At 38.7% G+C, this 144,179-nt stretch overlaps 1 protein-coding gene and 2 long non-coding RNA genes across 8 annotated transcripts in view; 1 reads left to right on the top strand and 2 right to left on the bottom strand.

The window, feature by feature from the left end:
- The first annotated feature begins 23,723 nt into the window (after nt 1-23,723).
- LOC144030437 (uncharacterized) lies at nt 23,724-30,484 on the top strand. The gene is made up of 3 exons (XR_013287260.1): nt 23,724-23,838; nt 30,014-30,118; nt 30,258-30,484. It is a non-coding gene; the product is annotated as an uncharacterized LOC144030437 (long non-coding RNA).
- Nucleotides 30,485-60,141: 29,657 nt separating this feature from the next.
- On the bottom strand, nt 60,142-130,728 carry tmtc4 (transmembrane O-mannosyltransferase targeting cadherins 4). Of its 6 annotated transcripts, XR_013287259.1 has the most exons (23): nt 130,498-130,728; nt 130,336-130,395; nt 130,008-130,215; nt 129,431-129,546; nt 128,348-128,564; nt 124,802-124,889; nt 124,618-124,718; nt 122,895-122,987; nt 122,539-122,700; nt 120,576-120,778; nt 120,190-120,364; nt 118,613-118,744; nt 118,449-118,528; nt 118,274-118,381; nt 118,068-118,209; nt 117,617-117,731; nt 113,836-113,948; nt 113,671-113,740; nt 113,373-113,523; nt 84,665-84,760; nt 76,617-76,677; nt 72,940-73,035; nt 60,142-60,763 (listed from the first exon to the last, which is right to left on the bottom strand). XR_013287259.1 is itself a non-coding variant. In XM_077536740.1 (20 exons), exons 3-19 carry the CDS (start codon nt 130,167-130,169, stop codon nt 113,375-113,377), a joined length of 2,226 nt encoding a protein of 741 aa, XP_077392866.1. In that variant the 5' UTR covers nt 130,170-130,215; nt 130,336-130,395; nt 130,498-130,728; the 3' UTR covers nt 95,614-96,330; nt 113,373-113,374. The 6 variants fall into 6 exon arrangements, 4 of the variants coding, with proteins under 4 accessions (XP_077392866.1, XP_077392865.1, XP_077392867.1 ...); XR_013287258.1 differs by lacking the exon at nt 60,142-60,763 and having other exon boundaries at nt 72,847-73,035; XM_077536740.1 differs by lacking the exons at nt 60,142-60,763; nt 72,940-73,035; nt 76,617-76,677; nt 84,665-84,760 and adding an exon at nt 95,614-96,330.
- A 5,396-nt stretch (nt 130,729-136,124) lies between these two features.
- Nucleotides 136,125-144,179, bottom strand: part of LOC144030100 (uncharacterized) — a 12,170-nt gene continuing 4,115 nt past the window's right edge. Inside the window, exons 3-4 of the long non-coding RNA XR_013287187.1 lie at nt 136,528-136,670; nt 136,125-136,284 (exon numbers count right to left, since the gene is read on the bottom strand). This is a non-coding gene — a long non-coding RNA (uncharacterized LOC144030100). The remainder of the gene's footprint in view (nt 136,285-136,527; nt 136,671-144,179) is intronic.

Raw genomic sequence — 144,179 nt, 5'->3', positions numbered from 1 at the left:
ATAAAGTCTGGGTACATGGTAAAAAAAAACACATACTTCTCAAAACAAAACAATTGTACTCAATTGTTATTATCCATCCATCCATTTTCTTGACCGCTTATTCCTCACAAGGGTCGCGGGGGCTGCTGGCGCCTATCTCAGCTGGCTCTGGGCAGTAGGCGGGGGACACCCTGGACTGGTTGCCAACCAATCGCAGGGCACACAGAGACAAACAACCATCCACACTCACAAGCACACCTAGGGACAATTCGGAGCGCCCAATTAACCTGCCATGCATGTCTTCGGAATGTGGGAGGAGACCGGAGTACCCGGAGAAGACCCACGCGGGCACGGGGAGAACATGCAAACTCCACCCAGGAAGGTCCGAGCCTGGACTCGAACCGGTCAATTGTTATGATGATAAATGATATTATCAGCATGATTTCCATTATTTGTAATGCAGAATTTGATGTACTTTGCTAAATTCATATGAACTCGCTGGAATAGGTTGAAGGTTAAATTCTTCTGAAATTTTGCAATAATTCCATCCACTTAAGAGTACAAGTAAGAGTGTGTATATATATATATATATATATATATATATATATATATATATATATATATATATATATATATATATATTTTTTTTCCTTCCTTTTTTTTTAATACATCATTTGTGGAAGGTAAAAACATTTCTGAACATTTTTCCATGGCTCTTTACCCCCTTGTGGTTCTTTGCTGATTATTGAGTTGAAGTCAGGGCTACCACAACGACCCTGCTGGGTCAGTGGGGTGGGTTTGCGGGGTGTGTTAATTGAGAGAATCAGGAAGAGGAGGCATTGGTTGTGGAAAAATAAATAAATAAATCACTGGGCAGAGAGTCACATTGATTAGGTTTTAATTTGGTCGAGAACCACCCCCCACTCACCCCACCCCAGACTCCAACACAGCCTTCCCACCTCCCCATCCCCCACGTTTCCCTCCTGAAGAAAGCGTTGCGTATAGAGTCAGGGTGGCCTGTGTGGTCAGAGGCAGCTGATAGGAGTAAATTCAGCTCAGCAGGCCTGTTGTTTGTGTTTACATTCTGTGGGGGTGTGCGTGTACGTACAGATGTTGCTTCACACATTTCAGCAACTTTGTAGGGAAAACACGATCCATCATGGTCTCGTTTCACAGGTGTTCATCACCTGATTTTTACTTCCCTCCAACTTTAATTTCATTTCATTTAGTTTGAATGTAGTCAGAGCACAGGCCAAGCTATCTTCTGATGTGTGTTTGCTTTACATATCTAATCACTCACAAGATATCTTTTTGTTTTCATAAGGTGTAGACTCAAAAAACATAAAGGGCAGAGACTGACTCTCAATTAGGTCAGTTATCTCAATTTTAAATTAGCCCTCTTGTTTTGTTTTAAGAAAAAAAAAGTGTGTGTGTTGTGTGAATTTGTTGTGTGAATAAGAGGCCTTTGCTGGGTCACATTCAACTAGAAAAGCGCAGAAATGCTGCAGGGCTGCTTCAAGCAAAGTGAGGCTGGCTTGGCTTGAGGCAAGAAGTGTCTTTTCCAAACATGGAACTTCACATATAAAAACTCATAATGAGATTGCAAACATGCCTTGCATGGGCAAAAGCAGCGATAGCATTTACGGCAGACCATCGTAATCCTCAGACATCTTTTTCCATTTCTACTTCCTGTAGTATAAGGAGTGACCTAGTGTCCCAAGACTTTTGACTGTACGTCAGTGGCTTTTGTCATCTTGACATTTCTGCTTGTATCATTCACACTCATGACCCCTCCGTCACACCAACCCAAGTTGGCCCCTAGGACCGTATCAGAGGCAGTGGGAGCAGCCCACACCTACTAGAACGGAAAGGGCGGAGGGAAGATGAGGAGCCAGGCCAGAGGAGCGTCAGAAGTTTCCTTTGGTGTCATGTAGTCTATGATAAGAGTTAATAACGGGAATGGATATGTCATTTGCGCACAGTTGTTGTCGCACCTCGTCACAATAAAGGTGTCGTGACAGCTGGAACACATAGTGACTTTTATTTTGTCGGTGCCGTGGGAAGCGTGTCACGACGTGTCTTCCTTCACATTGAACATGTTAGCATTATTAGCAAAAGTCACATGACGTCCCTAACCTGGAATGAATTTGGGGCTCATTTGACAAAAATTACATTGTTTGACATTTGCCCGAAAAATGGCCGTCGTGAGGAGCGATTTACTGACAATTCTGTTCCACCAAGAACCATTACGGGACTTTGCAGCTCCACAAGCACCATGACAACTCTAAAGAAAAGATAAGTCCTAGTGACACATTCACGATTCACGAAACACTTGCCTCGTAGTATAATAAATAGCACCAACAATTATATTTCTCTTAACCTCTGTCTGTTAAATTAAATATATTACGGTGGTCACAAAACACCTATCCAGTATTTTTTATTTATTTATTTTTAATTCTGATTGCTGCAGTAATTAGCAGTGGTAGACAATAGTATGATATCTATCTGTCATTATGGAGAGAGACATTTGTGTGACATAAATACTCTCAAAAATAAATGAAAACACCCTATTATAGCCTGGACATAATTTGAATTCCTTGTATTAAAATAAAATAAAATATAATAATAATAATAATAATAATAATAATAATAATAATAATAATAATAATAATAATAATAATAATAATAATAATACAAAATTTAAAAACAACCAAATTATTTGATATCAAACATTTTTTAAGTAGTGAAAATAGTTACTTTGTCTGATAACAAGTTACTTTTATTATGAAGTAATTTAATTGCTAACTCATTTACTTTTTTGACCAAGTAATTAGCAACTATAACTACTTTTATAAAGTAACGTTCCCAACACTGGTAAACAGACAACACAACTTAATACAGCAAGCCGCTTAAAATCACACAACACCATACAGTATAGTCAATATTATTCATGCAGATACAAAAAAAAAAAAAAAAAAAAAAAAAAAACTCATGGTGAATGTAAGTATCCTAGAAAAGTATTTAAAATGTGACAAATTAAGAAAAAATGTGTGTGAACTCTCACCTGTGCTTCCAAATTAAATTGCAGTCTCTGTAGGAAAAAGTCCACGGGACTATAACAAGTCTTTCTCCCCCACTGATATTTGAATCTGATCAAATTAGCACTTTTGAAAGAAATTGGAGTGCTGATTTAAGAATCCCGTGTTCCTGCCTGGGTTGAAGTGCGAGAATATTCGGGAGCGGGGGGGCATTCTGATTATTGCCAGCCCTGGAGGAAAGCGCTATTCCCGTGTTCCCAACTCTAAGGGAGAATTAATTAGGGCACAGAGCAGCCAGACATGCATGGCTAGCTCCAAAGCTGCATTAACATTATTCACAGGTGAAATGTATATCATTCACATTCACCTCCTGGATGATGAGCCACCGCTTCCAAGAAGTCAAACGTAATAATTCATTATGAAATCCATTATGACACACAGAGGAGTCAAACTTTGTATTTTGTACTCTGAGCACAAAAGAAAAAGAAAGCAACATGCATATATTTATATGAAACAATTACATCCAATAGTGATGTAAAGGCAAATTAATTAAGCATATTGATTGGGCAGTGCTGTGTGGATTTTTAATTAGCATATGCTTCAGTGTGTTAAACATGCCTGTGGTCCTTTTGAGTGGAACCAGGCGGAACCAAGCAAGTCGGCACAAGGTGTTATGTTAAACACAGGATTAACACTCAACATTCCCCATCATACTCCAACTAAAGAGTTTACTGCTGTTGAACTCCTTCACTAACCAAAACAGGAGCACAAATTACTACAGTCTATACAGATAAAAGTGTGCTGAGTGGAGACTTATCACATGTTGTAAACAAGTTCCCTGTGCAGTATTAACTCTTTTACTGCCCCACATTATTAAAATAAAAAAAAACTTTAATATGACAAAGGCTCTGCGATTGGCTGGCAACCAGTTCAGGGTGTACCCCACCTACTTACTGCCCAAAGCCAGCTGTGATAGGCTCCGGCACCCTCACAACCCTTGTGGATGGATGGATAACAAAGGCTTTAATCATTCAGGTCATCCTTGAGAATGTTCTATTTCATCAGATTTCGTCATTTCTCATTGTAATTTCATACACCAGCAGCCCATTGAAAAGAGATACAATGCTGACATCTGCTGGCCATAGTTAGCGAGTGTTTTTGATTCTACAACCCATTGACCAGGCAGTGCTGCATTTAGACGTTGCACTGCCCATTGATAAGAAAAAACGGTAGTTGACCTCATTTACCGTTTATGGTGGCATACATTGTGGTTTTACTCATTATTCATATTAAACGTTTTTGGTGGTCAAAGAGTTAAAGATGATCAGTCGCTTATGAGATGATTGCTTCACATTGTCGTGTGTGTCCATGTACTGGACTGAATGTTCCGGGGAGCTATGTAAACTCATTAGTTATGCCCAGTCTGCTTCAGTCCTTGATCTTCCACTGCGTTACAATATAACAGTGTAATAACAGTTGTTTAACATTGTCTCTGTCCACTGAATCCTCACATCACCAGAACCAGCTGGCTTGGCTACCTAAAAGACCAGAATTAATCTGCACACAAATGGCTGACATCCACCCTCGGAATTTTTTTTAATTTCAGTATTACGTAGTTTTAAAAAGTTCACATTAATGTTAGAAAAAGTTTTTAAAGTGTTTGTTTATCATATTATAAAGCCTAGGGCTGGGCATCGATTCTAAATTTCATTTCGATTCACAACCATTAAGTTCGATTCGATTTTTATGATACGATTCACTTCAATTCAATTGATTAATTATGGAACATCAATTGTTCTTAAATATCAACGACATTATTAAATCCCCACAAACATTAATTTCCAAATTAAATTTTGCGGAGGTAGTAACTGGTTAAATGATTTAGTTTATTAATAAATGTAACATGTTATAATCACTTGTTACACAAAAATTGACCTCAGCAAGGATGGGAGGAGCGTATTTTCATAATTTAATTCAATAATTGTTAATATAAAATTAAAAAGATTCTGAATTGTCTTCAAGTGCAATAAGTCAGGTCTTTCATTAATGTAAGAAAATACTTTTAAAATGTAAACAGTAAATTTCCAGAAAGCAGTAAGATACAAAAAAAATGTTCAATTCAATTTTCTTATGAATTTATGGGAAAAAGAGATATTAAAATAATCAATTCATGGATGTAAGAATCGATATCACGCTTGAAAAGGAAAATCAATTCAGTATTGATTATTTGATTTTTTTTTAAATCCAGCCCTAATAAAACCCTGACATTTAAAGAGTGATGTGTACACTTTTATATCCACTGTAAACATCAGAGTACAGGGATGGAATGAATATGTGAACCCACATGCTAATGACTTCACCGAGAGCTAATTGGAGACAGGAATCAGCCAAGCTGGAGTCAAATCAATATGAAAAGATCGGAGCTGCTGGTTAGATCTGCCCCACCCTATAAAGAAAGACACCAGTTTTGAGTTTCTTCTTCTTAAATAGCTTTACAATATGTGAACCACGCCTCGCTCAGCATATGCTAACATCTCGGTTGAAAATTTAACACTGTTTGCCTCACGTGAGGAATTTGGACCCAAAGGACATGGAAGTTGACAGGAGACAAAAATACAAAGTAACAACAGAACACAGGGTTGGATAAAGAACACATGGAAGGCAGCTTGCATGGAAGAAACCTGTATGACAAAAATGTCAATCAGAAACTGCAGTTAGGTCAATGCATGTTTCTATATGACATAATAAAGGCCGATAGGACAAAATAAGAATGACAAATACAGGACCATAGCAACTGCATAGCAAATGGAAACATCGCAAAGGACAAATACATGACCATATATGACAAAATAAGAGTGGACAATGTCACAAGGAGCCAACTCAAAGCAGAGTCACAACAGTATGAGCAAAACATTAACCAAGAATGGCTACACAGAAATGGCAGAATACCACCGAGGAATTCCACTGGTGTCTAAACAACATCACTACATTACATGCAAACTATTCTGTAGATAGACAACACAAAAGTTGAGCTGTTTGGAAGAAACACAGAATGCAATATTTGCAGAAAAAAAAAAAAAAACGCTATAGTGACAATTGGGATTTTGGGATTGCTTTGCTACCTCAGGGCCTGGACACATTGCTATCAATCAAAAAAACAACAAAAAAAAACAAAAACAAAAACAACAAAGCTGCGCAAGTCTTAATGCAACTTAAGGAAAGTTCCAAAAGGTTCACATACTTTTTCTAACCCACACTAGGCATATTTATCTGTTGTGTTGCTAGGAAATTGTTTCGGAATTACAGTATAAGTCTATACATATTATTACAAGCTAGTGTCACATTCGACTTATAATGAAGCTGTTATTTGAAATGAAATGTTTTACATTATACAGCTTCAATCAGTTCACTAAAGAGCAACAAAATTATTATATTATAATTATAGATTCCCATCACAACTTTAAACAAATAAAATAAATAAGAAACAAGAAAAACAATTTCATGTCAGTCCAGTTAATGTTTAATTAGCATACAGTCTTGTGTCACATCTGAGAATAACATTCAATCCAGAATCTAACAATTAGCTGTTCCTCCCTTTTCATTATTTGTCCTCTTTAAGCACAAGAATCTACAGTCTAATTTCCAGCAAAGTGGGTTTTTGAGAGGCGCTCTAATAAAACGCTTCGCCTCCTCCCAGTAGCCGGCCGGCGCTCCGGTTCGAGCCTTTCTCGGGCCCCCTGCCGGGTGTATTGATAAGCAGCACTGAACCCTGCGGTCAGTGTTTAATTGCATTATTTGGAGTCCTCTAGTCATCCTGCTCTCGCCTCCTTGATGGGAGGGAAGAACAAGTGTTTACTGATAAAGTGAGGTGAAGATCAAAAAGGATACACATGGAGACAGAGTGGGCGAACAGTCGGGAGTACGGCGTATGATATTGATGGATAAATGAGAGCTTCAGAGTCTTTTTTTCCACTTTTATTATATGTAATTTATGTTATTAGAAGTGAGAGATGGGTGGAGCGATTGAAGCATAACCTCTAGGGGTGTGAATTGCCTAGTACCTGACGATTCGATTCGTATCACGATTCACAGGTCACGATTCGATTCGATACCGATTAATCCCGATACGAATTTATAAGTCGATTGTTGCGATTTTTTTCCATTCAAATTTAGAAAATACTAATCAGTAAGCTTGTAGAGTGTACGATTTATATGAAAATGTATTATTTATTTATCTGAAATTTCAGTCTTATAGAGGTTGTAATCTGTTTCATGTTTGAACAGCATTAAAATAAAAATATTAAGGCTTAATGTTCCGTTCATATAACATTCTTCCATGCTCAAGGTGTGAATCCTAACCCGAAGTCAGACGTTTTGTTGAATATTTTTCCATTAAAAATGGAAGTTTAAAAATCGATTCACACACACACACAAAAAAAAAAAAAAAAAAGGCAATGATGATAAGACGTTGAATCGGTAAGACTACCGAATGAACAATTCTGAGCTCTTAAAAAATAAAAAAATAAAAATAAAAATAATATCGATTTTTTTTTATTGAATCGATTCGAGAATCGCGCGATGTAGTATTGCGATATATCGCCGAATCGATTTTTATTAACACCCCTAATAACCTCAATGTTTAATCCTCAAAATTCAAAACAGCCCCTGAAGGGCTTCATTGTCTCTTGGAACATTGTCTGTTTGGAAACTCAGACGTTGGTTGTTTGAATTTGCCGCACAGTTATTCAGATTTCAGAATGCCTCATAAAACGGAGCCAAGTGCAAGTACAATGAAAGTAAACAGTTGCGTTCAGAAATTAATCGGAGCCAAGCACGCTCTGCCTCCAACAGCACATAAGGACGATGAAATATTCGTCTAAATAGTTTTTTTCAGGTATCTGCACTTTACTTGAGTATTTTTCACTATGGCGACTTTTTACTTTTCAAACTCAAATATCTGTACTCTTGCTTCTTCCATTTTGAAAATGGGGTCGTTACTCTTGGAATGTGTGACAACACAAAGTAAACACATAAAACTCAACACGCTGTGAACTGGAAACCAATCGCTAGTCAACAAGAGCAAGCATGTTTGTTGTTATCAGTGTTGTCACAGATTACTTGAAAAAGTAATGTGATTACTGATTACTCCTCAAAAAAGTAATCTAGTTTACTGATTACATTATTTTCAAAGTAACTAAGTTACTCAAAAAGTAACTTATCAGTTACTTTTTGGTACCAATTTCCGCCCTTTGCTGCCTCAACATAAGAAATGACAACCGGTTACTTAAATCATACTTATAAAAGTGCATGAACTTGAAACATGAACATATTTATTTGTTTCTATTTCACTGGATTTACAATACATAAATTGTTGTAGTATAACACATTACATCTGCAGGCTGGGTACAAACCGTAACTATAACATTTACATGTAGGCCGGATGCAATTGTAACTATAACATTTTCTATTTTCTCAAGTACCAGAGCTGAACTACATTCATGGAGATAGGATTTTATTATTATTATTATTATTATTATTATTATTATTATTATTATTTTATTTATTTTATTTATTTTATTTATTTTATTTATTTTATTTATTTATTTTTTTGCTCTGGCATATTCTCTCTCAAAGTATGACGAGAAAGACACTGTGGGGCAGCTCAGCATTTTTGCTAGTAAGGATATTTTCTGTTATTATTATCCGGTTAAGGTGAAAGGTCTTGGATTTACTTCAAGTTCTTCTTTTTTCTTCATAGAAGAAGAAGAAGAAGAAGAAGAAGAAGAAGAATGGTGAAAGCAACTTCCACCAAAAGTACAGAAGTTCTTCTTTTTCTTCGTCTTTCAAAGAAGAAGAAGAAGAACGGTGAAATCAAGCAATTATTTTAGCAATTTATTTTTTTATTCTGTACTTTCAGTGAAAGTACAGAAGTTCTTCTTCTTCATCTTCTGAAGAAGAAGAAGAAGAAGAAGAAGAAGAAGAAGAAGAAGAAGAAGAAGAAGAAGAAGAAGAAGAAGAAAAAGAAGAAGAATTGTGAAAGCAAACAATTATTCCAAACTAGTTTTAAAATCTGTCTGGGAATAATGACTTACAAGGTCATTATAACGCTTCCCATCCTCCAAACAGAAGATGTTCCAAAGGCGATAAAAAGAGATTGACCAAGGCGTCATGCTTGAGCACCCCCCTTCCTCTCGCTCTGACGTTTTTGTGGTGGCATCTGAAAGTTGCATTGTCCATTCTCTCATGCCCCGTACCCCTCTATCCATCCTTAAGCCCCTCCCCAGCCTCCTACTCCACTGCACAGACATGCAAAGGTCAGAGGGACGAGCGTCCCTCTATTCATGAGCGGCCAGCTGCACCCTCTTCCTCACCTGGTGCCTCATCATAAATGGACTCAGAGTATGACACAAACTTTTTGTGTTCTTAGTGGCTTTTTGTCCATCAACTTCATTTGGGATGAGACTACATCCATCCAAATTGTGCAATGGTGTGGAAGAAGAACCCCCCGAGTCCCTGTGGTGGTCATTGTGGACGCACCCCTCCTTTTAGAAGGAGCTGAGGTGGAAAAAAAGTGACGGTGTTGCGCTCAAACTGAGAGGTTGGTAAGGGACACGGAGCGTAGCCGCACTTCCTGGCAACGCGACATTTTCGGGCAGGATATGGTGACTGATTACATCATCATCACGCCAAGTTGATCATGTGTTGATGTGTGTGTCTGTTGGAGAGTTTTAATGAGCGCTCATTGATTATTGACTGAACATTTCATTGCTTTGTGGATCAATGTTTGCAATTGTATTTGATGTGTACAAAATATATATGTGTTAATGGTCATTTACAACTATAATTTGCAAATGTGAGTCTTCAGCATGTCCACTCCAAAAAGTCCCCGCTCGCCACTGTTCACAATATAAAGTATGATAATTGTCTATATTAGAACAGTGTAGTGTATAGAACTTGAGGAATGATTTTCTAAACCAGCCAATCAAATGGACTGCGATGTTTGTTCTAGCTCCACCATTGTGATCAGTATCAATGTGGCCTGTAGTACCCCAACTGAAGTGTGACCAAAATTCAATTGTTTCAGTTTTTGACACAAAATGGAAGCCAAGTGAGGCACACTTAACCGAGAAAGGAATGGAAGTGTTGGTATTCAAGTCAAAAATTGTTGCGCAATGGTCCAGAGTGTGTAGCAGAAGCGTGAATTGATCTCTGTGAGAGACTGTTTGAATGCGTGTTTGTGAGCGAGGTGGGGGATTGTCGGGGGGGTCACGTCCGAGTTCAGTGTGCCAGAGGTCTCCGAGCTCCGGCTCTTTGATTCGGCTCCCTCGCGGATCAGAGAATTTCCTCTCTGGTTTCCCAGTGCCGAGCCCACGCTGGGCAAGGAGAGCCACAGCCAGGAAAATTTATGTTGATGTCAGCAAAGAAAACAGCAGCAAAGCCTTGGAGCACGTCTCACAATATTTGTCAAACAGCGGTCTGTCCATTCTTTTCTCGCCGCTCTCCTCTTTCTCGGCCGAATATTTCGACTCGTACCTTTTCTTAGATCTTCCATCCATATTGGCGGGCGGTTTCACACTACCCGTGACTTGTTGACTCTGTTGACGGGTGCGCTGGTGACCGCAGCTCTGCTTGTGGGGGGCATGTTGTCATCCCACAACATCTGATAACGAGCGCATGGATGAATGGTGAATGCTCCGACATCTGCTTGGACCAAAAAAGTGAGGCACATGTTCATGCTGGCCTCAACATTAGGTACACTTGCAAAATTAATACGATCCAATATGAGAGTTGTATCTAAAGTCTTAAAAAAAAGATATGTAATACTCTCTCTCTAAATATTAGGGCTGTGCATGAATCTTCACTGTTGGCCTCTGACAACGTGATAGCACGAAGGGAGCTTCCAAACTTGGACGCACGGTGTACCCTGCCTACTGCCAGAAGTCGGCTGGGATAGGCTCCAGCACCCCTGCGATCCTTGTGAAGAAGAATAAGTGGTGAAGAAAATGGATGGATATATAGTATTTCCATTTGGACTACAAAAAGTCACATTATCCATTAGTGCAGGGTTGCCGGTCCTCGAGAGTTTTCCATGTCTCCCTCCTCCAACACACTTGAATCAAATAATCAGGATCGTTATTGAGAGCTTGCTGATGAGCTGATCATTTGATTCAGGTGTGATGGAGGAGGGAAACATGGGACACAGGGTGGATAGATGCTCTCGAGGAATGGACTTGGGCATCCCTGTGTTGACACAATGTTGACCTGTTTCCACAACTCCGATGTCTTAAAGTGTCAAAATGAACACTCCAAAACAAGAGATCACAACAGAAGCGTCATGATTCCATCGCTGTGCCCGCCTTTGTCTGTCTTAAAAAAAAAAAAAAGTAGACTGCAGTGTTTTCTTCCAAGTGTCAAAAAAATAAGGAAAGCATTGAAGATGCACTTTGTGAAAACCACCCCGTAGGCTCCGACATTCTGTTCATTCCTGTCACGTCCTTTTCCTGCTTGGCATCCATCCGTCATCTTATTGGTTGGCATGCCCGACTCCTGCCATCATCACCATGGCAATGCAAGTGTCCTCCCGTTTGCCATCACCATGGCGATGGGAGTGTCCCCCAGCAACCATCAGCATGGGTTAAGCCTCTTAACCAGGATCACCATGGCAATGAGCGCCCGCTGGATCGCCGGGCTGAGGAAGACGCACAGCAGTGATATGATGATGGCATTTTTCCTCCCCTCTTTTATACGCTCTGCAGTCGTCCATGTTGTGTTGTGTTGTGTGCGTGGTGGGTGGGTGCTGCCGTGTCGCCGCCACCTCGGAGTGGGCCCGGCAGGAGGCCTCGACGGCATCATGGTGTTGAAGACTCACCAGATAGCATCAATGCGGCATGGATGCATGCACGCACACATGCATGCTGAGCTAATTGTGCATATTAAAACACACACTGGGTACTTGGTTGCAGAAGACTGACTTTGTGTACGTGTGTGTACTGTTGTGTGTGTTTATATAAATGTGCAGGGCTATTTGTGTGCATTTAGCTAAAAGCACCGCACACACGGAGGAAGCGTCGCTCCAAGGTATGATATGTTAATAAAATGTGTCAAGATGTCTGGAACCTGTTCCCTCTTTATAAAGCAACGTACAGCCTGAGTGTGGCTAATTAGCGAGCCCATCTGTTCGCTTGGGCAAACTTGTTGGGATTTAGCGGAGAAACTGTAAAAAGACGTGCTCGCTTCTGCTCTTCGCGGCAGATGACAAGTGTGAGAAAGACCAGATTCAATTCCTCCTTGCCGCCAGCCCTTTTGTTGACTCTTATTCAATTCAACAGTTATTCATATTTTTTTTTCTATTCATAATAATAATAAGAATTATGACCCCCAAAGAAATATAGATGAAGTACATTTTGTTAAGTATACTTATTATTATATTATATATTATTATATTATATTGTTATTTAATCGTCCTTCAAGACATGTGACTTCAAGACATGAAGAAAAATTAAATCGTTGACACAGAGATAATTGTATTATTATTATTATTATTATTATTATTATTATTATTATTATTATTATTATTATTATTATTATTATTATAAGTCTAGCATCTAACTGTGCACATACCATAGATGAAGTTTTCTTTCTTTTGGTATTTTTGTAGAAGCAAACGTCCCGGCCAATGGAAGCGGCACATCTAATTTCCTATAAATTCAGCGCAAGGGATGCTCATGGTCCATGGCGGAACCATTAGGGACTCGCTGGAGTCAATGCAGGAGATCGGTGCTTGCAAGGTACTCCTATATGGAACTGCAAGAAACTCTCCATTTATAGATGATGTAAAGTTGATGTAAAGTTGAGACCACCTTCCACCTTCAATCGTGCATCTGTGCGCATGAGTAATGTCTATGAAAATAGAGCTCAAAATGTCAACAAACTGTCAATATATGCACATAATTTAACAATTTCTGTACAGTCACATAAACATATAATCAAACAATTGGCTGCCCATTCACATATGCACACAGTGTAAACAGTGTGTCCTGTCAAGCAGTGACTGCTACCTTTTGTTTTTGAAGAAATTCTTCTTTTAATCACATTTTGGAGGGTGAAAACATGGACAAAAACTCACTAAACCTGGCACATGCATCGTAAACATGAGTACAAAAAAAATGGGTTTAACGGAACCCTATGCAGGTACATTTGACCAAGGCCTGCGAAAATTGGGAGGTACATGTATCACCATGACACGTACGAAAAGACTTCGGTAGCAATACGCAAAAATGTACAGAAAGTGTGCTATGAGTATTTGAATATACAATTTTGGCTCTTTTTTTGCACATTCACAGTGGTCATATTTTTGCTTCCTTGTCCTAGACTTGACTTCAAAATTGTGGTGGACCATCTCAGGACCTGCAACAACAACGGTGGGGAAAAGCTTGGAGTTTTCAAAATACTAAATGACAGGCATACAAATTTGTTTTTCAAAATTCATTCTTAATGAAGCATTTTTGCTTCATGCTAAACCTAACAGGAACTCCGCTATTTTGAAAAGTTTTTATTTGATGATGCGCTGTCGCCGTCAGAGTTGGCATCGTCATTGACTGAAATTGATGATTGATGGAACTGCTCACTTTTTAGCGTGTTCTTCAGCACTTTCAGCGAATGCTTGATAATGCGAAGCTTCACAAAAATACACGGAAGGAGAAGGAACAGACGTAATCCTGCTTCACTCGGTGCTCAGTCTGTTTTTTTTTCAAGGCTTCGCATTATCAAGCATTCGCTGAAAGTGCTGAAGCACACGCCAAAATGTGGGCACTTCCATCAATCATCAATTCCAGTCAATGAGGAATCCCACCTCGTGTTGCCGTGGTGACGCGCTGTTTATGAGGGGTCCTTTAAAGCTGCTCGCAGATCTAGTTATTAACACACCTTTCCATTTATAGACACATCCAATGTAAATATACATTATGTTTTCTGATATCATTCCCACAGGCCATCAAGTCTGTCCATTCACTTGACGGTGAGGGAATGCACTATGGCACTTTTCTTGCTGAAAAAAAATAAATCAGGCCCAGGCAGCAGTCATGGTCCCTGAAATAACACCAATGACAGTTGCTGCCCACTGGTCTTATTGTTGCTTCTGTGTGGACTACATGACGCTGTGAGTAAGCATCTCTGTTGTCTTTCACCCACCTCTTTCTCCCACTTCCCCAAACTATTTGATTCTGTTTAAATAGCCCTCCTAAATCCCACCCTGCATCCTGTGTGTTGGGATGCTGTTTTCTCTAGGGGCACTTTAATGATTCCCTAACTTGTTATGCTAATCAAAGCGCTCTTCTCAGTCTGTGCAGCACAAGCAAGGATTTATTGCCCACTTGCTCCGAGGGGGAAAGAACAGAAAGAGTATTTGCAGTAATTAATCCCGTTAACAAATGATAATTGGGCCCAAAAAAGAAAAGACAGACACTGTGGGAGGAGTTTTAGTTAAGCTTGCTTCCTGTGTTTTATTTTAAACTTAATGTTTCCTCTTGTTTAAACTTCCTCCCGGGATTCCTGCTAATCTGCTTGCCCGCTCGCTACTGGTGGGTCGAGGCCTACACAAGAGGCGTTTGGATTCAATCAAACATTAGTGAGGATGTGGTCTCCCAAAATGGTGGGTGGGTGCACTGTCACAGTTAGCAGCAAAGCTAATTTGAAAAAGTAGCTGCATTTTAATTGAAGGAGTCAATGAAATTAAACCATTCACAATTTGGGGAAAAGGATAGGCTTTGGTTAAAAAAAAAAAAGAAAAAAAAAGAAAACATTTCACATTTTTGGAAGTTATAGCCCTTTTACAAGGAACCCAATTTGGTAAACAATACCTTAGTAACAATATGTACATAACGTATTTAATAAAATAAATACATTAAAATACATCTTTTGTATGTTTTCATCTGATTTAGACATGCAAACCTAGGCCTGAGCCCATAATATAAACAAATAAAATGTTTCCCTGAATTTTGTAAACACTGTCAATTTTAAAATTTTAAAATATATTTTAAAAATCCTACTAAACTGCATTGAAATGAACCCCCACCTTCAAAAACTACCCATATGTTTGGTGATATTTCATAAAACTGTTGTAGCATTATTTTATTGCTGAGGCAGCACAGTGCTATAAAGAGCTCACATTAACACACAATTCACTAAATGTTCCCCCTTAATGGCATTGTTAACTCCACCTTTGTGTGCACTTCCACCTCACTGCTTTGTATTAACATGTTTTTTATAGCAACAAACATTTTCCACTTTTTACAGAGGAGTTCCCATGCACGTTACCTTTTATGATCAGCTGCAATAACAGCCAAGGCTAACTGGTTCCATACCCACGAATCACTTGCTAGATCCCCCGGGAGAAACACTCATCTGTTTTTGTCAGTACCACGCCGCGACTGTAACCGGAATAGGCAGATCCTAATTTCATCCGCTTTCAGGGAATTTACAGGCTCAAACAAGACCTCCTGGAAGACATATTTGGGTTAGAACAAAAGATGTTGATGTAGCAAAAGACCTGGTGGGAAGGTAACAAAGCACATTTCATATTACAAATTATTTGGTAATTTGCTCTTTTTAGTGCATTATGTTGAATTTGTACTGACTTCAAAACATTAACCACAGACGGACAGGTCCTTGTTGAGTTTTTCCGTCAATCCAGGCCTTGCCTCTAATAGACACCATGCCCCAATTAGTCGCCCTGTTCCTCTACTTAAAATTAATAAAAGCCTCCCTAAAGTAGACGCTGACTGTTTCAGATCCTGAAAAAAAAGTCATTAGTTCGCTGCTGAGCACATGTAAGATATGAGGTTACAGGCGCTACACAGTAAATTCTGTAGAGTAAATTTTACTCTAAACAGAGTATATTTGGTCCAACTCTAAACAGAGTCAAATTTACATTTGCAAGAGTCTAAAATGAAAATAAAAATAAATAAAAAGAAAAAAAAAGTCACTCAAGGGTTAAGGAACAAACCCACAACAGACAATCTACTCCCTGAGTGCTGCCACTCCTCCTGTGTGTTAGTATATCACTAATGTTAGCTGGAATCTTCCCAACTTCAATACTAAAAACATTGTTTCTGGTCTCGTATTGGATATAAGCAAACAGTGGGAGTGGAATAGCTCATGTGATGGAGTGGCAGTATCCCAAGCTGAACGTCATGAGTTTGTTCCTTCAACCCTTGTGTAACTTTTTTTTTTTTTTTTTTAACTAGTAAAATGTAGTCAATATCCATCCTTGCAAAATTTTGGACTGACAAATATTTAATCATTTTTTTTTCATGGGATATGCAAATTATCTCGTACGCACTAAAAATACTTCGAATAAAATTTACTCTGAATATTACTAAAAATGCTTTGAGTAAAATTTACTCTGAATATTTCACTCTCTTCCAAGTGTAATTTTTAGAGTGGGACCAAATAGACCCAGTTTAGAGTAAATCTTACAGAATTTACTGTGTAAACAAAACACAAATGCACACGTTAATGTTAGCTTATATGCTGTTTCTGACGCTCTCTGGATGTTGCAGTGTTTTACTACACAGTTTTAATTTTACTGCAGCACTCTGGCTGCCTTCAGTTTCCATGTATTTTCTATGACCGCAAACTCCAAAGTATAATTGGCATCAATTGAAATACACAGGGGGAAAAAAATCTTCAAAAAGGTTGATAAACATTAAATATGTAATTTCATGGAGCTGATCAATGCCGTCATTGATCGATCGGGTAAATTAGACATTACAGCCTATCACAATTTTGCATAAAATGCTAAAGATGTTCCAATCCCAATCCAACCTATCAGATCTGTGTAAATTTTACCACGCCAACACTACTGTCAGCCAATCAGATGACAGTGAAGTCACGGCTCTGCTCGGCCTGCATTTTAGAACCTTGACATGAGTGAAAATCAAAGGAGTCGTCATTTATGTTCGTTTTTTGCTAATTGTTGTTTTAATTGTTCCCAAGCCCTTGTTAATAGCCACATTGGGTCAGATTAAGGATGTGCCGCATCCGGGCCAGGTCATTAATGAATACGGCTAACGTACATCAAGTGTCACAAAGCTAGCAGGGAAGGCAATGTTTGTTTCAATGTGAACTTGCAGTCCTGCGGCTCCCAGACGTCACAGTCGGCTTTTTAGCATCCACAGTATGGCTGTTGTCAGCGTCGTGGGAGGCGAGGGCACGGCCGAGGGGTTGGCCACCAGGACCAGGTGGGGGGGGGGTTAGTGGCTGACATCTTCTTGCAGGCTCATTAACGACTCGAAATAGTCATGAGTTTGTTGATTTGTTTTCCCATTCTGGCCGCATTTTTGTTCACTGATGCTTATTTATTTTACTGTTTTACTGTTTACCTCATCAGCCCCCCCCCCCCCGTCTCGTCTCTGCCTGCACCATATGGTTGCAGATCAAATAGTGTCAAACATTTCGCCCTTGCAAGTTTTTGCAATTTGCAGTTTAGTAAACGTGAGACCTGTTGAAAGCAGGAGTGATAATAGATGCTGGCCACCCCCTGTTGTTTGCGTCCCGCCGTAACTCCCTTCAATTAATGCTTCAGCAGGAGCTTCCTTGTAATATCACTTGCACCTCCAAGTTGTCGTGCGCATTGCAGGAGAACGGGGACGATAAACCCTGGGAGTGGTCTGCCAGGAGGACGTCATGACAGGCCTGTGAATGTTTGACGACAACTGGAGGGGTCCCAAGTGATTGGCACTTCGGGAGGAGGTTTGAGGTTGATGAACATGCTAAGCTAAGCTTTGCCAGCAAATACAGTCAAACTGGCGCCAGCAGGATAGAAGATGACAGCTATAATTACCCATTGCCATGGTAATCACTTTCGCCATGGATGGCCGGCAAACCCCTCCCTCCCGGTCAGCGTTTAATCACATTTAAGCTGTCAATTGTCAGGTAGACAAGGCCTGGCCGGAACCTTCGGATGGGCACCGTCTGTGGGGGTCCCTCTGTGTTTTTAATCATCCAAACAGGGGGATATCAGAGCCTAAAAACACAAAGGTGTGTGTGTGTTTACAGAACATGAGCGTAGGTGGACTTTTTGATTGCAGCACACAGGATGCATCTTTGTGGTTATCTATAGAATCCCTTTGTAAAGCTGTAAAACAGCAAACATCATCATTGTCTAACTCCTGCCTCCTTTTGTTTTCATCTTGCTGTCATTTATTTATTTAGCAAATGAACCAACGTGGGTTTCATCCAGATCATAATCGGTTACATGGTTTTAATGCAGTGTTTTTTTATGATGTTTCCCTTCATAAAATAGGGGCTATGTCACAAGGAATTTGAAATAAAACAGCCAAGATGTGAATGAAGACCTTCAGCATAGTTAAAAAAAAGAAAAAGAAAAATGTCATTCAGCATTTAAGGTTAAACATTGAGCTAATTACAGCAAAACTGATAGCTTGATACCAACTATAACATATCGGGCTCAATTTTCTGTATTTTCACCACTTACAATTGTTCTTGAAAGTTTACGAACTGATGAGCACACTGTATGGTGAGTTATGCCCATAAAATCCAAAATACTGTGGCAATTGTTTTGATACTGTCAGAGATTTAAGTGGACATGATTAGAGCTGTGAATATGAATATTGGTGACAACTCTTAGCATTTTTGTGTCATTAAATGGCCTTCAGCTTTTGTAGATTAGGAGTGGTGCTCATAAGTTTACTTTCAAGCACAACTGTATGTGGCTTCATCTACATCACAGTGCCCAATGCGCTTTACACATGCACACATTCATGCTCACATTCATTCGTCCATTCCTTCAAGCAAGCATTCACACTGGGATCAAATTAGGGTTCAGTCTCCTACCCGAGGACACCTCGACAGCGGACAATCGGACGCATGATTCTAACCATTCGGTCACTCTACCAACTCAGCCACAGTTATGCAAACTCATACAATTGATTAATAGTAGCCTACTGTCAACATACAGCCGACTCAAAACCTTTTGAATGGAAATGTTTGTTCATGGCACTTGCCTTGCCAAAGCTCTTTTCATCCACTATCCGGTACCACAATGTGGCATTTTGTAATAGCATTTAGGTGAAGGAAAGAAGGAAGGTAGAGGCTGATAATGTCAGTGTGATAATTAGCGCAAAGAGGCTTAAAAAGCAGCGGTCCGCAGGGAGACGCCCCCTGGTGTGGAGAGATGGCGCGCAGCTGGATCACACTTAATTAACTAATTGAATATCATTTTGCCACTTAGCTATAAATTAAAACATCGACAAACATGGACGGACATTATGACATTAATTTAAGGGCACAAGCTTTAATTGGGGAGTGATTAGCGCTGATTGGATTTTATTGTAAATAAATGATTCATTTTCATCAGGCAGTGCGCTTCTGTAATGCAAGGCAGGCTGGAATGTTCTTCGTTTCACACTCTAATCACTCTCAACCAGATATGTGATAACTAGGGGTGTGCTCAAAAAATCGATACGGCAATATATCGTTGCGGGCTTCATTACAATACACGTATCGATACACAGGCGTCAGAATCGATATTGCTCGTTACGTTTAAATAGGCAGTTAATGTTTGCCTTTGCAGCTTGCATTGTACCCAAAAAATAAAAACCAGCAGTGTCTTTGAAGTTAATTGCCTTCAATAATGCAAAAATAGCTCACCAGTGATTGGACACTGTGTCTTGCTAAGAAAAATGAAAGCAGAGGAAGAATATCAACATTTATTTACTTAACCTTAACATGACACGTGTCTTAATGTACCAATTTTCCTATATTTTGTTTAAAAAATGAAATCGAATGTTACATGAAAAAAATGCTGGTTTTATTTCCCCAAATATTTCAAATTAGCACATTTTACAGCTGTAATTTTAATACTTTGATATTTTAGCTCATATCGGCTCATGCCTATTAATACATTTTCCCGGTGTGTCTGTGAAAACTGCTCCTTGCTTTGCAGTGCGTACACATTTCCACCAGGCATGTCGCTTGGTGGTAAACCAGAAGAGCTACTAACAAAAAAAAACATTTTTGTCATCCAGCATAATAAGCATATCCTTTAGGTATACATATGACTGTTATTGTAAAATGCAAGTAAATTAATGTAAAATATCTGGATACGTATCGCCTTGAAGATCATGTATTGGGATACATATGTATCACGATACGTATCGTATCGTGACCCCTGTATCGTGATACGTATTGTATCGTGAGGTTGGAGGCAATACCCGCCCTAGTGATAACAGCATACCTTCACATGATGATAAAATACATAATAGCCCCTACAGAATTGTATTTTTTTTCTGTTTTTTTTTTCTTTTTTTTTTCCTGATTTTGACTTTTCCCACATAAGAACAACATGGTGTGTGTGTGGGGGGGGGGGGGGGGGGGGGGCGGGGGCGGGGTTGGGCGTTATGTCATATTCTTAGTTGTTATAGTGGACGCCAGGATAATATGGCAGTAACGTGTTGTAAACTTACCAAGCTTATATGCAACATTTTTAACATGAACATCATGCAAATCAACTTGCGATTGTGATTGGTTAGTAAAGATCCAATCATGAACCAAAAGTGTTGACATCATCCAAATTATGCGTTTTATTGGTTTAGACGTACAAGTATATCATGTCCACTTTAACCATCTATGGATCTGAAGGGGTTAAACTGTTTCCACTTTGTCTTGCAGGTACACTTGGAAACATTGGATTAGCTTTTAAAAAACTGAAATAACCTGTTACTCCTAATCTTGGAAATGAGCTTTGACTGATGTAAAAAAAAAATATATATATATAGCGCAACCAGAAATTTAATTACGTTGGCAGAGAGAAGAAGAAAAAAAACAGGAATTTGGTTGATTCACGTTAGCTGCTAGCTGTGAAAAACTGAGCGCTTCAGTACGGATTTATGAAGTATTTTAGATCCATGTCAGCTGCAGATGATTGAATGTTGAGGTAGGAGTTGGCGTGGATGAGTAAGCTTTTAGTAAATATTGTTAAACGTCACATACATTAGCTGTTATAGCAAAGTGTTCAACCTTTGACATCCCATTCTTTCTGAAACAAGCCATAACTATAAGGAAGCTGATGTAAAAGACCAAAGTACAGTTTTATCTCTCCTAACGAGAACACATTCTAACAGGTGCTCGGGGTAGCTAGTGTTCACGTTAATACATTTTTTTAAAACTTGTTTCAGTGGTCCACCATACCTATCTGCCAAAGTTAGGCAGTGTAGTGAAGACACCCCAACGTCCTCTGAGGGGATGATAAGGACATACTTGTACAACTGTGTGGTGTGTATGTAAGTACAGTATGACTTTCATGAGTCCCACCATGCAGGACCAGCCAGATTGGGCTTCTCGCTGTGAGCTGGAGGAATATAGCTTAAGAAGGTACAAACATTTCTCTGCACGCAAGAAAATATGTTGGAAAGAAGGTCAAGCTCAAACCCAGTGACTCTAATAACCAGAAGAAGTAACACTTACTATACTTACTATAAAATGAGATGTTTATTTCATAATTCTGTCTTTTTTTAACCGAAAAAGCAAGTTAATGTTGCATATTACTCACAAGAAGTATAAGTGCTTCTTATTTTTACTTGTATGTACTCACTCAAAATCTACAAGGTTCTATTCTAATAAATGACAAGACATGATACCTACACAGTTAAGGACAAACCTTTAATAAGAACAAATGCATATAAATAGTTACTTCATGTACTGTCTCTCTGTAAGCATCTCATGAAGCGTGTCAGAATGTCTTGTGTATGTTTCTATGTTAAGCATTGCATACTGTAGCTCTCCACGCCAGCTGTCTGGCGACATTCACTTGCTTTTCGCACACGGATCAGCGTGAGGCATCACTACTCACAGGAGGAGGCCACTCACTACTCTGCCTTGTTTGGTGGAGCGCCGCTTCCCCACCTGCACCTGCAACATCCACATACTCATAAACAAATAAAGTAGCGGGGAACTAATCCCGCTCGTGCAGTTGGTCAGCTCTCCTTTAGCGTGCATAGGAGATCTTATGAGCACACGCTGGGACGAGATACGTTGCGTTATCCTGTTTAAATTTGACCTGCAAATGGGAGGTAATCACTCGGAAGGTGTTGTAGCTTGACTTGTGAGTTTAGTTCGAGCTATGCTGGAGCACACAACTCAAATTACTGATATAGCAAATCAAGTTTACCTATTGAATTAAATGAAAAGCCATTTAAAAGCACATTTTTTTTTGTTATAAAGTTTTTAATAAAGACAAAAAGCATTTTGTTGTATGGAAATGTGTACATGTGTTTCTGATGGCAAGACAATGTATTTACAAATAACTAATTTGCTCCCTTGCCCTGCGATTGGCTGGCGACCAGTCCGGAGTGTCCCCCGCCTACTGCCCAGAGCCAGCTGAGATAGGCGCCAGCACCCCCCGCGACCCTTGTGAGGAATAAGCGGTCAAGAAAATGGATGGATGGATGGATAATTTGCTCCCAAAAAACGTATATATATGTTCTTATTTTAAATGTATTAAGTGTCCCAAAGACGGATTTATACGTTTGTTTGTTTTTTATGATTTTAATGCAAGAGCATACGGAAGGCTTTGATGCAGCCTCTCAATTGCAGAGAAAGGGTGAAAAAAATGGTAGTAATTACAAAAACGGCCAGCAGGGGGTAGCAGACTATAATAGATCAACCAGGGGCCATAATGAAAACAAGCTGTTTCCCAACAATTCTAAGCAGATGTGTGAATAATGAGGAAACGTAGCTATATTCAAATGCTAATTTACTGCAAAACAGAAACAAAGAGAAACATACTTTTTTTTCCTGATGAAAGAAGAGATTCTAATCTTTCTGTTGGTGGGTTCCATGTTTTTAGAGCAATAGAACACAATATTCTGTGGGCCTTGCAAAATCAGTCAAAATCCAGTAACACAGCCGAGAGCGAAGGGGGTTGCTTCAGTGTAAATGGCTGCGAGTGAATGAGATAATCACTAGTGCAACAATTTTGTAACAATTTTACATTTGACAAACTTTACTATTTGCACGCTATTTAGTATTAATAGTAGTATTTTGGCTTTTCATATCCTCTATATGTAGCCATGAAGCCATTGAAGTGTTTGTTAAAGAAAATATCAAATAGCCCAAACACTTTTTTCGTTTCTATTTTCACAAATATTGATGAAAAATGTTAAATCCAAGTGTACTTTTTACAAAGTCATTTTCAGGATCATGCATTTGATGCGCGCAACATCCCAGCGTGTTGTCCCTATACACTTTATTCCAAAATGTCCAAGCATACAACATCAGCACAAGGCTGGATCGCAAAAATAATGCAGCATTGTGTAGAGCTGCAGCAGACATGTTCTTTTCAAAATAGGCATGTGTGGGTCAGCACAACAAAGTGACTTTTGGCTTGTTGTTTCCCAATTAAGAATGTAAAAGAGGATTAGGCTTCAAACGGCACACTTTTTCTGCTTTCCCTTTCCCCCTGCAATTGTGCTCTGAATTCAACATTAGCTCATTAGCATTTTCTTGTTTTGTTTCCCACCCTGAACTTTATCACTCCTTTTTGGTAGCGCAAAACATAGCCCTGGAACACACCACCATTGCCCCCACCATATAAACCCCCTTTCTGTTTGAAACAAGCAGTGTTCTCTAGGCCTGTTTGATCCCTTTGACCATGCGGGGGCTTCACGTGTGCGCAATGTTTTTGTAACAGCAGGCAGTTGCAGGCAAAAGCGGTTAGCGAGGGTCATCATAATCCACCCCCGACCCCACCTCCTCCCGGCTCCTCGCGCACAGATGGAGACGTGACGAACTCTTGACAAAGGTCAGCGCTAAATTACGCATTTTATGAATTCTCGCTTCACTTCTTTGGGGTTTGGAGAGGGAGTGGATGATGATGGAATGCTGTGAGGATAGCAATTAGCTGACGTCTTTGATTAATGATGACACTGATAGTTTGTCATTGTTTTATTTTTTGGGGGGTGTGGGCTGCTTTTTCTTTTTTTTTTTAAGGTAGAGTTTGAAGGGTTACAAAACAAAACAAAAACAAAAAAAAGTCTTATACGTTAATACAGCCTGTCCTACCTGACTCTAGAATGTAGAATATTATTAAAATGATTTTTGGAAAAATTAGCCATTTTTACTTCTTAAAAAATAGCCATTAGTCATTGTTTGCCTCTAATTTGACACACATCATGCTGAGTTTTCTTGGGATGATTATTAAATCTCTGGCGAGCAATAGAATTTAAAAACAATGAATTAAATAGCCTTGAGACAAATCAAGAGTAAACATATCGTAGAGGCAACTTACTATTTCTTTGTCACTACATAAGTAGTAAGTATGGGTAAGGGAGTAAGATGGGAGGGTGTTGAAAAACACAGGTGCTATTAAAGGTTATTTTAGTTAACTAAAACTAACGAAATAACTAAAACAAAAATTAAAAAAACAATTTCGTTAAAGGGATACTTCACTTATTTAGCTCATTATAGCAATAAAAAGTTAATATTTTGTCTACAATTAATTTGGTACTTTCATTATTTTTCACGTACAATTAGTACCTTTAAAAACACATTTTGCAACTTGCTGTCGACTGAAAATGACATCACAAGGCTTCACGTAACCAATAACAGCTCACCTCTTTTCTAGGTTTGGTCATGTGACATTCACAAGCTGAGATGTGATTGGTTACTTCAGCCCTTGTGATGTCATTTTCAGTCAACAGCAAGTAGCAAAATGTGTTTTTAAAGATACTAATTGTACGTGAAAAATAATTTAAATATCACTTTTATTATAGGCAAAATATTGTTAGACTGCCAAACATAGCTAAATAAGAAAAGTATCCCTTTAACGAAATAAAGTAAAAACGAAAATGCTTTTCAAAAAACGAAAACTAACTGAAACTACATTTTATGTTTGCAACCCGAACTAAAACTATAATTATAGCAAACATGTACTTCGTTTTAGTCTTTAGTGTGATTTTTAGTAGATTTATTTCGATATCAACCGGAATAATGATGTTTGAAAGTATGTCACACAAAAGTGACGCCATCTAGAAACAGCCAATAGAAAAACACCTTCAGATGACGTCGCTCCCATGATATTTTTTTAAATATTGTGCACAAGTAATAAACATTTAAAAAAATAATAATAATAATACTGAAACTAACTAAAACTAAGCATTTATCAAAGAGCTAAAACTAATAAAAACAGAACCACCCTATAAGCAAAAGCACAAATAAATGATTTCTTATACAATTTTTAGAACTAAACACAATTTCTCTTCATAACATTATGTGGCCCTTGCGTCCTTCTGATTTTCTGTATGTGGCCCTCAAATGAAAAAGCTTGGACACCCCCGCTCGAACGCATAGTGTGTAATGGAGCTTTTCTGAGTGCAGCTGCATCACTCGGCCTGGAAAATCACAATGTTGTCATTCTCACCGAGCCATCAGGGAATCTTACCACCTGTTTTATATTTTTAATTGATTGTACATTCCAAAATAATACAACATCGGAGCAGTGACATCTCATGTTTAGCAAATTTTCCAACATGGATAAACTACCAACGTCAGCTTCGACATCCTATACCGCACCTTTGAGAGGATGTTCAAAAACTCGCAAAAATATTGCCAATCAGCTTCCAATAAATAAAAATAACTTTTCGTCCTCAGAGGACTACCTTGAAAATATAAAAATATGACCAAAAGGGAAGATTATAAAATGACTTCCTGTGTGTTTTCAGGCATAGATTCCTATGTTGTTGTTGTTGGTGTTTTATTTATTTATTTATTTTTTTCGGTTAGTCTACTCATCATGATCAACCTGCAGACAAATTTTGTGTTGTACAGGAAAATTGGCTTTGTGGACATTTTTTTTTTCAATACTCTGGGGGACACTAGCAAACCAGTTTAAGAGGTCAGTCCACAAAATCTAATATCTCCAAAATTTGGTGGGAAACATTTGGCGTTTTTTAAGCTATGCTGGAAACAAACATTCTGAAATACAAATATATGGTTTGTTGTCATTTTACTTCAAATTTTTAATGTAAGTGGCATTTACTAACATTTTAATAAATAATGGCTTCAAATTCATGATAATGTTAAAAAAAGAACAAAACAATACCGTTTTTTTAATTACCATTTAGCTACTATGCTAACGTTGTACTGTTCAGACGTTTCTGCAGAGTGTATAAATGTGGTCGATGATGAAATGACAAGTACTGTTACCTTTCAGAAAATACAATAATATGCAATACATGCCTATTTACTGCTGCCATGAGTATTTTATAACAGTATATTACTTTGGAGCCAACGAACAGGACAATCCCACGACCCTGACTTTTGCTTTTATGTCATCCATTTAAGATATTTAATTATGTTCTTCTTTGTCTTACGCCGTGCACAAATTCTGCTTCCTTCCGAGAGTTGAAAGGGCCGCGCAAGATGTGTGATGTTCGCAGAGGAGGCGTTTTTTGGCCGCCTTCCAGCATTGTGCGCCAGTCTGGACAGTCTGTGCAGCGTGTGCGCCATGGCGGCTTTTAAACAACAGACAGATGACACGCGCAATGGTCAAGTGCTCACACACAACATCTTCCCGCCATGTCAGATGCATTAGACATGTAAATCAGTGTTTTGCTTATGTGAGCCTCAGTTACATTTCACTGAGCTGTGTTCGAACATTTAACTCATTCACTCCCAGCCATTTTCACAGAAGCAGTCCCGTTCGCTGCCGGCTGTTTTACTGGATTTTGACTGATTTTGCAAGGCCCACAGAATATTGTGTTCTATTGCTATAAAAGCATGGAACCTATCATCAGGAAAAAAAAAAAAAGTTTGTTTCTATCTGTTTTCGTTTTGCAGCAATTAGCATTAGAGGAGAGCTCAGTTTCATCAGTTTTCACAAATCTATTTAAAATTTTAAGTAATTGAGCTTTTTTCTACATGACTCTGGTTGATCTCCTTTGCTCTGCTGCCACCTGCTGGCCGTTTGTGTAATAACTACCATTTCTGCAACCGTTCTTTGCAGTTGAGAGGCTGCATCAAAGCCTTCTGTATGCTCTAGCATAAAAAAAACAAAAAACAAAACAAAAAAACGTATAAATACGTCCCGCAACCCTTGAGAGGAATAAGCGGTCAAGAAAATGGATGGATGGTATAAATACGTCTTTGGGACACTTAGAACATAAAAAAAACCAAACGTATTTATACGTTATTGGGAGCAAATGATGTGTGTGCATTTTCCTGTCTATCGGGTTTTGCTTTATGTCATAATTGCCTTTTGGTAATGATTTACATATCAAGTTGAGGTAACAATGTATTTGGTCTGTCAAATGTGTCATTTTTTTCACAAGATTATTGCATAAATGCAGACATTTAAATTCATTGAGGAAACTAAAGCAAATGTTCAGACATGATCATCAACCAATCTCATAAGTTTATAGTATGTTGTTCTGATAACAACATTATACCATACTGATAGCAAAGGACCACAATGCAAAGATTGTACGATAATCTATACACTGAAAAAAAAGCAATGATACATCACGATATCTGTGTAACTGAAAAAGGGAGAACATAGAAAGTCAACCGAGACTAAAGTTTATCATAAAAACACGCCTGTTATTAGACAGTTTTAACACCAGAAACATAAAACGATCTTTTCACAGCTGTATGTTGTAAATCTTTGAAATCTTCAATCAGACTTCCAAGATTGTCTGTGTGAATGAGGGCATACTGTATGTTTACACAGTATGTATGAAGGGCTTTCCATTCCAAATGCGCTCATAACGTTGATCAAGATAACAATCCCATCAAAGTATTTCAGTATTTTACATTGCAAATACGTATTTATTGTCAATGCATCCATGTATGCTTTATGAGCTGGAAACTATTATATGTGGTTTGAAAATGAAATGTTGACAAACAGTTGTGGTGGTGAATGGAGTTGCTTGTCACATCCTGCGTTACTCTGACACATCTGACAATTTGGCAACAGAAAGTGCTCGGCATAAAAATGTTTGCAGACATGCTACGCCGTGCGGGGCAATCTGACTGACCAATTTGCCGGCATGTCTCGCAATTTGGTGTAAAAAAAAATAGAAAAAAAAAGAGAAAAAAAAACTAGGCTCTCTCTAATGCCGATTTCCACCATTAGCGGCAGTCTGGGATTTATTGTCAATGGTGGGTTCACTGCAGGGTTAGTATAGTTTTGAAAATGTCATTATAATTAGTTTTTATTTCCTTGTGAGTTTTGTTTTTTAAATCTAGTTAGTTTTCATTAGTTTTCTGGGCGGCTCTGTTAGTTTTCATTAGTTTTAGTTATCTAAAAAATGCTTAGATTATTATTATTTTTTTTACAAAAATGTGTATTACTTTTGTGCAATATTTAATAAATACCATGGTAGAATTGTGTTGGAAAACTGTTACAATGACATGTCTGAAAGGAAAATTAATGAATAAAAACAAACAAACAAACAAATAAACAAACAAACAAACAGCATGAAAATAGTAACACACTTCTTACTTAGTGTTGCATTTCAGCTGAATTAAATGAAAACACACAAAATTGTCGCCTAGGAGCGATGTCATCTGAAGGTGCTTTTCTATTGGCTGCTGGTAGATGACGTCGCTTCCATGCGACACACTTTCAAACGTCCTTATTCCGGTTAATATCGAAATAAATATACCGTATTTTCCGCACTATAAGGCGCACCTAAAAGCCTTCAATTTTTTCAAAAGCTGACCATACGCCTTATAATCCAGTGTGCCTTATATATGGATCAATATTGAGCCGCAACAGGTTTCGCTGTCAAGACGCTATTGGTGACCCTGCACGATCGCTGACGCGCATGCGCAGAAGATCCCGCCATCTTGGATCGCTAGCTAATACTAATACTTTACCTCAGAGAAAATAATACAACAGTTGTTTATTCATTTTGGGAGTGAATGGAGTTGTGAGAAAGCTGGTTTGTAATCTATTAATAAAGTTTGACTGAACCTATCTGACTTTGTTGACGTTCCCTTTAGCGCAGCACCATCTAATGGATGCATAACGTAACCCCAGCCTCTACTGTAGCGCCTTATATGTGGAAAAATTTGTAAAATATGTCATTCATTGAAGGTGCGCCTTATAATGCGGTGCGCCTTATAGTCGTGAAAATACGGTACTTAAATTACATTTAAAATCAACCCAAAGGCTCATGAATTAAAATAGTTACCAAAGACGAAAACTAAGGACATTTTCACTACAATTATAGTTAGTTTAGGTTAGTTTGGTAAATGTAAAATGTAGTTTCAGATTAGTTTTAGTTTTTTAAAAAGCTGTTTTATTTATTTCATTATTTTTTTTTCAGTAAAATAAACTTGGTTCCCTGCTCAACATACTTTTAATTGTGCACGCAGGAAAACCGGAGGTCATAATTATCATAGTGTATTTTACATGTTTTCATCAGAAAGCAGGAGAATCGATCTAGCAATACTATACAGTACTCAATAGCGATAGCTTACATTTCCATATGGATATTTTTGTGGCAGGCCTAGTGTGTTCATGTTTGTGTGCCATCAGACTGCAACATCTGCCATCAGATGTCTTCTCACCGGGGATACCGAATGTTGCTGGAGACACATAAGGACACATGCTTCTCCTCTCACCCGCTGAACATGACATTCTATCGTGCATGTTCCACACAAAAGGGAGGTGCGCACCAACGTGAGCGCACCCTTTCACAGAGGAGTGCCGGAGTGCCCGAGGGCTGTTGCGTCTCTGATGTTAGCATTGTTTAAAGCGTTGTCCCAGCGCATGTCGGGGATTGTTGCACACTTAGGCCTTGCATTATTTAAAGGTGCAGGCAAGCGGGCTGCCGTGCAGGGGGAGCTGAAAGGCAGAAAAGAGCAAGCGGGGAAGCGATCGAAGGAGACAGGAAGATATTTTATCAGTTTTTTTCTGACCAATATTTATTTCTTTTTTTCCTTTCATGTGATCTCTGATCCCTCTTTTCAAGCCTCCTTATGGGTCACCAGCTGTCAGACAACCTGCGCAGGGTGCCGCCTCCCCTCTTATCCTCCCTTCTCTCACTTTATCTGGCCGTTTGGGATCCACATCCCAGGTAAGTGAACCGAAGCCACACAGATGTTGATCTCCTCCCCCTTTGACTCTCGACTTAAGTCTCTGAGGTCTCACTGAACTGGGAGTTAAAGCCTCTTGATTAAGTTTTTTTTTTCTTTTTTTTTCTTTTTTTTTTAAAGGGGGTGAAGGGGGATGTGTCCAGCACAGGCAGGTGAGCTGGTACTCCACCACCTCCTCCAACAATCCGGTTATCTGTGTCTATTACTGAAGGCTGGCTGAAAGCGAGGATAAACCCTCCCCTCCTTGGAGACATGTTCGGGGGCCCTATCAGTCCTGGACAGGACTTTGAGCCCTGATGAGAAAACGGGTGCAGGGAAATTGAATTAGCTTTTGTGTGTGGTTCTTCATTGATTGCTATTAGAGTTAGCCTGGAGGTAACTTCTAGAAGACGAGGTGGAGGCACTTAAGCCTTTCTGAAGCCTGCTTCCACTTTGGAAGGAGAACTCCAAACACTTCATAATACTTTCTCATTGTTCAAAACTAAAGTAAATATTGTGAAAAATTTGCTTTTGACCAAATGTTCCATAGCTATATCTGCCTTTGAATTGCGCCATATCTAAGATACAGGATAGGGAGGGACAAAAAGGTTGAAACATATCTCTAAATGTATTATTTAGTCAGGGCAAGGTCTCTGATGCGCCAACTTTTATAGATGTGCGTAGCTTGTAACAGTGAACACAGCTCACTTGATCCACAGGCACACCTCAATGGGTCTTTTATTTTATTTTATTTATTTTTATTTTTTTAGGGAAAATACTATATTGGAATATATAAGTCTTTCTTTAAAATAATTTGTCATTTTTGGGGGAAATTCTATGTAGTAGTGGTATCTGTATTTGGTATCGGTAACTACTCAAGAGTTTAAAAAAAAGTTTGCAAATGTATCATGCCAAAATTAACTAAACTAAACTACTCAAGAGTTGACTATCAGTATCGGTATCAGTCTGAAAAAAGTGGTATGGAACATCTCAAATAAAAATGATTATAATCATAATAATAATGTGTTCAATGAATTGATTACTATAATGACTCATCAGGTTCAATGCTGCATGCATGCTGTTCTCATAATTATGTATGAAATATAATGACATCCACTCCACACGTCTGCCTGCACCTCGATGTAATTCACCAAAATTGTGTTCAACTACCTCCGCCAAGTCGTCTACTTTCAGCCAGCATGGTGCAGAACCATCTGCTAAATTCCCAAACAGGCTAAAAGTGGCTTGCACCAACATGAAAATCAAGATGTGTCACTTCTGATGCTGGAGCACACCTGTGCTGTCTACGGATATACAAGTAGAGCCTGATATTTTACAGGATGGGGTGAACATATTATGAGAATAAAGTCATTATTTGATGAGAACAAAGTTGGCATTTTAGGAGAAAAAAATACATAATAATTCAAAGAGAAAACCCTATAATTTCAAGAATATTAATTGAAAAAAAGTGCCAGAAAAAAAGCTGTATTTTTTTTTTGTTTTATAAGAGAAAATGCATAATTTCGCAAAAATAAAGATGAGATTTTTCATCCAAACCTAACATTTCAAGCAAAAAAAAAAAAAAAAAAAAAATGATGTCGTAATTTCACCAGAAGAGTTGTAATTTCACAAGGAAGAAGTCAGGATTTTAAGAGAAAATAAACCAGAAAGTACATTTCAACCCAAACAGTGTTGTTGACTTGCAGACAATGAATGCTGTCACAAAAAGGAGTTTTTCCTTTAAAGAACTTGTCTCACCAAACTGTGGAGGTCCTGTGCACCTCTTGGGCTGCTTAAGCTCCCTTCATGAGATGCATGAAAATAAAAATAAAAAAAAGAATTAAGAATTGGTTGAAAGCAGTACCATAAATCCCCCTGACTGTCATGTTAACCCATGCTTGGAACCCCCAAATTTTCTTGAAATCCTAACCCTGTCTTGAGCACTAACCTGTTGTCTTGAAACCTTCAAATTGGATTTTAAATTTAAATTGAAACACAAACCATTGCTTAAATCCTTTTTTTGAAACCATGAACTTAGCTACAAAGTCAAATTTGAAATCCTAAACTTGTTTTAAACTTTAATTTAAAGTTTGCTTGAAACCTTATCCTAGCTTGGAACCCTAATTCGAAACATTACATTTGCTTGAAACCTTATAACCTTGTCTTGAAACCATATTTTGATACCCTAACGGGTATATGAAATCCTAATTTGAAATCCCTACATTAACTTCATTAACTTTAAACCCTAATTTGTAACCCCAGAATTTGTTGAAAACGCTAATCCACGTTTGAAATGTTAAATCAATCTTTTTTTTTTTTTTTTAAGAGATGTTTGATGTTAAATCAATCTAATCCCAATTTTTGATTGAAACCCTAACAAGTGGTTGTAACTGGCATAACTGGCAGTGCCAGAAGCTGCGTCAAGTGGATAACAATTGGAGTGAGAAGTGTAGAAATGTGACAGCTCTTTTGGCTGCCATATGATGGATGAGGTGTGTGATGCAGACACTTCCTGTTTCTCTGAGCGCAGAGGCGTGGATGAAAGCTCCGCAGTGTGTTTTCAAACCGGGGGGAAGAACAATAGGTCAGATGAAGAAAGAAGTTCCCCTGACCCTGAGTACCCCCACCCTCCACGCACACACACCTCCCAACCCTCCACCCTGGCCTGATCACTCTGACACGACTGATCTCACTGGCTGACTCGCACAAAGACAAAGATACAAAATCTGTGGGCCTCATCGTGCTACTGAACAAACACCTGCATTACGTACAACGAAAAGGTCCCATTTAGGATTAGATCGAAGTCACTGTCAGTCTACAGTGAAAGCAGTGAAAGGGCAAGAGGTCAAATGTGCCGGAGATCAGCTGGGATGTTTATGACAGCCACCTGCCTCATCTGCTACATGTGGCTTCCCTCAGGAAAGCAGCACAGATGATTGATGACGGCCTCATTGTTTGCTTCCCTTGCTCACCACCATATTACGCAACTTAAATAATAAATAGAATGCATCCATTGATTTTCTTGTATGGTGTATTGTACTCAAAAAAGTAAAAAAAAATAAATCAATGACAAATAAATCATATAATTATGATAATATAGCCATAAATTAAAAATTAAAATGAACATATTAACAGAATAAAACTAATTAGATATTACAGTAATTCACAGTTTTACAGGGAAAGCGAAATGAAATGAAAATGAAACGATGAAGAAAAAAAGATTGTAAAAAGATTGTAATTTTACCAGAATAAAAATACATTTTATTAAAGTTATATTTGAGAGAAAAGTAATGAAAGCTTGATATGTAGCTTTAATGATAGATCACATATTTTATACATTACTTAGTAGTAGTGTTGTTCCGATACCGTTTTTTGACTCCCGATACCGATACCGATATACAGCTTTGCCGTATCGGCCGATACCGATACCATACCGATACTTAAGTTTTTTTTTCCTCATCATGAAAAAGCTGTCCTGCCATTGGTTCAGAGCATTCAAGGGCCAATAGGATATCTTAGATCGGCATTCAGTGAGCATGTCACATACTAGTGAATGTTGTGCACCAGCAAGACACAAGATGCTCCCTCCAAAATCCTATATTAGCGTTGGAATTAATTGTATCGGTATGTTACTTGTAAGTAGTCACCGATACCGATACCACTGTTTTAATGCAGTATCGGCACCTCTGCCGATACCGGTATCGGAACAACACTACTTAGTAGTATCATGACATACATTTTTGGGGGTAAAAAAAAAGTAAAAACATCTTTGAAAAGCTTTGCTGAAGTTGGCTTACATCAAGCCAATTATAAGTATTTTTGGATGGCCACTACTCCCGCTCATTAATGAAAATATGCAGACTGGAGGCAAAAACAGCTTTTGTATTGATGGCGACACCGGCAGCATGTGCAGTGGCCTCTGCAAACAGATGACATGCAAATTTCGGATGATTAGTGTTCGTTAGCTCGTGATAAATGAAATATTCCATGCACATCGAATTATTTGTTTGTGCGGTCAGTTTGCAGCGGACAACCGGTGTATTCATTAGCATTGATGGCTAGCGGGGGAATAAATGTCGACTTAGAATAAATGAAAAAGTTCACGTCGGCTAACCTCACTTCACCCTATACACACACCACAAATGGGCCCGGGCCCCTTCCCCCCATGCTAGCTCACACTGTGATAGCCTCCAGCTCTTGTGGTATCTGCCACAGCGTATGCATGTGTATGATGGTAGCCTCACATTTTTTTCTTTTCGAGTATAGCGCTTTCATCCATCTGTAAAAGGGGTGCAGGGACCCAACTGAAGTCTATCGTTTACATGTCCCCACACTCACTTTTACTCACACTCAGGATGAGATGTGCTTTACTTTCTAGAAGCTATCATATATGGCAGCATGAATGTTCACTGTCTGGTGGCCGTAATTTATTATAAATGATCAAGGTGGGTTGTCCTTTCTTTAGCAAGACAACCAACTCACTCAAATGATTTGTGATGATACGTCCCAATTAGCCATCATTGGTTGCAGCCTGCAGGTGACCACGGTACAGTGCTTGGCCTATCTGTGCTGCAGCGAACTTGGCACACTCAGTAGTCGACTTGTGGATGTTGTGATGGTACGTCGTGTGATTTCTTTATAATTGTAATCCCTTCATACTATATATCCATCCATTGTCTTGACCACTTATTCCTCACAAGGGTCGCGGGGGGTGCTGGAGCCTATCTCAGCTGGCTCTGGGCAGTAGGCAGCGGACACCCGGGACTGGTTGCCAGCCAATCACAGTCCCTTCATACTATGTTGAGCAAAAAAAGTAAAGTGGCTGCACAAATATGTGCAATATGAATGTCACATGTTTAACAGAACTTGTGGTGTTCCACAGGGTTCAAATCTGGGACCTGTGCTGTTTTCATTGGTTCTACTTCCCATGGGTTCCATCTTTAGAAAACAGTGGATATTGTTTTAAAGTGATGGGAGTCAGCGTCCTAACTGCAAGATGTGCAATGCCAAGTTGAGCAATTCTAGTCCAGAACATCTAGCTATCTAGCAAAACTAAAGCAACACTTCCTTTAGCTGCATGGAGATGGGGAATACAAGAACACAACACTTTCTGTATTCAGGGTGAAGAGAGCCAGATTCAAATGAAAATGGCTACTTCAACACTATAGGCCTACCATGTCTTGAATTTGAAAAGAAGAAAAAAATATATATATTTTATTTTTCAATAAAGAAGGGTTTGGTGAATGTGCATGGGAAACTGGTGGAGTTTAGTACCTCCAACAAGAACCATTGGTAAAGAGCTTTCCTGGATATGCTAACATGCAAAGAAACCACTTACAATGAAAACTGTAACATTTCACTTCATGATAGTGAATTGAAGTAATGCTGTTTTTTAAGCAAAAGCTCCTGCTGTGTGCTAGTACAAGTTTTTTTTTTTTTGTTGTTGTTTTTTGTTCTTTTTTGTTCTTTTTTTTTTTTTTTTTTTTTTTTTTTTGCTAGTACAAGTGTAGCGCTCGTGTCAGCTGGAATCTTCATAACTCCAAGACCAAAAACATCTTGGAGCTAAGCAAACAGTAGAAGTGACGTAGCTCAGGTGGTACTGCGGCCGTCTCCCAACCTGAAGGTTCCTCAACCGTTGAGTGACTTTTATTTTTATTTTTCAATTCTTTACTCTCTTCCAAGTGTAAATGTTACTCTAAAAGTGAGTGTATTCGGTCCCACTAAAAAATAGAGTTGTATTTACTCTATAGAGTCAAATTTTCTCTCAAGAATTTACTGTGCAGTCACTATTGTCACCTTCCCCTCTTCTCCATCGTTCTCATTCTCTTCTCTGAGGCAATTGAGACAAGTACTAAGACATTGGCAATTTGATGAAGGCAATGAGAAATGCCATTCAGTTGACACTAATTGTAATGTGGTTTTGGGATTTGTCAATAGTATTTTGAAAATGTCATTTCAGTTTCAAGAAATGTGCCAAACCTAAAACACAGTACAAAAAATAAATAAATAAATAAATACATAAATACATAAAATAAAATAAATCACTGTACTCAGTTCATAAAAAAGGAGATGTCTGCTTTTGTATTTGAACACTTCAAATGTGTTTTATGGAGAACCAAAACTGCCAAAATTAAAATAAATAAATGACCAAATAAGTAAATAAATGACTAAAAGTGAAAATAAAAACAGAAATACATAATAAATAAAAAAAAAAGGAAATAAAAACAACAAAAATAATAAATACAAGTAAAAAAAAATGCAAAAATAAAAATGAGAACCAAAAAAAAAATAAAAATAAATATAAAATAAACAAAATAAATAAATAAATAAATTTATAAATAGAATTAAATACCAATCAATCAATAAAAATGCTCTGCTCTCACATTTATTTATTTCAGGTTGCAGATGCTCTGCCAGGATGAAATGTTACTCAAATGAGGGGGCGGCCCTAAACATGTCTTGGGTTGGACTCCGCTGTTGCAAACTGCCTTTTGTTGGTCGAGTGAGCGGCTCTGCAAACAAGGAAGTCTTGCCGGCTTGCACTGAGAGCTCCAGCAATAGATGACTCTCTTGTAAACTGTCACCACAACTTGCGAGAAGTTGACCTCGACATTATATTTATTTATCTATGGATATATATTATTTGTTATTTTTATTTCCACTTATTTATTTAATTGTTTAAGTATATTTTTATATTCTGTTTTATTTTTGCTTTTAGTCCTTTATTTATTTATTTTTTCATTTATTTATTTTTATTTTTGGCAATTTTGGTCCTCCATAGCTTTTCACCCACATTCAGAGGTGTAGTGTAGCATAGAGATTGGTAGGTCACACCCAATGAGTCAGGCCTGCGCTGACCTCAAAGCGAGAGTGTCGAATTATTCTAATCAGTACGCCGCCTGTGACAGGTAATCTGCTGAACTTTGACCCCCTCCGACTCCCCATGTGTCACCGTCCATGGTGTTCCATGTCAGCTTTTATGGGTGGCGAAAAGTAAAATGTAAATTTAATGCAGCATAGAAATAGATGATGGGAGCTTGTTCCTCGTCTCATCGACTAATAGCGCACTCCCGTCACACCCACCAAACATCACCACCTGCACACCTTTTTGAACTAGTCACTGTACAACCATTCAAAAGCAAGTAAGTAGTAGACCTGAATAGTCATTGAATCCAGGAGAACATACTGCACCACAATATCAGCTCGGCTGACTAAATTTGCTTGGGCTTCTTTTTTTTTAAGTAGGTCGTTTTACATACCTTTCTTCCCATGTGTTCCAATAAGCTCCTGATAATATTTTCATAACTTTATTGTAAACCATGATGACTTAAAAGAGTAAAATATTTTGAAAACATTAAAAGAAGTAAACAGCGCAGTCAAGAAACTGTCATACTTGTAAGATGTGAGATTGGCCATTCTGCGTTTCAGGGGTGTGGCTGAGCGAAAGGTCAGTCGAAATCAAGGCTCTGATTGGCTGCAGCCGAATTAGCGCTGTTCGGAACAATTTCCCAGCAATGCCTCTAAAAGCCTTGGCACACTTGATCAGCGTTATCATAATTCTTTAGCTCTAGGTGATTTGACGGCTGCTGGGCCCCGCTTGGCAAATCGCATTTGTGATGCCGCCAGACGAGCGCCATTGATTTTTCACTGCCACCCCCCTCCAGCTTTGCTCAATTCATTTAAGATTGCTCGATGTGAAACATATTCGTTTCTAGTCACTGGACTATAATAGTGTGACTTTTCCCTTATTCTTCCTTTTTGTGTGTTGAGTAAATTCCGCTATAAGCTCATTGGCTCCATTAATTAAAATCTACACAGGAAGTGGAAAGTACTATCACAGGAAATGGTCTTTCATAATAATAATAATAATAATAATAATAATAATAATAATAATAATAATAATAATAGTAATAATAATAATAATAATAATAATAATAATATTAATGATGATGATGATGATGATATTATTATTATTATTATTAACAACAACAAACAACAACAACAACAACAACCATAATATAATAATAATAATAATAATAATAATAATAATAGTAATAATAATAGTTTTGTATTAATTTGATTATTATTGTAAACAAGATAATTAAACTTAAAAAATAATAATAATAATATTACGATTTTATTTCTTTTTATTTATTTTTTTTGGGGGGGTCCAATTCTATTGTTAGTAAAATAAAATTGCTAGTTTTCCCCCCTTGAATATTTTGACCATAATGTCATATAATTTCAATTTTCTTTCAGATTTTTTTCCATAAAACTGTTAGCTTTTTTTTTTCCTCTTAATGTTATTACATTATTATGAAATTACTTTTAAAATATCACTTAATTGTGATCATATTTTAAATTGTAATATTGATTACAAAAATATTATTTGGCTTTTGTAAAATACTGATGATTTTTTTTAAACTGACTGTTGATTTGAGAGTAGTCAAGAAGTGACACAGTGTTTAATCATATCTTCGTTGCCGCTAATCCATATTAGGAAGGAGATAGCGAGTGCGTATGTGCAGGTGTGTAATAAGCAGTATTCCAGCTATGATTGGGCCTCTATGTGCCATTATAGAAGCTCTGTGCAGTCTGATGGAACCTATTGATGTCTGAGTACACAGGCCCTGCTCAATTAGTCCATGACACCCACTGCTTTGGTCTCTATAGGATGCCCCCCACTCTTCTTTGCATATGCCACGCTATTTCATAGGAAGGCTTCTCCTTTTAATCTAAACGATGGGAAGAAAAACAAACGTTACACATGTCGCAAGGGGATTGGAGTGAGGTTCAGTTGTACGACTGTGCGCTTTCTTTCTTTCTTTCTTCTTCTTTTTTTTTTTTTTTTTTAACACACTAATCCGGGACGTCTTTGCCTGGGCATGGCCGGTGTTTTGGAGTATGTCATTGATTTGGAATCACGCTCCACACACTCTTTTGTCCTTCACTCTGTGTTCAAATCAATCTTGTCTTCCTCTGCCCAAGAAAAAGAAGAAGAAGAAAAAAAAACAATGTGTGAGTCTGCATTTGCCTTTTTCTTTTTAATCCTCACTGCATCCAGCGTTCCTCCTTCATCTACACACGGTAAAATATGTGCCATCCAGGAAGGTTATCTCTGTATACATTTGAGCGGCCATGCTTTTTTGGGGGTCTTTTGTTTCTTCGCAGTGATTGATTTTCTGGAAGAAAACACTCAGGTTCAAAAAGTGTGTCTGTGAAGAAGTGTGTGTCCTGTCATGGGTTTGCATTAAAAATAAGAGTGGCCTTGAACCGTAACCTGAGGTACACCTACACAGCACAGCTTATTCAACCTCCTAAATGTGAGTGAGTGAGTGAGTGAGTTATTATTTGAGTGAATTGTTTTTTCATCCAAAATATTATGTAATTTAATAATAATAAATTAATAAATATAAAAAATAATAATAAACAATAATAAATTTAATAATTTAGATTTTTTTGTTATAAATTGGTTCTTTTAAATTTAGTATTTCTATTAATATTGTACGATCTTTGTACTTGTATGTTGTAATTTTTTATTTTGTAAAATTAAATTAAATCAAATTAAATGTGACATTTTGTGATGATTCTAATATAATTTAGTAAGGTTCTTTTTTACAATAGTACAATTTTGTTCTTGTAAAACCATTTTCTATTTACATAATATTATGTGGATTTTTTTTCTAAATGTTTTTATTTACTTTTTTATTTCTTAATTTCAAATTTTCTCTCTTTACTATTTAGGTTTACTTTTGTAAAATCACGTTTTTTTTTTCTGTTTTCAGTTTGTATGCCTTTTATGCATATAACCTTACATGATTTTTGTCCTAAAAAAAGGATTTAAAACAACTTTTTAAAACTTTATTTTTTCATAATCATGACTTCTATTATCATTTTCCCCCTCCAAATAGCACAACCTTGTTCTAATAATATTAGGATTTTCCTCTTGTCATACTTTGTATATGCTTTCCTCCTTTCCACCAAACAGCAATTATATTGCATGTGAACAGTGCTTCACTTTAGTTGAGATCATCGCTAATGATCGCCCCCATCATCACCCTTTATTTATCCTCTTCCTGGATAACTGCCAGACAAGTGTCCCCTCAGCAACACTTGACTCTTCTTTGTATGCTTTGCTCCATTTTCCACTTGTACAATTGAGTTGAGTTGCTGTTGGGGCTGCAATACACATCCACGACAAACCACACTTAATTGTAAAACGGCGCTTTTATTCCCTACGCGCAAAGAAAAGACGACAATAGTCAAGAGGGGGGAAAGTGAGGGCAGTTTTCTGGGCAGGTGGATGGATGGTGGACAAATGGAGAGGGCATCTCATGTGTGGCGGCTCCCCTGCCGTGCCCGCTTGAATAGAGCTTGCACAGATGTCAGAGGAGAGGTCACTCAGCCGCAAAGTACACGTATCTGCCTGCACCCTGACAATAGGTTGTCCCCTGTTGGCAAGCGTGTAAATATTGTGGATTGGGGTTGGTGCTACACGACGCACCTTGGAGACTTAAATGAAAATCAATGTGGGTGTGAATAGCGAGCAAATCACAGCAAAAACAAATGGTGTTGCACCTTTAATCACAAGACATATTGTACGGACAGGTCACGTTTCCAGTTCTACACTCTAAAAACGGTTGGGTCAAAAAATAACCCAAATTGGGTCAAAAATGCACCGACCCAACTTTTTTAGTTCCATCCATCCATCCATCCATCCATCCATTTTCTTGACGGCTAATTCCTCACAAGGGGGGTGCTGGAGCCTATCTCAGCTGGTTTTGGGCAGTAGTCGGGGGACACCCTGGACAGGTTGCCAGCCAATCGCAGGGCACACAGAGACAAACAACCATCCACACTCACAAGCACACCTAGGGACAATTCGGAGCGCCCAATTAACCTGCCATGCATGTCTTTGGAATGTGGGAGGAAACCAGAGTACCCGGAGTAGACCCACGCAAGCACGGGGAGAACATGCAAAAACAAACATTTATAATTCACAAAGCAACCCATTTTTTTTTTATCGTTTTGTGCTTTGTTTGTTTTACTCACCTTAATGGGTAAATTGAATAGTCCAACTGAATTTCGTCAAATATGAACAGACCCAACTTTTTGAATTATTTAATACAAATTGTTGGGTCAAATTAAATAATAACCCACAAAGCAACCCAGTTTGTTGTGTAGGTTATTCAATTTAGCCAAAAAGTTGGATCAAATGAATAACCCACTAGACAACTATTGAAATGGGTGGAAAATGTACCGACACAACTTTTCTGAATTATTTAACCCACAATCAAATTAATAATCCACAAAGCAGCCCATTTTTGGGTAGGTTTGTGGGTTATTCATTTGACCCAAATTTTTTGATTAATTGAATAACCAAGATAAGTTGAGTTGGTCCCTTTTTTTGACCCAAGTTACACCTTTTTTTTGAGTGTAACTTCTATGGTAGTGGCATCATTTGGCCTATTTCTCTGTAATATGTCAATATGGCAACATGTGGAAGCACATTAATAGAACATTTGCTTGTCCAAACGGATTGATTTAATGCACAGTTTATTTGTCAAAGAAAGTAATATAGATTGATCAGACTATAGCAAATGTTGAAAGTCCTCCAAAAATGTGATGGATTTAAAAGAGAAATACACACAACTCCCAGATAAACCAGATTGGTCCTAATCAGAATCCAGAAAACACATTTTTTGAAGCTCCTTGCTGCCTTCGTCGACCAAGCAGAACCGCTATCACTCGGTAATGAGTCCCCGAGCCGGGTAGACGGGCCTTTTGGTAAACACACACACAAACACACACATTGGAGTTTCAGAGTGGTCGATAAACAACGATCAAATGTTAGCTTAAAACCTTCGAAAACCTGCCCGGAATCAAGCTGTTTGGGGCTTTTCGTCACCATCGTAAATGCGATTCCAGTTTTTTTTTTTCTTCCACTCGTGTCATGGGAGGGAAAAGCAAGCGTGTGATTAGACCTTGGTGTGTTTGGGTGAGGCGCACATACATACCTTGTCAGCACTGTTATTGCTGCCTTCTCATTTGGGGATGTCATGGAGGGAGGCCTTCACCACAGAGGACAATAGCGGTGGAAATGGATTATGATTATAAAGGCAAGGTGGAGGCTTGGCGGCGTGCCGACAATGTGCGGTATTAACATGGCCAACGCGCTCACCGGGAGGCTATCGGTCCTTTCTGTCTAAAGAAAGTCTATGATTGGGGATGCCATCTTTGTGTGTGCATTCGGTAGCAGCCTTATGTGAGAAAACCTAAAATAAAAAAAGTGTTTTTATTTCCCTTTATAATTTAGAGTAGCAATATGTAGTCATTTTAGATTGAAATAACAGCTTTAAAATCATATTTCTGGTCCACTGGCTTGTGATGAAGATACACGCTCTGTTGTTGCCATGGCGACCCAAATCACCGACTTTAGTGGTATATTATGTTTTTGGGGACCAGCCTGAACAACTGATGTTGAATTAGCATTGGTGCTAGCAGTGCTGGAGCAAACTTGACAGTTCATTGTCTATAACAAGTATGGAATTTGATTTGGGTAGGGATTAGTTTTACAAATTCATTTTTAATCATAATGCCTTCATTCAAAAGTCAAAGCTTTTATTTACACAATTGCAGAGATTATGAGGTGTCTTGAGGGATAAGATGTTGTTCGTGGGCTAGGTCAACTTTTTTTTTTTTTTTTTTTTTTTACAAATATAGTGTTCACAAAAATTAAAGAAACAAAGTGTTTCCTTAATTGTCCCCCCCCCAACTAATAAATGGAGAGATCTATTTTTTTATTGTCAGCAACCACATTTGATGAAATTCTGGAAATAACTCACTGTCATACATTCATTCATTCATTCATTTCCTATGGATTTGTATTTATCACAACAGTTTGAATTAAATTACACAGCACAATTGTAAAGGGAGCGATGGAGGGAAATTGTTGCTTAGAAACACCCGGTGTTCATCAGAAAGAATGGCCTTTGTCATCTCCCTTGTTAAATAATTAGTTGATTGCCCATTTCAAGATATTTGGTAGCCGTTTGTCCATGAATAATTCATGCATGCTAAATCAAAAAAGACTTGTCCCCTGCAAGTGACATTTGATACCGCATCTAAGGCCTGAGAGTGTCAATGTTTGCCAGAATCCCATCAAATGGATATTTCTAAAATTGGGCGCCTCAAAGACTGTCCTTAAGAGAAGACCCCTGCCATGTATTTTATTTGGCGCCACAGTTCCTCTCATCACATCTGATTCCTGACTCTTTATCAAAATGTATGTTTCCATCTAAATGTCAGAGCGGCATCACATTTAACCCTCACTTCTTTTATTTTATTATTGTTTTTGGTGTGATAGAACATGGAGATCAGTTATTTTCCGAATTATAACTATCATTAAAATGGCTTCCCCCCACTCTGCCCTGCCGTTGTTTTAAGTGCACCATCTGTCTAAACATCTCTCAGGGTTCTTTCCCCTCGATTTTTTCTGATCATTTCCTCGCCTTATTCATGAACCCTAGGAGTCCAGCTTTGTAGTAGTGCTCAATTCGGAGCAGCTTTACCCCACACTGAATGCCGCTCTATCCCCAACGCCCCCCACCCCTTTCCTGACCCGCTCAGAAATGACCCGAGATCTTCGTCCAGACCGTCTCCACTCCACCCATCGGACCCCCTCGGCCTTCCTCTTTATTGAGAATTTGTATGCTGGCGGCGACCCGGCAGCTACAAAGCACCACACATTATTCTTGATCATTCCTTGGCCCCCCTGTGAAGCCGGTTATGAGGAAAGATCCCTTAATGATCACCACTATTAACGCTGTTTTATGTGCAAAATCGCACTCGCTCTCTGAACGCATCACAGACGGCGGATAGCCGCGACTTGACGGTCACAAGACCTCGGTTATGAGCTTGTTGGATTATCATTGACGCGTCATGGCCGCTCGATGTGGTGGTCGGTCTAAAAATGGCACATGAGTGAACCTTAAGGTACATTTTGATATGATCTTGTAAAATCTGGTTTCAAAGTATTTAACATTGTAAAATCACATAGGAATTAAGGCTAGGGACACAATGTTAGTGCAAACATTCTTCCTGAAAGGATTTTGACTTTAGCAATTTAGTTTTGTGGAACTTCAGGTCTTGTTTCAAAAAGATGAGCACAACAGTTGACAAGTACAATTGAAATTAAAATGTAAAAGACTGAAAATACCCTCTTAGTCACCCTGAATTGTCATACGTATTTGACATTCGGAATACAGGAGCCGATACCTCACATGCTTGGGACATGCCTGCCCTCTTAAAACATCCCAAAATAGAGGGTGCAAATTAAACTTTTCCTTGATATACTTTAATGAAAGAATGTCACAGACACCTTAAGACATTGGTAAGTATTTTTTACATTTAGAAAATAACTACATAAAGTATCTTATTGCCACTTATTTTCGCGACGTTCCGGTAAGGGTTTTCAATTATGTGATCAATAAAGATAAACTTGAGTTTTAGAAGGAAAACAAATAACGGTCTACTGTAATGTAATTGAGAACATTGTAATTTGAGAATATTTGTTGTGCAGACCTCTATTAACTAACGATAACTATTTATACTGGTATTGTTTAACCTTCTAGTCCACTCCTCCCAGCTGGCAAAGGGTGTAGCGTTCAGTAATTCATTTCTGGTTTCCGGTTGAGTTTAGCAAGTAGGTCTTCTCTCCACATTCCAGATATTTATTAATTTGCCTGCTATTTTGCTGTGCAAAGTTGGATATGGTCTGCTTTAATGTGGTTCCAGTCATACATCTGTGAATAATGTATTCTATCACCAAAGCACTTTACTCCGGTGTTAACTGCGCTAGCCGTGTCAATCTTAGGTTAGTTTAGAAATGAGCATGTTTTGGAGATTATTTACGTAGGCAACGACTGTCAGTGTCAGACCAGACCGGCTTTGAGCGGAGAAGTGGAGGGGATCCTCCTAACTTTGTCCACCAGTGTCGCCATGTTAAGTTTGTTAAAGTTGTTCCTTCTGATCCAACAGAAAGAAAAAAAAAAGTTTGAACATTGCTAGTCAATGTGGTGACCATTGGTTCCTAAATGCTATCCTGGTTGACAGTTCACTAGCTGTAAACATACACTCACCAGATACGCAAACTCCTCGCTACCTATTGTCCTATGAGTATCGTTTTACATTTCACCAAGCTGTGTGGTGTAGTAAAAGGAGCAATTTCATGAGTAGCCAGCTAAATGAAGCTGTAGTACATATAGCTAACTTGTCGGCTCAAGTTGCTTCTCAAGCCTCAACCTCCTTCCATTGCCGTCCGTTCTCACAGAGAAACCCGTAAATCCAATAAAATGAGCCTGGTGTTTTACCGCTAGCAACTCTTCCACTTAAGTCCTCCGACATTATTTGCCAGTCTCGTAAGGTGGTGGCCATTTTCATATCTCGTCCTTCATCTGTGAGGTACATAAATTCTAATAACTACTGCATGAGTTTGTCGGGGTGGATGAGATTATCCCTGATGTGTTGTCACGCTGCCAGTATTGTGTCTGCATCCCGTCCATCCAAGCCCCCGCATATCCCGTCCTGTCCCAGACTCATCTCTCTGTCTGTGGGAAGACAAGTCACAGTGCCAGCCTGGCAGCAAGCCAGCATGGATGAGTCTGGCCGCCAAGCCTGGATTACTCCGAGCGAGATGTTAATCACCCGAGGACATATTACAAGCATATTTTCATACTTTCCAAACTGGTGCCACGATGTGGAACCTGTGAGTGTTTTAGTGCCACCAATGACCTCTAATGCCACAGAGATGGTGTCCAGTGATAACCTGTTTGTTTGACCTCAGTTTGGTGAAAGAAGCCAGTGCCAAAGTGCCTCAAGTTCCTGCTCTTTTTGTGGCTCACATTGACTTAGTAGAAGGAAGTGGGAGCCCCCGAAATGATCACATTTCAGATTTTGTGTCTTTTTCCGCCCAATGAACCAAAGCAATATAGTGGAATTACACGTAATCAGGAAGGCTCAATTGTGACTAAGTTGATTTGGTTGAGATGCGTGTAGGTGACAATGAGGTCTGTAATCAGTTCACTTTTGGAGGATGTATACATTTGGGCCCCTGTGGTGAAACTGACTTGTGCTGTTCTGTTACAATAATACAAAATTGGTTTAACTAGCATGATTCGTTAAAAGGATAGCCTTAACAATACCCCAAACAATAACTACTAAGCGTAAAACCAAACTCGAGTGCTTAGCAACCTTAAAACAAACCCTAACCTCAACCTAGATTAGGTAGCCTATACATTAGCACACCCCCAAACAAAAATAATATCTTATTAAACACAAAATTGATATTGTATAAGAAAGACGTGTTTTATACGGTTGTAAAAATGGAAACAGGGACACAGATTAGTGGAACCCAAATTGTAAATACCTTAAAACTAAATCCTTTTACCACCTTAACCCTAAACCAAACCCAAACAGTAATCCTTACCCCAAAATTCTAATCTCAACCATCATGCCGAACCACTAACCGACTGAACCTAATACCTAAACCGAACCCTAATCCCTAACCCCACCAAAACCCTAAACTCTTCACAGACATTTTTTTGTTGTTTATATCAAGTAAAATGAAATTACTTAGCTCATATTTCTGCTCTTGTTCCTCTCACTGGTGGGAGCTGAAAAATTAAAGGGTGCATGTGGTCCCCATGACCCCTACTCCCCCAACATGTCAAATATGCTCATGGACATTCCTCAAATACCAAAACCGTTGGCCTGTCCATCTTCTTTTCATCACTTCTTTGTCTTCATTTATTCATTTTGTTGGTGTGTGCGTGTGTTTGCAGACCAAAAAAATTGTAAAGCGTTTCCAGTCTTGATGAACCCATCAGTCAATAACACTCAATGACAGCCGTCAACTTTCTAATTAAGAGCATCAGAATTAATCAAGCCGCCACTCAAACTGGTGCCAAGGGGGTGATGCAGGTACATAAATACACGTACAAAGACACACAAGCACACGCATAATTAAGGCACATGTCAATGCTGGCCCATGATATCTATTTCATACGTCTCATTAAGAAATTCATTAAAAAAAAAAAAAAAAACTACAATGAAAGTATAATTAGTAAAGGGCGTCATGTAATGTTTTGTTCAGATGAATGACCTTTGCGCGCAAACTTTTTTTTTTTTATATTACTGTTTTTCCTCGTCAGCAAAACAATTTGCAGAAAATTCAGCTCTCTTTGTCTGAAACTGTTTGACATTTAAACTAATTTGGGGGCTAACCTTTAGGAGGCAGACTGCTTGTTTTGGTATTTGTGCTTGGCTACATTTGAAACAGATTGGACATACTATGCATTTATTTACTAAAGTCACATGTATGAATGCACTTTTTTTGGGCGGGGGGGTTGTGTGTTTGCTCTTCAATGTTACGCCAACCCGGCTGACCTTTGAATGTAAAGTGCTTGTTTGAAGGTGCCATGTTGCATCAGCTGCTGGGACGCGACTCCAGTGTTGCCAGACAATTCCGAGAAGTGGGGAGAAGCTTTCCGAGGGACCTCTCGAGATCTTTGACCTTTTAATGAAGCTTTTATTACTGACGAGTGCGTTCGCTTTGTGGATGTTATTTTCCCTTTTGGACTTAACCCTCGTTGAACCCCGGAGTTTCTCCTTTGCCCTTCTCGCCCCCACTTGATTTATTCCCCTATTCAGCTCTTCCGTCTGCGTCTTTTTCTCCTTCCAGTAAGATAAATGTAAAGATGAACATGCACATGTATTGTGGTACTTATAGGAAGTAGCAGGTCAAGGCAAGCTCAGTGTTACTTATGCCCGTCATCATCCGTATTTGTTTAGTGTCGTATTTAGTTTTGCATCATGTTATGTCTTGTTTTCTTGTGGTTCATGACTTTCTCGTTATGGTTTTGTGTCCACCAATCAGCTTCCTCAGCCACTTGTGTTATGTCCAGGTGTTTCTAATGGAGTAGCAGTATATGCCATGGAAGAGGCGGGACTGTTTTTGCACATCAGCTTTGAATCCGGTTCCGGTTTGTGACGTGTGGGCCGTACTTGTGCTTTCAACTGTATGCCCCTCGTTTGCGCGTTCCCGTCGATGGGTGCGTGTCTATCAGTTGTCCGAAGCGCTTCAGAGAGCACGCGGTTGGGGGGCGCATGGATGGGGGATGCGAGTGTTGGAACGCGGCCCACACGTTGGGCCCCCTTGAACTTGGAAATTCCACTTGCGAAGTCGGAAAAAAAAAAAGGACCCCAACTTCACCAACGGACAACAAGTATTGTCATTCTACAATGGTTTCCCCTTTGGAAACACAGAACGTGAATGGTAAAACAAACTTCACTTGAATATAAAACTAGATAGCTTTCTTCATTCATAAATATTCAACATAACTTTACGTAAGGCAACGTACGTGACATTATGCCGCTATCTCCCGGCATGAAATTATACGGTGAACTACTGAACTGTATGGAATGCTTATGAAATAAGATAAAAACAATAAATGAAGAAAAATCACAAGAAGGTAAGTTTGCTGGAGGTCAAAAATGAGTTTTAAGAACCAAAATAAAAAACAATTTAACACTATCCGCCATTTTGGTTGTTTACTATCGCCTTGAACTCTTTCAGGTTGGAACTGGGAAAAACCAACACACCTGACTTCCCACCATCCTCGAATGCAGCATTAGTTCCTGGTTTATGTTCAGTTCTTCATTTTGTTTGCTTTTGCTCCTCGTCCTGGTAATCCTGCCTATTTGTCTCCTGTTTCGTTCATTAAACATTTTGTGAGCACACTTGTCTTCCTGGACTGCTTTCTTCATTTGGGTCCTCAACACCTCGCATCTGACAATGCCACATCAGCTAGCTAGCGCAGCTAAACATGTTACGGAGTCTTCTTACAAGTTCCGTTCTCACGTAGGGCAGATGAGACATAATTAAGATGGATAACTGACTAACTTCTTAGCTAACCCAAGATTGACATGTAATCTTTTAACACCAAAATTAAGTGTTTAGGTGATTGAGTATACTTTACACAGAAGACTGGTTGGAAAGCGTATAGAACTTTAAAGAGCAAAATAGCAGGAAACTTAATAAGTGCTAAACAGGGCCGAAACAGGAAATGATCTATGTTACGTTATGGCATTGGGGGGACTGGGGTAAACTGAGACAACAGGTAAGTTGAGCCACCTCTTGTTTCTAAGAAACCAAAACAAAACAAAAAATAAATGAGCATATGACAGAATGTTTAGGTGACTAAACAAGAGGCTGCATGGAATCTGTGAAGGTAACAGCCACATGGCAGAATTAGTTATATATTTAAGTTAAGACTTAAGATTTAAGTTAAGACTATATCTTAGTTAAGACGGTGGCTTGACTTAACCCGTATAATTTAGTAGTGTATTTGGCTGTATAACATTGTAATAATGAAAAAGCAAGCTCCAACAGCATTACGTCATTAAGCATTAATTGTGCTGTAGACCTCTGTACAAAACTTTCTCATATGTGTTTACAGACTAGGATGTGTTCACACAGCACTACACTTGGCACAAATACCTTTCTTAAGAGGGCAGATGGAGTGTGTGTTTGGGTGAGTGTGAGTCATTGTAAATAATGAATTGGCCATTGGAGGCCCCTTCAGCAGAAGTGCTGTGTGTGTGGGTGAGCATTTAGCTTAAGTTGCATCACTCAATTCTACACATTCACTCTCCCGTCAGAATTAAGCAAAGCAGCCACTTCAAACTGTCACAGCAGATCAATGGGGAGCCCAAACTGGACATTATCCTTTTGTATCAGGGCTGAGTGTCTTCAAACTGATGATACTCATATGTAGTAAAGACACACTGTATAGTGGAATTTCTAAAATCGACACCAATTCATTAGTTCAGATTCAAAACTTATTTTACCATCGGAAGTTATGAAACTAGAAATCATTTGTTTGGTCAAATGCAATATTTTAAGTATCATTTTAACACTCCACTGTAGCACATTTTGACTGGAATCTTTCTATTAAGATGACCAGCGTAACTGATCTACTGTGCAATCTTTTGGGTACCAACCACAGTTAAATGAGGGTGTTGCCTATCAAATTTAGCCCCCTATGCTCATGCTGCACACATTCTCTCGTGGACTGAAAGTGGAATTAAACGAGGAAAAAAAAAATCTTTTCAAGGTTCTGGAACCGAATAAAATATTTGTCATCACTCATGCCATTTTGTCCTGTAACGCTCTCTGCTGTTGTCTGAAATTGACCTCAAAGTGCCTTCGGGCCCGCATTGTGAACATCATATAACCATACCTAGAAAACAGCTGAGTCATGATTTTCACAATGCGAGCCCGAAGGGAATTTGAGCTCAATATCAGTCAACAGTAGAGGGCGCTAGAATGTCAAAATATCAGACCCCTGAGATTTTTATTTAAAAAATGGGTGGATTCATCTGCTAAATTTCGGCTTCTCAGGTGAGTTACAAACTAATCAAGCCTAACATTTAATCGCTAAAATGATTTTTCTGTTCAAGAAATTCTGTTCCATATATATATATATATATATATATATATATATATATATATATATATATATATATATATATATATATATATATATATATATATGTATAATAAAAACAAAGCATCCAATTAATTGATTTCTACAATTATTAAGAGGCTTTGATGCACAGTGATTCCAGGTTTACGAAATTATATATACGATGACACCCACCACACATATCAGCAGAGCCTGATGCCTGAACCACAATCAATTAAAAAAAAAAAAATGTTACATGACCTGCACCACAACTTAGACCTGCTTCCAGCTGGTGTAAAATTTTGTCTACTTTCAGCCACCAAATTGTCGGGTGCATTAGCGGCGTGTAAAAGAAAATGCTCCGCCTGGCACAGCACGGTCTGCCATATTCCCAATCATGCTTAACGCGGCTTGCACTGGTATGAAAATCAAGATGTGCCAATTTTCATGCACACTCGAGCGCACGTGTTCTGTCTACAAAAATAAAGCCCATAATGTATACCTCACTAAACATGCCAATCAATAACATTTGTGAATACAGAATTTGTCATGGAGCTCTTCTATCGGATACATTTATATTTGACCTCATTAAGTGGTTCAATACAGTAGCCTAGCGAAGTTTTCCCTCCATTAACTAATTCCGAAGTGCTCTTGATTATTCCGCTGCCCTTAATTGAGACACCAATGCAAATCCCCTTCATTAATTGTGACATGGACAATTTCTCCGTGGGTCTCCGCTGGGACGCCATTATCTTCAGAGCCCAGCGAGCAGGTTGTGAGGTGTCATCAGATATTCAAATGCCGTTGCTTGTTTTAATTGCATTAAATGTAGCATGTCCGGACAGCTCGGCGGAGGACATTTGGGCCTCGAGCCTGTCCTTTTTTTTCCTTCTTCATAGCGTGGTGGAACGTGAGAATTATCGGGGTACGAGTTAAGGTAGGAGTCAGTTCAAGGTGTGTGTGGTAGTGCGTCCCCCACTCCCGCCTTTCGGCAGCTGCTTAGTGTGATCCCGTAGCGGCTCCTGAGGGAACGTATCGTTGGACTCTTGTCTTTTATGGCGGCAGCGGTAAACATGACAGGCTGTTTGGAGACCATCTGTTTCCAATGGCTGCCACATGGTAACAGGGAGCTCAACCTGGGATGTGCTGGGTGTCTGTCTCCGAGGTAACGGCGCCGACATGACAGCCTAAAGAGACGAGGAAAAGAACGAGCGGTTGCGACGTGATGAACTTGGCACCCGCGCGTGCTGCCTGGCGTCAAACAGCACCCCGGAGGACCTGCGGGTGCACAATCGTCACCACAACAACAGTCGCGTACGCTGACATACAGTACGATGAGGAATAATCTCCACCGTGGTTACACTGAAAGGGAGAACTCTAGTTTGGGTTTGAAATATATGCCATCGCCGGCCACTAAAAAAACGGACAGCGGGAGAGAAAATGGCCACTAGGTATGTAACGATATCCAAACATCACGATACAATATTATCACGACATGAAGGTCACGATACGATAATTATCACGATATTGTGGGGGCGTTGGCGATATTTAAAAAAGATCACAATATTGTAAAAAAGAGAGCGCATACTAAAAACAAACAAACAAATATTGTGCTTGTACATAACAGCAATGCATATAAACCACCTACAATCTCTAATAACAATATTGAGGCACTTATTTGCTAATGCAAGCACAATTTATCGCTTCACAAGCAAATGAGGTTCCCCTTCATCTGACAATTAGCATAGATTTTAAACATAGAAGGCCAAAACATCCCTAATGAAAATTAAATTGCACTAATAAACTAGCCACTAGAGAGTGCTAGAACTGCACAAATGGAAATCAACCTGAATTTTTTTAACAGATGTGTTCCTTTTAAATATTATGAACATGACGACGATGATATTGTGCCAGTTTTAATCACGATATCATGATATTGCCCTTATCGCGACATCCCTAATGGCCACTGGGCCGTAGTTTGCACATCACTGCCTTAAAGCTTACAGATAAAAACAGAATATCCAAATGTTATGTTCTGACATCAAACCCCTCACTAGGCCTCATTCCTGGTAGCATTGGATAATTCATTATTTTGCTTTTACCTTTATCTTTTTGCAATATGAAGAGTGATGGTGTCCCAGTAATTTTGTCCAATGAGTGTTTCAGCGGAATGCTAGTTCGAGAAGATTTATTTTAGTAGGTATCTGCATCCTGTTTATGCTTCTATTCTTTCTTGCTTGACCCTTTGAGCAACTTTTCATTTTAGTTTCTCATGTCTGTGCTGTATACAACAAGGAGCACTAACTGAGGACCTAGATAGCAACGTTAGCCTAGCTCACGCTTGCCAGCCAGCTGCCACATGCTTGTCACATGTTCTCAACAGGTCGGAGTGTTTTATATGTGTGTTCTCTCTTTTTTTTTAACTTTCTACACATTACAATTGTGGTTGATTTTATTTTATACCCGTTTCAAAACCAAATTCCACACCTTCATACAGAATAAAGAAGGGGTCACCAACATGGTACCCACATGCACTAGGTAGCCCCAAGTACCACATGAGTAGCCTGTGGGCCTGTTTTACAAAGAGCTCACTAGTGATGGACAATTGTGATTTCCCAGGAATGTTATAGTAGTGATGATTTGAAAGTGTGAACACTGGCAGATGTTGTTAGGAATGTTTATCTGCTTCCCAATTATCATGAGAATTGATTAACATGGTCACTGTCTTCATTGAAGCGAATATCATTGATTGCTAATAGCTGGGGCCCATCCTGTACGGATTTTTTTCTTCTTTTTTTTTTTGTAGCTACTGCTGTTTCCGATATTTGGAAGAATAAAATTCCGATAACTGATTAATTATTTTGCTCCCTTAACACTTGCAACAATAAAGATATGAATTATAGGCAGAATAATTGATTCTTTTTACAATGAGTTCTCCTTTAGTATTTGTCTAACTGCAACAGATCGGGAAAATGGCAAAAATTTGTTTGCCTAATTCTTTGGCGGGGGATTTTTGAACATCATCATCTTTGTCTCATGTTGTAATGTGTTGTGTGGAAAAAAAAAAAAAAAAAGGCTGATTTTTTTTCTAACATTTGCCTATTTTAAAATAGCTAATTAAATCAGTCAGGCACTAATAATTCCATTGAGCAAATTTGTTCTGTCAGATGTGTGTATTAAACTGGTAGGCTTTCACATTAATCAGTACCTAAGGAATAGCGCTTCGCTTCATAATATTTGATGCCCCCTGGTATATAGCATTATAGAATTAGCATTATAGAATGCCAAAATCTTGTCATTTGTATTCATGCACTATTTATTGGGAATGAAAAATTAACAAAGGTATCTGGTTCTTCACCAAAATTGCTCACAAGATTTTGTAATCCCGAATAAATGAGCTCTCAAATAAATGAGCAGCAAGGAAAAAAAAAAAAAAAAAAAAAAAAAAAAACACACATGAACAAGGATGCAATATTCAGTTTGAATTGACACTGTCAGAAAAGTATTAAATGGATGTAAATTGTGGATGTAGACTGCAATGGTGCACATTGTTATTAATCAGAACCGTTTCTAATATGTTGGCCCTTCGCTTTAGACAATGTAGAAAAACCTCCCAGTACACTAACTACAACCAAGTAATACATTTTAAAGTACAAAAACTGAACCTTATCAATATAGAGGTGCAAGTCTTAATATAGCTCTCGAATTTCTCATTGTGCAGGTGTACCTAATGTTGTGATCAGACTCCAGAACAAGGCTTATCACTTCATAATACTGTAATGCAAAAAGTTGCTGTTCATGTCATTGCGGTAAATATATGCAGATGCATTCAGTGAAAGGCATATCTGCAGAGGATTAAGAGGTATCGCTCGTTCAGTACATTTATGACCTTCACTTTGCACAATGATACTCATGCTTACTACATAATGTATCCATTTGATTTGATTTAAAAAAAAGAAAGTAAGCATGTAGCTTATGTGAACAATAACATTCTCATCAATACCTTTTTTGGCCAAGATGAAAAAATACTGCATATAATTTATTACATTCATTCATGTTTTTGCCAACTACTGTAGAACCTCTGAAGTGTGAATCTTTTAGTTCGAGGCCCTTTTCAATACATTTTCTTCCTTTTTAGTCCTTTTGTTCCACCCAGGCATTCCCCAAATGCCCCTTTGACACTGTGTTTATCTGTTGGCCCAGTCATTTAGTTTACCATTATGACCTTGCACCCCCCCACACTCTCCACTCCTAGTTATAGTACTCGGCAGCCATTTAAGTGCCGCCTCTGCAGTCCGCCACTCATGATTACTCAGTACATTTACATTGAATAGGTCATTGGAAGCCAACTAAGTGGAACTAATGTGGCACAGAAGAGTGGAGGGTTTGAGTTCAGTGTTACACAAACCGTCTGCTCACTAATAAGCCATCTTTGAATGCCTTTAACAAGCAAGGACAAATCGGTATTTCTACAGTCATTAGAGTACAGCATATAAAATAAATAGAGGGTATTTTCCACCATTTCCTTTGTTGAATTCTTTTTCTTGGTTACAGTTGATCTGTCGCCCCGCATACGACATCAAGCTTGTAATTATGCACATGCAGAAGGCAAAGCCATATGGTAGATGTCTTCCGGAAAATGAGAAGAGTTGGGAATCAGGTCGCCCTCTGAATAGGACTATAGCATAACAAAGCCTGTTAAAGATGGAACTTTATTTTCATGTTATAAACAGTACAGACAGAGAAGCGCTTTGGTCAGGTGGTAGTATCAAAATTACCTGTGGAAAAGTTGGGACAAAAGTGTAAAGTGTCATGAAGGGGGGCACCACAAAGGGTCACTCGCATGGTTTGTTTTGCTTTTTTTTTTTTTATGTTGGATTCCTTTGCTGACACACCCAACCCATTTTTCTATCAAGGCATGGTGGCAAATTTTTTTGGTATCTCTGTATAAAAACGGTTAGGTTTGTAATACTCAATGGTGCCTACTGGTCTTAACATATTGACAAATCATGTATTTTCATTGACAAAAGCGGGGACTGCCAGGTCCTATTTCAAGTCAGGTCAGGTAAGATGCCACACAGGCTGTCCCCAAATGCTCACTTCACAGATCTGTGATCTTCTTGGCCAACTTTATCATCCTCCCGTGGAGGTCTGCTTGCAGTTCCGTATGAACGTACTCGACCTGCTGCAGAACACAAGCAAACCAGCTAATTCTTCAGCCATCTCAAGGACTGTCAGCACACCACTTGTGCGCCACATTTAAAGGGAATGATGGAAGCTGCTTCGATTGGCGGTCAATGAAGTTGGCTGTCTTCACATTGCTGCCAAATGCTATTTTTTTCCATGGTTCTGTGAAAATGCCAACACTTAGTCTAGCCCGCCCCAGTGCAGATTTAGACCACGTCTGGTGCCAAACTTGCACTGAGCATGAAAAATGAGTTTGCTATTTCATTGTTATTTTGTCATATACTAACAATAGTTAACTTAATTAACACTTATATAACTTTAAGTTACTTTGAAAATGATTTTAAGATGTCGGTTAAGTGGTTAAGTGTGAACTTGGAATATGTTGTTTTTTTCTATTTCCATTATTTCATATGGAAGTAATTGGAGGTTGACCACAATTAATTAAAAGTATTTATGGGCAGTATACTTTTAATATTCATCAATTGATAACAAAAATGTTGCCCAAAGGAGTCATGCCTTATGATTAGGCAATGGAGCGCCCACATTCTCCGTTTTGCTGCAGAAACGAAATTTTCTTGCTACCCACAATCTCCTCTGGAATAACATTTCTCTCTCTATGTGGGGAAGAAAATACAGCACAGTCTTGATCTCCTCCATTGTAATTGCTTCTCAGGGACTCTCCATCTGTTGGATCTCTTCAATGCAGCATGAATTCAATGTTTCCCTCTGTACTATTTTGATTTGGAAAATTGAACGGCCCTACCAGTCATTTGTTAAAGCATGTATGGGCCAGTGTGAATGGAGCGTGACACAATAAGGAAAAGGGGACTTCCCAATGTCGGTTAGGTGATCATTTTGCTGAACAGTGCGAGAAAAAGGGAGCAGAATAAGAAAGGGAGAGTCTCGTCCATGTGAATCCACCTCGACTGGATTTAGCTCGTATGAAGTGAGATGGATCAAATATTGAGTAAGCCAAAGAAGGGCATCAGCACATCAAAAGGGGCGATCAGGGGGGTGCACAGGGAGAGATTAAAGGCAGCCTTGAAGAAGTGGGTGAAGGAGACCAAACTGTGGCGCTTGTAGGAATCGCTGGACGGGCCAGTCGATAGCCGACCTGACTCGGTCGCGACCTGAGCTCCATTTCGTTGCCAGATCACACGGGATAACCTTGAAGAGGCAAATTTGGTCATGAGAGGAAAGCGGGATATAAAGCAGAAAAAGATGTGACGGAGCCTTTTGATAACCATTTAGTCAGGACTCCAACATCAAAACGTCTCTGGTCGGACTACGATTACACTATTTGAGACTAAACCAAGTGGCGTGGACTCCCAAACCCCTGCCGATTCTGGCCCGTTCACCCTGCCCTTTCCCTGCCCAGCTTGTGCGCCCGCATGTCTTCCTGAGCTTGGCGAGGTTTGAAAAGTCAGCCTTGTGTGTGTGTACGTGACTCATAAATATGGATTTGGCCTATGCAGTATAGTCCCAGTGCTCTCTGCTCTGCCTTACTTGGACATACCTTATGCTCCTCTCACATGTCAGTCCTTCATAACTTAAGGATGCAACTTTCTACAGAATATTCATAAAAAGATGTCACACATTACTAAGTAGAGCATTTTTCTAAAATATGCACATTTTTGAGTAAAGACTAATCATACTATTTTCACAGGGGTAATCAGACTATAGTTAAACACCACTACACTTGTTGATTATATTTGCTTCCACATGCAAGTAACATCAGCATTTGAGAGAGAGTGGCACCTTTCACCACCACAAGACTTAAATATACAACACAAACTTCACAGCCACAATGATACTAGTAATTAATGAACATAAAATACAGGAGGGAGGACACCTGATTCCTAACACGAAACAGTAGTTCTCACCAATATCACAAACCAAATATCTATCCATTATAGAACACATAAGAAAGGGAACTGATTGTAGTATTCAAATTAAAAATCACGTCTGAGGGCGTGACATCATCATTTTAACCACATTGAGGATTGCGCGTCTATAGACAGCAAGAGGAAGTACTGTCACTATTTATACAGTTTACGTCAGCTAAAACAAAAATATTAAAGTTTGTTGTCGTTATCTACATAGCCTCAGTAACAGAATGCCAACAAGAAAAAAATGAATCGCAGGACAGTATATGCATTCAGCCACACCAGATTGTGTTACTGCAGGAGGTCCCCCAATTCTGTTATAAACAATGTATATTATAAATGCTGACTTTTGACATTACAACATCAGTAGTTAGGCCTATGTCAAACAAAAAAAAAAGACTATTTTCGAAATTAGTAAAAAAAAAAAAAAAAAATTTAATAAATAAGTGGAATCTAGAAAGACTGTTTTTTCCAACATTTTTATTAAAAACAAGTAGCCAATTTAGATAAGACTACAATTAGTCAAAAAGGTTGCCTTTAGCAAACTCAGTTGTTACATGTCATTGTTAAAAATCCACTCCCAAGTGGCAAAACCAGGTGTCAATTTCATGTTAGCGGGACTGTTAGTAAAGAAACTAGTAATCTAACCTAGTTAATTTTCAGCGCAAGTAATCATTGAATTAACTAAGTTACTTTTTCAAGGTAAATGTGGCAACACTGATTTTAAATGACACGTCTGATAAGACACCGACATTCCGCAGGAAACACCTCAGATATGTGCAGATAAATTGCATTGCAATTAATATGACTTACCTATGTATTAGAGCTTTGTTTTTAAAGTTAAGAACACATGCTTCGTTTGTAATCTTTAATTTCAACAGTGGTTAAAAAAATATAATGTTGCACAAAACAAAATATGCAGATTTCTCATTCTCGGCCATGATATTAAATTTGACACTGTTAAGATTTAATCATGAAACTATAATTAAGTTTTGCTGCGACAAAGTAACAAGAGATGCATGTGCTCTGATTAGGCACCATCTTAGTTTATACAGACGCACAAGTGAACCTGCACGCTTTTTTGACTTGTTTAGAATGATAGAAGAACAACAAAAAAAGTCACCATGCAAATGGCCAAATATAAACCTTTGAATATTCGCCCCGCAGGGACTGACCACTGCACTGTACCAGCCAAGCAGCGTACACCAAACCTGCCATAACCTTGACAGCAGCCAACCTTAATTATAATCCTTTTATTTTTGTAGCCTTGTCTCCTGCTGTATTAATAACAGAGTCAGACTGGGTAGGCTTGTTGCCATTCTTCAATGCAAATTTGAACGGAAAGTTTAATGAAACCATCAAAAGAAAAAAACATAGGCAAATGTACCTCAAAATGCATAATTGTGTTGGGCTTCTGCAAAACAGAGTTAATGAGCTTAACGGGAGATGGAAACCTTTGTTGAATAAGTTCAGGCACGCTGTGTTGAAGGTGAAGGTAAACTGGGGAAGAGTTGAATTGAGGTCAAACCAAGCAACAATGAGCAAAAAGTGGGAACTACAACGACTGTACACTTTTACCTGGAACCTCTAATATTGAACCGCCCGTAGAAATGTTGCAAGACCTCATTTCAGCCAGCATCAAAGGATTATCTCCATTTGTTAGCCTTTTTCTTTTTGCAACTAGCATTGGAACTAACTTTTGACTTTTCTGACATTCCGAAAACATAAAATAATGTATGTGCAAAGTTACTTCAAGTCTATGTTGTGCCATTTTTTTTTTTTCAAAGTAAAGATGAAATGTTTTTGTTGCTTTTGCACTGATTAACTTAATTTTACACTTTCTCATTCTCTCAATGTCATTTCAAGGACATGGAAAGAAGACAGTTCTCCATCAAAGAGACAACGCGTGCTTACTTCAACCTGATATTCACTCCTAGTTAAACTTTATTGTAAAACGAACACATAAACACAGAGAAATAAACATTGTCATATGAAAACAAATAAAAACGAAAATTGAAAATACATTTTTTAATTAAATTTAAAAAAATAACTAAAACAACATCACAGGTTTATGAAACTAACTAAAATTAAATATAATTACCCAGTATAGCAAAATGTTCAACTAGAAAGATTATACAAAAACTAAAAAATAAAATAAAAATGAAAATTGAAAATACATGTTTTAATTCAATTTAAAAAAAATAAACATCACTGGTTTATGAAACTAAACTAAATGACATAAAAACTAACCATCATAAAAAATCCAATAAATAATTGTCAATTTTATACAATTGAAGTAATCAATAACACAAATAACCATAGATAGGCAAACGGAAATGATTAAAGATGTTGTGGTAATTATGAACCATCAAAACACTTCTAATTCAATAATTCTAATGTAAAAACATAGAAACAGAGCATAGAAAAATAATCACAGCAGACATTCTCTCAGCTTTGTGTGAACAGCAAATATTTAAACAGAAAAGCATTAGCAAGTCGACGTTCTTTCCCATTTTGGACGGGTATTTTCGTTGCTCATGCATGTGCGATCTCAAAGATCAGTTCATTCATTTTTGTTGCTAGTAATTATGCTGCATTTCTTCCAGTAAAGTGTAACTTACCACCAGATCCCATCGCTCCCTAGAGATACAGTTTGACCATCTCAGAGGGTGAACCGTGGAGAGTTTACACTGTGGAATAAAACAGCACCATAAAGTCGGGTCCTACAGTATATACTGTAGCTTCTCCAGGCCACGGCCCATGCAGCGTCTGTGGAAACCTGTCCACCCTGCGCCCTGGCTGTCAGCATTGCCGGCAGGCTGCGTTGACAAGGGGAGGCCACTAGGGCTGTCTGTCACAGGGGTTATTCTCAGGGCGGAGACGGTTCAGCTGATTCGCTGACACCGTTTGCCGGCAATGTGCAACGTGTGTGTACGGCTGCGTTGGAGCGCGAGCATTTGGCAGGGAGCTAGCAGGGGTTAGCCTCGCCAGATGACAGGTATAAGCAGGGCGAAAAGGGAGAAACATGGGGTTAGCGCTGTCGACATACCTAAACACAGACACACACGGCCAGATGAAGGACAATTAATTAGGGCCTCAGCAGCACATCTGGGAATAAATAACCTGAGTCAAACAGTGGCTTTGCTCTTGTATTTCCTAACAACTTTAAAATCCCAGCTCTTTTCCTTCCGTTCAAATATATTTACATATTGCCTATTATGACCAAATAAAAGTAGGCCGACACAAGGAAATGAAAATATCATTTTAAGTGTCATCTCTACAAATGCGCATCCAAAATGAGTGACTGGATTTAAAAAAAGAAAAACAATCCTGTTAAATTATAACGCAGAATATTTTTGCCAACTTTCTTACAAAATATTTGTAAAATTATCTACTGAATTATTGTGAAAAAAAAAAAACTATTAAAAAATAGGGTTAATTACGTCAATGAAAACTAAACAACTTCATCAACACACATTTTTCACGGGAATAAAACTAGACTAGACTAAGACACTCATTAACAATAATTGTGACTAAATCAGTATGCATTTTCGTATACAAATAAAGATGAGATGAAAATGTACTTAATTTAATAAAAAACTGGACTAATTCTTTGGACATTTTTAGTTCATGAACAAAGACGAGACAAAAATTATATGATTTGGTAAAATCTTGTCTCTACTAATCTGTCACTGTGACACTGTCATGTCATACGTAGTAACACGCCCCCTTTCAAATCTGCAGCTAGCAAGTGCAACATGCATAAAAACATGGGGCAGACAGGAGGTGGATCCATGGTGAAAGGCTAAAAAAAAAAAAAAAAAAAAAAAAAAAAAAAGATTTTAGTTTACTGTAACATTAATCCAACGGCTATAACGTTCCAACAATGTCAATCCAACCGCTAACTGATGGTGGCTAATTTACTAGCTTGCAGAATAGAGCTAAAGTAGACACTTGTTGATAAGCTGAATTTTGTGTGAAGTTTTTTGTTTTTTTTTTGTTTTGACATTTTTGTAATTTTATGCACTAAAAATAAAAAAAATAAATAAACCCAAGTCCAAGTTATTTTAGAACATTTTTGTAATAATTCCTATTTTTATTATTATTATTATTATTTATTTACTAAAGTGATGTGAGAATCAAGAATTTAGGCATTAAAAAAAATAGATCATAGATCATTCATTCCATGGAACATTATCATCTATTCTAAATTGTTTTGAAGCTCCAAACTATGTGTCTGAATTTAAACATTTTTCGTTGAAATTCGTAACAATTTCCAACTACATTTTGTAAGATTACCTAGTTAATTTCCAAGACTCAAAAAAAGGTCTCTGTGTTACAAACAAAACAAAACAAAACAAAACAAAAAACATCTAGTTGAACATATTTTGTAAGATTTCATTTTTGCAAGATTATGTACTAAATTGTTGCAAGAATCCAATAAGTTATCTTGTTCCACCTAACAAGGTCTGGGTCTCATCCAATGTTTTTTTTTTTTAATTATTTTTTTTACTGCGCTGCAAGACATTTGCTGTGCGCTGAGGTGGTGAGAGCACTGCGCAATTGCGCACGCGCGCAGTTTAGAGGGAACATTGGTCTCATCAGATGAAGGATAACATTGGATGACATCTTCTGATGCAGTCTGATGTCAGTCACTTGTGTTGCCGTGGCAATGCAGCACCTTAAGTACCCTACAGTAAAGCTCAGATTACTACTCTGAAGTGTCTCCTTGTCTTTTACTACTTTTGTACACTTGCATATTTTTTTTCTTGCACCTACTTGAAGTATAACCATATGGAGCCATTGAATATGTATTGTGTGTGTGCGTCTGAGTGTGTTTGAGGCTTTGAACTCCATCACAAGGTTCCAGCGACACACCGCCATCCTGATGCTGACTTGACTTTGGGGGCAGCTCAGGCGCCAGAACGACCCCGTCGGCCCCCTAAACAAACAAGCTCGCTTTACAAAGACAAAAAAGGAATGACACTGGACTCTCTGGAAAGTCCTCGGAATTCTTCTTTTCATAAATCTGCTATTCATAGCAGCTTGGTTGTTATATATTCCATTCATCTGAGAAGGAACATTCACATTTTTACAACTTTTAAATCTTATTCGTCTACATAACCCTTTGACTGTAGAAGCGTCTACTATTGTTTGATAATGAGAGCTGACATTATGTTGGAGAAGCTGACCGATCCAAAAGTGGTGCAATTTGTGTTTCAAACTTGACCAGATTTGTGCTCTTGGTATCTTTTTGTTGGCAATTTTGCTAACACAAAAGGTACCACCTATGGTGCAGTGGAAAAGTGTGAGTCAAAACGTAAAACAGCACATTTTCCATTCACATAATCTTATACAATTTCTTACTTTGTTCTGAGAATCGAAGAAGTAAGTTACCTTAATAAATTTGATTAGCAACTGACAGCGATGTAGAATTTTAGTGGCCAAATCTGCAGCTTAAATGTGCGGTGGTAGAAAATTAAAGTGAACACAAGTTTAACAATTTTTTGGTAGCTCTTTCACAGATATAAACACATTTCATCTTAAGGCTCATACAAAGACCATGAAAAGCTGGGGATGTATAAAGCCATCTCTAGTCAAATTTGTCAGACGTACTTGAATGCAATTTATTTGATCGACGTTCTAGTTTGGAGCAATCCGAACGAAAATAGACTCCCACCCTGCAGGAATTTGATACGCTAACTCATATTCATCAATGACACCTTTAGGTTTCCCGCCAAAAATTCAGGTCCAAAGGCAAATATATTTTGTCCCTACTCTATGCTCCTGACTACCAGGAAAAAAAATGTTGTCCAATCATGTTTATTTTGATATTCCCCAATCTTTGTGAAGTAACTGGTATACTGCAAAAGAAATTAAAAAAAAAAAAAAAAAAAAAAAAAAAGTTTTTATTTTTAAGCTATGATGTGTCCACTCCAGAGGACATTTTTTTTAAACTTAATTGCTAGGCTCAAATACAGTTAAAATAATTCAAACAATACTTTCATGTGTTCTCAAGAGTCTTATAGAAAACATGAACAACATTTAAAGCCTAAATTTGTTCAATAAAGTGTTATACACTTAACTTTCCTCTTCCTTAAAAAGTGCTTGCACTGAGGGAAGCCATTTTCTTTTATGATGCAATCAAAGGTAGCAAAGCCCCACCCCTACACATTTGGTATCATTGGAAAGCTCTGAATGTCCTCTATAGAGCACAAAAGGAGTTAATTCAATCATATGCACTTGGTGGGAGATATTCAGCTTTAAAAAAGGTACACTACAGAGGACAAAATTGAATCGATGGTAGTCAGGAGGCTATCAGAAGGCAGAACCAGATGCAAATGTAGTCGACCACCGAATAATATTCAATGCATCCTTAGCGTAGATTCTAATTAGTGACACTTGTGAAAATAGAGCACATTTTGCAATGCAATTAGGAGACACAAACCCATACGGTACCCGTCCACTACAATATCACCAGATGTCACTCCTTGCAAAAAACAATTTTGTGGCTCAGCAACACCTCTATGAATCCGGGTCATGGCACAAACTAAAAAATTGTGAGTGAAATTTCACCTGCACTTTTATCTGTTATACTTGCAATATTATTCTAACAATAACTACCAGAAGAAAAAAAATAGGACTGAAGTTCTTCCTATGTATAATTGTTTAAAGTTTTATATATATATATATATATATATATATATATATATATATAAAAAAAAAAAATAGGACTGAAGTTCTTCCTATGTATAATTGTTTAAAGTTTTATATATATATATATATATATATATATATATATATATATATATATATATATATATATATATATATAAAACTTTAAACAATTATACATAGGAAGAACTTCAGTCCTATTTTTTTTTTTTAAGTCTTTTTAACAAAAGTGGTGCAATTGTAGTTGTTTGAACTACTCAAAATCAAATTAAGTGAACAGCGTGAAACTTTGGGGTAGGCCAATCCTCAACTCTTTTTCCGTTCTGCCTTTAATTGCATCCTGATACTGCAAATGAGTAGACAGAGGGCTCCAACACTTAGCATTCCGTTAATTTGACCCAAGGCGCCGGAACGCCGTCGCATGTGTCGCCAAAGCACTTAGCCTATGCTAAGAATTAATGGCGGGCCATCTAAAACAATTTGGGAGCCAATCAGTCGGAGCGAGGAGGGTGAATCTAATATGATAATTTATCTGCATCAACGCCTGGCAGGAGGGGGCGGGGTATGCTAATTGCGCGACCCTTACCTTAAGCGAGTGGATGCACACAGCTGGACACGCTGCCTCCATCAGGCAACTTTGAGGGGACTTTCGAGTTTTGCTTCTCCTTGGAATGATGGCAAGCCCCCTCCTTCCATTCCAATTTCCATAATGTTACCACCTCCCATGACATGACAGCAAGGCGCAAATAAGTGCCGATGTTGCGATCACATGGAGAGGGTGTAACGTCGGTCGAAGGCCCCGCCTCCCCATCTCGCGGGAGCATTTTAGCCGCTGCGCAGCATCGCTCACGCAGCTCCGACAATCGTCTGTTAATTGATTCGTTTAATTAGCCGAAGATGGAGCTAGGCCCGCGTCCCGCCATCTCATATCCGAGGGGGTCTCCTCGCTGCATGGACAAGCCACTTAGCCCAGCCCAGTTAGAGTCCCATTAAAGTGTAATTATATGTAAATGAAAGCTGCATCAAACGCCTCCATTTCTTACGCAATTTGACCAATGAAACAAACCACATTGTTCCACTCGTCTTTGGACATTTGAACGTTTTTAAAATCTCACATTGGTGAAATAAATGGATAATAATAAAACATTGGGGAGCAACTCTGAGGTTGTGGGGGCTTAAGTTTGAGCTCCGGCCTTCCTGTGTGGGGTCTTCATGTGTGGATTTCTTTCTTAGGCTCAAACGTGGTGGAGTGTGAAATGTTGTGCAAGTAGTTTTTATTAGCACAATATTGCTGACTGAATTGAAGATGAAAGCTATCATAACATCGCAGATAAAACGTCCAATCAAAGATGGCGTATACAGTACAGATACATATATACAGTGGTCCCTCACTACTTCGCAGTTCACTTATTGCTGATTCACAATATCACAGATTTTTATTTGGGTCCATATATGCTGCTATTTTTGTTCTTTTTTTGTAATATTTGAGTAAATAAAAACATTTCTTTTTTTCCATTCAGCACAACCTATTACATTTTAAAACAAAATACTATGATAAGTTTACAAACCCTTGTGGTATGTAAACTTTTGAACAAAACTGCTAATGTACAAATGCTGAACATCACTTATTGACACAAAAATGCTATGAATTGTCACCAATTTCACACGCACATTTCTACTCATGTTAACTTCAACCTCTGAAAATATCAAAAACAATTGCCATGTATTTTTGGGCATTAAGCTTTTGTCTCATCATGCAGTACTCTCATAAGTTTACACAACTCTAGGCATGTACATTTTCAAGCACAACTGTTGTTCATTCCTTATATTGTCATAGCGCAACAAAAATTCTGTATAAACAACACTTTTGTTTTGCTCCCATTTCTTATGAGAGGAACTCAAAGACCTAAAACTTCAACATACATAATATCACCATTTCTCTCAAACATTGTTGACAAACAAGTCTAAATCTGTGATAGTGAACACTTCTTTGCTGAGATAATCCATCCCACCTCACAGGTGAACTGACTGGTCACACCCCCCAATAAAACAGAACTGCACCTTTCAGAGTGACCTTTTATTGTGGGAAGACTTGACGTGACACCTGTGCACTTCACGGTGTCTAATCAGCATCTTGATATGACACACCTGTTGATGTGAGATGGATTATCTCTGCAAGGGGAAGTGCTCACTAGCACAGATTTAAACTGGTTTGTGAACAATATTTGAGAGAAATTGTGATATTGTATATGTGGAAGAGGTTTTAGATCTTTGAGTTCATTTCATAAAAAATGGGAGCAAAAACAAAAGTGTTGCGTTTATATATATTTTTTTGAGTATATTGAGTATTGTATGCATGTATTGTATTGCTCCTTAAAATTACAAAGTTGCTCCTCAAATGAAGTCATTGAGAAGAGAGAGAAAAAAAAAAAGTTATTTTGATCTTTGCATAAGACATTTGTCCTTAGTTTATAACTTATCATTTTAAGATTAGCTTTAATATTGCAGTTAGCCGAGGTATTTTTATGCTTGTATGGCGGTTATAAATGTTGAACTAGCAACAGTTAGATTCGGAAAATCAATTGAATTAGAATTCAACCAGTGTCCTGGAACGTATTATGTTGAACGTATTTGGGTGCTTTTACTGTAATGGAGAGTTTAGCGTCCACACTATTGGCCTGCTTTGTGTCACATTGAGAGCGTGCACTTGTGTAAATTGGGGCGGGGGAGAGCTATGTAAGAGTTTCTATTTGAACTGACACCACCACCCTTCCATCCAAATCCCCGTCATCCCTCTACAACTTTTGTTGTTTACTTCACACGATACCCCCCCAAACACCATCCCCTTCCCCCACCCGCCCTTTCTTGCTATGAAGTTGGCGCTAAGAGCTGGGGAGTGATTACAACTTCCTTGAGAATGAATGGTGCAGATGTGGGCCTTCGCCTCAGTGCAGCACAACAATGGCCTGAAAGGCGCCTGCACACAATGAGGTTTTCTCCTCAGTCGGAGACGCGCCTCTATAGCGGCGCGCAGCTCAGGGATGCTAAGCAGGTGCCACACTGAAGGCCCACGACGGACCCCGGGGCCCTTTCAAGTCCGGCCCGTCCGCTCCCCCCGTCTCTGAGCTTGGCTGAATAGCTTCAGTGTGTACATTTGTGTGGATCACTTCTGTGGTCAGTATGGGCTTTAGTGATCTGAGGTGTCACTTAGCCGCGGATTAGTTCGGCTCGCTCGTCACCGTGGATTTGCTCACATTGATGCGCCGCCGAGGGACTGACGCTCGACTAGTGGCACTCGCTCTGATCTGCCGGGCTTGGCGGAAGATTGAGGAAGTTACAAAGTGCCTCAATCCCTTTCATCTACCCTTCTCACCCTTCTTCCTCAACTCGCTCTTGTTCCCCACTCTTCTGATAGTGCCTTGGTCTATCATTTTTGTCTTTTTGTTTTTAAAATAAGCCCATTTAATAAAGTAAGTAATGTAAATAAGCCCACACGCCCCATAAAAAAACAAGCAACAACTTTGTATTGAAGTGTAATCGTTTGTAGATAGATATAATCAATATTTTATATACAAAAGTGCACATCTTGATTTTGTTCTTGCAGATTTACAGATTTAATGATGATAGCGTCCCACCGTGTGTTTACCTTTAAGTCCTTATGTGCGTGCATGCATGTGGCGCTATTTCATTTGAATTTTTTTCTCTTTCTGCAGAGCGGCGGGTACCAAATGATGAAGAGTCACCTGGCGTCTGCCCTCCAAGGTCTGTCAAGAGTTAACATGTAATGAATAAATTAATATCTAATGAACGAGGGGGGCGCTATTAGAGTGGCCCCGCGCTCGGGGGAGGCTGCAGAGGGTGATGGCATTTTAAAGGGGATGCTGGGAAACTGACAACAAAAACAATAGAAAGCGCTGCTAAATGCTTACGTTCCTCCCATTGTGCAGCACAAGTGCTATTATTTCGACTTTCCCACTTTATCATCATTTTACTTGCTCTTAAAACTATTTTGCAGAAGCATGTAGTACAATATGGCGTCCTGTGCACCAACGATACGCCTGGCAGATTTACCTTGGCTGTATCTTTTGTCATTGAGATATTTAATGCATGGCGGACACACGTGCGAGGCGGGTCCTGCTGGGCCCTCGCTAATGTCGAGACCCCCTTGCGAGAGTACATTATCTCCAAGCCTTCCTATTATTCCCGAACGTTCTTTGATTCCTAATGCGCCTATCTCATACAACCTACAGCCGTCATTAGGAAGCCGACTAACAGTCCATTATTGCTGGTCATTAAATCGGCTTCTTGTTTACATCTTTTCAGTCAAACTGCTGTGTTGTAAAAATGATAATAGCAATTCATCAGTCAGATATTGTTAGATGCAAGGAGTACTTGAGAAGACACAAATTTCAAAACGAGCATATAGGTTCAGTTTAAAATAACGCATTGTGACACAGTCACTTGGGGAATTAATGATTTTCCTTTGTGCTGCAATTGAAAGTTAAAAGTTGGATGGAAACGCCATAAGCAGGTATTGAAACATTTTAGGAATTCACGACAAATCTTTGTTTTTCTTGCTTCTGCAGTAAATTAAATTGATGTGTGTTAATTAGTGCTGTCAAAGTTAAAGTGTTAATCGCGAAAAATTATTGCATTAATCATGTATTAACGCAGATTAGTCGCACTATTAATTTTGACCGCAGATGATCCTTAGTTTGACAGTGGATGGTTATGTTAAAGGTCGTGCATGTGTTTCAGCAATAAACACAACTACATGCATTAAAATACTTATTTAATAAATGTTTATCTATGATATTCAAAATATTTGTGCATGTCTACTACATTTTAAATTATGCTAGTAATTAATAGAAAAAAAAGAGGATGAGTGTGTGTAGTGGATCAAAAAATCTTGAACACGTCCTCATAAAATTAAATGTCGAAGGAATTAACACAACAGGTGCTCTTCAAATTTGGCAGGCAAAAAAATTTTAATTTAATTTTTAATGATGTGATTAATCGTAATTGTAAGATATGATTAAGTTGACTCTCTTCAATAGCTTTTCAGGACTTCTTTCAAAATTCAAGTACTGTACATGTAGCTTTTTTTTTTTTGCCTTTAAGACAAACTCTCATGCACTAAATTAAATTAATTGAAATGACATTTTTAAAATGTGATTTATAGTAATGTGATATTTACTTTTACTACAAGCTAAACTGTAGTACTGTACTTTCCAAGACAAACTTGTGTTTCTCTTGCACCAGACGGGTCTGGCTTTTTTTTGTGTTGTTTTTAATGTCTGTAAATACATTTACAAGCAAGTGTAATTATGTATGTTTTTCTAACATTTTATTGAACTAGGGACTTTAATGAGTGAATTCTAAAGCACTTTTAATTCATTCATTCATTTCCTTGACCGCTTATTCCTCACAAGGGTTGCGGGAGCACTTTTAATCTGGCACAACATTTTCAAGACATTTTGCTTTTTTATGCATCATGCCTTTGTGGTAAATTGTCAAACTGAATTGCGTGTTACTTCTTGAATTCTGTATGTGCCAAGTGGAAAGCCCTTTTCAAGTACCTCATGTCACCTGGCTGTATGGAAACTTTAATGAGAGAAACTTCAAACAGTCTCAGTAAAGCACACATCGACATTTTTAGGCTTTCCAAGCAAATCAAAAGCAGAAGTAACTTGAACAAATCAAATAAAAACCATCTTTTGCTTGACCGTGTGTCAGCTGTCTAGGTGACATTTCAAGCACTTTTAATCATTGTGGGCAAACTCTTTTCAAGAACTTTAAAGATGAATCATTACGTTACTAGTACTTAAGCTAATTGACAAAACTAAATGCAAACACAGAACAGACTCCCGCATGGTGTCCAGAGTGCCCTCTACCACTCAACTGCGTTTTGACACAAACATTTGGCAGCCCTCTGCGATGTTACAGTACAGTACGTGTGCGTCGCTAACAAGCCAATCACGGCTGCCAACAGAAGCGCTGGAAGCGAGCGGAGCCATTAAAGAGGCCGGCCGCAGCTAGAAAAACAAGCCCTATCCACCTGAGACCACAGAGGGACAGGATGCGGGCTACTTTTAGCCAAGCAAAAGCCAGCCACAAGAATAGCAGGAAAAAACGGTTCACGATGGGAGCCTGGAGGAGCCTTTTGAAGTGCGCCCCCATCCAAACTATTCCGATATGAGCCGGAGCAGCATCTTTGAAGGCAGGTTATCCTCCGCGGCCGCCTTGTGTCCTGTTGTGAACCAATTGTTTCCTCTTTCACTTTGTCGCTATTTTCCTGTAGAAACTGACACGGCTTTATTTTTTCTCCTGGGCCACACTGCTAGAGGAGGGGAGGGGGTCTCTTAGGAGGACCCCTCACATTTGTCCTGATGATGGAGGTGGACCAGTGACACAGGTGACACACATGGGTGGATGACCCCCTGCTTGCCACAAACCATTTCCTCCATCCTCAAGGTCACAACCTCGCCCAAGAATGGCCCATTAGGGTAGTTCATCAGCCAGAGGTGGCAGTGATGTCATTGTGCAAACAGCAGCAACCAGGGCGAGGGCGACATATTTTGTTGTTTTTGTTGCATGGTGATGGTTGTGCTGTAAATTTTCTTAATTTATGGCATTGTCCCAGTGGGGGCAAATGCACCTGCCACTGGATGTGTAAAAAACATTAATGGCATCACTACACGTCAAGGCCATGGGAAGATGTGGTACAATGCATACTGTATCTACATCATGTCTGAAATGTTTGAATAGTTAATAATATCATACTTTTGAAAATTCCCCCAATTTGTCTCTTTTGTTTTGCAGGATAAACAGTCGTGATTAAAATAATTACAAACTAAAATACATTTGCTTTCAATTTACCAAAGCTGGGTGATAGAAAACAATGATTTGCCTCAAAAAGCTGGTAAAAGTAATAAAATACTTGTGAAGATCCCTAAATTTACATAAATATCAATTATTACAGTCTATGTTGACAGAAGTGACACTAAAGTATCTTTAAAAAAAAAATCTTTAATTTGGGGCTTAATGTTTTAAAAGTTTTAATGCAATTATTGAGGAGAGCTGGCACATCCATCCATCCACTTTCTCACGGGGTCACGGGGGTGCTGGAGCCTATCCCAGCTGGCTTCAGGCAGTAGGCGGGGTACACCCTGAACTGGTTGCCAGGTGATGGCACACTTAAAAACAAATTAATATCATAACAAATTTCATTCAGTTTACTTATTTGGTAAAAAAGTTGATTTGACGCGAAATTTTGTTTGATCTGAAATTGCTTGAAATTTGAATTAAGTTCTCAGACATGCTTGAAAACTGACTTGAATTTTTTACCTTTATCAAAGCTGTCTGGAGGAAGAAAATCATTGTAATTTATCCTTTGAAAAATTTCCGAAATTTACCTTAAAGGGATACTTGACCCATTTAGAAATTTTCAGCAGTAAAAAGTTCATATTTTGTCTATCATTAAATGTGGTAACGTCATTATTTTTCATGTCCAATTAGTACCTTTAAAAAGCAATTTTTCTACTTAATGTCGACTGATGATGACATCACCTGTGTTGAGGAAGTAGGTAATGACTAATCATGGCTCAGTTTACTGACCAACCCCAGAAAACAGGTGAGCCATGATTGGCTGTTACCTACTTCCTCAGCACAGGTGATGTCATCATCAGTCGACAGTAAGTAGAAAAAATTACTTTTTAAAGGTATTAATTGTACATGAAAAAGAATAAAGTTATCAAATTGGTTCTGGACAAAATCTGAACTTTTCACTGCTGAAAATTGTTCAATGAGTAAAGTATCCCTTTAAAAAAAAAATGGTTTTGCTAATATTTTTGAGAAAAATGTTTACGGATAAAGTTGATATAAAACCAGAAAATAAAGAGAGCCTTTTTGACTTCACATAAATATTAAATGGATGGCTTTTCATATAGCGCATTTATCTACACCATACACTTGTATAAAAATTTGTCTGTCTAGACTTCATTTAACATAAATACACGTTTTTTTTAGCGGATATAACCTAACATTTATAATGTACAATGTTTATAATTATAACTAAACAAATTCAGGGACTTCCTGTATTTGTCTCAGATCTGTTTCGCACAACCTATTGGGACTTTGTAAGCTTGAATGCATCATGCTGTGACTCCAAATGTTTCTTCTATTTATTTATTTATTTATTTATTTATTTTTTATTTATTTTTTTTAAGCTAGATAACACTTTGTTTGCAGTACGGAGTGTACCTTAATATTTTCATATTAAGCTGTCGCAAACGCAACAACAACAAAGGAACTGTATTTCCAGCTTGAAAACGCAAACGTCGCTACTTCTTCATTGGTATATACTGTACATGTAAGACGTCAATATGAACTCACGCAATTCTCCCGACAAATTGTCGCTGTTTGAACAAGTATTTATTTTTTATCGAATAGGAGTTTGTTTGTGTTCATATCAACAAAAGTTTGGCCTACAAAGAAGTCGCCACAGGACTTGAGGGCCAAAAGCGTTTTTGTGAGGTGGTCATGCCTAACCTGCGGTTAGTTAATGTCCTCCAGCCGTCTTTGTCCATGTTTTGGAGTGCATCTGTTGGCTGTGTCACTGTATCCGCCTTGATCTCCTCCGAGCTTCTGCAACACACAAGTTAAGTACAGGTTAGTGTGCAACTCTAGTCCAGCCTCTCCTCATGTTCCCTCCTTTTTTTCCCCCCCTTCCTTTTGAAACAGCTCATCCAGGATGATCTGTGGTGGGCCGCTTGGTTTGCTTTGCCCCTCCCTCTACACACGCAGACACACATGGTCCATTGTGAGGAACTCCGAGTCTTGCAGCCGCCGATGTTATTAGCAGACGAGCCACTTAAAGGACCTCTGCGATGTAATTAGGTGGTAACCTGGTGGTCTTAACTGCAGCCAGAGTGCACCTCGACTCCCCATCCTTAAGGTCCACCTGCACCTTTGTTAGGTACCCAGACTTCCCTTTAAAGGTCAAACACCCTCCCCCCTTTAATGGCCTTCAACTTTGTCTGGGTTTCCTCTCCACTGCCCTTAACAACAGGTCACCCCCTCCACTTCCCCAATCATCCATTAATTATATCTTGTGCTGATTACTGGGACCAAAGAGGGAAAGTGGCGGATACCATGTGGTGGGTCCATATCATACAGGACATTTGATGTTTATTTAGTCATGCTAGTTAGAGTTATGCTATTGTTTTCTGGAGACCCCCATGATCCCCAGCGTCTGAAATGAATCACTGCAAGGATGCAATGAGGGCTCTATTTTCATCTCTGACATGCACAAAAGAAAAAAAAAAAAAAAAAAAAAAAAAAAAAAAAAAAAAACTCAGGATTAGCATTGGCATTTGTTAATTGTTAGTAAGCTAGCACGATTTATAGTTGGTTCATCTTAGTTTAGAACATGCTATCATACCTTTTACCTCACAAAATGAGATGTGACAATTGTTTGTTGTATCTAGGTTGAAACAGTAAAAACACTGAAACAGTTTTGCTTTAGCCACAGGTGCTTCTCCAGGACAGGTGGAGTCAAGCTCGTTTACCTGCCAGTTGAGTAGAAACACCTGTGGCTAAATCCAAACTGTTTCAGGGTTTTAACTGTCTCAACATGGATTCCCCAACCCTGTTAACTAGTTAGCTTGTTTGTTGATATGTTTGTCACACGCTTTCAACCCTGCGGCTTATACAATGATGTGGCTAATTTATGCATTTTTTTTTTTTTTTTTCTAACAGCCGCCAGGGGCGTTCGAGCAGAAAAGGTAATGAGACAGGTGGAATATATGTTTCGAGGAAGACGCAAGTTTAACGTAACTTCGTGCTTTGTGCATGAATAAAATTAGCATGAACAGACCCTCATCATTGAAAATACAAGAAGTCTCGGTCTCAGTGACTTTTACCGATATGTTATGTTTGACCATCCCTATTAGTTACTACCGTATTGCTGCTGTGTTACTGCCACGTCACAGGCACTGTTTGGAAAGTACAGCTAAGGTACATTATTAATCTTTTGAAAACTTTCTGTGTACCGTCTTTCTTTGTAAATATCTCAGGTTTCAATGTAGGCACATGTGGTTTATAGTCAGGTGTGGCTTATGTATGTACAAAATGCTTTTTCCTTTAGAAATGTAATGGGTTATAATCGGGTGGGCTCTATAGTCCGGAAATTACGGTATATCTAGTTTTAATTCCCCCAAGAATGGAAAACACAAGGCAAGATTTGCTTTGAGTTAGTTAGTTAGTAATAGGCGTATTATATCTATGTTTACCACCCACCAAAAATGAAAAAATGCAAGATGTGCCGAAAAGATTACTCATTTTTTAAGTTAGGTAGGTCTATTTATACCTCCAAGCACCTAAACCATAAGATATGATTGACAACTGCTGTGTTTGTTAAGTACCTAGTTTGTTAGTTGATTTGTAAAAAGTTGACTGTCTAATATTTAGCCTGACTCAAGCATGAAAACCACAAGATGTTTGCTGTTTGGATGGATGGATGGATGGATGGATGGATAAAACAAAGGCAAAAACGACTTCTAGTTGGTTTGTCTGCGATTGGCGGGCAACCAGTCCAGGGTGCATCCCGCCTACTGCCCAAAGCCAACTGAGATAGGCTCCAGCACCCCCCAAGACCCTTGTGAGGACTAAGCGGTCAAGAAAATGGATGGATAGTTGGTTTGTCCAAGTCATTAATTTATTTTCAATGTTTGCTTTTAAGCACTAGAAAACAAGTTTGCGAGAGTTAGCAGTGTGGCTTTCTACTTTGTAATACACATTACTGCTACTTACAGGACAGGAGCGGAATATTGTCCCCCTTATCGGCACAAATTTTAAGCCAGACGGACATTTGTAGGGTGGTTTGCCCTTGGTGGAGGGCTGCTCTCTACTGTGTTTTAGTTGCGTGGGATTTAATCCCTGGCCTCATATCCTGTCTGTGCAGTCGGTAGTGTGCTGGACGGCGCGTGAGGCAAACGTGCAGGGCAGCTTTCCCTTATGAGATACTGTGCGCATTACAGTAATCTGGAGGGCCTCCTGCTCACTGTGGCGTGCGCCAGACATCCCGGGCGGGCAATCTCAGAGACGGTGGGGGGGCTCATCTTATTTGGGGGCACATTTGGTGTGGCCTATATGGCTGTTAGCAGAGCTAGAAGTGGAACAGAAGTCAACTAAAGACATTTTTGTATTTATTTTAGGGGAGAGGGAAGGGAGGGAACTTTTTTAAATGTTAAAGGTGATAGGTGTCTTATTATTTTTTTGTTTTAAACATGGAATACAACGATAATGTTGACTAACATGCCAATACATCAATCCCAAATGAAGGAGTCTCCTTGTGATTTGGAATTTAATGCAAGGTCGCTACTGTGTCCTCTTTTTCGGTGTATTTACTGACCTCGAACACCTAAATGTCTACTTGTGGAAGGGGGGGGACTTGTATTGAGCATTTAACAGGGTTGGAGGAATGAATACTGATATACGACTCAGATAAATAAACCACACAAATTTTAAGAATATAAACGTTACAAATGAAGAGGGATGTACAGGACTGTCTCAGAAAATTAGAATATTGTGATAAAGTTCTTTATTTTCTGTAATACAATTAAACAAAAATGTCGTACATTCTGGATTCATTACAAATCAACTGAAATATTGCAAGCCTTTTATTATGTTAATATTGCTGATTATGGCTTACAGCTTAAGAAAACTCAAAACATCCTATTCTCAAAATATTAAAATATTTCCTCGGACCAAGTAAAAAAAAGAAATGCCATAATCAGCAATATTAAAACAATAAAAGGCTTGCAATATTTCAGTTGATTTGTAATGAATCCAGAATGTTTGGCATTTTTGCTTATTTAATTGCATTACAGAAAATAAAGGACTTTATCACAATACTCTAATTTTCTGAGACAGTCCTGTATATGGCATAGAACACAATTCCCATAAGAAAATTAAAGTTAAAAAAAATAAATAAATAAAGACTGACATTAAATGCAGTAAGACTCTAACATCGGTGTACTTAACTTATGTTTACACTTGATGACATGCTGCATCACGCCTTTGCCATTTATTAGGTAAGACGACTGCATTTTGTACAAGTACAGTATATGATTATTTTTATATACGACAATTAACAGTTTATAGGACAGCCAACTGAAAAGTAAGTTGCAAAGTTGTTTTTATGACTTCCTGATTTTTACACTTACCTGCATTTCTGTCAGGTTCAGTGGGGGTGTTGAGGACCCAAATGCAGGGAGGCGAAGCAGGCTTGTGGATGTTGAGAACAAAAAAAAGGACTTTATTTCCAAAAACATAAACTAAGAGGCAAGGAGGCAAAAAAGGAACTGATCAAAATACAAATAAACTCCGGGCAGACGAACAAGGGAAACTAAGACAGAGCACAGGACAGGAGAACGGCAATAACTTAGGGAGGAAACAACAACAACAACAATGAACTGAATGGAAAACAGGTTACTAAATACACTAATTGACAATGACTAGACACAGCTGGGCAGGACACAAGTGGCAGGGGAAGCTGATTGGTAGATACACTGGGAAGGGAAGACACACGCAGGTGGACAAGGTTAACAATAACGAGACCAGGGGAGACAAACCAGAAAGCAGAAACAGAAACATGACAAACTCAAAACCAGAAACAAAAACAAAACAAACAGATGACACAAAACCCAAATCATAACAATTTCCAACCTAAATTCTAGTACTTTGTTACATCAAAATATTATTTTATTCCCAATAATCAATAACCTTAATTTCAAAGCCTCTCTTTATGAAATTGATTCCTGCGGGGTCACGAATATGGTGGTAGCCCCCAAGGACCACAGCCATCCATCCATTCATTTTCCTAACTGCTTATTCCTCACAAGGGTCACGGGGCTGCTGGAGCCCATCCCAGCCGGCTTCAAGCAGTATGCGAGTACACCCCGAACTGGTTGCCAGCCAATTGGAGGGACTACACCCAGTTCTAAAAATAGTTCACTAGTGATGGGGCATTGTGATTTCCTTGGAATGTTGTCCAAGTAGAAGTTATCATTTGAAAATGTGAACATTGGCAGCGATTTATAGAAGAAAAAGTGTTGCATGTCAATTTTATTATGAGTCATATTCACTTTATTAAAGGTGATTTGAGAACATTTCTTATTTCAGAAGTGTGTATGAAACAGCAGATATCAGAGGGGCAGATGTCATAATTGTTACTTCTTTCTGTCCCCTTTCATTTTATTTTTTTTAAAGCATGAAATAAAAATCTTGAATTTAATTGAAACTGGTAGCCTTTCACATGAAATAAACACCCAAGAAGTAACTCTCAACTTCACAAAGGTTGCTGAAGTGCAGGGGCCACCACCGCCGGTCCTTGAGGCACCTATCCAGCATGTTTTGGATGTTTTCCCTCTTCCAACACACCACATTCATATTATCGGCTCATCAGCAAGCTCTGCAGAAGCCTGAGAACAATCCTGATCGTTTGAATCAGGTGTGTTGGAGGAGCGAAACATCCGAAAAATGCTGGATGTTGCCCTCGAGGACCAGAGTTGTAGTGTATAGGGATGTTAGACTTTTTTTTCCCCTCCAATCAGATTTCAGCCTCAATGTGCTTCTAGTTCTTCAATCTAATCTTCCCACATTTGATAATTAAAATCTCAGATGAGTATGATGCATTGTATAATACTTTTTATTTTTTTTTATGTTTTTGTCTTGATTTTAGATGTATTGATATTGTATAGTGTATTGATTCAGAACTGCTCCATATTGTGTTTTTGTATAGCATTGATGTTTTCTGTAATTGTGATAGGATATGTGGCGGGATTCAAATGTGGATTATACTGGTAAATCCCAAAACCTAGGTGTCAAATGCACAACCCACTACTGCTAAAATGTTAGCTAAAACATCACCTGTACAGGTAATAAAGACTGTACAATGGTGATAGTTTGACTCTAGAAGGAATAGATTATTTGTGTATAAGTTTGCATTATTTTGGAAAAAATCCATTGAAATGTGAAACCTTTCACAATAGAGACCTTTTAATGACGATTTAACGGTTAAAAACATAAAAAAAAAAAAAGCCAACAACTAACCATTAAAACCACCAATTCATGGTGGCGTGTCGACGTGTTGTCTGGGCCGCACTAGATCACCATAGTTACTGCCACAACAACGACGACTCTCCCAAGGTCATGAACCCGTGTGACCTGGGTTCACGGAGTGCGGGGGCAGTCTGTTGTCTGTGTCTTTCCCCAGAATAATAAGTAGGAAATCTTCACTTCCCAGACCTCCCAGTAACCCTCAGAGGGCCAAGATTTACGAGGCCCAGCGTGAACTCTCCTGATTTGCTTTATGACAGGACTTCCACCCTGCGGCCAAGCGCTGTCATTAGCGCCTCTAAACATAGGCGGCCGTGGAGGGTGTCGTTGGCGGGCAGGTGGGCGGGGGGGAGTTTACTTTGCATTGACACGTCGTCTGCTGCCTGTTTGATTGTGTCCCGACTCTCCTTAAAAGTTGTTAACTGAAATCTAGCGGACTCGCATGGCTGAACAGCTGACGTTCACGCTAATAGACACGTCGGCGTGCGCACGCACACACGGCCGTGCACCGGCGCTAGTGCAGACATGCACGGGTCACCTGGCAGGTCACGGCCCCCCTACTGGTCATCCCCTGCTGCAAGAGCGCATTGATTATGTGCTTGTCTGCAGGCACGCACTCAAGCATGGGCCTTTTTAGCAGTGGCCCATGTAGCATTGTGACACATTTAATCTGTAAGTGTGTGTGCGTGTGTGGTGTCAAGTTTGCATTTTCAGAACTTTTATTAAAGCTATCAAGAATTCTTTTCATCCTTTCATAAATATACAGGTGAAATTCCACTTCTTATGTTAGCTTGTTTTTGTCTCGACAGGAACTTGAACTTGATCATCAAAAAACCTACTTTAAAGGTTTCATAGTACAATTTGCAACTCTACCGTAACTTTGACATCAAGTGACAATCAACATGCATGGTGATGCTGGCATATGATTGAACGGCAATGCTTTTGTCACATAAGACGTAATAGAAAAAAAACAAATCTGTTCTATAAAACCTACTTAAAATACTTTACATGCAGGTACACAAACATTTAGGGCCATATTTTCATATATATCACGATCAGCCCACAAAAGGTCATTTCCCAACATGACAAACACGACAGAGGTGTAACATCTGAACAGACCACTTTGCCGACTCTATCTTTGTCTGAACAAAAACAGAAACTGTTTTCAGGCAAAATAAAAAGTTTTTGAACTGAAAAATTTGTTGTTAAAAAACAAATCAGGAAATCCTTTTCCAATGCCATTGGTGGAGTCCGCAATGCTGCTTCATAGCAGATTTATTAGTGTGAAATTTTCTTTGTTGTTTTGAAATATTAAAATGTTTAATATGTCTGTGTATCATATTTATTATTTTAGTTTATTATGACAGCAATAATTCTGAGCATTGGGAAAATTGTGTGTATCAAATTGGATAATTGAAAGTCATATGTGGAAGCTGTTTTTCCAAATTTTTGTTTGTTCAAATGTTCCCATAAAGGCTTCACTTTAAAAAAAAAAAATCAGATTTTTTTTCAGAATTATTTAATACTTTAGGCTTTGTAGGGCTACATATGAGTGTTTGTATTCACGTTACTAAATAGTACGACTATAGTGCCTAGGTCCACTATAGGTGGCATTTTTCACCACCATGCACGTGCTGTGGACATATGAATTTATAAATAAAAAAATAAAAAAAACATTCCGGACCTTTTACATTTGTAATTGAGAACCCCTGTTATAGTGCCTCTATTGTCTTATATGATTTGTCAGAAACTACTGCAAATCACTTGTTGAGTTTAAAAAATTGTTTAAAAGCAAAGTTTAAAAAAAATTACTTATGTCAAATAAGAGCATGAAAATTGTATATATGAGTATGAGTATATGATTTATAAATGTATTATGGTATATGTCTAGGAATTTCATGTACATATGTTGCTGGCAAATGCACGCATGTCTAAGTGCACTTGCATTCATACATTCATACATTTATACATTTTATTTTTAAAAATATTAACCTAGTATTGTATTAATAATGAAATAAGTTTAAATATATAATGTATAAGGGGTAGAACTAGATAAGCTTTTAACGTCTTCCTACTCCCTTTTGAACATGTAAACTGTGATGATTTTATGGGGTTTTTTCTTTTCTTTTTTAATTTTTGTTTCTCTGCTGTTTGTTTGTATGTTTATATGTTCAATAAATCAAATCAAAATCGAAACAAATTTTTACGACACTCGAATACAAAACGGCAGCAGGTGACAGAACAGACAATATGTCAGGTGCACATAATAACGGGTCATGGTAGTCACCTTTTAAAAGCCAGCAATTAAAGTATCAGATGAATTGGCCACTGCTTGAGCTCTCCTCACCAGGTACAGTAGCCGCAGATTGAAATCAGCTTTTGTTACATCGCTTGTCATTTAGAGATGATTAATATATTTGTTTTTTGTTGTGCAAAAGACTATAGGCTAAATATGTGAAGAAGCGCTCACTCTTGTGGAGTTGAGTTGAGGTCCCAGATACCATCTCAACAACTTGTATTGGTTGGTCTCAATCATCCAATGTATTCTCGAACCTCACTTTTTGTATGATCTCCTACTAAATTCACATGGTGTTGCTGCCCTCCAAGCTAAGTAACTTCTGCTACACTCCTTAGTGACCTTCCACTTGCTATCTATCCACTTTGCTTCTTTCGTGTTTCAATGGTGAAAGGAATTTGATGTAGTCCACTAGAAGCTCACAAGTGCATTAAATGAATACACTTTGCTGATGGCTGGCAGAGGACTCCTTTGGAGCGGCCATGAAACGTGCAAGGACCCATGACCAGGCAGATAATAGACCCCACTCTTCACATAACAGAGGTCCCTCTCTCACACAGTCTTCCCATACAGGTCCGCAAGACTTTGGGACAACTGGTAAGTTCAGGACTCAAAATATTGACATGACATCAAATTAAATTTACCAAATTTCGAGCCGACACCGGCGCTACACTGTATTGTCACAATTAGTGTTGTTCCGATACCGATACTGGTATCGGCAGAGGTGCCGATACTGCATTAGAACAGTGGTATCGGTATCGGTGACTACTTAGAAGTAACATGCCGATACCATTAATTCCAATGCTCATATAGGATTTTGGAGGGAGCATCTTGTGTCTTGCTGGTGCACGACATTCACTGGTATGTGACATGTTCACTGCATGCCGTTCTAAGATATCCTATTGGCCCTTGAATGCTCTGAAGCAATGGCAGGACAGCTTTTTCATGTTGAGGAAAAAAAAAACAACCTTAAGTATCGGTATGGTATCGGTATCGGCCGATACTGCAAAGCTGGGTATCGGTATCGGGACTCAAAAAAAGGTATCGGAACAACACTAGTCACTATACTATGACAACCTCTTCAGAAAGTTCACTTTCTAAAGGTTTTGTGTATGTTGTCACAATCAATTGCAAACACCAACGGCTTTGTGTCCATCCTGACAGTCTGGTGAAACCCAACAACCCAATTTATATAACAGTCAAAGAAAGTAAGCATCGGTGGGTGACAATTTCTTAGCAGGAAGTTTAGAAGCACATCTAGAGAAGAAGAGAAGATGGCGGGTGCTCTAATTAAAGAAGGGGAAAAGTGTCATCTGTTGTGAACCCCCGACGAGGGCAAATCAATACACAGGCTGGGTTGTCATCATCATCATCATCATTATCAAGAACTACCACTGTTGAGAAGAGCCATTGAAAGTGAAAACGAGTCAACTGGGCAGCTTGTACCACCTCCGTCAAGCAAGACCAAGTGAGGGGAGATGAAACACACATATAGTTTGATCTTTAGTTCAACTTATTGTCTGCTTGGGTGGATTCACTTTTCTTGGACTGGATATTTGGCCATCGTCAACTACGACGCCCGTTCTGGATACTTGAAGGAATGCTGGATTTAATACAGTGGTTCCTTGAAGCAGGGAAGTGAACATTTGATGCTGATCTCAAAATTGTTTGAACTTAACATGCACCAGAATTTTGGTCAAACTCCAAATGATACAACTTGGTCTTAATGTGAAGGTTTCACACAACACATACTTTTTAGCTTTTACCAAGAGGTTCAAAGTGCTCGGTAAGGCGCGTGCCAGTGGTAAACATTCCTGGAGGCCTTCCCAAGAGCAAACGATGACGACTGAAGTGTTTAAGGAGCGTCAGTGCGCTCCCGCGTGCGTGCACGGTGGCGTTCCCTCGGCCCAATAAGCCAAAGGGAGCGCTTGGATCGTGTTCTTAGGCAAACACGGGGGCGCACAAACGGCACGCTCTTGACGCGCATTAGCGTTGCAAATGTTTGCGACTATTTTGGTCTCACGGGCCGCTCTCTGGGATAACTCGCTTTGAATAAATGAATCCTGACAAGGGGAATCTGCATACAGAAACAGCGGGCTAGAGAGCGCTCCCCGAATGCATACAGACTTCTTGAAATGGCTTCCTTTGTTTATCGAGCACAAATGTGCTCCTCTGTGCTTCTGTCTGGCGTCTGCAAACATTTTCACTTTCTTTATCTTATACAGGAAAACCTGAAAGTGCATTTTGATCTCCACATAAGGTTTGCAAGAGTCCATCTGAACAGCAGGAATAGTCCGCGGTAAACATTATCTTCAGTAAAACTGCATTTTATGCACATTGTTTTGTTTTAAATTGTCTGATCTATTGGAAAATAATGACAGCTTTTTTTAAAGATTTTTTTTTTAGAGAGGAAGACATCTTCACGAACATTATTCATCCATCCCTCCATTTTCTTGACCGCTTATTCCTCACAAGGGTCGCGGGGGCTGCTGGCGCCTATCTCAGCTGGCTCTGGACAGTAGGCGGGGGACACCCTGGACTGGTTGCCAACCAATCGCAGGGCACACAGAGACGAACAACCATCCACACTCACACGCACACCTAGGGACAATTCGGAGCGCCCGATTAACCTGCCATGCATGTCTTTGGAATGTGGGAGGAGACCGGAGTACCCGGAGAAGACCCACGCGGGCACGGGGAGAACATGCAAACTCCACCCAGGAAGGTCCGAGCCTGGACTCGAACCGGAGACCTCAGAACTGGGAAGCGGACGTGCTAACCACTCGACTACCGTGCCGCCCACGAACATTATTATTATTATTTATTATTATTCATTATTATTATTATTATTATTATTATTATTATTATTATTATTATTATTATTATTATTATTATTATTATTATTATTATCATTATTATTATCATCATTATTATTATTAAATATAGTGTGCAATTTTCTGCAATGCCAAAATACAGTATATAAGTTTTGTACTAATTGCAGCGCTGGAAATGTCTGACCAATTGGAGACAGTGCATTTTACCATAGGATGACACCATTTTAGCCAATGAAAAATCATGTAGAAAAAAAATGATGTCAGAGCACTTAAAATTCAGTTTCCAAAGTGGGGGAAAAGGTCTGATAAGTTTCAAGGTTTACAATAGAGGTTGATACTTTCTATGAATGGCAAAAAGCATGAACGATGTATAAATATCAGACAGATATAAAATGCAAAGGATGAATCAATACAAAATGTTTAAATAAAGATTATGCTACAACCTACTTCTCTAATCATGACACATTTTGTGTTTCTTCAAATGGCTGATTGTCACATTCTTGTAACCACTATTCCAGAATATTTGCCAAAAGTATAGAAATGATTTCCCTCATTTCTCATTGTTAGGCAGCCCTTTTTTTTTTTTTTTTTTACATACAGTAGTCAATAATTGGTTTCCAGCCACCCATTTTTATTCGAATTTTCAACAAATGTGAAAATAAAACTGAATGGAAATGCTACAAATAGAAAAAGGGCCCAACATTCGCAAAAAAGGTTTTACGCTTAAAGATATTGTATTTTGAAGTGTTTCGAAAATAGGAAAATGCAAATTTTTGGGCTATGGAAACAGGTTTTGCGAATAACCACTGGCAAGACCGGATACACGTTGCACGTTTTGACTGGATATTAAGTCACACGTACGTTTGTAATCCCAAAGCAATGTCGGATGATAAAGTAAGATATGTCTGTCAACGAAACAGAAATCATCTTTGGATTAATTAAAGAAGTGAATATTAATGCTATTTTAGATGGAAAACAGAAAAGAAATATTACGGTTTATCAAGAATAACAAAAGCAAACTCACACGATATCACACGGCGCAGTCGCTTCCTAGTCTTCTTCTTCTTTTAAATTACTGGTGGATGACATCTCTATGGTGTTTACGGTGGTGGAGTCCCCTCTCAATATTTGCAAAAGAAGAACAGATGGAAACGGGCATAAGTCGCATGTCGCAGTTGCGCGTTTTCAGTAAATTCACTTAAAAAATTTGAAACAATTGGATGGAAACCTGACAAATGACTTGAGCTCAAAACATTAATTTTGAGACCAAATTTGTAAAATTCCCACAGTTGCGCTATCGGTACAAGGTGGCTATAGTAAAAACACATTATCTTATGATGCACATTGTCTACTAATCTTTTATTTTCATACAGTTTGACTACAATTTTAACAATTGGGCTGCTGGGAATTGAAAACGCAGAGAGAAAATGATACCTTAAGGAGGGTATCTTTGGACAAATCTCAAAATCAAACATTTTTACCATCTGTTTTTGTCCATTAAACTAACCCATGTGACACATGAACTCTTCAGTCAGAACAGGTGACAAAATATCAAGAAACATATTGAATCATCTTTTATTGTATATCTTTGACGGAAATGACGCAAAAATTAATTTACATGTATGCAAAATGACAAAATGAAACTCATCACATCATACTCTCTCATATTGAGCTGTACTATATCGAATCGTAGTCCCACTGAATCACTCCTCTTCAAAATAAAGCATCCTTGAATCGTATCGTAGCCCATTTATCAAGATATGTATCGGATCGTCTTTTATTGGTGAAATGCAGAACCCCTAGACAAACTACTGATGTAAATGTGGGGATGGCTGTTTGATGTGATTGCCTGGCGACCAGTCCAAGCAGCATCCCTCCTCTTAATTCTATCAGTTGCCAGCTGGGAAATGACCCTAATGAGGAAAAGCGGTATTACCCCGGGTTTTCACCGGATGCGGTTGCGGTGCGGTTGCGGTGCGGTGCGTCTTGACTGCGTGCTCCGGACGGGTCAATTTTTTTGTCAATCCACACCGGCTCCGCACAGCTGCGGTCCGGCAGCTCCGTCGCCGCCCACTTCCCAACGTGTCTCGCGGGACCGCGCGCGCGCGATCATGTGGCATTTCACAACGACAAACATACAGAAAGTCTGCTCAACAGAGAAGCAGAAAGATATGAGATTCCATGCAGAATCCTTTTTTTGGTTGTCCTTGTAAAGTATATTAATAACGAGAGTCGGGTCAGTGCGGGTCCACTCTTTATTTCTGTCTTCCCCGTCCGGCTGCCGCTCAGTACGGCAAGCGAGACGGGCACAACAAGCAATCGCGAACATCAAACTCACAATACATTACAGTCCTTATAAAAAGGATGTGCCGTGTCATATATTATTTTGTGGTTTTCCACCTCCAATATAAACCTCTCCTCGTCCATGTTCGCTGGTGTCTAAACCGTGAATGAGCACATGGCCCGGCGACGCCCACGTCACGTTTTGCTGAAAGCTTGCGAAATAGGAGCTGGCGAGTGTTTTATTCTGAAAGGTAACCGGAAATTTATTTTGAAACTGCCTCGGTCTTCCTGTCCCGCTCGATGTGTTTTGTGCTAGCTTGCCATTTGCCGGAGGCCTACCGCTGCGGCGTCCGGCAAAAATAGAAAATAGGCTATCCTTGCGGAAGGCTTGCGGCACGCCGCAGGCCTTCCGCAGTCGACACGCAACGCACCCGCAAGCGGTGTAAACTGCACCATTCGAATGAATGGAATCTAATTGCTTGCGTCGCCGGACCGCACCGCAACCGCACCGCAACCTCACCGCAACCGCATCCGGTGAAAACCCGGGGTTAGAAGACGGACGGATGAATGGATTTAATACTCTGCGCTTCCTCTGTAGTTTTGTGTTTTCTTATTCATCACGGGTGTCATATTGACAGAGGCGCAGATCCAATCTGCCTACACTACAGTGGCCTTGGCAGCCATTTTAATCCACATTTGGATGAGGCCTGATTCAAGTTTTGCTTCTGTAACACATGGAAGCACATTGTGTAAATCCAGCCTGAGGTCAACTTGCAATGCTTGTTTACCACATCCCTTCCTCGCCTTTGTCAACAATTGCCATCCATTATCATGGTGATTAACCCAACCAGTAAACAGTGTGGAGGTCTTATGCCACACAATTACCATCTTCAGCCATCAAAAACAGAAGAACACTGGCTGCGCTCTCTGCCTTCCTGGAAGTGTTTAGTTGGCTAATGTGCGTGCCCTGGGATGCGACTGGCTGGGCATTGTTAGACGACGTCGTCACATTAATCTAATTAAATGTTGCTGAAAATGAGCCTAGGCCTCCGATGAGTGTCACGTCCTCGCATCGTCCCCCCCCGCCCGAATAGAAGTGGATGCCAACATGGCTGCTGAAAATGCGCCGTTCTCCAAACTTGTCATTGACTTCCAATACACACCTCTTCCCTTTTCCCGCTTGTCTAATTAGTAGCGCGTCGGCATCATCTGGGGTGTGTGTGTAAATAGAGCTGTAGGGGCCTGTCATATGCGCGGCGGCGGAGAGAGCGGGGTCCTCGTCGCGCCGAGGGATGAGATGAACGCTTGTGATTGACAGCTACCTCGAGACCGGCCTGATGGAGTTGTCAAGGCGTCGCGCTCACGGCAGATGTCGTCTGCCGCGCTGCGCTGCATACACACCAGCATGCATCACCAGAATGTTTTTTTTGTATTGCAAAGCTTTGGATTTCAGATCCCATTTTCACTTCCACTCGTACAAACAAGCGCTGCCAGTATTGTCACCGAGCAATGGCGGGCCATGCACTTGGGGTCTGGGCCTTCAGAGGGGTCACCTCTCAAGTCACAGTTACACTATCAATATTGAGATTCATCAATAGGCCTACTATACAAAAACACAATAGCACATAACTGTGCTACCTGCATAATTGGAGGAGTTAAGATCAAGAACGAAAATCATGCCTAATAACAAGACAAAAATCATAAACAATTTGAATAAAATGCATTCTACTCACCAAAGATGCTGATTATTAAATGTTATATTGTGTTGCTGATCATTAAGGACCCTGTGAGGACAAGTTTGAAATCTGATTGGATAAAGGAACAGCTCTATTGCTAAACTAATTTAAGTTGCATCGGTCAGTAGTACTAATTCTGAAGGCCACAGGCAGATTTGATTGACATGGCTGCACATAGAGTTTGAATCTGATTGGACAAAAAACAAACAAACAAACAAACAAACAAAAAAACATCCAAATATATGTACAACATTGTCTCGATTTAACAGACTAAATGGGGTCATTCATTCAGGCCAGTTGTTCATTCCGGATACTTTTTTTTCATGGCCTAAAAGCACCCAATACAGTACAGGTTTTTTTTTTTGTTTTGTTTGGTTACTTTTTTCATAGCCTGAAAATGCCCAATAAAGTACAAAATCTTACAAGGTCTTTTTTTTTTTTTTTTTTTTTTTTTTTTTTTAATATAGCAAAAACATGAAACGTTTTAAAATGGATCCAAACGTACATTATTTGTGTTTGGTGGATGATAATGGCATTCATCTGGTTGCATTCTCGAGCTACGATGTGAGTGCGTACTTCTTTCACTTCATTACGATTAGAGGACACAGATAGAGACTTAACATAAAAATAACTACGTACTGTACCAAACATTGCATGTTTGTGAGACATGTACACTACTCACACACTTATGAATACGGTTGGTCAATACAACACGCACCTTTTGAGCTTTGCGCCTATGTCGATGCTAAGCTAACGTTGATGCTTTCCAATACATTTGAAGGGACTCGCTCCCGCTGCTAACATAGCCGCCGAATACAGTATGTCCATACATTGCTTTTGATGGGAAAGTTGCAACTGCCAACATGGACTACATACTTTGTTGCATGATTTAGCCTGCTCTAGTCAACTGTATGCGATGTCTGTTTCTCTGACAAGAAAACAGTGCAACCCAGAAACACATGGCCAGTCTCTGTCTGTTGATTGTGCCAGGGCAAGATTGGCACAAATAAATGGGCCCTGGCATTTTAATTTAAGACCGGTGACCGGACCCAGCCTCACTACTGACCACCCCTGCCAAACACATAGTTCTGCCACTCATATTGATTGATGTTGGTTCAGTTTGTTGACGATATTCCAAATGGATGGACTAGTCCCTCGAAATTGCGGCCCAGTCCCTTGGGGTAAAATGGAGGAAAATAAGTTAAAAGGCACTGCATCGGCCCCAAAAGACACCAGCCCACTGGGCATCTACCCTGTATGCCAGATGGCCAGTCCAGCCTTGATTGTGGCCAATTGTGAAACTAACACACTTAAACAGCGACTTGAGAAGGGGAATTTGTTGTGGAATGGACACTATTTTCTGTTCGATGAACCGATGGTCAAGGTTCAAAGATAAACATTATGAAAAAAAAAAAAAAAAAAAAAAAAAGACAAGACTTTTGTCAATAAATAATTACAGTATTTCATTGGGAAAACAAATATTTTTTTATGGGAAAAAATATGAGAATTTCGGTTCCGAACGTATAGGTCAGTTCTTCTGTTAGCGTTCAGGCCAGCAGAGACAGCCTTGCTGGCCTTGAAAGTGCCACCGAGTTTGTCCGATGAACAAGGATGCCATCGTGATGTGGGAAAGACGCGGAAATCCTGCATGTGGGAACTCAGTGGGAAAACTATCCCGTTTCTCACTTGTGCTGTCAGAGCAGGGTGTTCGTTTGGACAAGGTGGATTGTGTTACTGGCAGGACAAGAGTCAAAGGGTTCTCGTGAAAAGCTACGCTCTGATACGGTTCTGGTAGCGTTTCATCACACGTGTCCAATGCGAGTCAGCGGGGCGCTTTTGTTTATAGAATTCTTTCCCACCATCGACAGATGTAAGAAGATGTGTGTTAAAAAACATGAACATATTTTCTGTGATTGATGTACCTAAAGACAATTCTGTTACAAGGACGCGTGGGGGTTGTGCCAAGTCAAAAATGAAGGTTTACAATCTTTTTTTTCTTTTTTTTTTTCACTCCCTTTAGTGTTTTAATCATGATTAGTCAATGAAGCAAATTTGGTTACTTAAGTGGATCTTGCAAACGTCATGTCAAACACTGGAACTTTGTACAAACTTATCCAGCCAATATCCTTCAATACTCAAATCTATAGAATCACTACTTTTCAGGAAATAAAAACAAAACTACTTCTGCACTAAAGCATTACAGCTATACATATTTAATGCAACAGACCTACTCAAATTTATCAAACCTATTTTCACTTATTTTCTAAACAATAAACAGAATTTCAACCTTGAGGCGACATAATGCTGCACAGCTCCCGCAGAGTGAGGAAGAGGCGGAGCTTTGTAACACTTCTCAGACAGTTTAAGTGTTTTAGTCTTACGCTGCATTTTCATTGCACATTACCGGATCAGCTTAGATCTTCATACCACTGGAAACTGAAAATCAAGCCAATTTCATTGAATGGAATGAGACAGAATGAGAAAAGTTTAACTCATTCACTCCCGGTGACAAGTACTTCTCAATTAATTATAATTTTTAGAGCGAGGATAGATGGGAAGAATCTGTTTATGCTCCACTGTAAAAGTCAAACTTGGAAACAATTTTACTGATGCCTAACCACCAGTAGATGACATCATTGCCCTATTTTATACAAAATAAACACAGTTTCAGAGTACATGGGAGAAATGGCTGTATTTTGGCAAACCTATATTTTCTACTGTCAATTATAAAAGAATGGGCCGGGGCAAAAAGTATTCTGTCATTTGGTAGATTCGGCTTAAATATAATTATTGAACGTAATATCGCGTGGGTATTGAAGTTTGAAATTTTCTAAAATGGCTGGTAGTGAAAGAGTTAATATCAGTGGAATAGTACAAAGGTCTCCTGTAGCGTTTGACAAATTTGGTCAAAGAGGAGAGTGTGAGAAGCAAGATAACGGGAGTGTCGCAGCAAACCAAATATGGCAGCTTACAAGCTAAGCTAACGATAGCATGTGTGTTTATTTCGGTCACACCAAATACTACATTGGCGCATTCCATCATTCACCACCAGCTATCCAATGTGAAAGCAGCTCTAGTTCTTTCACCATGATCAGGATGAAGCGGCCATTTCTTCTGCCACTCAGGGAAAAAAATGGGAGGAGACAAATATGGCCACCATGTGAGCTTCACTTGTCTCCTGCCCAGCTGCTACCCAGCCTAGGGAGGCATCAGCTCTACGCGCCCTATCACCCCCCAAGCTACCCAGCATCTGGAGCAGTGGGTATGGTGGCGGTAGTGTTGGAGGCCGTTGGGAATCAGCTGACTGAAACCCGGACTGGCAACCAGATGATGGCTGGATGCTGGAGGGGTGGGAATACAATGTGGGCCACTGGTGAACCTCAAGACAAGGGGCAGATGCCCACACTGTATACACTGTAGTACCACATTAAATGGTCGTATTGCTCCAATTTGGTGACACATGTTGAGTTTCCAGGGGAAATAAAACAAATAAAAACAAAAACGTAAAGGAAATTGAAGTAATTCACTCATTTTAGAGACACCGAGCAAGACAGTGAAAATTAAAATGGTTTCCTGAGCTTTTCATTTTGTTACGTCTTCGTCATCATGAATGACATTAGTAATGTCCTGTGGTGTCCTGCTGTTCCACCGCCTTCAATCGGGAAACCAGACCACAATGAACGGAATGAGTCAGAAAGAGAAATGCAGAATAATGGGGAAAAAACAACAACAAACAAATGCAATTTTTTTCAACAAATTTGGTCAAAGAAACTGTGAGCAGCAAGAAAATGGGAATGCTACTGCAAAGTGGGGACTGTGGAGTATGATCGCGTTGCCCGTCACTATGTCACGGTTCACATTTTGCTGCTTCAAATGCTTCACATTTGCCTTTAATTTTGTATATATTTTTTTTTGTACATCACACGTTATTTTTCTGTGATTATGGACTGTTACTGCTAACTGACTAGCAATAAGCGTAGGCGAGGCGACATCTAAGTCATAGATATCTAAACTTCTGAATCATTTCACGCTTATTACAGTAGCTAAAGTTCAATGTGCTTGTTACCTGTCTCAAATTACTCATCTGCAAGTTTAAATAAACTAAATGATGTAATACAGCCTGCCACCGCTAGGTAGAAAAAAATGTAATACATACTGTAAGTGGTTTGGATAGTGGGAGGATATTGAACAAATATGGTGAGAAAATATGATGAGCTTTTGACAACCTGCTGACGGCCTCAACTGACGTGTCACAATGCACAAAACATGGCTAAAGCTAAAACCAGTACATATGTATGTGGATCAAAAAATATCTGCACCTGGCACATTCTGGTTATTGGAAATACAGTGAACGATTTAAATATTTGGTCGCTGCCTCATTGATTCATCTATTGTGACTAGTGTGGTATGGAATGTAACCTTGCACGATAAACGAGCGATAACATTACGGTATTATATGCACTTTCAACTAACGTTGGCATGTGTTTATTTTTGTAATTTGATTTATTTTACAACCCCCCCACACACACACACACACACACAATCCGATCATCCATCTGGACTTAAAACATTTTATTAGCTCCATATTAAATTATGTTTTGAAACCTGCCAAAATACTGCTCACAAACTTTCATCAGTTAAGCTTATTGGAACAGCTGCTGGGTGACACGTTGAGTTTGCATGGGGGTGGAAACAAGTAAAGACAAATCAAAAAGGAAATAGAAGGAATATAATTTATTTCAAAGACACCAAGACGGAGAGTAAAACTTTACCTTGCATCGGAAACCTGACAATTTCACTCTTTACAACTGTAGTAGTACTAGTACTCATTAAAATACAGTAGATAAACATATTTTGAAATATTTCTAATATAGTATTTCATTTTCATGATTTATTTATTTCTTGTCTTGTATTATGGCTTTAAAAGGATGTAAAAATGTCATAAACTAAATTAAACCAGAGATACTTTTTTTTTTTTTTTTTTACATCTGAAGTACTGCTACAAACAAATACAATTGAGATATATACAAAATACACAGACAGACAACTATGGACTCCCAGATATAAGAATGTAATGTTTTCAGAAAAAAATCCATCCATCCATCCATTTTCTTGACCGCTTATTCCTCACAAGGGTCGCGGGGGCTGCTGGCGCCTATCTCAGCTGGCTCTGGGCAGTAGGCGGGGGACACCCTGGACTGGTTGCCAGCCAATCGCAGGGCACACAGAGACGAACAACCATCCACACTCACAAGCACACCTAGGGACAATTCGGAGCGCCCAATTAACCTGCCATGCATGTCTTTGGAATGTGGGAGGAGACCGGAGTACCCGGAGAAGACCCACGCAGGCACGGGGAGAACATGCAAACTCCACCCAGGAAGGTCCGAGCCTTGACTCGAACCGGAGACCTCAGAACTGGGAAGCGGATGTGCTAACCACTCGTCCACCGTGTGTTTTCAAAAAAAATAAAAAAAATAAAAAAATATATAATGCAGTTAGATGAAACTAACATTGTGACAATGGGATTGGGATTGTGACAATAAAGCCAGTATGTATAGCATTTTTGTGAGGTCATGTCATAATGAAATAAAACTATATGACACATTTTACTAAGATGTTATCTTTGTGAGATTCCACTCACACATTTGCAAATCCTCACGCAGCCTTGTGGCGTCCCGTTGATTCACCGCCTCAACTCAAACACCGCAATGGTCAGGCTCCGTCGCCATCGCCGTGCTCTTTGGCGGTACCCCCACTGCTCCACCCACATTGTCATGGCAACGACCCCCAACAAAGAGATTTAACAGTTTGATATTGATATGGAGCGTCTTCCAAATCAATCTTCGGTGAGGATTCATTTCTTTGTGGAATCAGTTTTGTGTGTAAATATGAACCAGCTTAATCTGTAGGTTTTAATGCTATGATCTGCTGCATGCTCTGTGTAATTAATAACATTAATTTCAATTATCCAACACTAAGACAACGTAAGCCACCTTAAAGTTATTTTGCCTGAGAGAGAGAAAAAAAAGAATAATATGACTTGTTTTTGACATATTTAGTATTTCTTCAAAAAAAAAAAAAGTGTAATGACGAGAAAACAAGAAAACGACTTTATAGAAATTGTTTGTGGGTGATTTTAGAGCTTTTTTTATTTTCTTTTTCAGTATGTCTCATAAGGATTTTGAATAATTTCTCACAAAAACACAACACTAAAATAGAAGAGAGGATTTGCCAGTTAATGGAGCATCAAAACATTTGCAGACGATTTTTGAGCTAAACACGTTTTCCACATTTTTTTTTTTTTTGCCAAAGTCTTTGAAAACAAAAACAAAATGTCTGCTCCCAAAATTGTGGGAGGATTCCATACACAGAATTTTGCGCTGTAATGAGTTATGACTTTTGAAAGTGAATTCTAACTGCACATGGGTGGATTTATATTACGAGTGGCATTAGCGCCGTTGTGGGAGTGAACACGGCCCACTTGCTTCATGGCCAATGGGAGCGGCTCGTTCTCATTTCCTTTAAATTCAAGTGCAGGAGGGGCATAAACTGGAGTCGGTGCAGCAAATCAACGCGCACACGGTACATTTATAAGAAATTGCAAGAAGATCTCCACTTGTGGATAATGTACAGTTAGCTGCTGTGAAGTGCTCACTTCCGCCCTTGACAATGTGGTGTGACAATCCTCAGTAGCTCCATAAAGAATAGAATACATTTGAGTCATGATATATGTATTTATTCTCAATTATGGAGTATATGGGGTACATGCCACGGAGGAGGCGGGGCGTGATTTTGCACATCAGTTTGGTTCCGGTCCGGTTTGATGGTGCCCACACATCGCAAACCGAACTGGAACCAAACTGGTGTGCAAAAACAGTCCCGCCTCTTCCGTGGCATATACCCCATAGAGGTAGCAGTCAGACTTTTGCAGTTTTTTTTTTTTTTTTTTTTTTAAATAATACTGGATGACTAAAATGAAAATTGCATGTAAATATTTCAGTACAAAAATATTCCAATCACATTGAAAGTAAATTAAGTGTAAATAATAATTGATGTGTTTTATTGATAAAATGTTACTTTTATCCATCTTTTCTAGTATATTTTTTTTCCCATTTACCATGACTGTTTTATCACAAATGATCTGTATAATTTAATGACACCAATTGTATGTAATCCACTTGAAATAGAATTATCTCAGTGATTGACGTATTACTCAAAACTGAACTCATGCAGCTATTTGTTATAGTTGATTTGTTACTTTATCCAGGCTCCGGCCTTCCTGGGTGGAGTTTGCATGTTCTCCCCGTGCCTGCGTGGGTCTTCTCCGGGTACTCCGGTCTCCTCCCACATTCCAAAGACATTCATGGCAGGTTAATTGGGCGCGCCAAATTGTCCCTAGGTGTGCTTGTGAGTGTGGATGGTTGTTCGTCTCTGTGTGCCCTGCGATTGGTTGGCAACCAGTCCAGGGTGTCCCCCGCCTACTGCCCAGAGCCAGCTGAGATAGGCGCCAGCACCTCCCACGACCCTTGTGAGGATTAAGCGGTCAAGAAAATGGATGGATGGATAAAGTTCCTTTAATGCCACTATTTTTTTTTTTTTTTTTAATGCCTGATTAATGACCACCCTTTATTGGAAAGCCTGTAGCCTACTGGGGGAATTCCAGTCGCAATGCAGCCACCTCAAAATTTAGCAGTAATAAATGCATATAATAATGCAAATAATAATGCATATGTTTGTGGAGACTTGGGTCAAGTTGTATTTTACAATTTAAAAAAATACTTAATGTTAAAGATTAGATAGCTCTTAATATGACAAAATGCACTGAGCTGTCACCAATGTCTTACAAATGCAATTATGCCATCTAGTGGCAGAAAAAAGACCAACACAAATCAATATACTTTTTTTTTTTTTTTTTTTTACAGTCAAGTCAATTAAGCCATCTTTATTTATATAGCACTTTGCAGTACATCTTTTTTTTTTTTAATTTTAAATGAGTTAATTGTGTTCATGACACCATGATTGGCTGTTGTCATGACCTTATGCAATGAGGAAAACATGTTTTTGTCTCAGAGACACACATGTAGACTTAAGAAAACAGAGCCAAGGCAAGAATGTGCTCATAATAAAGTACATCAACCAAATTGTTTGCCACGACTAACTCATCGGCTGAAAGTGAATGTCATAATAACACATTCACTATATTTCCTCTGTTGTGTTTTCAATTGAATGTTTTGCTTTTTAGTGGTCATAGTAGAAAGGCCTTTTTTTACACCTGCATTCATATACTCCGCGTGAGGTATGTTGATTCTAAGGGCCCTAGAATTTTTTATTCCAATTTTACAGCAATGTCATGAAGGTGAGCCCAAGTCAGATTTTTTTTCCAGGGCCTCAAATCACACACATGCACCTGAGTGTCCAACCCCGAGCCCGAGTAAATAACTCACTATATTTACCTGCTCACGTCTTCTCACGCTAGCTGTTGCACATTGCTTTGCTTGTGAGATAAATAAATGATAAATAAATGAAGCCAGAGGGCCAACATGGGAATACATGCATAGCTAATTGAGCAGTGGGGAGAGATGGGGGATGGGCCGGGATGCAATGGTGGGGGATATACAGGTTGGTCTCCGCCAGAGGTATGTTGCCATCTTCTGGTCCTGGAGACACACTTCAGGGAGAAAAAGGTGCACATTATCATCGCTTCCAAACTCCTGTGATACAGAAGTGCAACGCTGGTGACGCTTTGGACGCAGAAGCAAATTAATCAGTCCAAAATACACATCACATTTTGTCATATTATGATATAAAAAGTACAAATAACCCTGATTTAAAAACGTGACCAATCTAAATTATTTCAAAACATTTTTCAGTATTAATGCAACCTATTCAACTAGGAAAAAATATTTTATAGAGGGAAAGTAAAAATAAAAACATGAGATTATGTGGTTGCACAAGTGTGCACACCCTCCTATAATTAACCAATCACATTCAAATGTTAATGATAAATGAGTCACCAACCACCTGCCACCAATGCCAGTACTTGTGATAAACCCTGAATAAAGTTCAGCTGTCCTTGCAGGATTTTCATGATATTTTTGTCTTCGCAAGCAAGGTCCGCACGGAGCTTCCAAAACATCAAAGGGCTTTCAAAAATAAAAGTAAAAGTGGGGAGAATTTGAAAGACATTAAAATACAGCAAAGCATTACAATCAACAGGACATCCTTCCAAAACTGATGGAAAAAGAAGACGAAAACTGTTCAGAGAGGCTGCCAAGAGACCGACAGCAATATTGACGGAGCTTCAGGAATTTCTGGGAAGTGTTGGCTGTTTAGTACATGTGACAACAAACTACCACCTTCTTTATATATCTGGGCTGTAAAGAAGGGTATGAATGAAGCCTTATGTTATGTATTAGGGATGTAACGATAAGCGCAATATCGTGATTTGTGATATTAAAACTGCCACAAAATCGTCGTCATGTTCACAATATCTAAATGCAACACATCTGTTAAAAAAAAGTCCACATTTGTGCAGTTCTAGCACCCACTCGTGGCTAGCTTTTTAGTACAATTTAATTTTAATTAGGGATGTTTTGGCCCTTCTATGTTTAAAATCTACACTAATTGTCAGATGAAAGGGAACATAATGTGCCTGTGAAGCAAGTCAATATGTGGAAGAACTCAATGTGTGCGTGCATTAACAACATAACATAATAAAAATAATAACAACAATAATAAAACATAATAATAACATAATATTGATGTTCTGTACAAAAGCATAATATTGTGCTTTTTTTTTAGTATGAGCTCATTTTTTTACAATATTGTGACCTTTTTTCAAATATCGCCAACTTCCCCACAATATTGTGATCATTATTGTATTGTGAGCTTCATATTGTGATGATATCGTATCGTGACATTTGGATATCGTTACATCCCTATTATGCATAGGAAAAAAATGTGTGAAAACTGGAACAAAACTTTGCAGAACAAATAGAAAGAAAAAAAAGTCTTGAAAAGCCAACTAGAACATTTAAACTTTATTTGGGGTGCTGACATACGTTTGAACGTGATTGGTTAACACTGAACACAGTCCATTCCCTGGTTAAGAGGGTGTGCACACTTGTGCAACCACATAATTCGATGTTTTTATTTTTAATTTCCCTCTATAAAATGTTTTTTTTTCCAAATTGGAGTTATATTTATTATTATTATTATTATTATTAATATATTTTCATAATATAGATCATATATTATTGGCAATTCAATTAGGGTGTGTAGGTTTTTATACAGAGTGATTCTAAAATAAATACTAATAAATAAAATAAATAACAAAAAAAAAAATGGTATTAGATTCAAAACATTTTCACAATATTGACAATTTCTCCAGCATATCAATGGGTGATAATAATGCTAATTATGGGGACGAAGTGCTGTCTGAAATATGTGTCCCCTCTCATGAATGCAATCCATTCCAAGAAAAGTGCAGCACGAGTTTCAAGTATGCAACACAAGAAGACCGATGCCAAGAGGTCACGTTCTTGAACAAAACACACTCGAGTACCCTTCCGTCTAATAGTTGACACCACAAACTTTACTCAAGCGGAATAATATTCTATTTACATGCAAATCCACTGGAAAAAAATAACTACAAATGTGACTTACCATTTTTCCGCATATGAGTCCACTTTATGAATCATAATTGCAATTATTTGCTCATCCTTCCTACATTATTCTTGCTTTCCGTCAAATAGTTTCCGCGGCTCTGAGCAGGTTGAGTTCCGCAAAGCCTCAGCTGTATTTGGAGTGAAAATATTGTTTTGCACGTCGCCACAGCTGCTCCACTTTGCCTAATGCGGGCCTTTGAGGAGCAGCTAAGAGCTTTGCTCCGACAGCTCGCCCGCCCCCTTTGAAGGCCAGATACTGGATATCCCCTCCGATCTGGAACACGGTCCCAGAGTAAACACTGGTGGTCTGGAGGTTAACTCGCCCGAGCGCTCGTATGGCCCCGTCACTGAAATGCATACGGCTTCAATGAGGACGACCCCCCTCCCGTCCCCTTGTCAGCCTCGGTCTGCCTGAGCCCCTTTTGCAACTTTGTCTTTGGATAGAGTGTGTGAATGTGTGATCCGTGCTTGTCAGCACCAATTATATGGCTTTAATTGCAAAAACACATTAAGTTGAAGTTAAATCCTTCTTCTGTAAGCCAAAACGCCAGGAATTAGACCTGACACGCTCCTGTCTACCTCTTCTGACTTTTTTTTTTTTTTCTTAATGTTTCTTTAAATCAGGGTTGTCCAAACTCTCCCCCTGGAGGCCATTTTCACCTTTTGCTTTGAAATGTATCAACTTATAATTAAAACAATTAATAATAATTCATTTATTTATTTATTTTTGGTATTTTTACATTACATTTAAAACAAAATCACAATACAATACAACATATATTATACAATACTAAAAGTATTAACATTAAAAATGCAAAATTTAGGTAATATTTTAACTCTCTAAGATCAAGTAAAAATGTGTTAATGTTTCTTTGTAGAAGACTGCTGCAGTGTGTCGTGCACTACCTCGTGCTGAAGTTGCTAACTTGCACTTTTATTAAGGCCTTAATGCTTAATAAATCAAATTAAAAAATTAAAATGGAAGTTATCTTTATTTATTTATTTATTTTAGATTTCAGGTACAGTACTGTTATAAAAACACAAAATGGTTTCAACTAAAATGATGACCCATGAGTGCGTGTTTGTGACTCAATTTAACCTGTTAATGAATTGACAAAAAAAAAAAAAAAAGACATTAAAAAAAAAAAGAAAATAGTTCCAAATAAAAATATGACCCGAGTCAATGATGTAGTTATTAGTTTGTTAGAAACATAATCATCAGTCATGGTGGAATTCAACGGCGCGACATCCATTGTGAGCTTTGTCATATGATTGACGGGTTGTTGACAGAAGCATTGGGCCACTATTTAGCAAGGTCTCAGAACCCCCGTGAGGTTTATGGGCTCACTAATTGGCAGGAGAGCGTACGAGCGAGAGAGAGACGTTAAAGCTGATGATGAAAATGAAATGTTCATGTTGATGTGTTGTAATACAGCGAGTGTGATGCTTGATCAAAGTGTATGGGTGTCTGTGACTGTAAATTCAGTGATATATTTTATTAAAAGTGGTGCAAGTGTAAGGATTTTTTTATTTTTAATTACTTCAAAAGGTAGTTCTAAATTCATAATATGTGTGCAATATTAAACTGGATGTTTTTTGTTTTGTTTTTTTTACTCCACCTATTCCCAGGATGGTTTCTAATTTCTCACTATTTTTAATGTAGTTTTCATTCAAAGTAACTAAAATATATTGTTTTCATTTGTTCCTTCCAAATTGCTAGAAAAGTACATACAAATAAATCAAATGAAAATAGTGTTAAACGTAGATTCCTTAACCTAATATTAAATACAATATCTAATTATTTTAAATAATTAGTAAATGAATTATGTAAATAATTTCTGTAGGCTTAATTTGAGTTCAACTACAATTTCAATAGCTTATGAAAATGGGCCATAGAAATAGATGTAATAACTATGTTATTAATATATATATTTAAAATTGTGTGTTTTTTTTAAAATGAACATTTTGTATTTCATTGTTGGACACATACATCACAGGCAAAAATAAAAGGTAGTTCATATTTAAAATCAGTCTTCAATAACAACTCTAATTAAGAAATACTGTAATAATAATTTTTAAAAAAATCAGCATGACCAAATATTTCCAATATTGCTCCATTTATTGAAAAAGCCTTTCTGCCAGCTTTTCCCCACTGTCATGCAGTTTTGTGGGCAGCATTGCCCCTAGCGGCTACAATGTGAACTGCAGGCGCCATCTCACTCTAGTATGGAGTGCAGAGCTTTTAACAAATGAATGAAGTTTAAAGATCTTTGATTGTGCAAATAGCTTTCAAATTATTTCTTTTCTATTTATCTTTATTTGACACTTTAGGCTGGCAGCTGCTCGCTCTTATATTACAATAAACATGCACACACACACACACACACACACACACACACACACAAGTAAGTGATTTCAGATTTGCACTGAAAGGATAAAAAAAATGAGAATGAATCGGGGGCTTTAATTGCTTTTTCATGATCCGGCAACGGTGCGGCAAAATGCGGCGTAAAGAAGCCCAATTAGAGTCTTTTGAGCGGCGGCTGCAGACAGCGGGGTTCAAGCCTTGATTGTCTTTCTCCGCTAGCTGCAAGGTGATAGCGGCCTGGACCCCTATTACCCTCGCAGCCTTCTGTTAAATTTGCTAGAAAAAAAAAAACTGCACCCGGGCGAGAACAAAAGGCTTCACCAAAAGAAGCCAGGAAAGACGGATCCCTGAAGGATGCATTCATTTGGTGCACGCTCGCGCTGGCCATTGGAGCAAGCAGGAAGCTCGACTCGCTCGTTCGGCCGGCCGCCTCAAAATGCAACGGCAAGTCGTTCACAGCAGATGCTCTGTATTAATTGGTCTACCAAGGCCTGACCCGGGCTCCTGTGCTCATATTTACTATTTTCTATAAGCTGACTTCTTGAGGGAGCGCTTGTGGCGTTGCCTCATTCGGCCGCCGCCATGACGGATGGGCCTGTCTTGCCTTTTTTTTTTTTTTTTTTGGTATGGATGTAGAGCGCAAAGGCGAGCCATATGCCACTGGCACAGACCCCGGTCCAAACACCGCCGACTGCAGCAGGCAGGCAGGGAGGGAGGACGCGCAAGACGAGTCAGCAGGATGAAAGTGGGAGAAAAACGACGTCACGTCACCATCAGCTCCCACCCTTGGGTGACTTTGGACAAACTTGTGCAAATGGAGACACGCAAGCGGGTTCACATTTTGGAATTTTCATTATGGTTCGTTTTTATTTTGAGTTTTGTTTCTTAAAGCTACCGAACGTAGAAAATGTATTTTCGAATCACTAGTGCCACCTGTGGCTGAAAAATGAAATTGCAATTTCCCTTCTTCACATAAACAACGCACACATGACGTCACATCTGCAGAGGGCGGGAAATTCGAACCTGCATCTACCTAGTCTGAAAACTATTGGCGATTTATGCAGTTCTAGCACCCTCTGGTGGCTAGTTTTTTAGTGCAGTTTAATTTACACAAGGTATCTTTTGGCCCTTATATGCTTAAAATCCATGCTAATGGTCAGATGAAGCAGATCATGATATGCTTGTGAACCGAGTCAATATGTGGAGGAACTCAACGTTTACTTGCAATAGCAAGTGCCTCAATAAGAAGTGTTATTAGTGATTGTTTATATGTATTGCTGTAATGTATATATATATTTTTTATTATGAGCTTTTTTTTTTTTTTTTACAATATTGTGAACTTTTTTGTATCGCAATATCAATATCATGTCGTGATATCATATCATGATATTGTTACATCCCTATTCATAAATGGTCAAATAAAAAGGCAAGTTGTTCCAAAAAACAGCTTTAAATTTTGCATTAAAGTTTTCAGAGTGATTTTGAAAAGAAACTAAAAAGTCTGGCGGCGCGCCAGGCTTATGAGACTCGGGGAAAGCCTCAAGAAGTCACAACAAACTTACTAGTACAAGTTCGTCACCGAGGAGCGACATCATCTGGTGGCACTTTATTAGCTGCCGCTCACACAGTTAAAGGACTACAACTCCCATTTAATTGTTTGACTTTCCTTCTTCCAGCTAACAGCCTTGCTGTCAAAATAAATACATTTAAAATCAACACTAAAGGCTCATGTATTAAATTAACTAACAAAGACGAAAATGAAGCACATTTTATTAATTTCTTGTTTTTCATCAACTAAAATAACCCTAGTAGACACATCCAGATCATTTTGAAGTCAGTTTATCTGTTACCAGATTCTACTGCAACTCTTTCTTCTTTGCATTTTCTGGCTGCTCTGTGGCACCACACTGCCTCTCACAGGTCAGTCTTGGTACTGCAACAGATGTCTAGTTTTGGGGAGTGGAGATTTATTATTTACAATTTGCAAACACTTGCCATTTTTTTCCTCATCATGTAAGATGTCTCATCTTAGTGGGGGTGGGGGGATTATTTGTATTATTTGAAGGCGTAAAACAAACTTTCAAGGGTTCCAAATAATATACAAATTGAGATACAAGCATGCTCGTCCTTGGATGTTATTTGGTGTAAACATTCTAATCTAATTTTCTCCATACATAATACACAAACACGTACTGTAAATCAGGCATATGCCATATGAGCATCACTTTAGTTAGAGGTAGCCACGTCAACGTTGATCCAAATTCTTTCCTTGGTGGAGGTCCGCGCCCTACCGAGCATTAGATGACATATTCACACACAGTCGAAAGAGTGTGTGGATGTATTTTTAATAAGAAAAGTACGAGTGGAAGTAGGAGGTGCGAGGTGGGGAGATGGCACAGGGGGCAGGTCCATCTGTCCCAAGCAGCTTCTCCCCCTCCACCCCCATGAGAGAAGCACAGCTGTTACTGCAAGGCCTTATACTGTCCACTAACCCCCCCCATGGCTCCCCACCCTCTCCTTCGAGGATGAAACGAAGCGGCCCGCGGTGCAGTCAGGCTGCACGTCTGCAATTTCAGACCTCTTTAGATTCATTCTCCATGCTCGGCGCAAATGAATAATGCGCACATTAGCTGCTGCCAGTTAATACATTTCCATCTCGTTGCACCGTTGTTATTGTTTTTCCCAATAAGGATCAGGGCCCGAGCAAAAGGCAAAACACACACACAATCAAAAGGCATCCCTAAATGTTCATTCTTGCTTTGACGACTTTGAAAAAAATATGTAAACATTTGTAAGATTAGTCTTTGCTTTTGAACATCCTGCCTCCTAATCTCACCAGGGATTTTGAGGGGGCGCCACCACAATGTAACAAGAATCAATCTTTGGGAACTCACAACCTTTGTCAGGGAGCCAAATTGGCACCACTATGTCCATTATGTTCGTGGGGCCCTGCCACAATTTTGGCACCCCTAACAGAAAATGATAACTTTCGGGGGCATACTGCATGCATGTCACTGGGGTGTTAACCTCACAGATTTTGCTTGTGTACCCTTGAACTTTTGACTCGTGTAGCTTTGAGACACTCCGGGAAAAGCGTACAATACAGCTTTTCATAGTGTCAGATGATGGGGTAACGTCCACTTTGTCTTTCCAACTCATTACACTTCAGCTTTGAAGATGCCATCTTCACTCTGTGGCCGTGTTCATTGTGATTCCTTAAAACAAGGTTGTATCAGACATAAAAATAATTATAGTGCAGGGGTCGGCAACCTTTACTGTCAAAAGAGCCATTTTAGGACAAACAAAAAAATAATCTGTCTGGCTATATAAAACATTTGAACATTGTGATGATGAACAAAACTGTGTTTATGTTACTGAGGGCCCAAGAGCTATATAATTAGAACTGCACTATGAGAGAAAAATCATCCAATGGTCAGCAGCATCCAATACTTTGAGATTCATTTTCTTCTACCTTCATCTTTTGTTTTTTGGATTTTTTTAAGTCAATGAATTTATGTATAATTTTTACTGAGATATGGTAATGTTCTGCCTCTTCCTCTTTTATGGCTTTTTTTTTACCCTCCGCCCCCCCTTTTTTTAATCGATTTTCTGACATTTTTGGCAAATTTTGTGTACTTTTATCTTTTATTTATTTTTGAGGATTCCTTCTTGTTTTTGAAGATTTTACAGTTACTTTTTGAACATTTTATTTTCTGCCTTTTTATAAAATAAATGTTCTGATATATATATATATATATATAAGCAATTTTGTGTATATTGTGTGTTAATTTTCAGGATTTCTTCATTTGTTTTGTTTTTGGACATCTTATGGTTACTGGTGAACGTTTTCTTTCCTGCCTTTTTTAAAATCAATTTCAGATTTTTTTTTTTTCTTTTTTTGGCAATTTGTGGACATTTTATGGCAAATTTGGGGATTTCGCTGTTGTTTGATATTTTAGAGTTACTTTTTAAACATTATATTTTCTGCCTTTAAAAAAATAAAAAAATAAAAAAATCTGGCCAGTTTCATGGACATTTTATGGTAATGTTCTGCTTTTCCTTTTTCTTTGTTTTTAGTGGCACCTTTTTGGAAATTTTTATTTTTATTTTTTTTATAAACCTTTTTCATCTACCTGTCTCTCCCTGACAACTTACAAAAATATGTAATCATTAATTCACATCTAATCATTAATTCATTTACAGCATATTTTATCTAAAAATAAAACAATTACTGTATGTAAAAAATTATGTTAATTTATATATATATATTTTTTTTTTTTTTTTTTAAGAGATCCACAGGAAGTCACAGGATAATGTGGCTCCAGAGCCCCAGCTTGCAGACCCCTGACCTAGCGGAACCCTAATGTTTTTTTCCCCCCTCAGCCCATTTTCATACGGTTTTCTAAACCATCTTTTCCTTTAATCGCCAATTCCCTTCGACATTTTCAACGAATGCGTTATGAAAATACAAAATACACGGAATGGGAGGGTCTGTCTGTACTCAACCCTATCATGGACGTAATCCTGCTTCAGTTGGTGCTCAAGTGACGATTAATAGAAGTGCCCAGCTTTGCTGACTACTAATTATAAGGGTACCGTTGTAGTATCGAAATGTATAACAGAGGCGGAGCAATGTGGGAGTTTGAGTTTTAACTTCAATACTCAAGAGTCAATGCCCATTTCCATGTGAAGACATTTTCAAGGACCAAAATAAACAAGAAAAATATCACTCATTATTAGGTGTATTATATGAGTCGTGGTTGTTGGATACACTAATGTCATACGCTTGGGGCTGTTGGATGTCCTGTTATGGTTAGCATAGCTGTAAATGCCAAAGTGCGTAAAGGCGACAGGGCCAATAACCGGTGACAGTCGCCCTCCTTGACATGACAGAGCGCATCCAAGCCAGACGGACAGAGCGATATCGGGAGGAGTCGTGACAGGCACAGGGGGGTGAAGTGGGGATATTTGGAAGGGTGGGGTGTGGGGTGGGCACTGATTATTGTTGTTGTTGCAGTGCATCTCGTGTCGCGTAACATGATCTAGATCATGGGGGGCCTCCCTTGTCGAAATACAGACTCACGCCACTCCTATAAAATACATCGGGAGGGGTGGCCACGAGGATGGAGTAAAGAAGTGCCTATCAAAGCCCATTTGGATTGTTGTGATTAGGGTGGGTGGGGGTTCTTGATCACATGTCACTTAGGGACCCTCACATATTTTTGCTGGGAGATATAATAATACATACATTCATTTATTTATATCTGTACCATTAGAGAATATTCGAGACACGTATCAACTAGCGTGCGCCGTCACACGCCACCATTGCTCAAAGCCTTTGTAAGGCCTACCAGGAGACGTACCAGGCTCTGTTGATCGCAGTGGGAAACAGCAGCAGCCAATTCAGAACTAAGCGACCTTGCTGGCTAATTGAGGACTTTTTTTTGGTACCAAACGGACTACTGCATACAGGACTGTCTCAGAAAATTTGAATATTGTAATAAAGTCCATTATTTTCTGTAATGTAATTAAATAAGCAAAAATGCCATACATTCTGGATTCATTACAAATCAACTGAAATATTGCAAGCCTTTTATTATTTTAATATTGCTGATTATGGCTTACAGCTTAACAAAACTCAAATATCCTATCTCAAAATATTAGAATATTTCCTCAGACCAAATAAAAAAAAAAAAAAGCCATAATCAGCAATATTAAAACAATAAAAGGCTTGCAATATTTCAGTTGATTTGTAATGAATCCAGAATGTTTGGCATTATTGCTTATTTAATTGCATTACAGAAAATAATGGATTTCATCACAATATTCTATTTTTCTGAGACAGTCCGGTATTTTGTCCGGTGAATACAAAGTCTGTTGTGTCCAATTAAATCAAAATTCCACTGCACAAAACAGACCATTTCAAGTTTGCATGCTTTTCAACTGTCTGCATACACCTGAAAGAAGTGACAATATGGCATAAAAGTTTACAAAAGCAATCATTTGCTATTGTAGCACTTACAAAGTTTTTAAAATGAAGTAAACATTTTACTCAGCCCAGTTATTTTTAAGACAAATACCCAATGTGTAAAGATTGTTGACTACGAAACATCAACTGCACTTGGACCCCCTTTTTTTATTTTTATTATTTAACATGTAAAGTCCCATTATTGGTTAACATCTTTTGAAGATGTACACCAGTGACAGTGAAGTCCAGGCAGTTGACGATGTTAGCTGCTAGCTCGCTAGGCTCCGATTGCTGAGTTGGCAAGTTGCTACTGTACATAGCTGGCAGAGGATTTTGATTATTCAGCTTATCATTTTAAACAATACTGATAATGTTATTTTAACACTTGCATGTTTGTCCTGCATGTCATTCAAAATCCTCAAATATAATATGCTAACTCGCCTGTATAACTGCAGTATAAGGCAGTGTTATACAGTGTTCTTCTTACAAAGTTCTTTCGCTCTGTATTGCAGGTGTGCCAGCCATCCGGCAGAATAGCTATTGCTCCAGTGACGTTACCATATGCATTTGCAACACTGTTAAGCAGTGAATATGTCCATCTTTCCAGCGAGGACAAACATTTATCATGCAATTCACGGTTCTTGTTTTGGGGGGGATGGAAGAAAAAAAAAAATCACTGTGAACCTTTGAGATTGATGTTGTAGGGGCAATTTAGGTAGATTTTTTTCAAGGCTGATAACATCTCTGTTATGTGCTGAGGTTGGATCCCAAAGCGCAGACACAAATAAAATTTTAACTATTTATTCACATCGAGAAACAATGAGAGCTGCACACAGGAACAGAGGTAATAATCCGACAAAGAAGCTACCACGGACAGTGAATCAATCTGATTGGTTGTGACTAAGTAAAGGATTTAAAGATTGACATCACATAGGTCCTGACATCACCTAGCTGTCACATAGCAAAAAAAAACAGTTGAAACTAGATGCTTTTACATCAATGCATGCGTGATGCATGTCATCGAGTGGTGCTCTGCTCTGCCATTTAATTGTTGCTTTGCATTTTCAGAAATTAATCGAGGGCCACTCTGAGGATGACCCTGCAGGTGCCATCCTTGATTTGGAGTCTTCAACAAACATAACATGATGATTTGAAAAAGCCAGAAGTTTCAAACACTCAACCTCAGACTAACCACATGTCAACCATGCTGCCACCCTCCCATTATCTCCAAAAAGGAAAGCTCAATAAGTTGTATTATTGCTGCTGCTGGGTAATTAAATTCACTACACCAGAGAGTGTCTTTTATTTTCTTGGGGGTTGTTGTGCAAAGTAGCACACCCGCTGTTCTGAGATTAGTTCAAAAATAGTGAACCCCTCAAAGTGCACACATTAACACACGCATGCTTTTTTTTTTTATTTCCAACATAGTTGCCTTCGAAATAAAATAGCTTTTGTACATAGAGTGTTTTCCCCCTCGAGTTCCATAAAGAACTCCACCTGGGAGCGGATGTGGTGATATCATTATGACGGACAATCCAAGCGGGTAAAAGGTGTGCAGCGCTGAGCGGGGAGAACAAGGAGAGGACTTCATAAGCCGATAGTATCCCATCTTTTATTAATGTCACTCCCTGGGAAGTCTCAGGTTTTTCCTCTCAGTCAGAATGTCTAATGAAGATGTCGGCGGCTGGACCGGTGAGTCCATCCTTTTAATACCCGACATATTTTATGATAATGAAAGGTATTAAAAGAATGATTATGATAAAAGTGCACCCCCCTCCCCTCATTGGTGCGTCCGCACAGCTGTGCAGTGGCAGCAGCAGGCGCCGCGTGAAAATGATCCCTGCCAAAAAGTAAAGAAGGGGCTCCGGAAAGTACATAAAGTGAGTGAGCGATGCGTCGTACATCATTACACGATGTGACTGACTATAATAACACGAGGAAGAAGCGCTCAGTCTTGAATGTCACCATTTGATCCTATTCTGTCTGCATTTGCTCCATAGCATAGTGTCTTTTCACCGTGGTGACCTTTTTACAATAGTACACTTGAAAAAGCTGCTGTGTTCAGAAAGTCACTTGACAGCACTGCAGGCGACATAAAGTCATGTATGAAATCACACTTGTGTCCAGTTGAAATGTGATTCAGTCTTTGTGTTGTGTGCCCGTGGTACCACATTGGACCGCTGGTTGGGGACCACTGCCATAGAAAACTGCATTGATAGACTGATACTTTTTTTCCAAGGTCAATACGATACCGATTATTAGTAGTCAAGGAAGCCGATAACCGATATTTCAAGACAATATTGCAGTAAAAGAGAAAATATTAGCATAAAAAAATTTAAATGGAAAAATAATTGACAGCTTTGCCTAAAAATAAAAATTGCGGCAAGTTTCCAGGGTCATCAGCATGTTAAGCTAAATTAAAATCTAAGAAAGGAAATAGTTCCCTTAAGTTTTTGACTGTACAGGACTGTCTCAGAAAATTTGAATATTGTGATAAAGTCCATTATTTTCTGTAATGCAATTAAAAAAACAAAAATTCCATACATTCTGGATTCATTACAAATCAACTGAAATATTGCAAGCCTTTTATTGTTTTAATATTGCTGATTATGGCATTTTTTTTAACTTGGTCTGAGGAAATATTCTAATATTTTGAGATAGGATATTTGAGTTCTCTTAAGCTGTAAGCCATAATCAGAAATATTAAAATAATAAAAGGCTTGCAATATTTCAGTTGATTTGTAATGAATCGAGAATGTATGGCTTTTTTCCTTATTTAATTGCATTACAGAAAATAATGGACGTTATTACAATATTCAAATTTTATGAGACAGTCCTGTAAATAAAGTTTTCAAATATGTCAACATAATTTCAGAATTTAATTTTTTGTTAAAAAAAAAAAAGTGTCGGGAGTTTCCAGAATTTCAACATAATTTCATTTTTCTTTTTTAATTTAAATAAATAAATAAATAAATAAATAAATAAATGAATGAATAAGTGTAAGGAGTTCCCAGTGTCAGCATCATTTTGTCTAAAATAGAAATTTAAATCAATCCATACATGAAAAGTTCTCTGTATCCTTACTGAGCAAAAAATGCATGTGAATGTAGCTAATTTGGGGGTTTTGTAAAGGTTCATAAAAGGTTTCAAAAGATCATTGCAGACAGTGAAAAATTGTCTGAATATGTTTGAAATGTCTTTGTGACAAGTAAAAACTGTGAACATCTAACAAATCCTGATTTAATCCCTAAATTCACTACATTCACAAGCTTTCACCGCTCAGTGACATACCAGCTTTAATTGGCCTTAAGAATCGTAAAGAGGCCGATGCCGATACTTGTCAAATTGCCTAATATCGGCAGTTATCTATACCTAGAAAACTGTGCCAATTCAGCCATTCACTGGCCCCATTACAAGTCTTCAAAGTTCATCCAAGCACGTTTTATGGAACTAGCGTGGCACACCCCATTTTCTTGATGGTGGCTTTGCTGGCGACGAAGGGGGTCTAAGGCCACCCGCTGATCGATTTCATTATTTAATTAAGAGCTGTGTCTCGAGACTTTTGCCCATATGGTCGACATCCCGTTATCGGTTACATATTTAAGGGGATCAAATATCAAATGCCAACCCCCCACGGAGACGCGAAGACTAAGATGTTGCGAGCATCAAAGTAACAAGCGCTGCATTGTACTGTAAGTGCAAACAAACCTTAAAGCGAAAGCAGCCCCATCGCGGCTTCAAAAAGTTCCCCGCCTAGCTGAAGGAAGCAGGTGAAAAAATAGAAGTGTATTGACCTCTGAACCCGGGTGCACACTTGTTGACTGATATTTCACACTGAGGTCGCATGATCCCTCGGCGGTGTTGTTCGCGTCGCCCCCAGGGGAGAGCATCCCCAGTCCCCCATTTCTTTGAAGCTGCTGTGTTTTTATGAAGAGTCTGCCGTCGGTTTCCTGTCCTCTCTGACCTTGTGTCTCCATGTGGACACTTCAGAGAAAGAATTAGGGAGTTGCTGCAGGGTAGCAAAAAACCCAAGTGTCATCGCATTGACGAAGAGCTTGGCACAAGGAAAATTAACCAATAAAAATCGACAACATTGGAGAGCGTAATCATATGGAGCAAACCTCATCTATGTTCTGGAAATTTTGTGTATGACTCTGGAGGACAAAGGTCAATCCAAATAAGGATTCTTTGTGGTTCTCACATGTGTGGCAATGTTGTGTCCAGCTGAGACAACATCATGTGGAGGCCGATGGGTTCCACATGGAGTTCATCAAGTGAAGCAGCAACAACAACAGCAGCAAACACACACACAGAGTCTGACACCTGTGTCTCATACGACACATGAAAATCTAATCAAGATACATCAGACGGGAAGGAGCTATGAAAAACACGATAAAAATCAGCGAGATTGTGAAGAAGAGCAACGTTTACGTTCTATTCATTCAGCAGCGGTGCCCTGCCATTCCTAAACAGTGCTTGCTGGTTAAAAAATAAATCAATGAATCATCCGTTGTGCACATTTTAATTAGTAGTGCAACAGAAGCTTGAGTCATAACTCGTTCGATCAAGAGCAAGAATGAATCAAAATAGCCACCACGCACTGCCTGCTGAAGGACAACCAAAATAAAATACCAGCATGGATGTCAACGCAATAGCAGCTTTTATTTTGAAATTGACCCCGAAGCCCACGGTGGCGTCTTCTAACTTGACTCGTTGTTACGGTCCACGGTATTTCCTGATCCGTGTGGTGGGGAACTCCCTCCACGAGCAAAATCAACACAACGCCATCCCGAAATCATATTCAATCGCTAATTAATAACAAGTAACCGCTATTTAATTATGCTGTCATTGTATGATACGGTGTCAGTACCAGATGTGATTGGGCTGCCAGATCGTAATCGAAATTGTAAATACGTAAATATACCTAAGAACATAAAAACAAGATTTATTGGATAAATAATAAAATAGATTGAATAAAAGATAAATACACCAACTAATTTACTGACGTGAGACAAATGCTGCCAGTTTAGAGTGCTAATGTATTGCTATTATCATTAAGACTGTTTTTGTGATGTATTGTGATTTGTGAACAACTAAAAACAAAACAAAACCAAAGTGAACATCTGACTGCACATTTCGTTAGCGCTGCTGTGCTGACGTCATCGGCAAGCACGAAGGAGTCAATCGATTGTATTTCTTCAATCTTAAAATATCATGCTTTTATATTCTTCGGTTTATTTGCCTTTTTACAATTTTAGTCGGTACATATTGTTATTGAATTGACATCTTTAATATTTTCTTTCCAAAGTTTTCACGTCGACCGAATAATTTCCAGCCAATCCTGTAGTGTGACATCATCGGTAGGCGACCCAAGTTTGGCAGCCTGATCACATCTACCTACTACCGACATAACACGGCACGACACGACACAAGTCTCCGGCGTTAGCAGTCAGCCGCTCATAGAAACGTAAACATTGACGTCTCTTGCGAGATGTGTGGTGCATTCAAATGCATTCTGACATTTCACACGCACACAGAAAGAAGTACATCAATGCATAAAACGTTAAAAATTGCAAATATGTAAACAATGTGGATTTTATGTCAATCTATAAAAGCTGACATATATCAAGATCAATTATGAGCGTGAAATCACTTTGCTATTTTACCTAATTACAATCAACGCTACATTCTAGTCACTTCTGTTTACAATACCTAATAACTAGGCTTTACATTCGTGACTTTATATTCGTTCCCTTAACAGCAGGCAAACACTGAACCAGCTTAGCAGTTTCATTTTTATCAGTCATCTATGCTTGTGCTCATGTACACCTTGATTGAGAAAATTGATTTGATTGGTTATGATGCTAGGCAGGTTGTGATGCTTTGGTTTTCCCAAGCGGAACATAGTTGAGCCTCACTATAAGAGCTGGACCCTCTGTGTTGAACAAAATAACTGTCAATCTTTATGTCATATGAGCCTACGATTTGCAAATTGAGACGACTAGGGGTGTTAAAAAAAATCGATTCGGCGATATATCGCGATACTACATCGCGCGATTCTCGAATCGATTCAATAATCGGCAAAATCGATTTTTTTTTTTATTTTTTATTTTTTTTAGGATTCACACCTTAAGCATGGAAGAATGTTATATGAACGGAACATTAAGCCTTAATATTTTATTGCAATGCTGTTCAAACATGAAACAAATTACAACCTCTATAAGACTGAAATTTCAGATAAATAAATAATACAATTTTCATATAAATCTTACACTCTACAAGCTTACTGATTAGTATTTTCTAAATTCAAATGAAAAAAAATCGCAACAATCGACTTATAAATTCGTATCGGGATTAATCGGTATCGAATCGAATCGTGACCTGTGAATCGTGATACGAATCGAATCGTCAGGTACTAGGCAATTCACACCCCTAGAGACGACTGTACATCAGCAAATATGGACGTGCTGCACCTTCCCAAAAATGGTGCGACCAAATGTTGTGCAGTGCGACCAACTGAAAAAGTTAGTGTAGAGCCCTGTAGAGCCCCTCCCTTGACAAATTAATTCTGTCAGGCCCTGCCACTCTGGGCACGGCGTGAAAAAAAAACATTACCAATTTTTCACAATTTTTCCCCGCTGCTGAAAAAAATCTTAGCGGAAGCACTGAAAGAGTTTTTGAAGACAGCAGAGGACGGGTTGGGGTACCCTCAGGGTTCGTGGCGTTTGCGCTGGTCCAGTTTGCGTCGCAGCATGTTGTAGTTGTCTCGTGTGCCTGGCGCGTTGGGGTCCAACTTGAGAGACAACTCGTAGTGTTTCTGGGCCAGCTCCAGCTTGCCCCAGCGATGGTACAGCACAGCTTCAGAAGATACACACAAATATAACATTGCCATGACATATAGCTTTTACGCACTGCACATTATATGAAAATCATTAATTTATAAGTACAAAAAAAAACATTGAAATTCATAGAAACAATCTGAAAATAATTTAAGTTATCTGTCACCTAAGTTGCCATGGCAGCCAGCCGCATTCGGGTTGATCTCAAGAGCGTTGAGGAAGAAGCCTTCTGATTCCTAACAAATGAAAACACAATATGTATGTATAAATGTATTACTCTTGTATCCAATAAAGAGGATTTTTTTCTGAAATAAAAATTACACTTAGCCACCTTGTACTTCTCTTGCTTTCCCAAGACGTTGGCCAATGAAAACATGATGGTGTGATCGTTCGGGAGGAGCCTCAATGCTTCTCGTCCAATCAGCTCCGCTTGGCCCAAGTTACCTGGGTAAGAAGGTGTAGCTTAAGTGTCGCTCCTCAGGTGCATTCACAGTGTCAGAAAGTTATTAGGGTGGGAATGGGAATAGTACATTAACTGAGTAGTGACATAATATCATGGCTATATATTTGGACAATAGTGTATATACAAGGTGACACAAAAAAAAACGGGAACTTTTTAGCAATCCAATAAAACCAAAGGTGATGGAAGAAAATATTTTATTCATAGTAATCGAAACCTTAAAAAATGCTATTTATAATCAGACGACAGTTTTTTTTTTCCTTTTTTTTCTTTTGTTTTTTCTTTTTAAAGATGGCGGCGGGCCCAGGGATGGGTCGTTAATATAAGGGTAAGGCAAGGCAAGTTTTCAGGTTTCAATTACTATAAATAAATTTAAAAAATTCTTCCATCACTCTTGGTTTTATTGGATTGTTAAAAAGTTACCGATTTTTTTCGTGTCACCCTGTAGAATGACACAGTGATTAAATGTGTAATCAATATATTGGAAGAACAGCAGCCACAATATCTTGCAATATCGATCTAAAAATTTTGTTTCTAGCATAGAATTTCCTGCAATATGTTTTAAAGAAGAACTGTGCCTTCTGCAGTTAAAAAAAACAAACGACATTTTGGTTGCTCTGGGTCTAAAGTGAGTAAGAATATCTAACCTGTGGAGCATTTTTAATTGTAAAAAAGGAAGCGCTTGGTGGTCTCCATTAGAGCTGGTCAATTAATCAACATTTGTTGAAGAAACATGTCCTTTCTTACGTGATGACAATGTCACTCCTACACTGATGAATTTTTAGAGTAGTAACTTGTCATTATTGACATTTTACCATCCAACTTGCCACACATTTCACTTAAATGTGGCCTGTAACACAAGGCCTTTTGGTTATTTGGTGTCCCAGTCTAAAAGCTAGGGGCAGTGGCACTATGTAAAAGGAGTACATAAATAGGAGACGAAGTAGGGCCACACCTTGTTGCCACCCAAGAGAAGGTTACCATTTATTTTTCAGAGTATAATTCACAGTCAGCTAATATAGTGCTGTCATCCATGTTTACCTTCACAGTATTCTTTCTTGCCCAGAAGGTATATACAAGGCTTGTGCGTTCTATCGGCGTTACAGTATCAGAGCATTTCTTTTGAATATGAATATACAGACGTACACTGTCAGCAAACTAGTATTGGTATATGTGCATCCTTATACAGTGTCCACTCACGTTTTTCATGAAATCAGTTCAAATTAAAATGTTAACTTTGAAAAACAAAAAGAAGAATTAGATGTTCATAAAATACGGTTACAAATTTCTTCAAAATTGCATTCCTGTTCAATAGGAAAAAAAAAAAAAAAAAAAAAAAGAGTTGCTGAGGCCACTGAGATGCTGTGTTGACAGCTTGTACATAGTAATGACGCCCAGACACACTTAACTGTCAGCTTTTATTTATTTTGGAGATGGTGCTTTTGCCCTGTGCACACACGGACGAGCGGTTTGGTCCCTAATTAGGGATGAACACAAGGCCCGACTGGGTTATTGATCTCTGTCACCGACCCGTCTGGTGTCTGCCCCCCACCCCCACAAAAATGGAGGAGACAGACCGCCTCGTGTCATGACTTTTTTGCGGGGAAAATATCCACAGAGAAAAGCAAATATCCCTACTTTCCATTTGAAAGTAACGCCCATTATTCTGTTCCCTTTTTTGTTTGTTTGTTGGCGAACAGGGGAAAGGGCTATGATTATTTCAGTCGGATTTGTGGACGCAGGGAGGGGGGATATTCTAGGGGGGCACTGCTCTGGCTGTGCTCGCCCACGTTTGATCAGCAAACACGGCGAGGCCTGATTGGACGGCCGCGGCGTCCTCCTGGGAGACTCCGCCTCCCCACGGGAGCACCTCCCCGACAAAATGGCTGGAGCGTTCGGAAATCAGAGCATTCTCCACACGGCGGGGAGGAGCGCCTTGAGAAACTCACAAGACAAAAGCCTTAATACATAAATTTCAAGCATTGCTGATTCCCGCTCTTCCGCTCTAATCTTGTTGGGCGCTTTGATTTGCTTCCAGAAGACACAAACGATGAGTTCTAGCTCGCCAACGCTGGGACACACAACTAAGGTCTCTTTTTAAACTCAACAGAATATTTTAAAACATTCACTAGCCAAAATATTAGGTACACCTGCACAATGTAAAAAAAGTATCATCCAATAAAAACATTTTGCCATTACAATGTAAATAAGGCTGAGTTTTGATCCTATCGATAATGTTTTTAATGCAATTTGTGTTGATATGTTTTTGTTTATATTACGGCAATAACCATAGGGAAACGCCAAGGGTTATGTTTGTAGTTGACCAATAGGTCCAGTGTACACAGCAAAAATTGGAATGCTAAAATTTCAGGGTTAAATTTTGGGGAATTGATTTTAACTCCTGAAGTGTAATTTTAACATTTTAGTGTTCTAAATGGTGTCCAGAGTAGGTTATGTTATTTTAAATGTTGTATTAACTCTGTAGATATGCAATTAAGCGCCGCCTTCACACCTGCACTTCTCCAGGTTAAGAGAGATAAGCCAGCGCCATTTTCCTCCTACTAATGATCACGAAAAGACATATTGTAGCACCTTCTCATATTGTGTAATTAGTGCTTGAGGATTGGTTGGCCATTGATTGGATGTGCTATTGTGAAGTCATGCATTGTTGTTGTTTTTTATAGAATATAACTATTTGAGAAATTGGTAGTTGATATTGACACTATTTTATGACTCATACAATTAAATAGTTAGTTAATTAACATTTCTAGTGTTAATGAAAGCAACTCATTTTAAGTGTTAAAAAGTACAAAACTAAATGGTGTAAATTTTTAACACTATGCAGTAGTGTAAAATCAACACTGACCAGTGTTGGCTAGTTAAATTTCAAATACCATCACAGTTGTTTCAACTCAATCTCAGCATAACAAAAATATCACTTTTAAAAGTGTTAACTATATATAAGGTGGACTAACAGATACTTTTGTAGTGTTAAATTTAACTCTTATAGGTCTTGAATTAACATTGTCGAGGTCTTCTGAACAACATGGCTGCAGCTGTCACACTATACTACAAAATTAGAAGCGTATTGTGATCAATTTATATACTTGGAAAAGCAACCTTTTTGGCAATGACCCACATGCTGCTTCACAAAGCCTAAAGGGAAATGTACGGACTGATTTAATGACATATAACAACCTGTTGTGGTAAATTTACATGTGTACATCAACCACAGTGGTTAGCACATCTGGCTCACAGAGTTCTGAGATTCAGGGTTTGACTCTTGGCCTTTTGTATGTTCGCTCCATGCTAGCGTTTTTGTTTTGTTTTGTTTTGGGGGGTTTTCAGCGAGGACTCCAGCTTCCGCCCACATTCCAAAAACATGACTCATATTAGCTGAATTGAAGACTATTGTCCATAAGTACAAATACCTTCGCCAGCATTCACAACCAATCACCCCTCAGTGGGATTATTGACTTTAGCATTTTCTCTGAACACGAGTTAACTTAATGTTAAAATACAAAATTTTAAAAGTTTCCTGTGAGGTTGATGAAAGTTTTGTGATGGCTATAGTTTGACCCTGGTTTGCTAACACAATTGCTAACCAAAACAGAAGCACCTACCAAGGCAAGGCATGTGTGAGTGTGCATACCAATATTGTCGAGTAGAATGACCATGTTGTTCCATGCCAGGCTATGATCAGGTTTAAGCACCGTTGCGTTCCTCCATGCATTCAGAGCATCCACGTGTCTCTGCTGGTCAGCATACTGGCAGGATTAAAACCAAAATATACATGTAAGAAGTAATGATTTTGTATGTATGATAATATGAACCCACTATGTGTTTTATGATGTTACACAGTGATATTTTTTTTTTTTTATATTTTTTTTTTTTTATATTTTTTTAGTGACAAATCCTGCAATGGAAATGCCCATGGAACTTTTGGAGGACCAATATATGATTGGACTGTGGGAAATATAGTGCAAAATTAGTTTAAGCATAAATTAATAGAGCACCATTGCTACTTTTACGAGGTCCAGTAATATTTGGGGGGTTGGACATTGGATCAGAACCCTTAAGTGAAAATGTGGCCCAAGTCTCACCAGGCGTCCCAAGTTGTAGTAGCAGTCCGGATACTTCTTTCGGAAGTGGATAGCGTTCCAGTAGCTCTTCTCCGCTTGTTCAAACTTGCTCAGACTGTTTTGCACAATACCCAGATTCATCCAAGCGGCAGCAAAATCCGGTCTGGGAAAAGAGATGTCAGTAGGGGGCGCTGCGCAATGTTTGTGTCTGATTGCTGACAACCTACTGGATGGAAACGGCTTTGGAGAGGAGCTGCTCCGCCTCGATCAGCTCATTCCTTTCCTTGAGGATGTTACCTAAGTTGTTCATGGCATGGACGTAGGTGGGATGAAGCCTGCAAGACGTGCATAGAGAGTTATCAATAACTGATATGAGTGTACCAATTTAAAATAAAAACCAACCTGACAGCTTCTCTGTAATAACTAATAGCAGCTGTGGTGTTGCCTCTGTCGGCTAAATTCTTCCCGACGTTGTAATGGACCTGAGCAATCAGAACATCATTGATTATTTTAATAAATAACAATGGGGGTAAAAATACGGTGTCTTTTTTTTTTTTTTCCCCCACCTTGGCATTGAGGGGGCACACGGCCAGTGCGCTGGTGAAGAGGCTTTGCTCAGACCGCCACTGGTGACTGCGGAGAGCACAACGAGCTACAAAGGTGACCATCAAGGCTAAGATGTAGAAGCACAGTAGCTTCTGTGGAGAGGAAGAGAGAAAGAGCACTCAAAATGTACTGCATATTATCATTTCGTAGACTACACACAGGGAAAAAATGGTTGGTATGGTACCCTTCTGTTCATGAAAACTCAAAATGGTCACTGAATTAACTTGATATTGAAAACAGTTAATAACAATAATTTTTTAATAATTTGCCAATGAAAAACAGGCATTGCATTTCAATTGGGGTTCAATATAATTATTTTTTAAAAAGGAATGAAACTCACATGGACAAAATGATGATCTATCCTTAATTGCAGTCATATGATTTCGACAATTCTCAATGATACTTCTGCATCTGTCAACAGGTGTTCTGACCCACTCTGTTGAAGTTGTCAATCACCAAGCATCGTAAGTATTGACTTCAAAACGTTTGCTTTTTTCTTTTATATTCTTTTTTTGTTTTGTTTTTAACAGTCAAGTGTGTCAGTTCCTGATGAGAAAATGAAGCTTCATGGAGCACTTGTGATATTTTTGACTCCTCTAGACGGCAGTCTAGTTAGTTTAAAGATGCAGTGAAAAAGTAATCAATTATTATTTCACTAGCCTTTATCTTTAAATCAAGAGCACCATCTAGAGGAGTTAAAAAAAAAAAATAAGAATATTGCAAGTGCTTCATGAAGCTTCATTTTCCTATCGTGAGTGTCAGGGTGAGTATTTTTACTTTATTTGGTTTACGTATACAAACATATATACATGTACAGTACTTACATTGTCACAGAATGGGTTGTGCTCAACTATAATTGTATTGTCCATAAGCAATAGGGGGCAATTCGCTACTTGGGGACAACAACAAAAAAAAAACAAAAAAAAAAAAATAACTGCAGATACATTTCATGTAGACCAAACAATTGACACCTAAGCAGGTTGCAGTAGAGAAATGAAGTACTTTGGTGAATCTTTTTTTTTTTTTTTTTTTTTTTTTTTTTTAAATCGTACATAACAGAATTGCGTGAAAGTAGTGAGGTTCCAGAGGCTGGAAAAGTTAGCATGCCAAATTACTTTGCATCCCTTTATCCTGACACATTTGACCAGATGTTTTCAGCAACTAAATATAATGATTAACTAGTCACTGATTGTTACTTTTCCAGATCATCGATCAAGGACTTCCATGAATGTCTATTTGTGCTAGAACCCCCCCACCCCACCCCATTACCTCAGCCATCCTATTGATGACACAATGCATGATGTAATATTTAACTTTTCCCAATTTTTGACAGTTTTAAATGACGATCCAACTGCTATAGCAACTGGACTATGTAATCAAGACAACAGACAAAAAATACAGCCTAAAAACCTGAAATGTACATTAGTAGTTAATGTTGGAGGTTTTCACAAGCAATGGAAGAAAAAGCGCTCAGTCAGATAGCCATTGACGCTTCACCCATATCATGTTGTCATAGTTGGGCACAATCCACTCCCACCTTGTACTTGAACCAGCGGCGGCAGCAGTGTGCCAGGGCGCAGGCCAACAGGAGGCAGTAGCCGGAAGAGGGCAGGTAGAGCACACGCTCGGCAATGACAAAGCCCACGCGGAAAAAGATGTTGCAGGCCGGCAAAAATGGGACCACGAGCAGCACCAGGGCCAGGCTTAGGGTCCTTGGTCAGGAGAGAGAAGATAAATGTGAAATGATTATTAATTATTATATAAGGCCTACAAGAGCACACAGAGAGCACCATCATGGACCTCAATTGGTAGAGAGGCTACGTCTCACACAGAAAAACATGTCTAGTAAGAATCAGGATGAGAAAGGCATCGTCTTCATAATCAAGTGCACTTGTAGACATAGAGATGGTTCCACTCGCTTACCTTCGCTGCTGGCCGTCTGGCGAGCACAAGGCTTGGCCTACCAAGCCTATCAGGACGCACCAGAGCAGCAGCGGCCACACTACCCTCCAATCAGTGGTCGACCTAATGAGCGGCACGCAGCCCATGGACCAATCAAAACACAGCCACCAGGGACACAGCAGCAGCCAGCCATTCAAGGCGTAGTAGTAATTATAGTTGACCACCTGTCAATCAACAGAATGGGAGAGGAGGAGGGAAGAGGAAAAATCATTTTCAAACTATGGTGTAAAATAAAACGACATTTTTAATTTGTCGTATTATTTCAGTTTTTTTTAATAGGATTTGCATATTATTTGACAATGATGTACATGCACGCAACTACATACTGTGTTACAGTACAAGGGCTGAACAATTTAGAAAAATCATCTAATTGAGATTTCTTTTCCCCACAATATTTTTTTTTTTTTTACGAACACAAGCAATAAAGTAATATGTATTATAATAAAAAAAAAACAGTCAGATTTACTATACATAAATGTTTACACTAAAAAGACAAATGAACCATGAATTAATACGAAAGACAGTTTGATTACTTAAATTACAGTTGTTACCTTACTATTTACCACATTGACTGGCAGTCTTTTAGTGATCACTATGATGACAACAACAACACAATTCTACCGAACAAATGTGACGTAAACATAAGTCACTCAGTCAAACATGAGCAACGGCATTATTGTTAACAAAAAGTCATACAAATCACGAAAACTAAAATTGAGAAAAAAACAAAACAAAAACGTCATTTCTAAAATAAATTAAAAAATTCTTTTAGAAAACAAAATAACTAACTATAATTTTCGCAAAATGTCCTTTCTTTCTGTCTTTGTGAATTAATATCATATATGAGCTTTCTAGATCATTTTAGTATTGCTGTACATCCCAAGAGGAAGGAAGGTCAAAGGTCGTTTGAGAATTGCAGTTGAATTTATTACACACTATTTAGTGTCCTATTTTCTTTTTTTAGTGACCTATTTTTTTTTTTTTAATCTTGTACCTGACAAATACTCCACACCAAATATTGGGCAACATGTTTTGTGCCATCCTTGAAAGGCAATTTTTATGCAAGAGAACCCGTTGCACTGGAGGGGAAAACAATAATAAATTATTTTTTTTTTTAAATCACAATATGTGGTTATTTTGTTGTTTGCTTCACGTAATGTTTCTCAAGTATGTTAACAGCAGACGGTGGCTGTGATCTGACCTTCTTTATCGTATACGCGCTCCCCCCTCCCTCCCCGCGACGCATTCACATACATTCGTAAACAAGAAAATTTACTCAACTTTTGAGTGTTGCATGGCTGGTCGGGAGAGTGTGCAAGGCCGACCTATCAAGTTGACGGCTATTTATTGCTACAACACAATTTTCTGATAGCTAACATTCGCATAATTATTTTGATTTGAGCATGAAAACTGGAAAGCTACCTACTAAAAAGAGCCGAGTCCCTGCAAAGGCAGCATCGGTTGGAAATCCCATCCGTCTTTTACCTCGCCAGCGAGTGAAATCTTGTACTGCGTTTTTATCCAGGTAGGCTTTTTATCATTATTATTGTCGCCTCAGATAAAAAATGTTTTTTGTTTTTGGTGTTTTGTAGCTTCTGCATGATAACAGTAATCACGCATTGAAGTTTGACTCGACTTCCGTCTGGAACGACTGGGGAAAGGACGTATGCCGTAAAGCAGTCTGCACGTTTGTAGTTTTTTGTGTGGAGTTCACACCATCCACCTCAAAGTTGTTTAGTGACAGTAAAAATGATACAAGACTCCCTCAGGCCATGACAAAGGTTTCATTAATCTAACTTTAAGTTAATGTTTCATCAGCAGAATTATGAAAATATGAATTGAAGGTTCCAATCTTATTTTTTAATGTTGCTTTAACATAATGTTTTTTTTAAGGACACAATAACTACCACCCAGTCTGACTCACTCTAAGAAACATGTTGTCCGCGAACGAGGCGGGGTTGTCTACTTCAGTGAACGCCGGCGGCCCAGTTCCCATAATTCTCCAGCGGGTGTAGAGCATGAAGAAGCCGCCGAGAGCCATGAGGGCCAATCGCATTGGCAGGCCCGTCCGCAGCATCTCGCGTGCCTGTCAAAAATCATTACATATGTCATATACAGTACATATGTACATACATAACACATGTGTGCGTGCCTGGCCAAATCGATGGGGTCTAATTAATGCAGCTTTGCATACGCAACGTATACAATGTGACGTTTATCAGATGAGGTGGTGTATGATTAATGACAGAGCAGGGCGGGGAGGGGTGTACTGTAACTCACATTAAGAGGGGTCTTCCTGAGGACTAGCCTCTGGCTCAGTTCATACACGTCAACATTACAAATGAAGAGGACATCAAACGCTGCATTTACACCCTGGAGGGAAAAAACAAGACGGACATTTAAAAATCATCATATAGGTCAGTGACAAAAGAAAGCATTAGCTCCAATTACAGTATTGGGTTATACGCAAAGTCAAAATGGATGTCACACTTCACCATTTCACACAAAGAGACCACATTACCAAAACAAACACTTTGGGAAATCGTTTAAAATACTAAAAAAATGTTTCCTCACTCTCTCAGGACTAACTATATTATCATGCAACGAGTCGTTAATTTAAAAGCTAAAATTCTGACTTTTTTCACCCTCATAATGCACCGTCTCAAAGAAAAAAAAAGGGAAGTTTTCTTGTAAATGTGAAACTTTTCCTTATTCCTTCTTCCCATTACAACCTCTTTATTGCCATTTCTTCACTGCATTTGCAACAATTCATAAACCAATTTTTGTTATTACTTTTGTGCTGGAATGTTGGTATTTACTATTTATTAGCTAAAATGATGACTTTTTTCCCCCTCGTAATGTTGTGATGTTGTAGTCATACTGTACTATATAAACATGTTGTAATTAGTGTGCCTTAAATAATAATGAATTTACTATTAGTAGTTCATCTTATGTCCAACTGAGTTACATATGATTAGCTGAAATAGTAAATTAACAAGAAATATAGCAATAGACCGATTATCGTTGCCGATATTCAGCATAATGACGAATATCTGCATCAGCCTTTTTGAAGAATCATAAGGCCGACAATATATCAATTTAAAAATGCGGCAACTTCAGGAAAGTCATTATTTAAAATTTCAGTTGTAACAGATGCTATTGACCCTGAATTCTCTGCACTTTCTGTTTTTATTTGAAATTATAACTAAGAGAAGTAAAATTTTAATGCTACAACATATTTAGAAATTCTGGAAAACTTAATTTACTATCGAAAACAACAGGGAGCTGTTTACTTGTTAAAATTTTTATTTGACTTTTGAGGACATGCTACAAGCCCTTGGGAGATCCCTGAACCTATTGTTATCTATTGAGATTTTTTTTAACTCCCAATATTTTACGAATCCTAAAAATTGCTCAATAAACATATGCTTAAAAATTCAACAAATTTTAGAACTGGCGTTGGTATTTTTTTTGGTAAAATCTGGTGCCAATATACAGGACTTTCTCAGAAAATTAGAATATTGTGATTAAGTCCATTATTTTCTGTAATGCAATTAAATAAGCACAAATGCCATACATTCTGGAATCATTTATAAATCAACTGAAATATTGCAACTATTTTTATTGTTTTAATATTGCTGATTATGGCATTTTCTTTTACTTGGTCTGAGGAAATATTCTAATATTTTGAGATAGGATATTTTAAAAGAAAATGCCATAATCAGCAATATTAAAACAATAAAAGGCTTGCAATATTTCAGTTGATTTGTAATGAATCCAGAATGTATGGCATTTTTGCTTATTTAATTGCATTACAGAAAATAATGGACTTCATCACAATATTCTAATTTTCTGAGACAGTCCTGTATATTGGTTATTGGTGTCTGACTACTAATAATCGGTATCGGTATCAGCCCTGAAATAATCATATCGGTCTATCTCTAATATATAGTACATTATGTAACACTGCTATAATCTTTAAGCAGATGTAAAAACTTCATACCAAGACAGTGATGCCTTGTTCTTTACAAAGCATGGCGGCGGCGCACAGCGAGAGGCTGACCACAATCCACCACACAGAAAATCCGCCATCTTTGTCCACACCTGAGCAAGAAAAGCAAAACAAAACATAAAACATAGTATGGCTGGTCAAATGGAATCAGTGAGATCAAGTTGAATAAACTCACCTTTGTTGAAAGCTTTGCAGTATGTGAGGAAGGACAGTTGGAAGAAGAGCGCACACAACAGGTCGGCCCGACCTACGATGCCTGCCACCTTTTGTGGAGGAAAGGAAAAATAACAGACAGATATTGTTACCTTTGCCATCAAAATTAAGTTGACACAAAATGTAGGGATCATATTATTATGCATCATATTTTATGTATAAATTTTGACTTTTAGAGAAGCTGTAAAAGGGTTGATAGGCGCTCGTATGCTTCTGTTACTGCTCGGACACTACCACCAAAGTTGGAAAATTTGCCGGCTTGACTTCAACCCTTCGCCCCCCCCAGAAAATTGGTGCTTTTATACATAATAAAGACCAACCTCTGTCACTAATACCACCTCTGCAGGTGTAAAATTGCATTGTTGACCTCCATTCAGTGCTGTTCATACAGAAAAGGGACGTAGGGAGTTAATTAGGTGGAAAAAAATCGAGCTTTTACAGGAAATGTACCACCTGTTATGGCTCTGATACTGGCTGGACAGTTGCAGTCAACCACCCCTCCCCAGTTTTTTTTTTTTTTTTTTACAGAACAGTGCTGGCTTTCAGAGAAAACAGAAAAGGCACTAGCCCACCACTGTTACAGCTCTTAGACTATACAACCGCCAAAGCATGGAAATAGCTGGATCAACTCCATCATCCCTACTATTTAATGTTAGTGCCTAGACAACAGATGTGGGTGGCGGTGGTTGTGAAAAAAAATCTGGCTTTTACAGAAAATGTACACAGGAGCCACAGATGCCGCCATCTACTGTAATAGCCTTCTATGAAGTCAGATAATGGCGGGGTCAATTTTGTCCCTCACAGAACACAAAATGAGGAAAAATACTGAAAATGTAAACAAAAAAAGAAAAAGAAAAATAGCCAACAAAACGGCTGCTGTTTTGATACTACCTGCAAAACCATAACATTCAATTTCGAACTGCCTTTTCACGGTGATCAGAAAAAAACGCAGGCAGTGTAAAATAGGCCAAAAAGTGACATTTTATTTTGTTTTTGTCAACTGCCACAACCTTTTTATTTGCTTTCTATTTAGTTCCAACTGGAGGAGTACTCACAAAAGGAGGGAAGGATTTCTCATTAACGTTAACATGCGAGTCCATACAGTGTGTCGGTACAGAATGGTGAGCATCCTGGGGTTGCCTGCTTTGATACGTGCAGCAGGCCCGCCCGAGCCAACCGTGTGCCCGCCACACCATTTTTGCCCTGCATGATTAAAGAGAAAACGGGAGAGGAAGCCGGCGCCTTCCAGCCACGCTTCACAGCAAACGCACGCACGCACGCGTACATGCGGCAGGTCAATAAGCATCCTATAGCGAGGCGTCGGCGGTGTCCACATGTACCTTGGTCCTGACGCTCCCAGCTGAGCCGGCCTGTTTGTTCTTGGCATGGAACCACTGCACTGTTTAGTGTGGAAAAGCTCGGGATGACACAGACACCGTGGCACTGTTGCAGGGGATCTGTCTTGTTAGTTGACGGCCCAAAAATAAAAATGGGATGCGGCACAATGTCGCCATAGGTGATCTTTTCCTGGTTAAGTTCAAAGCGGCGAAGGGGAGCTCGCTTAATTGGCAACGATTAATGTGGCGGGTTAGCGGGAAGCAAGACTTTCAAGATCTAAAATAGCCATTGAAATTGTTGTCATTTACAAGTTGAAGTAAAATAATAATAATAATAATAATAATACAATTCTGTTTTATATTATTTTTTTTTACAGCTAGTGGTTGACAAGTTAAGGTATTTTTCCTTACATACAGCATGTCTTATATACAATGGCCCCCAGAGGGAGGTTGCATCCCCCCCCCCCCCCCCCCCCCCAAAAAAAAAAAAATAATAATAATAATAATAATCGCAAATTTGTGAGAATAAAAACCTCAGAAACTTACGACAAATACACATAGCGTACATATTAGGGCTGCACGATATTGGAAAAACGTGATATGCGATATAGTTGTTGAATATCGCGATATCGATATTATTGCGATATTTAACATGTACCTAAAGAAAGAACATTTTTATTGTCAAATTAAAGAATAAGATTTTGTTCATGTGGTAAAAAGCAAGTTCAATGTGTTCCTAGTTAATTAATTGTAATTACCCTATTATTACCCTGTAATAACCCTGTAATTACCCTAAACTATTAGATGGTGATGTACATTTAAGTTTGTGTCTGATTGGTCAATTTCAGGTAAAAGCCAAAAATTCCATATGAAAATTATTGCATGTCTTTGCGATATGCATATTGCATGGCCCAATATCAAGATATCGATATTTTTTACGATATATTGCCCAGCCCTAGTACCTATAGTGTAATTCTAATGTGAGGATTCGTTGGTGGTTAATGGGACATTGTTTAGAAAATAAAAAGGCAGAATGGAGACGGATTTATTCTTAATTTAAACTTTCCTCGTCATACACGGCAGCGAGAGCAACAGCAATTCCTGATCCCCTATCACCTGACTCACACTAACCAATCAGAAGCTAGCATATTTTAGGTAAATGCAAGTGAATGACAGACAGCAGCAGATTTGACAAATTAACTTGAACAAATAAAAACATTTAAAAAAATACCAAAATATATGAATGCATAAATACTAATTTTGGAAACATGATGTTGTTGGTATTTGTCAACTGTGGGCATGTGAGACTCTTGTGTGATTAAGGGCTAAATAAATAAACTTGACGACTTTCTGGTCGTCTTAAAAGAACAGTTTGATTTCTACACACTTTTTTACAATTATGAACAGGAAACATCATTTTTACTGTAAAATTGAGCTACATTCCACTCATTGATTCTATTTTGAGCTATCAATTTTTGCTTGCATGATGTATAGGAGAAACTTTCTGGCTCGAGCACCGTCACTTGGTTGTGTTTCAACAATCCAACATAACCACTGGCGACGTTTGACTGCTCTTCACCAGTCAAGCGCAGCCAGGCAGTTATGAGTCAGACTAAGTCGCCAAGTCTACGCGCAGAAGCAAATTTGTCAAAATCAGTCATTTGCATGACTAATTTACCAGCCTCAGCCTGGATTGGAACTCCCAACATTAAAAGAGTGAGATTGATGCACTATTGACTCACTCATCTTACCTCCTAATATTGTTTCAGTTGAAGTTATACTACTGAGAAATATCTAAATTTAAACATTCCTATATTTTTTGTGTGTATTTGGCATTGATGTTGTGACAAAAAAAAAAAAAAAATTAATAATAATAATAACCAGAAGTTAGTCACCAGTTACTCCAGTTCTGAAGTACGGTAGTTTTTTCACTGAACACTTACAGTACTCATACTCGAGTACTCATTGGGGGACAACTTTTACTAACTTTTACTTGAGTCATATTATTCTAAGATAAGAGTACCGTACTCTAAGTAAGATATAGTTGGTTACTTAAACCAATCTCTGGTTTTAATTCTCCATAAGTAAATAATGATGCTCTGCTAAATAAAATCTGTTTTTCTATGTAGTCTGAAAAAAAAAAAATCAACTTTCTCCATTTTGTTACTTACGCTTTCCGTATGGACAGGGTGCGCAGCAAAGAAGAGTGCGGCCAGCATGGAGGTCTTGGGAGCACGGTTCAGTATACGAGTCCTCTCGTCATAAGCCAGTCCACCTATCAGCAGGGCAAACACGTCAATCATCAGGGCGGAAATGACAGCATGGAGGGCGATGTTCAGCACGTGGAAGCCCACAGGATGAAGGCCACCTGCCAACATGTAGTTCAACCTACAACACACCAGGGTTGAAATGTTGAAGTATAATGTGATAGGATTGTGGTTATAGATATTGTTTGATTGGCATTTGGTAAATCAAAAAATTCATTCCCTGCATTTCTATGTAAAGAATTAGTCTGGTAATCCACACCCACTTTCTTGAACGAAAGGAAGTTGGTCTGGTCACTTGGCCATTGAAAGCAATTTCGACAATCAAATTTGTTTATTTGCTGTGGCATATTCTTCGTGAGCAATGTCACTCTTCGGCACCGGAAGTCTATCATGACACGAATCATCAATCATCATTTTTACTGCAAAACAACGTAGGTCATTCACGACTGTCGCTCTTCGAGTTGCCATGTTGAATTTACTCCGTATACGCCCATGACACATCGTGCATGATTTGTATGCTAGGATGCTAGGTCAGAGGAACAAATTATATTATTAAATATTTTTAATAATGATAACAATAATAATAATAATAATAATAATAAAAACAATAATAATAATATATATATATATATATATATATATATATATATTTATATTATTAAATATTTTTAGCTAGCACGTTTATTATACATATAACAAAACATACTGTATATATGTTTAGTATATTCTCTAATCCTTATGTTTTATATTATATGGAATGGAACGGGTCAAATAAAATTTATTTAATAATATATTATTATTTTGGGACTACAAAAAAAATGCAGAATTTGGTCCAAATGTGGCTTTCAAAACATGCATGCATGCTATTTTTGTGACACGCTCATTGATTTAATCAGCTGTCACCTAGCCAATTAGAACCAAGCATATTTTCTATTTTCTTAAACTCACTACTACTGGGTGTGCTGAGGCAGCAGGGGGAGTACAAACCGAAAAGTAAAGACAGTGAGTGGTCTGTAGGACTTGTGACTGGAGTTGCTACTCAGGTTGCTTCCCCAGAAGTCATTGCTCCAAATATTGGTTAAGGGTGTTGTTGGCTTCAAGTCCTGCCACAGACACATACAAACAAACATTTATTTTCTGCATGTCTCTGTTGTGTAAATTTAATATAACAAATATCAAATGTTGAGAATATCCATTATATACTTATATACAGTATTTAGAAAATCACTTTTGTGTGTGTGTGTGTGTGTGTGTGTTACATGGAAACATGTAATGATTAAACCAAAATCCCCAAAATGGACTGTGTTGTATCTGAAGGTAGTGACAAAAAAGTGAAAAGTGTACACCTGGACCTCAGTAACCTATGACTCACTGTATTTGTATCCCAAAATTAAGAAGTCAATTTAGCATTTGTCTCCTTTCAGAACAGCAAAATACAACTTAAAAGGTCCCACGTACTGTAGACAAATTTTATTTCCATTATTTATAGATATTTTTTAAATATACTTAAAACAATCGTATCACAAAGCAGTCAAAGTGCAAAATAAAATAACATAAAAACAACCTTGTTGTTGATGATCGCCTCCGAATCGTCGAACACAAAATCCCCATCATAACTATTGATGAAGCAGAGCAGTGCCACCAGAGCCACAGTGACCTTTGCCTGAACCGGACCCAGCCTGGGGAGGGGGACTTCCTCATCCCACTGAACCTCAGACAACGCCATGATGATGCACCAGCACCCGTTTCACTCCTTAACATCGTCCAAATCCCTAAGGACACGAGACAAGTTGGTGGACATATATTATTTTTTGGACCACATCACCGATTAGATATAAAAACAACAACTTGTGTACGAGTGGCAGACAATAAATGGCTGGTTGCATTCATACCTATCTTTTGTGGAGCTTCGTGACAGGGTGCATCTTTGTGTTAGCTTCTTTGGCAGCAAGCTAAAGTCGAACAGAAAACTCGCTTAATTAAAACACACATATACGGAAGCACATTACGTCAAAAATGACTTTTTAGAAGGTTTTCATTGAGTGGTTACTTACACGCCAACGTCGTACTATTTAGCATTAGCATGTTTCGTCGGATGCTGCTAACCTCAATATTGGTCGGGAGGTAAACGAAATCAACACACATTAATAATAATGTCGAAATTGCTAGAAGAGTACAATAACTATTTTATCTAAAAACCTGGGCCAGTTTTATTGTAGATGGAATCCTTCTCGAGGTGCAGGCAGACCACTAGGATGTAAACAAATAGACACGCTCTGGCTTGATTCACTTCCTAATACGTCACACACCACGTGACCAATAGACCAATAGATGGCTTAGTTGTTGCGCGGCTTTCCTTGTGCTGAATAGCCGCTGTTCATAACACTAAAAAGTTAAATAATATATGAAAATGTTTTTGCCAGTCATAAGTTGTACATTATATGTTTAAAAAATAATAAAAAATTAAATTCTAACGTGGAAAAACGCTTCAGAGAAAATGTCACAAGTATATATATGTATGTTTTTTTTTATTTTTTATAGGAATTAACATATACACAAAACGTGTCCAAAAAGTTATGCTTTTTTTTTTTTTTTTTTAAAGATAAAACAAACTTACATTAAATGTTTTTATCATTATTTTAATATTTATTATAAATACATAACAAACTGGCTATTGGGTTATAGGCTATGCATAATGCATTTATCCATCCATCCTCTCTATACCACTTAATAATCACTATGGGTCACGGATGAGCTGGAGTCTATCCCAGGTGAGATTTGGGCGAGAGTTAGGGTAGACCCAAGATTGGTTTCCAGTCAATTGCAGGGCATGTATAGAAAACAAATCACATTCACACCCACAATCATATGTAGGACAATCAAATTGTTGCTGAACCTAGCATCCTCGTTTTTGGAATGTGAGAGTATATGTATAATGAAAGTATGTAAATGTAGGTGAAATTTCATGGCCTTCATTCAGGTTTTTTTTTTATTTTATTTTTTTTATTGTTGTTTTATTATATGTTTCATGTTTTATTTTCAGATTTCTAATGAATATTAAATATTAAGTAAAAAGCTGCTCAACAGAAAACAAAGACAAAAACGGAAACTTTTAATCTCAACTTTCTTGTCTCTGATCACAGCAGGTGATCGGATATTCTCCATCGTGTTGTGTATTAATAAAATTGTTAATAAAAAACTCAATTCATATTTGGCGGCGTACTTCAATTTGTTTTTGGGGTCCCCGAACATAGACAAAGATACTCCAGTTGCCCGTAGAGAATTAATTGCTTTGATTGTGCACTTTTAGATACAAAAATGAATTAATGAAATATGCATATGTCACCAGCCCCTTGTGTGGTGATCCACTGGGTTTTGCATGAAGTTGTTGTGATGATAAACTTCAAAGTCAGGCAAGGACATGGGCTATTTTGTTTCCTTATTAATAACTTAAAGTCAAAGCATGGTCAGTGCTGGAATGGGCTCAAGTGTAAACCATCATTTTCATGTTTGTGTTTTACTATTACCAATTAGGATACTATTCACACTCACAGTAACACCTACAGAGAATACCTATGGTGAATTTAGACTCTTCAAATTCACTTGAATCTTTATTTATCCTCAAGACTTCAATTATGCAGAAAGTATAATGACAATGCATTTCAAACCGTCCCATCACTTCCTAGAATGCTGTCTGACAACCTACATCATCGTCCAAGGAAAACAGAATGCAATCTAGTTAACATTTTTGTTGTTGTTAATTCATTCAGAATCATTCCACGCAATCCCAGGAAGCAAGTGATGCAGTCTTGATGTCATTATGTCCAAACATATTGGGAGAATCAGAGCTGCAAAGCTTTTAACATGCAGTCACGTTGATTGTATTAAAACGTGATGGTGATAATTGCAACTATCCCTCTCGCAGCAGCATGCCACCACCAGTGCTGTCACTTAGCCGATGTTACATGCACTACAAGTGCAATGACAGCTGCTGCTGTAACATGCGTTCACATCCACACAACGCCGAGAGGAAGACGAGTTGCCTGCTGCAGTCAACTCGAGTAAAGGCTGTGAGCCGCCTGCTCGTTAATGAGCCGTGAAAGCGAACAAGTCATTCCGTCCTGGTCGGAGTTGTGGCGTGTGCGGCCTTCACATTCAAGGAAGACGGAGAATGGCTGGCATTAATGAGGGAGAACGCAGCAGGCAGGGCCACGGACACCGTCACTTCAAGAGCCAAAATGGATGTCCGATGAGTTGACGTATTCTAATAATAATGTTTATGACGGATAAGTGCAAAGTCAGCATCCTCTAAAAGTATTATTTTTGCACAGCTACACCTTGATGAGCTCATTATAAACCCAGTGGGAGAATTCTATGACCATATGACACTCAGCTGAAACTTTATTGTACCATAATGATAAATGTATATTTTTGGTTAAATTATTATTCTTATGTTCTGGAGTTGGATCCCAGAAACGCAGACACAAATAAGATTTGAACTCTTTATTCGCATAACATTGAGAGCCGTAGAACAAACTTGACTAGACGAGAAACGATTAATGTATCGAGAATCACGAGACGCTAAGCTAACTTGGGCCGTGGAGTTGCACAGAGGAACAGAGGTATTAATCCGACAAAAAAGCACACTTCTCAGACAGTCTTATATAGACAGCGAATCGATCTGATTGGTTGTGGCTAGAAATGTGGGTAACAAGACTGACATGACCCTAACCCCCTGATTAGTTGTTGACCAGAAAAAGAGATTAAAGATTCCTGACATCACATCGCTTCTGACATCACATAGCGTCTTACCAGTTGAAACTAGATGCTGGTAACATCAGTTTAAAACAGACACTTGACCTCACAGTCATGACCTAAAATAACCCTTGCATGGCCCAAGCATAACCCTTGCATGACCCTAGTCATGACAGCAAACATAACCCTTACATGACCATAGTCATGACAGTAAGCATAACCCTTGCATGACCCTAGTATGACAGTAAGCATAACCCTTGCATGACCCTAGTCATGACAGTAAGCATGACATAACCCTTACATGACTCTAGTCATGACAGTAAGCATAACCCTTGCATGACCCTTGTCATGACAGTAAGCATAACCCTTGCATGACCATAGTCACGACAATAAACATAAACCTTGCATGACCCTAGTCATGCCAGTAAACATAACCCTTGCATGACCCTAGTCACGACAGTAAGCACAACATAACCGACATAACTTACATGACCATAGTCATGACAATTATACTACAAGAAAGGGGCATTGGACGCATTGTTTGCCATTGCAACTTATGGTGTGGCTGGTCAGAGCGGAATTTATTCATAAATTAATTCGGACCCTTAGATGATTGTAGTGGACATGACATATTTGCGTGTCTAATAATAATAATAATAATAAAATCACAATTTAGATTATGTCAACACTTCTGGTTCATAAAAACATAACACCAAAAATAAAAATAAAAAATCCATGTTGTTCTGACGTGGGAAAAATAAATAAATAAATAAAAAAGTCAAAATCTGTTAAAAAAATAAAATAAAAATGACCAGCAGAAAAAACTGCATGTCTGATTAAGAAAAGATTGTGATTAATCTCTGCATCGAGGCAGGTTAGACCCGATCTTGGTAATTTTGCAGATCTGAGAGAGCTTTCTAACCTGGGCCAACCACTAAGATGTCTGAGTAAGCTATAGATTGACTTTCTGCCACCAAATTGAGTCTGAAAAATTGACACCAAAATCTCCTCCTGGCTCCGTAAAACACAAATCAAATGCAGAAAGATGAGTTGGCTGATACAAAAACAGAAGCTGCCTCATAGAAAATAGACCTCAAAATGTCTGTCCATGCAGACGTGAAATGTCAGAGTTGGAAATGGTTTTTCATAGCTGCACATTTTTGTGGAATGTTGCAAATAGGAGCATTGACATTCATGTTGCTGGGGGAAAATGTCAACTTTGATAGTGTCTCCTCTGACTTAATCCTCAAGAAAATCCATAGTTGTTAACATGCAGTAGGCTACTGTATACAGTATATTCTATGATGCAAAGCATTTGGAACTGCATTCAGCCATTACACGAGAGCACATTGAGATGACTTCAGCTTTTGCTGAAGGACTCTTTTGTTCTCTACATGAGGCCGAAGGACAGCCAGGTGGCGATGGCGATCCTCTCTGATAAGGGCTCTCACATCAAGACGAGCACCTGAGGGAACAGCGTCCATCGGATCGCCAGGCGAGGCCCTCTGCAGGAAGGCATCTGATCCCATCAGATTTACATTTTGCTGCCATGGCATAGCAAGCAGTACACTTGTGCAGAGTGTACATTTTATTTTTTGCTCTATACATCCATATAGCGCTAATGTTTTATCCCTGTTGCGATGGGTAAGCTTTATCTTTATCTATCTTTATGATAACAAATTTTACAAACCTACGGAATCTGATGGTGGATGAGCGCAAACTTAATACACATCAAAATGTGAACAGGTGTACCTTAAGTGATGGTAAATGAGATGAGAAGGACAAATGGTATAGAGATAAAATGATGAGTAAAATTGTTTATGTATTTATTTATTATTTTTCTTAGTAAAATTGTTTAGTTTATCTCTGTTGTCTCATTTTATAACAGAACGTCAAATTTGGGCGCAAAGACGTTTCTCCATTGGGGGCTGTTTCATGCCAAGGGAACCAACCAAGCAGATTTAGATTTTAATTAAACTTGGTGCAATTGTTGACAGTAATGGCACAACAATAAATCTCACATAATTTTAGGTCATGAATTTTGACATTTTTGGGGAAAAAGGGATGTAACTGGCTTCCTTTGAACCATTATATACCAGGAACTAGTGGGTAAATCTTCACAAAACAGATATTGTTGGAAAGGGAATTCAACAAGGATTCAAAATCTGCAATCATTCAGATGATTTTGTGTATATTTTTGTATCTTGACCGGTTCACCTATAATTTCACCTTGTGGATGATGTGACCTTAACAAAAGTTGTCATGAAATGGGATCTCTTACGTGTTCTCTAAAACAACAATTTAAGAGATTTTTTTGTTTATTTGTTTAGCAGTAATAATGAGTTAACGTATCCATACCCTCAGATATTGATGACATGTATACATAGAGTTAGCCAACGTCATTTCCGTTCCATCGGTTGTCGACGGACGAGTGGAACATTTCTATGTTCCATGCATGCTGAACTTCCAGGTTTTGTGTTGACATGTTCATAGTGGATTACTAATTCACTCTGCCTCACAGAGTTGCTATTTATTTATTTCAAGGTTTTCATTGCATCAAAACTTTTTAATTTTAAAGGTAAAATGGCTATTATGGTTTTTACGCTTGTGCGGGTTGATCACTACTGCTCTTCTTCAACAAATGACGTTGAAATATGGCTATAATATAATAATGTCTTTATCTAGTGAAGCCTTTGACAGAGCATGCAAAACTAGGAGACCCAGTAAGTGCACCAACCAGTCTAACCATGGCTCGAGACTGCCGGTGTACATGTAGCTAATGTCAACAATTGAGCCGGTGTACCTAATGACTTTGTGGAAATGTGTAGGCCAACTTCATAGCAGGCGTACATAACATTTTGACTGTTGATTGTATACTTCATATCCATCCAAAGAGCCACACGAGCCAGAACACTTACTTGCCTTTCAGCCAGACACGGATATTAAGTCCTGTCCTCCTCCATTAACTTAACCCATCGCCTCCACAGGTGTCTTTGGCCCCTTAAATGACAGAGCTATCACAACACATCACGACTCAGAGCGGAAGAGTGGCATCACCCAGCCAGCAGCTTGCCCAGTGTTGGCCCCTGGGTGGAAAGATAGGAGGGATAGTGAGGTGATCCACTCCAAGCCTGACAAACTACTTCCATCCAAGAGGTCAAAATAAGGAAAGTGAGACATTGGTTGGAAGAGAGAGAGAGAGAGAGAGAGAGAAAGAGAGAGAGAAAGAGAGAAAGAGAGAGAGAGAGAGAGAGAGAGAGAGAGAGAGAGAGAGAGAGAGAGAGAGAGAGAGAGAGAGAGAGAGAGAGAGAGAGAGAGAGACGTGAGACCTTGTCTGCCATGTGATCCCTGCGGTTGCCTTCTCCCTGGTGATGCTCACAAAAGTGTTGCGCCTAAAACCTTCTTGTCACCACGGCACCCCGCAGCCCCCCAGATGATTGACAGCCTGTCACATTCTCGTACAGCAACGCTTCTGAGAGAGAGAGAGAGAGAGGGCGAAAGAGAGCATGAACCAAATAGAAGAGTAGTTATACTGGGGTTTGTGTCAAGTGCAGACAAACACCCTGAAGAGCTTCCAGTACATAGTGGAACAGCTGGGAAGTGGAAGCTGTGTGTGTGTTTAATAGGAGAGCGCAGATGTTTTTGCATATGGTGTACAATGATGATTTTTTAAGGCAGAAGGGTCTAGAGAACAGTCTGATTTGTTTATGTGATGATAAGCCTATGACTGTTGCATATTTTTAGAAATAGATCAAATATTGACTTGGTTGTTTACTTTCACATTTGATGGGTGAGTGCAAATATTTGCACAAAGTTAAAAAGACACAACCTGATCCAACAGCCAACAAGTATAATAAAACAGTCAACTTTTCAGAAGTACCATTCCATTTGTGACAAAGTGACATATTGTGACATTTATTTGTCATGAAATCTCAAGGTGAGACTTGCTGCAAAGATGTAGAACCTCAGGTCAATAGCCTTTGGCAACATAGAGAGGGAGGCTTGATGTTCCGGCTGTCCAAAAATAGAAACAGCAGAGGTAAAACCTTCTGGTAAACAGGCATCACAGAAGGAGATGTGTTTGCCCACCTGCGTTCGGACCTTTCAGGGCTCGGGTCAGCGTAGGTTTGCCTCTCGGATTAGGATGACGGCTGTCACAATGCAACTCATCTCAAGTCCCAGATATGTAAGGGCGACAACTGATTGACAGTGACTTGTTGCTCCCACTGTCAGTTATAGGTTGCATCTACCCCCTCAAAAAATAAAAAAATAAAAAATAAAAAAAAGTTTATTTTAGTCTTGTTTAGAATGTTTTTCTCCAATTTTGTCTAATCACTGGGCAGAACATGGGTGGCACGGTGGTTAGCACATCCGCCTCCCAGTGTTGAGGCAAAATCAAGTCCAGGCTTTGGCCTAGCTGGGTGGAGTTTGCATGTTCTCCCCGTGCCAGCACAGGTGATGTCACCATCAGTCGACAGCAAGTACAAAAATTACTTTTTAAAGGTATTAATTGTACATGGGGCGGCACGGTGAGTGACTGATTAGCACGTCCGCCTCCCAGTTCTGAGGACTCGGGTTTGAGTCCAGGCTCCGGCTTTTCTGGGTCGAGTTTGTATGTTCTACCCATGCCTGCGTGGGTCTTCTCCGGGTACTCCGGTCTCCGCCCACAATCCAAAGACATTCATGGCAGGTTAATTGGGCGCTCTGGATTGTCCCTAGATGTGCTTGTGAGTGTGGATGGTTGTTCGTCTCTGTGTGCCCTGCGATTGGCTGGGAACCAGTTCAGGGTGTACCCCGCCTACCGCCTGAAGCCAGCTGGGATAGGCTTCAGCACCCCCGCAACCCTTGTGAGGAATAAGCGGTTAAGAAAATGGAGGAAAGAAACTGGACATATATGTTATGATACTTGGCCAGGTTCGCCCGATTGTAGATGTCCGCAAAGTTAGTTGAATTATACGTAAAAAAATGGTATACAGTTGTCAGCTTGTTAACCAAAATGCTAATATTATGCTAATTATATGAAGCTACAATGCTAACTACATGGTCTGATTTGTATATACCTACTTCATTTAATGTATCATAGTACATAGCAAGATTTCCAGTGTTGCTCCTTTATACTGCTGTCTAGATTTCCCTTGTATACGTCACTTTATTGTGTGAAGGCTGGAGGCCTTCACACAATAATAGTGACGAAAAGACAGATTACGGTATTTCCACGAGTTGTTCTGATAACATGGCTGTAACGTTTAGAGACATACCGCACGCCCTTCCCCATGATTCTGTCCAAATTGTACTAATTGTATATTTATCTGAGGAGCACAGGCATGTTGGACGTTTGTCTGATATAGCAAAAGTAACTAAGAGGAAGTGTCAATTATTAGGGCAGGTGTATCGAACACCAATAAGATGTCCCCAAAAGCCTTTGAGGCCCTGATTTAATTGTTGATATTCACCAACCTCCAGCTCTCACACTGAGCGGTGTAGGCTAATCTCTCTGGGCAACCCACATGGCTTGTCATTCTACTTCCGGGAAAAAAAAAAACAAAAAAAAAACACCATCAGCCCCTTCTTTCCCCCTCTGGAAGTTTGCATTAAACATAAAGACTGTGCACGGATGAGTGAGTCAACAAATTACCACGGCCAGTAAACAGGGTTAAAAAAAAAAAAACAAGATCTATACGCCACCAGTCCTTACCTTAGCTTTTTGTCTGAGGCCTTTAAATAAACATGATCTTTGCTTATTGCATTTAGTTAAGAGCGTCCCTCCACATGCTTGACTGCTTGTGTCCATCAACTCGAGGGAGCCCAGCTAACACACATGAAACCCGCTACAGCTGCTGCTCTAACCTTTGAGTGTCTCCTAAGGAGCGCAGTGATATTTGCACTTAATAAAATTATGCCTACCGGGAGAATATGCCGCTGACATTTGCCATTTGTCAAGTTGAGGTGGCAGCGAGAGCTTTATGAGTCATTAGTGTTCCGGAGTGTGTGTGTGTGTGTGTAGGTGTGTGTGAAAGACAGAGTTAATCAGCCTGCAGTGACAGTCATTGCCGTGTGCACAAGATGGAAATATTTGTTAACGTCACCCTTTTTATCTTTGTAAACCCACTTAACATATGGAATAAATGATTCTGTCTTTTGTTTCTTGTGTTTGTGGTGTGACGTTCTTTTAATTGCTGGACCAACAGTACCTTATAGTTCAAACTCCCCACAAGTGGTTGAATTTGGAGCTGTGTCAAGTACTTCTGGCTTACTGGCATGATTGTGGGATTTACGTAAATGGCTCAGCGGTCCCCAACCTTTAGGCAACACAGACTGGTTTCACGTAAAGCAATATTTTGTTGGGCCGACATAGAAACAAATACAAACAAACTAAAAATGCAATTGTTGCATTGTATTGTAATTAGAGGGATCCCTGCACTTGTTTTTCTTCATCGAGTTAGTCCCTCCTTGGGGCAATGGGAGACAATCACACTTGCCGTCATACAGTTATGCTCAGAAGTTTACATATTACATTCTCACCGCACAGTTGTGCTCACAAGTTGAAATACCAAACTTATGAGCACAAATGTAACTTTTGAAAAGTCTACTCTGTAAATTTGTTTTGGGTGTAGCATTGCAGAAAATCTTACTTTACAAAAATTGGATGTTGTAAATGGAAGGAAGGCATTCATTTTTTTTTCAATTTTTTTTTTGTCGCACAGAGCGGGCTTGGTGCATGAGAGTTGCCAAAAGCGATAAACCCTTTTTTTTAAGTAGGACCGCCTACATGAGCGAAGAGCACATTACGTTTGTGCATGCGTGAAAAAAAAAAAAAGTGAGGCTACCAAACTAGCCGTCATTTGAATGGCAGAGATTAGAGTGGTGAAATTCTTGCAGATTGTGTATCAGTCTGTCATGGTCAAGAAGGAGTTAAGACAAAAAGCGCTCGGTTTATTGGTCGATCACCGTTTCCCCTCTCAGCAGCTGTGGGCACAGACCAAAGAACAAGATCACAGATACAAGCGGCCAAAATGAGTTTCCTCTGCAGGGTGTACTGTTAGTCCTTCACTGGGCATGGATGAAATGGCTGGGGAGAGGGAATTAGGCAGGTATACTTTGATCAATGCCAGAATTTTCAGGATGACACACCACTAACAAGAGTGGTAATGGTCTGACGTTATTGAAGAGAGAGAATGGCACACCAGACAAATCCCCTGAAAAGCACGATTTGATGGTTTGCGACAGCTCAGGTACAATCTGACAATTGTAATTTTCTTTCTGTTGTCTATTTTACACAGGGATGTGAAAAGAGACGTCGTAGTACAACCAAGTTTGTTTACCGAATGTAACCTCTCACTTGTCACCTGTCGCACATTATTGATCAAGAAACCAGATCACACATACGATACGCACAGACAGAATAAAAAACAATCAAAGAGTCAACACAAGACAGAATCATGTCGTCCTTCAAGGTGTGTTGTGTTCAGTTTGACTCTCATTCTTCTTCCAGGCAGTGAAGAGCTGATTTGGAAAAGAAAGACGATGATTTTTGATATTTGCCATGACAGCATCACAGCAAATAATTTGCTCAGCGAGGACAGCGAGAGAAGTTGGTGGTTCAAGCAATTGGTCACAAGGTTGATGCAATATGCAATCATTTAAGGCATGTTAGAGAATTTGTGGACAATGTACAATAGGCAACAGCAAAAATAAATAAATAAATAAATAAATAAATAAAAATAATGGACCATTTCTTCCAAGTTGTGTTGTTTAAAAAATACAACAATAAATCACATTGTCCAGCAACACCATCCATCAACAGTGCACTTTCCATGAGATTTTGTCATATATTTTCTGCTGTTTGTCGTAACCCAGTTACAGATACTCATGTACCTGAAAAAGTACTTTATTCAAAATATTGCTGAATAAATCCACATTTGATTAAGAACATGAAATGTTATTAATACTACCATTAATTTAATTTTAGATTACTCAAAGTAACAGGCTTGTAAGTAACAATGTTGTAAATTAATGTTAGTTTTAGCTTTTGCTCAAGAGTACATGGCTGCTATGCTAACTGCTTAAAAACAAACTTAAAGAGATACTTGACTCACTGAACAATTTTCAGCAGTGAAAGGTTAATATTTTGTCCAGAATAAATTTCATAACTTCATTATTTTTCATGTACAATTAATACCTTTAAAAAGTATTTTTTTCTACTTGCTGTCAACTGATGATGACATCACCTGTGCTGAGGAAGTAGGCAACGACCAATCATGGCTCAGTTTACTAACCAAAACCAGAAAGCAGGTGAGCCTGAATTGGCCGTTACCTATTCCTCAGTACAGGTGATGTCATCATCAGTCGACAGCAAGTAAAAAAAAACAAACTTTTTAAAGGTATTAATTGTACATGAAAAATAATGAAGTTACCACATTAATTATAGACAAAATGTTAACTTTTTTACTGCTGAAAATGGCTCAATGAGTTTGAATTTATTCTCTTCCTTTAAGATATATAGATTTATTTTATTTTATTTTTTTTTAGTAACACGGTCTCATTGAGTGTATGTTGACATACAACCTCAATACTACTATTTAAAGTATCGGCGTTTTGACAATTACAAACGAGGTATAAACAAAATCGTAAAAATAATAATAATAATAATAATGCTAATTTGGCCACCAAGGAGTGACAAGAGAAAAAAAAAAAATCCTCCAGCTCAACAGCTTGTTATTCTTAATATTAGTTACAAATTACTTTTACGACAGCTTCAGTTTACATTTTTGTCTCAGTTCAACTATAATTTATATAGCTCATGCATGTTTCTATATTTTGTAAATGGGTTGTTTGAAATTTAACAAAGGGGCACAGAAAATGTCCGATATGACATGCTAGACTAGATTTTGTGATTATAATCTTTATATTGTTAATTCAGGAAGAGGATCTGTGGACCAAGTATCTGGTCTAGCTGCTAGCAACATTTTTTTCTTTAGCTGAATAGTTAAAACTATTTATTCAGCAACTTGTGATTGGCAACAAACATGTTGCACAGACCTGGTTTAGGACGGTCTATAACATTGGTTAGTTAGCATTAGACGCAAAAGAGTGAAGGAGGTTTCGGCAAATAAATAAATAAATACTTTATTTTGCAGCGTGTATTGTCTCGGTTCATGGTAGCTTTGTTCACATAAAGGTTTTAAATTGTAAAATGTAGAAAAGGAAAGTTACAGTTTTACATGATCCTTTTGTCAAATCTAAGCTTCTCATCTTCTCTCACCTCCTTACTTGTTTTGGAACTTCTAAACATGTCACGTATTCATTTTGACATATTCTTCCCTGGCGCTCATAAAGCCACTTTTCTTCTGCCATTACCTTTTATTATGTGCTTTCCCCTGTAATGTCACATCCATTTTCTGCTCCCTCACTCCCAAACGACCATATGCATGCACAATTTAGCATAATAGCAGAATTAAAAACACAAAATTATAAGGTAATGTCTCACCAAGGGCTATACATAGTCACATTAAAAATGCTTCCTCGGTGAACTGTAAGATTGCTCTCTGCGGGGAAATTTAATTGTTTGAGCACAGCACCCCCTGCAGGTATGCATTATTTCGTGCTAATAATACCCTCCATGTGCACATGAAGTCTTAGGTAACCTTTCACTGCAATTACAGGCTTTTCTGCTTTGATCGCTGGGTAATTGAATTGGTTTAAGCGTGTATGATTCCTCGGTGAAATTTCGACCCATATTTCAAGCTCGCCTGCAAGATCAGACAAAGCTCCGGTGGCCCTGTAATTAAAGGAGCCAGGTGTACAAGTAGGGAAGCAGGCAACCAGAGTCACTTGAATAGGACTGATTAGGTATTTAGTGAAAATGAGATTTTGCTGCACAGGAGACAAAGTGCGCCGTCTCATTCGGTGTTCCGTGTTCAGTGGGGTGGCAATCGACTGGTGCACGAATCGAAAATGACTTTTTTGGGGAGATGGCATTTACACAGGACACGGTGGTCTAAACCTGGGGGTACATGTCAAGCATGAAAGAGGCTTTTTAATTACATTTTGGAGATCACTTTTTTTGTTCTAACAATGAGTAGAGAAAGACTTTTTATGTCAAAAACTAAAATAATTAAAAACTAAAAGGCAGGGTGCTAGACTACCTGTTTACAATGGTTGCTCTCGTGCGGCCAACTTTTTTTCATTGGTACACCCACATTTTCCATACCATCACATTTAGCATGGAAGGCTCACTTATTTTATTTAGGTTTTTTTTTTACAAAGTTTCTCTCTGTCTATAAGCCATATTGACTGGTAAATAATCATCTAGTCATCCTAAAGTTATTTGAATCACGATTCCACAAGATTTCTAAATTATTTGTTATTATTATTATGTTATTATTTGTTCTAAATTATTTCTATATTTGTGTTTAAATGCTGTGTGCCAGTGTCGGTTCAAAGAAGTTGACAATCCTTCATATCATCTGCAGCTATTTCCACCCGATCTGATGATTGTGGGTCACTCACCTACAACTGTCACAATTACACAATTTTTAGAACATATTTTCCCAAAAAAACTGTCATGATAAACAATAATATTGTGGATGTTATTTATGCTGCTGATATTAGAGCATCTTATATCATTTTTAAGCATCAAATAATTTTTTTAATCTCAAGAATTTTGAACGTTGGAAATAAAATATAGAACAACAATAAGTGTTTAAAAAAAAAAAAAAAAAAAAATCTGTTGTGTGTGGGAGAGGATTTCAGTACTGCGTTTGGGAGTTTTTACGAGCACCAGAACGGTTGTGAAGCTGCTAATTACAGTAAGTTACATGTTAAGCAAATTAATATACACTGTAGATTTTAATTACAGGAAAAAGTGTCAAAATAAAGGTGTTGCTTGTACAGCGACCTCACACAAAAAAGCCAAAAGCGCAAGGTCAAAAAGTGACACTTTGGTCTTCGGGGAGTGACAGCTGCGGCCAGTGGATGAACG

The sequence above is a fragment of the Festucalex cinctus genome, chromosome 11 (genome assembly GCF_051991245.1).
Source record: "Festucalex cinctus isolate MCC-2025b chromosome 11, RoL_Fcin_1.0, whole genome shotgun sequence".
NCBI classification, from domain to species: Eukaryota; Metazoa; Chordata; class Actinopteri; order Syngnathiformes; family Syngnathidae; genus Festucalex; species Festucalex cinctus.
This window is presented reverse-complemented; position numbering and strand designations above follow the sequence as displayed.

Coding starts and splice junctions, on each gene's coding strand:
- tmtc4 (XM_077536740.1), bottom strand. CDS start 130,169: ATGGCGTTGTCTGAGGTTCAGTGGGATGAGGAAGTCCCCCTCCCCAGG. Junction 124,890..128,347: donor ACCCTGTCCATACGGAAAGC/GTAAGTAACAAA, acceptor CCTCCACAAAAG/GTGGCAGGCATCGTAGGTCG. Junction 122,701..122,894: donor TCAGGAAGACCCCTCTTAAT/GTGAGTTACAGT, acceptor GATTTTTGACAG/GCACGCGAGATGCTGCGGAC.